At 39.1% G+C, this 132,090-nt stretch overlaps 1 protein-coding gene and 1 pseudogene across 3 annotated transcripts; one reads left to right on the plus strand and one right to left on the minus strand.

The window, feature by feature from the left end:
* Positions 1–15,756: 15,756 nt before the first annotated feature.
* On the plus strand, positions 15,757–105,196 carry PPP2R2A (protein phosphatase 2 regulatory subunit Balpha). 3 transcript variants are annotated; one of them, XM_047759410.1, is made up of 10 exons: positions 15,757–16,071; positions 17,892–17,966; positions 68,439–68,536; positions 86,093–86,258; positions 93,650–93,762; positions 94,593–94,770; positions 97,055–97,219; positions 98,104–98,273; positions 100,960–101,051; positions 104,198–105,196. In XM_047759410.1, the coding sequence occupies exons 1-10, from the start codon at positions 16,065–16,067 to the stop codon at positions 104,475–104,477; spliced, it is 1,344 nt and encodes a 447-aa protein (XP_047615366.1). In that variant the 5' UTR covers positions 15,757–16,064; the 3' UTR covers positions 104,478–105,196. The 3 variants fall into 3 exon arrangements, with proteins under 3 accessions (XP_047615366.1, XP_047615364.1, XP_047615367.1); XM_047759408.1 differs by lacking the exon at positions 15,757–16,071 and adding an exon at positions 17,433–17,501; XM_047759411.1 differs by lacking the exon at positions 15,757–16,071 and adding an exon at positions 55,838–55,976.
* LOC125115452 (40S ribosomal protein S27-like) lies at positions 40,178–40,387 on the minus strand (annotated as a pseudogene).
* Positions 105,197–132,090: the final 26,894 nt, after the last annotated feature.

Genomic DNA, 132,090 nt, shown 5'->3' on the forward strand with positions numbered 1-132,090 from the left:
ACTGGGCTGATATAATATGAATATAAAGAATTTGATTTAAATGAATGGTGCCTCAGGCATACTAGCAATTATACACCTTTAAATTAATTTTTTTTTTTTTTTTTTTACTCTTTAGAGCTGCACCTGTGGCATATGGAAGTTCCCAGACTAAGGTTCAAATGTGAGCTGTAGCTGTCAGCCTATGTCATATCCACTGCAATGCCAGATCAAAGCCACATCTGCAAACTACACCATAGTTCACAGTGACACCAGATCCTTAACTCACTGAGCAAGGCCAGGGATCAAACTCCACATCCTCATGGATACTGGTTGGGTTATTAATACATGGAGTCACACAGGAACTCATTTTTTAAAAGAAATAAGGACATAGTGCACATGTCTTTATGTTCAAAATCACAGATTTACGACATTTTTTTTCCTGAATTTCTGAACCACACAGCTTCTTAGAAGGCAGAGAGCATAGTTTCCAAGTTAAATAAAAATAAGTTATTCTAGGTAAACAACACAATGTCATCAATTATTCAGACAACTGTCAGCTGGCTGCCTTCAAGGCAGGGTGAGGACCTGAATAGTCATACCTGCCCTTAATGCGTGTGCCACAAAACTCTAAAGGTACCAGGGGGAGGGTTTTGTTTTTCTTCCAGGGCAAGCTCTCCTTTGGTGGTCGCAGGACTGATTTATATTTCATCAAGTAGGTAAGAAATCTGCTCTAACTGTGGAATTATTCAACTCTACTCCAAGGATGGTTGAATACGCCTTTTTTTTTTTTTTTTCCTTTTCTTTTCAGGGTCGCACAAAAAGCAATATGTCTCTTGCCTAATCAATTATATTCCTTCCTGAATTAACTCCTGATGTTCCTTGCCAGCTTTTAATTTAGGGGGGTTTCTCCTTCTTGATTTATAAGGTATCTAGCTCTCACCTTTTCTTTTTTTCTTTTTTAGGTCTGCACTTGTGGCATGTGGAAGATCCCAGGCTAGAGGCTGAATCAGAGCTGCAGCTGCTGGCCTACACCCCAGCCACAGCAATGCCAGATCCGAGCTGTATCTGAGACCTGTGCCACAGCTTGTAGCAACACCAGATCCTTAACCCATTGAGGGAGGGCAGGGATCAAACATGTATCCTCATGGATACTAGTCGGGTTCTTAACCTGCTGAGCTATAACCGGAACTCCTGAATACTCCTTTTAGATTGATGTCCTAGATAGCCAACTGGATGGCTGGTCCATTCATCCTCATCACAGGTGAAATAGGCTAATCAGATAACAAAGACCACTTCTACTTCCCCACAAATTTTTTTTCCTCTCTCTCTCTCACAGGTCAATACTTTGCTTTTTATTTTTTTCTTGTTTTGGGGGTGGGGGGCACACATGTGGCATAGGGAAGTTCCCAGGCTAGGGATCAAATTGAAGCAGTAGCTGCCGGCCTATGCCACAGCCACAGCAACTCAGAATCTGAGTAGTGTCTGTGACCTACACCACAGCTCTCAGCAATGCCAGATCTTTAACCCACTGAGTGAGGCCAGGGATCGAACCTGCGTCCTCATGGATACTAGTCGCATTCATTACCACTGAGCCACAATGGGAACTCCCTCCCAGGTCAATATTTTAGACTTCATCTGTTATATAACTACAGGTGGAGGATAAGGAGGTTGGGGCTAGAGGAGAGAATTAGGCCTATTTTTATTTGTTTTTTTTGTTTGTTTGTTTGCTTGGGGGCAGGCCCATAGCATGTGGAAGTTCCCAGGGGCCAGGGATTGAACACATACCATAGCAGTGACCCTAGTCACAGCAGTGACAATGACAGATCCTTAACCCACTGAGGCGCTAGGAAAATCTGAAGCAGGTCTTTTTTTTTTTTTTTTGTCTTTTCTAGGGCTGAACCTGAGGCATATGGAGGTTCCTAAGCTAGGGGTCTAATTGGAGCTGTAGCCACCGGCCTACGACACAGCCTCAGCAACTCGGGATCCAAGCCACATCTGCAACCTACACCACAGCTCATGGCAACGCCAGATCCTTAACCCATTGAGCGAGGCCAGGGATCGAACCTGAAACCTCATGGTTTCTAGGAACCATGCCACAACAGGAACTCCAGCAGGCCTATTTTGAACTGAATCAAATTCCTTCTCACTCAGCAGTCATGTCATCTTCTGAGACGCCAAGTAACTGAGGCGAAGAATCCAAGGAGAACTTCTAGAGATTTGGCATCTCTTAACAAGGTGGTCCAGAGTCAGAAACATGTGCACGTAGAAATGCAAAGCCTGTGAGCAGATATATATACAAACCTTATAGTGACAGCCATGTGGAGATGGGGCAATGAAATTTTTGTGATCATCCGTTGACTTATACCAGTGTTTATATATATATTCTTCATTTTTCTTTTCCATTTGGATGAAAAATTTTTGCAATTTTTACATTGTCACTGAATGACAAAAAAACCTGTGACATGTCACAACACGTAAGCTTTTCAGTCAAATTTGGGCAATTCTATCAAGTTTGTGACACTTGCAGAATCATGTTCAAATCCTCTGTGATGGTGACGATGTCACATGTCTGCCTTTCCACTTCCCAGTGCTTTGTTGGTGTCATATGTGACTTCTAGTGCCAATGCAGGCAGACAGGATCAGTAGCATGGCTGTACGGTCCCCCAGCATGTTCTATTTGGTGACAGAGAGCACATCCTTCGGACTACTGGGGAGAGGTCTCCTGGTGTGTCACTGGTAAAGTAAATGCGTGCCATTGAGTTGCAGAAGAAAGTTTAGGATTTCACAGTGCAGTTTCATACTGCAAACTTTGGCTGACCAAAGGAGAAAAAAAAAAAAGAAAAGAAAAAGAAATTGACATGGATAAATGGCGTGGTATTTTCCATCAATTTTTAGGAGTTGAAGTGACATCCTGGAGGTCACAGATATTTCAGATTTGGCCACAGAGTCAGTTTCTCTGGAAGGACTTGAAGCTTATCTCCAGGACATCCAAGATCTTCCTCCTTTGAGGTCCGAAGCTGTGAAGCACTTCTCCAAGCATGACCTGGAGGAGGCAACTCCCTTAGGTAACCAGTAGGACCTGTATTTAGCTTGGTGTCATTTATGGAGTGCCAGCCAATGGGAGTGGCATAAAATGGCATGTTTGTCATGACTGTGCTTTCAGACTTTCTGCAGAAAGAAAGAAAAGTGGCAAAGAAAAGTGGAGATGACTCTGTCACGTCAAACCAGAGCTTGTTGTCTTCAAGGTTTGGAGTAATCCATCCACCTTTCTTCAAAAAATGTCTCCCATGAGCACTTAGGGGGAAGGTCATGTCCTCAGCAGCAACTGTCGAGTAGAAACTCTTGGTCAATAATTAGAAAGAGAGCACATTTTATTGCCGCATACGGTATTCCCTCCACTATGATAGTGTCATCCTAGTTTTATTATTGTCACCCTAAATCCCCAGCCCAGAAACAATAGGGATGAAGGGCATTACTTCCTCTGCAGCAGTGAAAGCTTTTCAAAATAGTTATTACTAGTTGTCCAATCAGTCATCTTCTTTCCGTGACAGCTAAACACAGACCCTGGAATCAGACGGTTTGAACTTCAGGTCCACTTATTAGCAGAGAGACTGTGTCCAGTTACATCTACTGTCTGTACTGTGTTTTCTTACCTGCAAAATGAGGGTGATGGTCCCTACCTCCTAGGGCTGTTGTGAAGCACCAATGTGTTACTCTATGTTAAGGGCTTAGATCAGTGTCTGGCACTGCTGGTAAGTGCAAGGTAAATATTTGCAGCTTCTGTTGCTGTTGTTATTCCATTCACTTAGCACCAAGAGCAAAAGCCGTCCATGGTGATGCTTCACGTGACACGCCTGTAGGACAGAACAGGTGGCATTAGCCCCATTTCATCAGGGTAGAGGACCTAATAAAAATATTTTATTGTGAGTGATACATTTTTTTAACCCAAAGAACTCACTCCTTGGGACTAAACTTAAAGGGCCAGTATCATACTAACATAAGATAATAAAATTAATCACCTCATATAATCTTTTTTCTTTCCAATCTTTTTTCTTTCTTTTTTCTTTCACCTCATATCATCTTTTTTCTTTCCAAACCAGTGTTTTTTTCTCAGAAAACTAAATATAGAGCTACCATATGACCCAGAAATTCCACTCTTGGGCACATATCCAGACAAAACTTTCCTTGAAAAAGGTACATGCACCTGTATGTTCGTTGCAGCACTATTCACAATAGCCAAGACATGGAAACAACCTAAATGTCCATCGACAGATGAATGGATTAAGAAGGTGTGGTGTATATATATACACAATGGAATACTACTCAGGGTGAAAAAGAACAAAATAATGCCACTTAGAGCAACATGGATGGAACAAGAGACTCTCATACCAAGTGAACTAAGTCAGAAAGAGAAAGACAAATACCATATGTTATCACTTATATCTGGAATCTAATATAGAGCACATATGAACCTTTTCACAGAAAAGAAACTCATGGACTTGGAGAACAGACTTGGGTTGCCAAGAGCGGGGGAGTGGGATGGACTGGGAATCTGGGGTTAATAGATGCAAACTATTGCATTTGGGGTGGATAAGCAATGAGATCCTGCTGTATAGAACAGGGAACTATATCTGATCATTTGCAATGGAGGATAATATGAGAAAAAGAATGTGTATATATATGTGAAGGGGGACTGGGTCAATTTGCTGTACAGTAGAAAATTGACAGAACACTAGGATGTAAAGCAACTGTAAAGGAAAAAATAAAAATCATTAAAAAAAACAATGGTTTTTAACAATTGGGGTCATGGTCTCTTTTAAAAATCCGATGAAAACTATAGACCCCCTGCTCAAAACAATGCACAGGCACATTTGGGTAGAATATTTTGCGTACAATATCATGGGGTCCTCTAACCTCACAGGCTCCTTCCATGGACATAGGAAGATTGGATAAAGAAAGTTCTGGGATGGATCTTCTTTACAAAATTCTTTTTTTTTTTTTAGGGTCACACCCACAGCATATGGAGGTTCCCAGGCTAGGGGTCAAATCGGAGCTATAGCTGCTGGCCTACATCACAGCCACAGCAACTGGGGATCCAAGCCGAATCTGCGACCTACACCACATTTCACAGCCATGCTGGATCCCTAACCCACTGCGTCCTCATGGATGCTAGTCAGATCCATTAACCACTGAGCCACAGTGGAAACTCCTCCAAAATTCTTTGAGGCCCATCTCTGTGATGACTGTTTCAAATGCCAGGTTCCAAGGCCATACTTCCATATCTCAGGATCCAATTTTTTTTACCTTTTTTTTCAACACCTCTTCTTGCAGTTGTTCTCAATCTTGACTGCATGGTAGGATCGCACAGGGTGCTTTTAAAAATCCCTGTGTGTATCCAAATCTACACCCAAGATTAATTAAATCAGAATTTCTGGAGAATGGGAGCAAGACATTAACAGGACTTAAAGCTCTCAGATGATTTGGATGTTAAACCAAGGTTGAGAAATGCTGCTGTACTGACCCCCATAATTAAGAACATAATTCAGTTAATCTGTGCTTTCCAGCCCCTTATAAAGCCCTCTGTCTTCTGCGTCTTCCTGTGACACTTTGTGCCTTTCTGTGTGGGCATAACAATTTCCTCTTTAAGCTGATAATGAGTTTCACCTCATGTTATTTAATACGTCACTAAGAAGTGTATTGTTCAACTACCACTGAAGAAAGACTACATTTGATTCAGGGGTTATAATGGGGAGAAAAAGAAGCAGAAGCAAACCAATGCTACCCTGGACGATTAAATTCCATCTGATCTCATGTGTGCTTTACCGAAAGAGCAAAAGACAAAGAGGAGGTGGTGGCCAAAAAAAAAAAAAAAAAAAATTTTTTTTTAAAGCTGATGTCGGAGAGGTAGATGACTCAGTTAAATCTTCGTGAGTGAAGACGTCCAGAGACAAGGCAGAAACATCTCAGGAGTGACATTCCTTTCATCGTAGGAGGTGAAGAGTAAGGTGAGGGCTGAGTAGGTGGATTGAGTAGGCAAAAAACAAAAGGTTTTTTCCTCTAGTCATAATTTTAGAACTCAGAAGAGACCACAGAGAGGCTCAAGTGCCATTTCTTTCATTTTATAGGAGAGAAAGCAACCCAAGTTGGTGATGTCCCTGCCTGAGGTCTCAGCAGGTGGTGGCAGGTCAGGTCCTCTGAATTGTGAGTGTACACTCATCTTCTGTGATGCCAGGCTGACTGGGTCTCCTATGGCCAAAAGAGACTAGGTGAGCAGAAAAAGCTAATGTCAACCCATTAATAAGATGATCATGCAATTTATCACCCAAACCTAGACACTTTTGAGAGTTAAAAAAGATCACAAGCAAACCTGGACTTATTTCCCTCTAATGCCCATTTGCCATCTTTAAAAAAACTTTTTTTATTGGCATAGAGTTGACTTACAATGTTGTGTCAGTTTCAGGTGTGCAGCAAAGTGAACCAGTTCTACACAGCCATTCTTTTTCAGATTCTTTCCCCATATAGGCTATCACAGAGCATGGAGTAACTTTTCCTGTGCTATGCAATAGGTCCTTCTATTTTATATATAGCAGTATGTATATGCCAATCCCAACCTCCCAACTTATTCCTCCCCCCAGTGTTTCCCCTCTGGTAACCATAAGTTTGGCTTCAAAATCTTGGAGTCTGTTTCTGTTTTGTGAATAAGTTCTTTTGCATCATTTTTATCAGAGTCTACATATTAGTAATATCACATGATGTTTGTCTTTCTCTGACTTACTTCACTTAGTACGATAATCTCTAGGTCCACTTTTCAGTGCCAGCTCTTCCAGTTGAGAATGCTGAACTGTCCATCAAAAGAGCAGGTGACTGGTTCCAACTCCTGTTACCATCTTTGTCCTTCGTTCATCTGGATCCTGGCATTTCTGTAGGGTAACACGGGGACTCTTGAGAGAACAGATTTACAGACATGCCTTTAGGGATGGTAAGGTCTCAGATGTGTGTCCTGTACCTCTCCTTCCACTTCCTTCCTTGTGGAGTTTCTGGGTGTGAAAACATCTCTCTTTCCTGGAGATCTGGAGCTGCTTCCCAGTAGAGTGCACTGGTTCTCCTTCCCTCTAGAGGTTTCCTTTTTTGAGAAGATGAGGCTTTGATTTCTGTGACTTTTTTGCATATTAAAAGACAGCGCTGCCCTCTTTGCAAACTAAGCTCTGTTTGCTTAGGGCTGGATTTAAATATCTGCCAAACCTTGGTCAGAAACATCCATGGTCAGTTTTCTGTAGGGGTGGCTCTTCTGAGTTACCCTGTTAAAATTTTACTTGTTGGGAACCTTCCAAGAACAGACTGCCTATCCCCTTATCTGAGAGGGATGCTGTTTCCAAATGGGCTATAGATCTCTCCTGCACCACCTGTGTTTTTTTCCCATGGGGTCCAAGGTAGTTACCAGACTCTGAGATATGATCTCTCTGCACTGATGTGGACAGAATTCCTCATATAAAACTCTTGAGACTGGCTTTGGGGGCTCCATTTCTAATCAAAACGGGGACCAATCAGGAGCAGGACTCCATCGAGGCAATATAATCCCTATAAAATATATAGATCTCAGTTATCAATACTCCAGGGTTCACCCAACTGTTGCTGTCTCATCCTCAGATGTCCTAACATAGCATCCGATTAATTCATTGATCTTAAATGAGTGGCTTACCTAGCAGTGGTGCTCTTAGTTGATTTGCTGTTACGTAGATTTTTGCTAAATGGAAATAGCTTAAGCTCATTTATTCTTGAATGTGTCCAGACATTAGCTGTGGGATTGTCTTCCAACTTTGTGGGAGCTATCATTACCTTATTATGTTGCCTTGACTTTGATTAGCCTTTCTCTCCAGACACAAAGTGGTATTTCCCCCTGGATGAGTGGCTTGGGGCCATGAAACCTATAGTGATAAATGAGGCTAATCTGTGGAGGTGGGTACCTGTGCTGGAGGGAAATCTTAGATTGGAAAGGACTCTGGTAGGAAACGTAGGAGGGGCACTCAATAACATCCTGGTATGACCTTCAAAAAAAAAAAACGCATATTTTTCCTTCTGCAACTTGGTGGAGATAGCGAACTTCGCTGGGGTGGAGGAGGTTAGATTGTGGAGGTGGGTGCTTCAAATAGCATTTGCGGAGTGGTGCCTCATCTAATTTCCCTTGCTGAAAGCAATTTTGAAGTTTAACTTTTGTCGTCGCTTTATTGCCTTCCAAATTAAGAAGTTATTAAATTTAAATTTTTATTGCAAAGCTACCATCATACCATGTCAGAGAGGATTTTGCAGGTCTATTAAGTGTAAGCCAGATTTGATTCATTAAGCTTTCAATTTTCTCTCAAGCCACCTCCAAGTGTTTGTGGAACCATTCGAACCTTTTGGGGGTGGGGGTGGGGGAGGCAGTCTGTTCTAAAAATGAAGGGTACATGCATACCAGGCCATATGTTAGAGCCTCAGAGGTGAGTTTACATGTTGAATCCCCAAATAATTTTTACTCAGCCAGTTGTGGTTTGATTGTTTTTTAAATGTGTATACTTGAGTATGTACCTTCTGTAAGGTCTCTGGCCAAAGTATGGTACCACAGTAAACAGCAGAGAAACAAGCAGCTGGGTGGGGTAATGGAAGGAACGTTAGATTGAGTGAATTGAGCCCCAACTGGCTCCTAGCTCCCAGCCTCTCCCCCCAACAGCTGGGTGACCTCGAGCAAGCTACCAGCATTTGGTAACAGATGCTTTAACCGCTTGGAGCCCCAAGGTGTCCTCATTTATCTTATGAACATCTTTGAAATAATATACATGACGGGACTAATATACGTTCCAAATGCAGATATTATTGTTGACTTTGTTGCCATGAATAATAATGAGATTTGAAACCTGAAAGTGTGGTGAAAATTGAAATGAGCAGGGCTTTGGCTCACTCAAGAATTGGGAAGGTGAGGAGTTCCTGTTGTGGCTCAGCAGGTTAAGAACCCAACTAGTATCCTTGAGGATGTGGTTTGATACCTGGCCTCACCTAGCAGGTTAAGCCTTGCTCGTCATAGATGTGGCTTGGATCTGGCGATGCCATGGCTGTGGCTCCAATTTGACTCCTAGCCCGGGAACTTCCATATGCTGCAAATGTGGCCCTAAAAATATATATATATATATTTAGAAGGCGAGCACAGGAAGACCTGCACTGACATACATTTCCCCAGACCTTTCAAGGGCTTTCAGCACTCATGGCAGTTTTGGACCAGAGTTTGAATTCAGGAGTGCTATTTCTGAGGCATGGTATTGTGAACCATGCGTCCATACCAAAAGCGTTTTTTCCCAGATGGTTAGGTAACAATTAAACTGTTGCTGAGGGGCCCAGAAGCAACATAAACTGAACTTGGATATGATAAACCTGGATCCCGTAATCAATACTGGAGGACTCGCAGGTTCTTGCATGTATCAGATCCACTACCTGATCCAATGGTGTAAAACTGATGAAGAGAAGGTCTGGTGGAGATTTGGGGCGGAATGTTCCATGGGTAAGAATGTATGTAAGTAAGGAAATGTGTGTTAGTAAGAACTCAGGGAAATGCTGTTTATCAGTGTTGTCAATGAGTTCAGTGGAATAATGAAGGACCATGCCAAATCTCCAGCCGGGGGCTTGGGAGAACTATTAGCTCTGAAGAATATCTCATGACTTAACTACAAAATGCTCTGAGCTGTGGAGTTGCTGCTGTGGTGCAACGCGATCTGTGGCATCTCCGTAGCACCAGGATGCAGGTTGGATCCCCACCTGGCACAGTGGGTTGCTGCAGCTCTGGTTTAGGTCAAAACTGCAGCTCAGATCTGATCCCCTGACCCTGGAACTTCATACGCCAGTGGGGTGGCCAAAAAAGGAAAAAAATGCTCTGAGCTAGATATGAGGAGGGAGTGGATAGTGGCAAGATGCAAGATGCAATAATTTTAATATAATGGATGTTCAAAATGAGGTTAAACCCAGAAAAAATAACTTAAGTCTCAAAGGGCATTACCAAACATTGGGGCAGTTGTGGACTGACTTCTGGGGGAAATTATGGAGGCAGTTCTAACTGGAAGGATGGTTTGAAATGGATAAATAACAGCTTCTTGCATGTCTAAATCTATCTTTACTGCAACTCTAAAACAACTTTTATTTTTAAGCATAGATTTCATTTGATGTTGGTTTAGTTTTCATGAGTGACGACACATGCTCCAACACCGCTCTTTTGCATCTCATTAGAATGCACGTCTAAAATTACGTTTATTCTTCTCTCTGGTATATGTTGGGAATAGCATATTTGGAGAAATGCAAATGTCAAAGGAGAAAAAATTACCCATTGTGCCACTGCCCAGACACATTTCTGTGAACACCTTGTGCATTTCCTTCCTGTATTTTTGACTCTACATATTTTGTGTGTTTGTTGTACTACTTGTGATCATATTGTATCTGCATTTTGTACCCTCTTCCTATAAAGCACAAGCAATTTCCTCTGTTTTCGCAAATATTTGACTACATAATAATCTTCCTGGTGGATTCCCTATCGTTTTTCTTAAACACCTGCTAGAGCAGGATATTTTGGTGATTTGACCTTGAACATTGTGGGATGAGTTGTCATCATATCTAGATTCTGTGGAGTTTGGGGAAACTACCATTCAGGCTGAACTTTGTAGATATTAAGAAAGAATGTAAAAAGCTGTAATTTTTTCCTATAAAGCCGTTGATCCTCTTCCCTGTCAGAAGCGTGGCATTGATGGGTTTGCTGGAGTTTTAAACCAAATCATTTTCTAGTCAGGGATCTCTCTTTTTACTCTTCAGTTCATGGTCTTTTCTAGACACCTCGAGTTCTAACTGCCTAGAGGAGAGAAGCATCTGAATCGCGCCACTTCTATTTACTGTGGAGAAGGTTTGTGTTCATCTTCACTTCGAGGAAAAGAACAACTTTCAAGTGGTTCTCTTCTTATCCTATAATATTCTTTCAAAAGCCATCTCAGAAAAAATCCACGGGAGAGTTGCCTTGTGGCACAGAGGGTTAAAGATCCAGCGTTGTCACTGCAGTGGCTCTGGTTGCTGCTTTGGCTCAGGTTCAATCCCTGGCCCAGGAACTTCTGCGTGCTGCAAGCACAGCCAAAACAAGCAAGCAAACAAACAAAACTCCACGGCTGAGTCCTGTTAGTTCCATACACCTGGTGAGATTGTGGGTGTCCTTAGTGTCGCTCAGCCCAAGTTGGAAGCAAAACTCCTCCAGGACCTGCAGATTCTCCAGAATCTCATCAGGAAAACCCAGAGGGAGTTTTCCTCTTGGTGCGCTTAAGCTGAACTCAGTTCTGCTGGGAACTATTTGTGCATCTTACATGTGTTCAGGTGTTGAAGTTCTGGCGAGGACTCATATGAAAGAAATGCTTTCATAACAGCACGTGGCTCATGTGATTGAGAGAATGATGCCATATGGGCTCCTCTTGAATAATATGTATTCAGGGGCAAAGGACCAGTTGAAAGTTGTGAGGATGATTCTATCTATAAGCAACTTACATATTTAACCCACTACTGCCTATCAAATGTGAATCAGAATTACCAAGATAATTTGTAAAATGTCTCTTTCTTCCAGGCTTAAGAAGGGTGGGTGAAAACTTTTTTTTTTTTTTCCTTAGGGCCACACCCATGGCATATGGAGGTTCCCAGGCTAGGGGTCGAATTGGAGATGTAGCTGCCTGCCTACGCTACGGCCACAGCAACACCAGATCTGAGCTGCATTTGCAACCTGTAGGCAATGCCAGATCCTTAACCCATTGAGCCAGGCCAGGGATCAAACCTGCATCCTCATGATTACTAGTCAGATTCGTTTCCACTGAGCCATGACGGGAACTCCGAAAACATTTATGATTATGGCGAGCTTTAAGGAGCCAACACATCAGTGGTTTTCTTCCCAAGCCAGAGAGATTTATTCATTCATCCATTAATCCAACAAATTATGCAGTTGATGATATGGAGGTGAATAAGACACACTTCCTACCCTCACAGGGCTCAGTCTACTGACAGACACATATTTAAATAATTCTAACATGATCTAGTAAGAGCATGAAGTGCATTAGATTTCATGAGACTATTTCGGAAGGGTACCTGACCCAGATTCAGATGTGTACGAAATGGGGAAGGTATCAGAGAAAACTTCCTGGAGATAGTTACATCTGAGGTGCCTTTTTGAAGAACCAGAAAGGGTTTTGTTGGCAGAGGTGGGAAAGAGGGATGAGCATATGGGAATGTTGGGGTGGGGGTGGAGTGAGTGGATGGTGAGGTTCAAGGGAAAGAGGCTGCATCTATGTAGGCATGGAGGGGGCATGAAATCAAGACTTATGTTCTCGCCATACTTGTTTGAAATGCTTATTGGACATCTGCAGAAATGTCACACAGGCAAGTAGAGGTGTGTGCCTGCAGTTCCAGGTCCAAGACAGAGCTGGAGGTCTGGTAAGTACATGATATTTACATCTGTAAATATCTGTAAATTATAAATGAGTTTGCCTGGGGGAGTATGCAGTTAGAAAAGAGGACCCAGAGAGATAGGTTGCTCTAACATTTAAGGGTGGTTTTGGAAGAAGAACCGTCAAAGCAAACTCAAAAGAGGTGGCTAGAAAGTTTGAGGGAACCAATAATGTATCAAGAAAAAAAGGGGGGGGAGGGAGTTCCTGTTGTGGCTCAGCAGAAACGAATCTGACTAGTATCCTTGGGGACACAGGTTCGATCCCTGGCCTCACTCAATGGGTTAAGGATCCAGCATTGTGGTGAGCTGTGGTGTAGGTTGCAGATGCGGCTTGGATCCGGTGTTGCTGTGGCTGTGCTGTAGGCCAGTGGTTACAGCTCAGACTTGATCTCTAGCCTGGGAACATCCATACGCCGAGGGGGTGGCCCTAAAAAGACAAAAAGTAAAAAGAAAAAACAAAGGGTCTCCATTAGCATGGGTGGATCAACCGTTTCAAGTGCTTTTGGGAAGATGAGGAAGAGAAAACCAAAGACCACTGGATTTGGTAACCTGGAGATCATCACATGACCTTGACAGAAACTCTTTCTGTGAAGAGGAGAAGATGGAAAATAAAATGTAAGATAAGGAAAGGGAGAGGAACAAGAGCAACGCTTGTCTTTGGGCTAATGGGTCTTCTGGCCTCTCTTCCTAAGTGCGATTTAGAGGAAAGGGAGGCAGCTCATGGTCCACTGAAATGAGTGCCCAGGGACAAAAAGTGTCAGGTCATTCCAGGGATCCTTGACTACTAGGCCCATCTCAGCTTCTATTGACTTGTAGTGTTTTCAGGATTCTATGTAATGTTCTTGAGACAGCAACTAGCACATCATCCCAGCATACAGTCCAGCTATATGAATTTTTGTTAAAATTATCCCAGTTTCTAGGCAAGCTCTATTGGCATTGAAGAAGAACAAATCGTTTATGTAGACCAAATCATTTTCAGGAAGTGCGAAGATACAAATCTTACACATAGCAAAAATTGAAGCATAAAAAAGAAAAATAACTCGTATATAGGGGGTGCCAGACCTTTAGTTTAATAATCTACGCTCTCCTGAGTTCTGATTAAGGTTTTCTAAAGAGTCTAGGATTGACCTATCAAAAAAGGACAGAGAAAATAAAAAGGACAACGAAGAGTAAAGGTGTATCCAAAGAAATACATTTATGGGAGTTCCCATCGTGGCACAGCAGAAACGAATCCTGCTAGGAACCATGAAGTTGCGGGTTTGATCCCTGGCCTTGCTCAGTGAGTTAAGGATCCAGCATTGTGGTGAGTTCTTATGTAGGTCAGAGACACAGCTCGGATCCTCCATTACTGTGGCTGTGGTGTAGGCCTGCAGCTGTAGCTCTGATTTGACCCCTAGCCTGAGAACCTCCATATGCTTCGAGTGTGGCCCTAAAAAGCGGAAAAAAAGCAAAAGCAAAAAAAAAAATTTATGAAATCAACCAAAAAAGAAGTCAGTACAGCACACAGTGTGTTAAAAGTTTTGTATCTGTTTGCACAGGTAGCTAAAAGATGACAGAAGATACAGGGTGGATTTTTAGTTTTTGTTTGTTTATTAGTTAAGTAAAAAGTATTAAATGTAGAAATGGAGGAATGTTAATACAATGGTGCAGCTGTTCCATGTGGAGGAATTTTGAAATTTGTTTTACAATGGAACAGCTCTGCAGATCAAGAATAAGGTAGAAAGTGCAGAAAAGTGGAGATAATAGAGAAGGGATGTGCATGATGGTAAAAGTTCTCCTTGGTTTCTGAATGCCTTATCACTCCTTTCTGCCTTAGGTTCAAATCCTGGATGTTTTTATAGGTGTTTTTCGCTTAGGGGAGATGTGGTTATCTCACGGAAATATTGTGGAGATATTGATATTTAAAGTGTAATATTTAGTGACTACATTGTTAGTGCACCTTTATTTTGTTTTGTTTTGTTTTTTTGTCTTTTTTAGGGCCACACCTGCGGCATACGGAGGTTTCCAGGCTAGGGGTCTAATCGAAGCTACAGCTGCCCACCTACACTACCGCCACAGCAATGCCAGACCCGAGCTGCGCAAGCAGCATACACCACAGCTCACTGCAGGATCCTTAACCCACTGAGTGAGGCCAAGGGTGGAACCAGTGTATCCTCATGGGTTCTAGTCAGATTGGTTTCCTCTGAGCCACGACAGGGAATTCCAGTTAGTGCATCTTTGAAGGAAGGTACACATCACCTCTTGGATGATGATATTTTTTTTCCCCCTTATACATCCCCCCCACTTCCCCACCCCCCTGCTTTTTTGACCTGTCTAAGGCATGTGGAAATTCCTGGGTGGAGGATTGAAACTTCAGCCACAGCAGCGAGTCCAGCCACTGCATTGACAATGTGGTATCCTTAAACCACTGAGCCCCAGGAGAACTCCAATTTTTTCCTTTTAATTCCTTTTAATTCCACTGAAGATGCTTTCAAAACAAATAATAATAACTGCAGCTAACATCGAAGTAAGTCATTTAATCCTTGAAACAATCCTAAAAGGTAGTAGGATTGTTCCCTTCATCTCCTGCGTGGAATCAGCATTTGCCATCCTGGCTTCAGAGCCCAGCTCTTAACTACTATTTCTATACTTTTGGCTGGACAGATCTGGGCCAGGCTGGACAGACCTGGGCCACTTTTCCCGGCATATTCTGCTACTAGCAAACTCAGTTTCCTTTTTTGAAACCACTCTTAACTGCCTTCAGTTGCCAAGGGCTCTGGACTCAGTTCCCGGGGCCTAAGAGAAGATAATTTAATTCACTCAGATGGCCCCAGCCCACTTACGTCCTTCTCAGATCCTCGAACTTTCACCTTGGCTGAGCAGCAAGTCTGCACCACCGTCCTTTATTTTATTGGCCTCGGGGCTGACCGACAGTGTTATTATTTTAAGTAGCAATACTGGTATTCTCTAAGCAGACACAGGACCCCATCGATCCCTACGGGCGAGCACATTAATCGCACCACTGCGCGGGCCCCAGAGTTTAGGCTCTGGAGCGTGGGTGTGGGCATCGATGTGCGGCAGGACCTCGGACTGGAACCGGCAGGGCGGGCACCGGGGATACCGCCAGCAGGCCTAGCTTCGCGCGGGCCAGGGCCGCCGGGACGCAGCGGGCGGGGCGGAGCGGGAAGGGGCGTGGCCAGGAGCCCGCCGGGCCGCTCCCTGCCCCTCCCCCTCTGCTCTCGGCCCCAGCCCTCACCCCGCCCCGCCCCTCCGGCCCAGCCCGGCGGCTCCGCCCTCCTGGTGACGTCACTGGCCAGGCCAGCCGGCGCCATTTTGAAAGTGGAGTCGCCTGCCCTGCCGCTGCCGCCGCCGTCGCTGTCGTAGCTGCCGCCGCCGCTGCTGGAGAAAGAGCAAGAGTGGGGAAGCCCCAGAGTGAAATCCACCATCCCGCCGGCTGGTCTGCCCGCCCCTCCTTCCTTCTCCCCCGACCCCCGCCCCCTCCCCCCACAGGTGCCATCCGCCGCCATCCGCCCTCTCTACCCCCCCATCCCCAGGTGAGGGGGGTGAGTTCAGGAAGCGGAGACCCCAAGGAACCCAGCAGGGTCACCATTTGCAGCGCAACATGGCAGGTAAAGGAGAAATCACCCTCTCCACTGACAAGGCACCGCTTCCTTCCTCCTCCCTCCATCACCCCCTAGCGACCGCCTGTGCTTCTCGCAGAGCCACGGGGCGCCCCTCGGATTTCAGGGTATTGGTCAAGTGGGGTGGGGTGGGGGTGGGGAGGGCTGTGGGAAGGCGAGTGGTCGCTGTGGTATCGAAATGGCTTTTAAAATGAGGGTTGGAGCCTGGGCATGGGTGGGGGTGGGGTGTGTGCCGGCGATCCGAGGGGTAAGGCGTGGGTGGGGCGGGGTGGGGGCGAGTGCCGATTTGTCCCTGCTGCTTGGGAGCCCGGTGTAACCTCCGCCCCCCCCAGGCGGGGGGGCTTTTTGCCGCTCTTCCTTCCTTTAATTCTTATTTTTCCCCTGGCTGCAAGCCTTCTTGGGTGTTTCTACAAATAAATATATTTTGCACTGAAAAGGAAGAGTGCTTTACAAGTTAAAATACAATGGGGACATATGTGTATTTCTTTCCACTGTGAGTACGTAGATTTTTGAGACTGTAAGCCTGAATTTTTTGTCTGGAACCATCTCCCTTTCGTTTCTTTTACCTTTACATCCAAAGACTGCAAGGCTTTTAATACAGCAAGTTCCATGAAAAATGTAATTTAAACTTTGTTTTGCACGTTAGCTTTTGTGCAGATGTCCTTTTCCCAAAAGGGTTTCTTGGAGTTATTTAAAATAGTTGTGGAGTTCAGAGATATAAATAGCCAAGGGGAAGAGAGAATTAGGTAAAAGCTTGGGGGGGAAAGGATGCAGAGAGAAAACCAGATTGGAATATTTAGCAAGGAATGGAGGTGAAGGAAGAGAAAGAAAGGTAATTGCTTTGAGGATTATTTTTGCACATTTTGGTGTAGCTGTCTTCTTTCATCTAGTAGAATCAATTCTAGATTTATTCAGTTTCTTTCTTCATAGATCCAGGAATTTCCCCCTCTGTGCTTGGAAGGGAAATAGAAACATTCAAGGACTGAACCAGTTTTCTGTGCTTTTGTCAGTGTTTAGATAGATAAATAAACCTCTTTTAAAAAGTTTAATGTTGGATTGACTTTATGGTTTGCTATAAACAAGTTGCTTTTTGGCCTTGTTGAATGATTAAGTGAAATTAAAATTGTTTTGCATAAGAGGATGACAAATGAGCAAAATTAATTTTTGCAAGGGCTTCTGAGGGATTAGGTGAAGGGACACAAAGCAAGCTTCCTTTGGCAATCCCTTCACCAGCATTCAATTTAGTTTCTTTTCCTCTCTGTCTGGAGCCAGTGATTTGCTGGTAATGAAATGCAAAGAAATGGGTGGTGAGGTTGTGTTTGCTGTATGTGCGCTGTGGTGATAGGGTTCATATGAATCATTGCTCCTCACCCAGGCAGTAATGTTCCTGAAGTTTTCTCTTCGTTCCGTGTTTTATGGTAGTTTAACCTTATTAACTCATCTGCAGGCTTTTGTACCCTTAAAGGAAACCTCTCTAACTTTTGGTATTTACTTTTTTCTGGTAGGTCTTGCTTGAAGTAAGGCTTTTACAAATGTGTTTGAGGGGAAGGGCAAAATGGAAGGGAAGTTTTGAACTCAAGTGCAGTGTTAACATGGCTGTTAAATATTTCAGACCTGGAATCTCTCTTTTAATGCAATACAAACTATTGGGGACTAACCTTTTTCCAGATTAGTGCTCTGGTGTTATGGTTGTATGTGTGGGCACTACCAGGCTATTAGTATCATGCCAACCATGGATACCATCACTGTGTTTATGAGAGTAAACATGAACAGAACTCAGTTTTAATTGGTATGTTTTCTTTTTCCAGGAGCTGGAGGAGGGAATGATATTCAGTGGTGTTTTTCTCAGGTGAAAGGAGCCGTAGATGATGATGTAGCAGAAGGTAAGAAAGCATTTAATAATGCAAAATTTGGATCTAGAATCTTTTCAAAATCTTTATTACTGAAGGACTTTCTTGCAGCTGAGTCTGTTATAGTTTAAGAACATTTTTTGTTTGTTGTCCAAGCGGTGGAAGAACAGTTGTAGAAGTCACATTTCTGTAAAATAGTCTTAACTCCTTTTATGCCTTGTTTTATTATTTTTCTCTGAATAAAATAAGAAGCACTAGGTGATGATATAAATAAAACAGACACAAGGAAAATCTAAGGTCCATATGGTAATGGTGATGCATTATCATGGTTGTATGTAGTTTTTAGATAATTAAGTTGAAATAGGTGCCATCAGCATTTAGCTCAGAAGTTTTTGACAGCATCTTTCATTTTTGTGGGAAGACTTTAGGCTTTTTCTGAACTCACCTATTTGAGAGTGTGGTGTTGATTGGCAGAGTCTGAAGAAGTGCTGGCTTAAATGATGCATTTAATTGTCTTGTAAAGATGAATTTAGCATGTCTTCTGGAGAGCTTATTCTTTTGCAGTTAGAAGCTGGATTTAATCAGCTGAAGTACTTAAGTATTTTTCGGCCTAATTTTTTAATTAGTATATTTCAAAATTTCAAAGTTTTGAAACTTGTAAGATTTTGCACACATTTGAAATGGTATTCGATGGAGGAGGTCTTGAGATGGAGGAGGCATTATTTCCCATGAAGTAGTTGTATGGTTTCATCATTCATAAATATTAAAGTTTGAATCTTAGTAATAGTCTGTGCCTTGAATTACAGTAGGAGTTTTCCAACAAAGCTCAGATAAACTAAAACGTGTACTTTTAATGGTTTATAAACCATCTTTCTCTGGATTGTATTGTCGTCATAATAAGACCATTTTTCTGGCTTGCTGTCAGTATACTGTTTGTTCTGAGGGTTTTTACAGATGATGGTAGGATGATGGCCTTGCCTTGAGCCAATCGAATGCTTGGATTTGCCTGTGTGTCATTCTTGATTAAATACCTGATCAGAGTTTGTTGAGTCCTTTGGGGAGCCAACTGGCATATATTGTACTTCTGATACAGCGCACTCTCACATTTCTTTTTATTGAATGACGAGAAGCTGGAAGCCTAAAGAAGTTGAGAGGTTCCCTGATGGTCATACAAATAGTGCAGATCAAGGTTTTCTGGTGAAGCCTTTGCTGTTTGGCCTGTTCAGAGAAATAAACCCTCAGTTCAAGGGAGGAGTCATGTGTTACTCATTTTGTAACTCCATTACCTGTTGAACAGTAGGCACTCAAATATTGGATCATTAGTTCTCTGCTGTTGTGTAATACTCAACCAAGTTATGAAAGTGTCATATACTTGAAAAACATTCCTTGGTTGATTTCCATTTATTCCCTTTATCAAACCTCTGCCAGGGGCCTCCTAAACACTGAGCACCGTGTCTCTGAGGTGTCTAGCTTATAAACCCTGCCCTGAAGGAGTTCTTAGTTCACTTGTTAAACAGGCAGAAAGATCACATGCATTTTATTTAATCAAAAGAAATTGGTGATTCCATACTTACCTAACCAAACCAGATGATAGTTTTTGATATGTATAATGGATCAGTTGTGGTTTTCTTCTGCTAATACTTAGTAGCTGCTTTTTCTACTGATTCATTAAATAACTTTCATCTCAGGTTAAAGATTACTTTAACTTACAGTGCATTCCTAGCATCTTCACATGCTGAAGCTTGGTATGTCTGTTTTAATAAATATATGACTTGTTCTAATACCTGTGTCTGTACAAATATAAGAAGTATAAAAAATTCCCCAATTTTCAAATTACGCAACTTTGATTTTGGTATTTTTGCATGCTGTAGTTTGCATATCATAGTCTATTATGTTTATTTTACTATGAGAGGGCTTACTTTTCTGAAATGAGATTAATACATTTTTTTCCTTGGGTTAAAATATAATCTCTTAACGGGTTATATCTGGCTCAACCTTCAGTTAGTTTAGCTTGCCTCTTGTCTGTTTACGATACATCCCAAGTTCTTTTCCATCAAAGGCTCCAAATTGTCTTCGCCCTCCTACACGCAGTCAGCTGTCATGGCATACCCTTTTTACTTCTGTAATGCTTTAATCTTCTTTCCATGCTCACTTTTCACCTTGATTAAGGTTCTGTCTCAGTATCTCTCATCTGGATTGCTGCTGTAGCTTCCTAAATGATTCCCTGCTTCTTGTCCTCTTGCTTTTAAGTTAACCTTTACATGCCATCCCGGTTTTATTTTTCTCAGAAATCTTTAGTGGTCACTTATAGCCACAGGATTATAAATTACGTTCCGGTATTTTAGCCTAGAAAGTGATATTCTCACTGGTGTGGCTCCTACTTGTGTAAGTTTATTTGCTAGTGTGATTTATGATCTAGCTAAATGGATACCGTTCTTCATACAAGTCTCGTACACTCTTACTTTTGGGGGTCTTTGTTTTTTTGCTCCTCCCATCTTGGAGTGCCTGGCATTCCTCCCACAGTTCTCTTATCAGAATCATATTCATCCTTCACATCATTCCTGTAGTGCCTTTATTTAACTCCTGTTTTTGGAAATATTTTAAAACTCTTCCTTCATAGCACTTTGTATGCATAATATTAGTACCCTAAACCTCTGCTGTTGTACTATAAGCTTAGTGCAGGACTGTTGTATCTTTGTGTTTTATATATAAACTGCTGTGCTAAGAACAGAGCCTGGATGGAGCACAGTAGGCATTCAGTATTTATTGAAAAAGGGAGTAATATTTTACTGTTGTTATGAAGGGGGTCAAGAATGGCTGAAGCGTAGGATGATTGAGACATACTTTTGGCAATTGTGAATTTCTTTACTTGGCAGCTTTATAAGTAGATTGATGATATACAGCTGTATAATAGAAATGAGGAGACCTTGGGTATTTATCCTGATGACAAACCAGTATATGTCATTTTGAATAAGTACTCTTCTGGGTTCCAGTATGCTTAGCCTTAAGAAAACAGAACTGGATTAGGTGATTTCTTTTGTTCCTTATACTCTAATCTTGTTAATTTTCAAAGATGTCTTGGAAAAGAGATAGCGCCACATTATTTGGACTCTCTAAGGGCCTTAATTAAAAAATAAAACCTTACTGAACTTTGTTACTCAAGGCTCAGAATTTTTCCTTAAGTACATGGCAGAACTAAGGATTTTGACATTTGATCAGATACTGTCATTGTCCTTTGGCCCATGTAGGCCCTTCAGGACATTTATGTTGTATGTTGGGGTGCTTATTATTTCTATGCATAGGGCTCTTTAGGCATTTTAAGTGATTTACTTTTGATGTAGCTATATGTCTGGAAGAAGGATAAATAAGGCACTAAAATTCCAATCATTCACATATGCAGTTTTTTTTTTGTTTTTTTTTGTCTTTTGTCTTTTGTTGTTGTTGTTGCTATTTCTTGGGCCGCTCCCTCGGCATATGGAGGTTCCCAGGCTAGGGGTTGAATCGGAGCTGTAGCCACCGGCCTACACCACAGCCACAGCAACGCGGGATCGAGCCGCGTCTGCAACCTCCACCACAGCTCACGGCAACGCCGGATCGTTAACCCACTGAGCAAGGCCAGGGACGGAACCCGCAACCTCATGGTTCCTAGTTGGATTCGTTAACCACTGCGCCACGACAGGAACTCCCAATAATAACATTTCATCTTATTCTATGTTTTTAAATTTTTTTTTTTGGATAACTATTCCCTCATGAGACAGTAGGTCAGAGCACAGACTCCAGTGCTAGACTGCATGGTTTGAATCTTACCAATAACCTACTAGCCGTGTGATCTTGGGCAAGTTAACCTCTTTGTGCCCATTTCCTCCCTCTAAAAAATGAGGAATACGGTAAAACCTTATGAAGTTGTTCTGATGATTAAATGAGTTAATATTCCTAAAACAGAAATCCAGTACATAATAAGGGTTTAGCTTTTGTTGTTTCTTGAACATTTATGGTGATTAAGGAAGAGTGAGAGGATGAGGAAACAGCATTGTCTTTAAAAGGCTACTAAAAACTTTTCATCAGCTAAAGTAAAGAAGAGGGTATTGATTCCACTAATGTAAAGTTCAGAAACATTCAGAACTAAACAATAGGTTTGGAGACACATAGGAAGCTGGTAAAACTCTAAAGAATAGCTACGAAATAATTACCATATAAAAGCGAGGAGAATGGTTAACTTTAAGACGTGGGAAGGAGTTGTGATTTCAAGGGGGTCTGGGAAGGCTCAAGGGAGGGTGAATTGACCTGGATTGTGGTTTTACAGATGTTAGTAATAACTGACTAACCTAAACATTTTTGTTTTGATTTTGATTTTATATATTTGTTAGATTTCCCAGTAAAAGTTTTTTAAAAATCCAATACTGTACTAAAGGGTTTAGAATAAAAAAATGGCAGTCCTTCCATACTCACTCCCTGATCCTCCCAGCCCTTCCCCTAAAGGCAATTACGTTGAACTGTTCTAGCTGTATTCCCTTGTGCTTAATTACATTTTTTGTGTGAATAAAATGTTTTCTATTTCTCATCAATTTTAGACATTTCCAATTGATTTCCTTCCCTAGTAGATGAAGATGAGGCTGTTCTTATTATTGCCCTTATACCCCCCAGTATTACATCACATGTTGCGGTTAAATTAGAAGTCAGTGCTTACTTTGTTATGACGATGCACATGTTTACTGCTGATCCAATGCTCTACAGGGTTGCTCATTTCTTCTGCATCCCTTCATTTTTCCTGAAGCTAATAATTGCCTGTTTTGTAATTTGCCTAGTTCTTTTTGCATTAAAAAAAACCCCAAAAACTTCGTTATGGAGATTTTGAGCATTACAGGCAGTACATGAGAAGTGTAATGAGCTTCCATCACCCAACATCATCAACCTGTGGCGATGCTGCCCCACTCATGTTTGCATCACTTGACCCCTTCCTAGTTCTCTGTTATTTAGTGATAGAAATATTATTATTATTATTATTCTTTTAAGGGCCGCACCTGTGGCATATGGAAGTTCCCAGGCTGGGGGGTCAAATCAGAGCTACAGCTGCCAGCCTGTGCCACAGCCACAGCAGCATGGGGTCCAAGCCGTGTCTGTGACCTACACCATAGCTCATGGAAACGCCAGATCCCCAACCCACTGAGTGAGGCCAGGGATTGAACCTGCATCCTCATGGATACTAATAAGATTTGTTTCTACTGTGTCACAGTGGGAACTCCTGATTGTTTTTAAAAATCTCGATTTCAACTAAAACTAAAAAACAAGTTCATCATTTTTAGCTGAAACAAGTATAGAATTTTTCCTAATGATTTTTTTGCCCTAGCAGTCTGATAATCTCTTAATTTGTTGCATTTTAACTTGTGAAAATAAACTATTAAAAATTCAGATACAGGTGGATAATCTGAAGTGTCGTTTTTGGGTAAAAAGTAAGGAAAAAACTAACCATTGAACATGATTATTTTGATTATTTTAATATAAGTTTTCACTATTTAATATTAGTATTAAGTGCAATTTTAATTGTTTTAATGTTAGTATAATTTTTTCATCTCCGTATTTGACAGTGTAAAACTTTCATAGGATATTATTTTAGGATATGATTTTATTACATGAAGCTAGTAATACTTGGATCCAGATGTATTGCTTCTTTTCAACACTTTATTTCCTGTTTATTTTTGGTAGGATTTAGACTCGTGACCTGGTTCTTGGGAAAAAAAATTGCTGTGGAAGAGTCTAAATACTCCCCAAATAAGGACATAAATAAATTTTAAGAGACAAATAACCTTTGTGGTATCACATAAAATTTGATAGTTTAACATCCATTCATTATGTCTAATGCTACAATATAAACAATATAAGGACATTTGTGTTTTGTGTTTCTTAGAGCATTATGCATGTTATGTTGGATTTAGACAGAAGGGTCAATTAATAGAAAAAAATGGTAGGACCTCCATTTTTTGCACATTTCAGAATATCGGCACATCAGCTGTACTCCAAAACCCAATGACTCATAGCAAAAGTTTTACTTAACATTCATACCTTGTATCACATGTGACACTCCTTTCTCTTAACACTAGCACTACTGCTAACAGAAATCTGTTTCAGTATAATCACTTAAAGTAGTGTAACTTTGCCCATTAAATAACATGGATGAGCGTACTTATCTAGTATTAGGCAGTATCCTTGTTTTCTTTTAAGATACTAAAATGTTTTCTTACTCCTTTATTGGTTAAAAAAAATTACAAGAGATGATGGCTTTGAAAGAGCATTTAGCTGACATTTTGTCTCAGGTTATTAAAATAAACCAAAAATTAAACCTGGATGTTTCTTAATACTCTCCTTCAGTGAACTGAATTTTTAAATTCTTAGAAATTGTGGAATGAGCAGAATGATGAGACTGAAGCAATAGTTTATTATTAGATCAGTGAAAAGATTCCCATGTATTAATGTATTTATACATCTGTATTTGCCTAGTTTAGTTGAGTGAAAGAAGAAAGGTAAACTTTGAGCTTCTTATCCTGTTAAAGAGGAAAATTGAAGGGTTGGAGATAGATGTTTTAGTTAGCATCCTCAACTGTAATCTCTTTTTCCCTTCTCTTAGGTGACAATGGAAATTAAAATTAAATAATCAAAAAGTCTTCAAGTTGCTTCCTTGGTAGAAGGAAAGAGAAGTATAAGTCTAGTTAGTAATACGTAAATTAGTTTTCTTAACTGTGTGCCAGGTACTGTTTTAGGTGATTTATATATATCAATTTATAAAGCTATGAAATAAGCAGATGCAGTTGTTTTTACATGTAGATAGGAAACTGGGCTAGAAAGGTTAATTTACTATGTATCCATGAGCGGATAGGGCAGCCGGGATTCTTAACCTCAAACTTTTGTTTCTTTAGTGTAATTTTATTTATTTAAAAATTTGAGCTACTTTTTTTATCCTTTACTTTTTAATTAAATTTTTTCATTAAATTTTTTTGTTTGAGCTACCATGGCATGTGGATGTTCCCAGGCCAGCTGTCGAACCCTTGCTACAGAAATGACCGGAGCCACTGCATTGACAGTGCCAGATCCTTAACCCACTGTGCCACAGGGGAACTCCTGAGCTTCTCTTGGTTTATGTGAAAGTGTTTGAGGTTGTTGGAATGTGACTTGTTTAGAGTTTGTAAAGCCTAGTAGACTGATGTTTCGAAGTAATTAAATCCAACATGGATATTTACTGAATTTTCTGCTAATGGAATTTTCTTAAGCTAGGGTGTGCAATACAGGATTTTTGAACCTTCTGAAGTTGTATGTACAGTTGTACATGTGTGCATTTTTCTGGTCAGAGGGAGTCTGTAACAGTTGTCAGAACAGTGGTCATTTATTCCATTTTGAAGTGTGGTCTGGCAACCCCTCAAATCTTTCAAAAGGTTTCTGAAGTTGAAACTATTTCCATAATAATGCGAAGACAATATTTGCTTTTTTCGCTATGTTGACATTTACACCAATGGTACAAAAGCAATGGTGGGTAGTAGACCTACTGGCATCTTAGTGTGTATCAAGGCCTTGGCACGAAATGGTACAGTAGTCATGATAATCTTAATTGCCATGCACCAGCAGTTTTGAAAATGCCAGTTTTACTTAAGAATGTCTTTTATGAAGTAGTAAAAATTAATTTTATCAAGTCTCTACTCTTGAAACTCTTGACTCTTGAGCACATGCGTGTTGAACATTCTGTGTGACAGGATGGAAAGTATCCCTCAGGCACTTCTGTTACAGACCAGACAGAGAGCACAGTGGTTTTTCTGGGGGAAAAGTATTGGTGTAGCTATGTGAGTTTCAAGCTGAACTAGCTGGTCTTTTCATGGAACATTATTTTTATTAGAAAGAGCTCCTGACAGACTACTCAGACTTGGGTATTTGGCAGACATTTTCTCAAAAGAACAGTGAATCTGTTGCTTCAATAGACAGTCATTTGTTGTCCATGATAAAATTTGAGCTTTCAAGCAAAAATTAAAATTCTGGAAAACATATATCTACCATCCTGAGTTTGATAGGATACTTCTGAATACTTAAAGATTTTTCAGATGAGATCGGTAGTAATACTAATGACCGATTTTTGATATTGTTTAATGAAATGTGTCAGTGTTTGGAAGATCTGCCTAATTGAATCCGTATTTTACAAGTGGCCAATGCTTGTGATGTTAAAAAATTATGCACAAGTGCAAGACAAAGCATTAGATTTTAATATAACAGACAAGTGGTATAGTTTCAGATTCCACACACTTTTAAGAAACTATGGTGTGTTGAGTTTTGGTACAGTATCAAAGGATTATCTGTAACTACCTGAGAAGCCTGTTAAACTTTTCTTCCCTGTGCAACTATATATCTGAGTAAGTCTAGATTTCCTCATATATTTAACCTATAGGACATAGTGTAGTATGTTGAAATAGAAGCAAGTAAGACAATCTAGCCTTCTTCTGTTAAGCCAGACATCAAAAGAGATTTGTAACAATGTAAAACAATGCCATTTTTCTCAGTTTTTTTGGGGGGGTGATATTTTTCTTCTTTTTGCAACTTATTTGTAATGTTGTAGGGCTGGTTATTACATTTTTAAATGGATAAATATTTTAAAATTTAAAAGTCTTTCTTTGGGGGTCTTCAGACTTTAGTAGTCTAAGGAGATCTTGTCATCCAGAAATATCTGACTGCTGTGAGTTTAGTCTGTTAATTTCATTGTACTGTTGCTTTAAAAGAGTCTCATGAGGTGATCAGAAAGAATCATACAGTGCTGCTTTTGTGCATGGATATTTAAAGTTTTCCTATAAAAGCTTTTCTATGACTTCATATTGTTTCAGCCTACTCCCTTGCTGTTCTTTAGATACTAAATTAAATCTGCCTTAAGGTTTTTTGGTTTTTTTTTTTTTTATCTTTTTAGGGCTGCACCCGTGTATGGCACATGGAGGTTCCCAGGCTAGGGATCAAATCGGAGCTGTGCTGCCAGCCTATACAACAGCCACAGAAATGTGGGATCTGAGCCAGTCTGTGACCTACACCACACAACTCATGGCAATGCTGGATCCTTAGCCCACTAAATGAGGCCAGTGATGGAACCTGCTGAGCCACAACGGGAATTTCTGCCTTAAGTTTTTTAGGGCTTTTCCCCACAATCTCTGCCGAGATCCAGCTATCATTAATACTTAATATAAGGTTACTAAATTTCTTAAAACCTAGTCTAGTGCCGTTTCTGGGTTGGCTGTCTGGTTATTAGAAAGGAGTTGATGCCCTTGACATTGTGTTTTATTTTGAAACCCAGCATGTATCAGTTTGATGTGTTTTTTTTCTTGTAAGTAAGGCATCCAGTTGGCATGGTAATTAGTTCTCAACTCTTTTAACTACTAAAGGGAGGCTGGGGAGAAAGAACAGTGTTTTCTTTAAAGTCTACTTTAAAATGCAACATAATTCTATTTTAAAATAGTTGCTGAGTTTCCTCTTCTAAGAATGCAATATCAACTATTGCTTAATATTTTTGTGGCATTTTTCTGTCCTTTTTAAAAAATTGTCAAAGTATGTAGGGCTTTTAAAACTAGCTTTACCAATTTTCCATCCACGTTTAAATACTGAATTTATTAACAAAGCAAGAGCTAGCTTTTTTATTAATACAGGTACTTTTAGTTAATGTTAGCTGTGGTTGATTAAAATGTCATCTAGATCTTTGCCTGTGCAATATGTGGAATCCTTGGCAATTCATCATTGAATAGTTTTGTGTGCTACTGCACCAAGGGTCAGACTTATAATTTTACTTTCTGTAGGTTGTTGACTTTCTCTCCGAATGTTCAAATATCGACTGAAATTTTTTCTTCTGAAGTCCTTGAATGGTTTCTTTTATAAAGTTTAAGGGGGTTCATGGACAAATGAAATGACCCTTCTTAAGAATCTCTGTGTTAATTTGGAGTTCTTTGTGGCACAGTGGGTTAAGGCTCTGGTGGTGTCACTGCAGTGGCTGGTGTTACTGCTGTGGCACAGTTTGATCCCTGGCCTGGAAGCTTCTGCATGTGGGTGTGGCCAAGAAAAAAAAGAATTTAATTTAAAATTTTGCCTGTAGTTATATATGCCTAGATGTTTAATTTGGAAGAATCAAGGATATTTTGTATGGTAATGATACTTTTTAGACTACTAAAAGGGTATTCTTTATTTTTTTATTATTATTTTTTTCATAGGGCTGCACCCTTGGCATTTGGAGGTTCCCAGGCTAGGGGTCTAATCAGAGCTATTGCTGCCAGCCTATACCACAGCCACAGCAACACCAGATCCAAGGCAGATCTGTGACCTACACCACAGCTCACGGCAGCGCCAGATCCTTAACCCACTGTGAGTGAGGCCAGGGATGGAACCCGCAACCTCATGGTTCCTAGTTGGATTCGTTAACCACTGAGCCATGACCGGAACTCCAAAAGGGTATTCTTTCTTAGCGATCCCTTTAGTACTTACTGTTCTTGAGGTAAGAGTAGATGAATCTCCTGAGATATTGGACCTGACAGCTTTAGTGTAGTCCCATCTTAATTTTTTTTAAATAAAGACCCTGCTGTCTCTTTAACTGTGGGTAAAAATATTAGAGAAATTTATGGGATTTTGAACCAATTGCTTGTTTATATTTCATTCAGAAATCTGAATTCTTCAGTAGCTTCTATTAAGAGAGAAACTAAAGTAGGTAAAAGGGATTGATGAGAAGTTTTTTTAAAAATTATTTGAAGATCTGGGACAGTATTACCTTTGAGAACTTGCCATTGTAGTTTCAGGTCTGTTCTGTGTGAAAGTGGAAACAGAACCTTTTTGGTATTAACCCCATGTCTTTTTGTTATTTTTTTCTAACTTACCACAAGGTAAGAGTCTTGTGTGCCTGGAGTAGATGTGTTTTTAAGATAGCGTAAGAAGAATCTTTAATATTTTCTGTAGCAGATTAGGAAGGTTCTGTTTCAAGAAAACAAGCTATTATAGGCCATCAGTAATTCTTGTCAAATTCCTTATCTAAGGATGCAGCATTAAAAATGGTTAAGAATTACTGGTAGAGAAGGGATTGCTCCAAGCCTTTTTTTTTTTTTTTCCCCTTGAGAGAGAGAATTGTTTTCTTCTAGCACTTCAAGTTCACTTAAAGTTCATGTATTTTTTTTTTTTAACCCGCTGAGCCACGAGGGAACTCCTTCCCAATCATCTTTTGGTGGACACCTAGGTTGTTTCCACCTCTCAACTATTGTGCTTTCCCAGCGTTTTTATGTGTAGTTCTGTTGGAAAGGCCATCGAAGTACTTTTTGTTTTTTATTGTTTGTTTTTTTTTTCTTTTTAGGGCTGCACCCTTGGCATATGGAAGTTCCTAGGTTGGGGTGAATCGGAGCTGTAGCTGTGGGCCTGCACCACCAGATCCTTAACCCGTTGAGCGAGGCCAGGGATTGATCATAGATACTAGTCGGGTTCGTCACTGCTGAGCTACAACAGGACTCCCCTATGTACTTTCTAATAGTGATTGGAGGTGGACAGAAGAGCTGTAGGTAGAACATGAAAGTATAAGATTAGAGGATATTAAAAACTATAGATTGATACTGCTGTGATACAGATCTGTTATCCCAGATTAACAGTTTGAAGACAAGAACTGGGTTACTTCATTTTTGTAGGCTCTTTAAAGATAAGATTAGGCAAAATCTAATTTTTGACAAAAGTTTCACGCATTTGTTTTGCAGTTTCTGGTTAAAAATAGAAAATCCCGCATTTCCTTACTGTAAAACTAACAATAAAGACAATCAGTGGATTGTTTCATGTGCTTTTTAATTAGACAAAGTCCTCAGCTTAATAGGAAAATTTGATAACTGCATTGCATTTCTTCGTAATGAAATTGTAGATAAGTAATAACCGAGTTTGCGTTTCTTAACAATAGCCTTCAAGGTAGACATTGTTTTCATTTTGTACACAAGAGCACTAGAGCTCAAAGAAGTTGAGCAAAGTTAATCTAAGATTATGAGTTAGTAAAACTGCTTTGTCTGCTTTTTAGGCTCCCATGTTGCTTTTGTGTGGTTCAATTTTTAAAAATACTATTAGATTCATGTATTTTATGAATCTCTGAGTCTCATAGGGAGTACCGATAAAGTGAGACCCTAGTTATTCATCTACAAATCGACAAGTATATGTTTAGTACCCAGTATTTTGGAGAATGTGAGGGAAATAGAAGACATGGTTATTTCACTTAGGTATCTTAAGAAGGTCAGTTTTATTAAAATAAGCATGTTTTATAACACATTGTGGCCTTTGGTATTAACCTGTTCATGTTCCCAGGAGATTCTTTTTAGGGCCACACCCATGGCATATAGAAGTTCCCAGGCTAGGGGTCAAATCAGAGTTGCAGCTGCCGGCTTGCACCACCTGCAGGCAATGCCAGATCCAAGCTGTGTCTGTGACCTACACCACAGCTCATGGCAACTCCCTGAGCGGGGCCAGGGATTGAACCCACGTTCACATGGATCCTAATTGGGTTCGTTACTGATGAGTTGCAATGGGAACTCCTACCAGGAGGTTCTTGACTAATGCTATGTAAAAATTTTATAAGTAATGCTGAAATGGGAATAGTAAGTTATTTCCACTTTTTCAAGTTGACATTATTCTGCTTAATATTGAAATAATGTTAAAGTACAAATAATTAGTTGTTTCAGCGATGTTAAATGAATTACATCTGTCTCAAGTCTTTTTAAGACATAAATGTGTCTTTCTGTGATTTCAAATGTCTTTGAGTTGAATTTACTAATATTACTGGAGATTTCTTCAGGCCAATGTTTGTGGTAGCTTATAAGCCCTTTTCTCTTTTCTCTGTATCCTGCAATTCACAAACTTCCTTTGAAATTTGGCAGTCTCTTAAAAAGTTAAACACATTTACTTTATAATCCAGTGGTTCTACTTCTAGGCACATACCAAAGAGAAATGAAAACCCATGTCCACAAAAACTTACACACAGATGTTTATAGCAACATTATTCCTTATAGCCAAACAGTGGAAACAGCCCAAATGTCTGTCAACTAATGATGCCTAAAGAAAAGGTGATAAAGCCATACAGCAGAATATTACATAGCCATAGAAAGGGAAGTCCTGATACAGCTGCAATATGGATGAACTTTGAAAACGTGCTGAGTGAAGAAGCCAGTCACAGAATCCACATGCCGTATGATTCCAAATACATGAGATGTCCAGAATAGGCAAATACATTGAGACAGAAAGTAAATGAGTGGTTGCTAGGGCTAGTAATAGTTGGAAATAAGCGGAGTAACTGCATATAGATACAACGCTTCTGTAAGGGGTGATGAAAATGTTCTGGGATTAGATAGTGATGATGAATATAGTAAAAAAAACTGGAAAGTTCTTTTTTTTTTTTTTGTCTTTTTGCCTTTTCTAGAGCCGCTCCCACGGCATATGGAGGTTCCTAGGCTAGTGGTCGAATCGGAGCTGTAGCTGCTCTGGCCTATGCCAGAGCCACAGCAATGCAGGATCCGAGCCGCATCTGCAACCTACACCACAGATCACGGCAACACTGGATCGTTAACCCACTGAGCAAGGGCAGGGATCGAACCCCCAACCTTATGGTTCCTAGTCGTTAACCACTGCACCACGATGGGAACTCCAGTTCCCTTCTTTCTTAAAAGAATTTTTAGCGCCAACAAAGAACTCCCATTTACAAAAGGCCTTCATTTTGTAGTACTTCTCTCACAGACCACATCTATATCTGATTTTCTCCACTATATTAACAAAGTCTAGTTTGTGTTATCTTTTTTACAAACCAAAAATAAAGCAATTATTTGAATATTTTACTAACCAGGGTTAAATATATACCCACCCCTCCTCTGGCATATGCAATGGTAAATTCAAACAATACAGGAGGCATACAGTGAAAGCATGTCCCCCTCTCCCTCTTACCCCATTCTCCCAGATTCTGTGTCCCCAGAAATTCCTTCTATCTCATTCCAGAAGTATTTCATATTTGAGTATGTTTTTAAACTTAACGGAGTGTATTCATCATTTTAGATTTGAAAGTTGGAAAATATATTCCAGAAATCCATGATAGGCAAGGTCTATAGGCCCCTTAGAGAGGATCTGATAAAGTAGTTACCATTTTCAACTGATCTGTGATTTCTCTAGCTTCAGTCTGAAGAGTAGCTGGGAAGGCTGTACATGTTTGGGATGTGCATTTAGATATGCAGTTGGCATGCAATTAAGATAAATTTTGTGATAATTTATGTCTAAGCAAAAATAACAGTTTGGGTTTGTTGATGCCTGAAGTCTGTCTTACTGCTTATTAAATTAGACCTTGAGCTTTCTCAGGTTGAATCTTACTATTCCTGATAGAGTCTGAAGTGACCTGGTCTTTTTGGTGTTATAGAGAGGGCTAGATCCCAGGGACTTAATTTTTTCTTCTAATGTAGCTTTCTGACTGTTCAGTAAATACATGGGTTCTTTTGTTCACATATCCAACACCTCTAATCCCTAACTGAAATTTTTTGGTGTTTGATTAACATTGTTTAACATGCCAGGAGTTCCCGTCGTGGCACAGTGGTTAAAGAATCCAACTAGGAACCATGAGGTTGTGGGTTCGATCCCTGCCCTTGCTCAGTGGGTTAATGATCCAGCATTGCCGTGAGCTGTGGTGTAGGTTGCAGACGTGGCTCGGATCCCGTGTGGCTGTGGCTCTGGCGTAGGCTGGCAGCTACAGCTCCAATTCGACCCCTAGCCCGTGAACTCCATGTGCCACGGGAGCAGCCCTAGAAAAGGCAAAAAGACAAAAAAAAAAAAGCCAAAATGTCCTTATTTGTATACTGGAAGTGCAAAGAAGAAATGATTTGGGTTGAGAGTAGATGGGGAAAGCTTTCTAAATGAAGTGATTTTTGTTTGTTCTGCAAAGGAAGGCCAGAGGGTAAGGAAACATATTTCAGAACTACTCATTTTCTTATCTGTAAATGGGAATAATAAATAGCACTAGCCTTTTATTTAGAGCATTAAATGTATATGCATGCTTAGTTTTGACACATACTAAGTGCTCAGAAAATTTAGTAAGGTGCAGTTACTTAGTAACGTAGTACGTGATTAACAAATAACAGATCAACAATTAACAGGAATAAAAGCCTATTTGAATCTACAAATTTAAAAAACCCCTATTTTTTGAGATATGGGGAAGGCTATAGGTATTTTCAGTAAGAATATGTTGTATTAATGAATACAACTTTGGTTTGATTAGGAATTTGGGAAATCTGAAGAGGGAAGTGGGAAAATTAGTTTCATCAGAATTGGGGTTAGGCTGGGGTCTGGCACTTTGACTCTTAATTTAACTCATTTGAAATTAATGTGTGGCAAGAGGAGTTCAAGCTTGTTTTTAATTTTTTTAGCCTCCTTTTCCCATTTTTCTTAAGTTTTTTTGTTCTTCCAGTGTTTTGTTCTTCCCTATGATTGTATACTCTGCATCTTCTCTCAAGAATAATGTGATCTGGGAGTGAGGGGGCACTTGGAACAGACAGTAGAACCAAAAGCATCCTCCTCTCCTAAGCTGTTTCTGTGATGATCTGAACCTTTTACTAAACCTTGAGGAGGCTGACAGGTATATGTAGAGCTTATTTAAAAAATTCTGCAGGAGTCTGAAGAGAAAGCAAATTTGATTGTACAGGTGGGCACCCTTAGTTCTCTTTTCCATTCTTTATTCAGAAGTGTGCTGTTTTATTGTCAAGGGATAGTATTAGCTCAATACGTAATTCTCAAGCTTTATGTGCTTATGAATTTCCTGGCAATCTTGTTAAAATGCAGATTATGATTCTGCATGAAGGTATTGGGTGGAGCCTTTAATTTTGCATTTCTAACCAAGGATGATGTTGCTACTGCTGCTCTGGTGGTCTGCAGTTTGCACTTTGAGCATCAAGACACCTTACAGCTTTTTTTAGGGGAGGGGAAACAGGTAGGGTAGCATCTTAATCCTTTTACTCAGCATTTCTGACAGACTGAATAGATTCATTGTGCTGTTCTCACATCGCTTAACATTTGTTCAATAAATGAATAAACACCTCCTGGGGAGCTTTGTACTAGATGTTAAAAGAACAGCTTGCATCATAGTACTACACTTTAGCCATCCCTAATTGTTAAATTCGTGTTTGTATTTCAGTTTGGCTCAGGCTAAGATCTTACTATACTTAACAGGTTTGCTTTTGCTAATAATTTGCTTTTATAAGGTGATTGTCTCCCGGTGCTGTGAAAAGGATGAGTTTAAGAAGTGAAACTTAACTCCTGGAGTTCTCACTGCGTGGCAACGGGATTGATAGCCTCTTGGGAGCACTGAGAGAGGCAGGCTCGATCCCCTGGCCCAGCACAGTGGGTTAAGGATCCTGTGTTGCTCCATCTGTGACTTAGGTCTCAACAGTGGTTTGGATCTGATCCCTGGCCCAGGAACTCCGTATGCTGAGGAGCAGCCAAAAATGGAAAAACAAACAAACCAAAAAAACTTAACTCCTTAATTCGTCTTTTCATAACCTCTAGCACAGGTTTTTAATAAGTATAACTCAGTGACTTTAATATTTATGTTTGTGATTCTTCTGTTTGCTTCATTGGCCTTGAGGTCTTTTCCGTCTCCAAATATCTCAACCTCCTCAGCCACCTAATCTGTTTTATTTTGGGTTGATTTTTATTTTATCCATATAGCTCATGTACGTAATTTAAGTTGGTAGTTTCAAAATGCTTTTGAGGAACATGAACAGTTTTCTGTTCCTTCTCTCCTATCCTTATCATGATTCCCTTTCCTCAAACTTTTAGTGGTTTCTTCTGTTTATTTTTCTGTTTCTAAACAGTATGGTCATACAGCTGTTTATCAATTTTAGACATCCTCAGATGTAAATGGTAGCTAAGAATTGAATTCCTCTCATCCCCTCTTACTGCCCCTTGCCTGTTTCTTCAGGATTATTTTACCATTGTTATTGTTTAAGCCAGCTTTCAGAGTTGTAGCAGGCTGAATAATGCCCTTCTTCCACCCCCCCCACCACGCTTCCCCCCCAAAGATTCCCACTTTTGAGTCCCAGGAATGAGTGAATGTTATATGGTAAGGGGATTTGAGATGTGATTAAATTAAGGATTTTGAGATAGGAAGGCTATTTTGGCTTATCCCTCTAGGCTCTAAATATAATCACAAAGGTGCTTCTCAGGAAGTGGAGATAAGAAGATCTAAGGCGGAAGTAGCAGATGTGACCCCAGAAGGAGGTTAGGTGATGCAAGGAAAGAGTTGCAAGCCAAGGAATGCAGGGGACCTCCAGGAGCTTAGAAAAGGCAAGGAACCATATTATTTTTTAGAGCCTCTGGAAGAAACTAGCCTAGCCAGTACCCTTAGTCCATTGAAGCTGATGTTAGACTTCTGGGTCCCAAAATTGTAAGAAAAAAATTTGTGTGGCCACAAATTTATGGTCATTTGTTGCAGTAGTCATAGGAAACTAATACAAGAGTGGATGGACATTATTATGTCTATATACTGCTGCCCGGTAATGAATTATGATAATATCCTTTGTGCTATAACATTGTTTTCTCTAGAGTTAATAGTACTGTGTTTTTCCATTTGTTTTTTTTGTTGTTTTTGTTTTAATTTACCATCACTGTTGTGTTCCTCTACCTTTCAGTCTTTTAGTATAATTTTCTACATGGTCAAAAGAATCAGATAATACATCATTTTATCTCACTCTCCTGGAGTGCTCCATCATGTGGTGTCAGTCTGGAGTTATTTGCTTCATTTTCTGTGAATCTGTTGCTAAACCACTCTCAGATCTTCTGATGGGAGACTAGATCTCCTGACAGTGTTTCGAACAAGTCTATCAGATGTTGTGCCAGTTTCACTTCTGTCTTGACCTCTATCCCGCTGATACTCCCAGGTATCTTCTAAGTTTATTGCATAGCCTTGGGATTTTCCTTTGTTCTTATCATTTTCACATCACCATCCTGGGAATGCTCACGATCTGAGAGCCAGCAAGGAAGATCAGCTCATTGTTTAGTATGCATCCTTTCACTTGATCTTGTTTTGAATTTGGTACTTTGTCTTCAGCCTCAGTTCCAACTAATACCTTCTCTGGCCCACTTCCTTCAGAACTTCATACCTAAAGTACTTCTCTCCTTTAGAGTGGGGCTTCCCTTCGTCTTATGTAGATGTTTCAACCATTAGCCCTGTTTTGAGCCTCTTATTTCACTGTTGTCCTTTCCTGACCCCTTGCAAGATTTGCAAGTTCAATCTGCCTGCCTCTCTTTGGCAACCCCTCCGTATGCTCTTAGGTTTCAATTCCTTTATTTTGCTAATATACCTGCTTTCCATTTTCCAGCACATTTATTGTTGTCTTCTGTTGTTTCCCTGCATGTAGTTTTGTTCTTACTGTCTTAAACTGATTTTTATTCATTTATTGTCATTTTAGTGGGATCTAAAGGGGAGAAATAAATGACGTGTTTTGAATCTCTGTATTTAACAAGTAGATCAGTAAATACAGTTCTCTTTCCTTCATGTGCCAGGAGCCTTGGTAATCACTTTCTCTACCATTGAACAGGAGAATTCACAGAATTCATATTTCTAATTTTTTTTATTGTAAGGGTAGATTTAATTGTTTTCTCAGATTTAAATTCTAATGTGTACTGTTATTTGCAATATACTAAGCCTTGGAAAATTGTGAAATTCTTTCCCTTGGTTACAACAGAAAATGAGAGAAATTATTATTTTTAAACTTTGGAATGTATTCTGGTAACATTAAACTCTACAAGGACTGGGTCTTTATTTGCTGCTGTACCTTCAGTACCTGCAGCAGTGTCTGGCATACGTAGTACGAGCTCATGAAATATTTGTTACTGAATGCATATGTGAAATTTGTTCACATATTAAAAATGTCAGAGGAGTTCCCTTGTGGCACAGGGCTTTAAATATCCAGTGTTGTCACTGTAGTGGCCCAAGTTGCTGTGGCCTGGGTTTGGTCCCTGGCCCAGGAATTTCTGCATACTGTGGGTAAGGCAAATAAATAAATAAATAAATAAATAAAATGTCAGAGAAAGCTTTAGTTTTCTTAGATATGAATGACTTTTAAGTTTTTTTCCTACTCCTAAAATCACTTTTAATTAATTGAAATGTTTGTCCCGAAGTAAATAGAATCAGATTAAATAAAATAAGATAACTGCTTGTAGGGTAGCCAAGTTCATAATTTTCTGCTGGGAACATCACTTGTTCCTGAAATCAAGAAATGGAATTAAGGGAGTAATAGTTTTTTTAAATCAGGAGCTCTCATCCCCTGACATGAGCACCGTAGCATTTATATGTTATATAAATGTACCAAGATGCTTCTGCTTAACCTCTGAGATGTTTTCTGTCATCTTCCCTTTGCCCACGAGTAGCTCCAGCCAGAAGAAGGCTCCAGGGGCTTTCTTGGTGGTCCATGAACATATGTGGTCATGTTCTTGCTCAAGACTTTGAACTTGCCCTTTTTAACCTGAAATGTACCTTACCCAACTTTTTCCATGGTCTTATTACTACCTTTATAAATTAACTGATTCCCCTTGCAACCCCACAGTATACTCTGTGTCCTCTTTTTCACCCAAATTACTATTTGAAATAATCTTTTTTTTTTTTTTTTTTTGCTTTTTAGGGCCAAACCCGTGGCATATGGAAGTTCCCAGGCTAAGGGTCGAATTGGAGCTGCACCTCCTGGCCTACACCACAGCCACAGCAACTCCAGATCCGAGCTGCATCTGCAGCCTACACCATAGGTCACAGCAGTGCCGGTTTTTTAACCCACCGAGCCAGGCCAGGGATTGAACCTGCACCCTCATGGATCCTAGTTGGGTTCGAGCCACGATGGGAATTCCTATTTGAAATCATTTATTGTTTGCTTACTTATTGTAGACTTCTTCTCAAGTTTAAAGTTTTCATGCATGAGGAAATGAACTCAGTTTCTTTAGTTCTGCCACTTTTATTTTTAGCGTCTTGAATAGTTTTAGACATGTAATAGTATCTGACAGTGACATTCTGTAATTAATTTGTTGAATGTGTAGATAAAATTTTGTAGGGTGTTTCACATGTCCTCCCATTTAAAAATGTTTAAAACTTTGGTTTTTTTTATTTTAATAAATGTATATACTTGGGTCTTTCAATTTATTAATTTATTTTGGCTGCACCTGTGGCATGTAGAAGTTCCTGGGCCAGGGCTTGAGAACCCATGCCACAGTGGTGAACTGAGCCACAGCTGTGACCTGAGCCACAGCGATGACAACCCTGGATCCTTAACCCACTGAACCTCCAGGGAACTCCTATGCTTGTTTTTTAAAACAAAAGAAAATAAAGTAAGCTAAAGAAGTTAATAGCATTCATATCATTCTTTTCAGTTTTGTGAACCAGTAAAATTAGGCCCAGAAAAGTACTCTGAGTCACACAAGCTATTATAGACCAAGTTGCTGTAAAAGACCCAAATTCACAATGCTTCCCAAAATTGGAAGCTTATTTCTCTCATGTATTCCACCAGTGGTAGAGAGGATACGGAAATGGCTGAGCTGCTTTGGCCAGATTATCCAGCACTCCAGCTTTTTTTCTGTCTTTGTCTTTACCCTTCTGTACTGTATTGCTCTTATCTGCATGGCCAGATCTGGCTCACATCTGTGTTCAGCCCTTGGGATGGAGGCAAAGAAAGGAGGACAAGGAGCTTCTTTTTAAGGAAGTGATGTGGAAATTTTACACTCATATCCCATTGTTCAGAACTTGGTCACATGGCCTTAGGAGAGCCAGAAACATGCAACCTCTACTTTCCTGTTAGAACTGTGTGTGTGTGTGTGTGTGTGTGTGTTGTGTGTGTTTGTTAGAGGTTAGAGCAGTGGGGAGTTACCAGGGTGTTCCATTCCTAAAAGGAGAAAGGGGGTTGGCCACTTTCAGGGACAGTGAATCTCTGCCATAGCTAGTAATTCTTAGAACTTCTGCTCAGGCCTGTTGACTCAGTTCAGTGTTTTCCGTCGTACCTCATTTACACGTAACTAACCATTAGCTATTTTCTTCAAGATAAAAATATTACTGTAGCTTTCATTGTCAGATGAAATGTTAGTTAATGCAGAATGGAATAGGTTTCAGAGTAGTAATGGAGTTGTATCAATGGGTGTCTTTAATTTTGGTTATATCTTGTGTGAAGGGGTGTGGAGTAGGTCTACATCACCTTTTTAAGAGGTATGAATCCCCCGCCCCCAGTTGTGAGTGCCCCATATAGACCCGTTAGAATGTCAGGGGATTATCTGGCTTAGTGATGGTTTGGGAGAAACATGCCAGCTTTGATCTTGCTTTTCATACTGGCTTGGTAGGAAAAGGCCAGTCTGGCTTTTTTTTTTTTCATTATAGGTGGCTTCATAGTTTTAGAACTAAGCTAAATGTGAAATGAGGTCAGAGAGATAATATTAGACCTATACAATGAAATATGAAGAGTTAACCTTTTGGGGGCAGGAATCAGAGAGGTGGTTCTGTGAAAGGCTTGGCATCCCCTTAAAAAGAAACCCAAAGAGGGAGTTCCCATCGTGGCGCAGTGGTTAACGAATCCAACTAGGAACCATGAGGTTGCAGGTTCGGTCCCTGGCCTTGCTCAGTGGGTTAAGGATCCAGTGTTGCTGTGAGCTGTGGCGTAGGCCAGGGGCTACAGCTCCGATTCGACCCCTATCCTGGGAACCTCCATATGCCTCGGGAGCGGCCCAAAGAAATAGCAAAAAGACAAAAAAAAAAAAAAAGAAAGAAAGAAAAAGAAAAAAAAGAAACCCAAAGAAAAGAGCTTCCCCCTTTTTGCAACAGTGTATGAGAATCTATTTGGAGCTGCTATATTCCCTTCCTCTTTCCCTTTCTTCTTCAACTTTTTATTTTGAAAAATTTTAAGCCTGCCAAGAAGTTGAAAAAATACAGTGATAACTATCGTTTGTTTTACATGTATTCACCAGTTGTAAACATTTTGCCACATTTGCTTTATCTACATTTGCACTCTGGCCCCTAAATTTTTTGAAAGTAAGTTGAAAACAGCATGATGTTTTACCCATAAATAAACCAGCATTTATTCTCTTAAGAACATTCTCTTATACAACCAGAATACCATTATGATTCCCAAGAAATTTAGCATCAATTAACAAATGTTCTCTGTTACACATTCTTTTTTTTAAATCCAAAATATGTTTATTGGGATGATTTCCTTTTCATCTTGATTTGGGGTGCTTTTTTAGTGCTGCTTTTGTCTGAAGGAGCATCCTTCTGTAAGCCTTGCTTTTCCTCCTGTAGACTGGCAGAAAGTATTGTTTGTGCATGGCTAAAGACAGTGATGATTTTATAGCATTCTGGGCATTTCACATCCATGAAGTGGGAATTGGGGCTCTGTAACAGGCGCTGATGTTTGTGGAGAGTGGTGAAGGAGATCCTTTTTGAGAGGCATATTCTTCTGGAGAGATTGTCACCACTGAAGGACCACAGCCCATTTTTGTCTTTTTTGTTTTTTTTAAGGGCTGCACCTGAGGCATATGGAGGTTCCCAGGCTAGGGGTCGAATCGGAGTTAAAGCTGCTAGCCTACTCTGCAGCCACAGCCATGCTGATCTGAGCTGTGTCCGCAGCCTACATCACAGCTCACCACAATGCCAGATCCTTAAACCACTGAGCAAGGCAAGGGATGGAACCCGCATCCTCATGGATATTATTCCGGGTCATTAACCACTGAGCCATGATGGGAACTCCAACCACAGCCCATTTTTAAACTTCCCCAACTAACTCAAAAACTGTCCTTGGAGTTCCTGTCACAGCTCAGTGCAAACAAATCCGACTATCGTCCATGAGAATGCAGGTTCAGTCCCTGTCCTCGATCAGTGGGTTAAGGATCTGGCGTTGCCATGAGCTGTGGTTGTAGGTTGCAGATGTGGGCTCAGATCCCGCATTGCTGTGACTGTTATGTAGGCCAGTGGCTGCAGCTCTGATTCAACCCCTAGCCTGGGAACCTCCATATGCTGTGGGTGTGGCCCTAAAAAAAAAGTCTTTTTTTTTTTTCAATCTAGGATCTAGTCAAAGCATTCTGTTAATTTTGGAGAGTCAAGACTTGTTAATATATCTCACTCTCTGGATTTTACCAATTGTTTCCTCATAATTGAAATCTAGCTACATTTTTGGCAAGACATATTACATGTAAGTGTACCTAAAGTGTAATTCCTGGTGCATCAAATCATAAATTTGTCCCATTATTGATGGTTCTTAGTTTGAACACTTGCTCATGTAGTCTGCCAGATCTTTTCAGAAAAGAATCCCTCCCCCTTGTGATTCATAAGTGGATCATTGGTGGTTGCCTGAGGCAGTTACTACATTGGTGGATGCAAAGTGGTGATTTTCTTATTTCCCCAACCTTTCCTCTCTTTTTAGTGTCAATGTGGACTCCTACGTTCTTTTTTCTTCTGTGTATTAATAATAGTCATTACTATACCCAATCTGTTAGTGCCACAAATGTTAATCTTGTTTCTTTTGATGTGATGTCCTAAGTTTGGCCAATGAGAGACCCATCAAGTCTCTTCCTTTTTACATGTCCCAGTCAGACTTTGAATATTCCCTTTTTTTTGATGCAAGATGTTTTTCAATTTTACTTCTCTCTCCCAAACTAGAATTATTTTTCTGAGGACCTTTGTGTTCTTTTAGTAGGGAATGGTATTTAGAAACCATCATACGGGAATTTCTGTTGTGGCTCAGAGGAAATGAACCCAACTCATATTCATGAGGATGTGGGTTTGACCCCGGCCTTGCTCAGTGGGTTAAGCATCTAGCATTGCTGTGGTGTAGGTCGCCAACATGGCTTGGATCTGGCATTGCTGTGGCTGTGTGTAGGCTGGCAGCTGTAGCTCCAATTCGACCCTAGCCTGGGAACTTCCATATGCCTCAGATGCGGCCCTGAAAAAAGACACCCCCCCCCAATAGAAAACATATGTACTAAGTATATACTTTACTATTGGAGTGTCATTTTTTTTCTAGACAGAGCTAGGAAATTAAAAGGATTTGCGGAATTCCTGTAGTGGCTCGGTGGTAATGAACCTGAATAGTATCCATGAGGATGTGGGTTCAATTCCTGGCCTCGCTCAGTGGGTTAAAGGATCTGACATTGCCATGAGCTGTGGTGTAGGTTGTAGACACGGCTCGGATCCCAAGTTGCTGTGGCTGTGGCGTAGGCCAGCAGCTACAGCTCCAATTAGGCCCCAGCCTGGGAACCTCCATATGCCGAGGAAGCGCCCAAGAAATGGCAAAAAGACAAAAGAAAAAAGAAAAAGAAACTTAAAGAATATATTAGTCCGTTGTAGTTTAAAAACCTTACTGGATCAGGAGTTCCTGTCATGGCACAGTGGAAATGAATCCAACGAGGAACCATAAGGTTGTGGGTTTGATCCCTGTCCTCGCTCAGAGGGTTAAAGATTTGACATTGCTGTGAGCTGTGGTGTAGGTCACAGATGTGGCTTGGATCCTGAGTGGCTGGCTGTGGCTGGCAACTGTACCTCTGATTGGACCCCTAGCCTGGGAACCTCCATATTGATGCTAGTGCCACCTTTAAAAAAAAAAAAAAACAACCCTCCCCCCTTATTGGATCATAGTTCAAATAGTTAAAAAAACATTTTTTGACGTAAGACAATGGGAAATTTCAGCATATACTGAATATTTAATATTTGTGCTATTGATTTTTTTTTTCCAGGATGATGTTTGGTTATATTAAAAAGTGGTGGTTTCATCTTTTAGAGATACCTTCTGAAGTATTTAAGGGTGAAATAATTTGTTATCTGGGAAATGCATAAAATAATGGGATGAATTTGTAGATGAAATAAGATTGGCCATGAGTTTGTAATTGCTAAAGCTGGGTACATGGAAATTCACTATGTTCTTCTACTTACTTAGATATATGATTGAAATACTCTGTAATAAAAATTTTCAGGTATCACTTTATACTGATTAGCCAACTTAGATTGAGTACCACAAAGTTCTTCCTTATCTTGCTATTTTGTATTTATATTCCTTTTTCCCCCTCATTAAGAATCCAGATTCCAACCCTGTAGCTGTTTTTAGTCAGAAGGTAAAGATGAAAAGAACCTGAATCTTTGGTTAAATAAGCCAGGGAATTAACTAACACTGGATTTAATTGCCCTACCTTGAGATTTCTTATGGGAGATAACAAGTAATTTTTTTATTGTGAAAAATATACACAAGATTTGCTATGTTAACCATTTTCCTCTGTATAGTTCAGTGGCATTAATTACATAACACATTCTTGTGCAACCTTCACCCCCATCCAGAACTTTTTTCATTTTCCCAGACTGACTGTCCATATTCATGAAACCGCAACTCCTTAGTTCTCCCCTTTTTCAGCCCCTAGCAACTCCCATTCTACTTTCTGTTTCTATGAATCTTAACTACTCTAGGTACCTAATAAATGTGAAATTATACAGTATTTGTCTTTTTGTGACTGGCATATTTCATTTAGCATGATATCCTTGGTTTTTGGCTATTCAGGTCGCCATAAGAGACCACTGGAGACCAGGTGGCTTAAATAACATTTTATTTCTCACAGTTCTGGGAAGTTCCAAGATGAAGGCACAGATGTTTGGTTCACAGACTGCTTTCTTCTCACTGTACCCTCACATGGCAGAAGAGGGGTGTGAGAGCTCTTTATAAGGGCACTGATCTGATTCATGAAGGCTCTCCCTTCAAGGCCTAATCACTTCCCAGAGGTCCAACATCCTAATAATTATCACACTGAGGGTTAGGATTTCTGCATATGAATTTTGGGGAGACTCAAACATTCAATCCTTAACGGTCATCAGAGCTCATACATATTGTGTTTATTAGCATGTTTCAGAATTTCTTTCCTTTTTAAGGCTGAATAGTCAGTTGTATGTCTGTACCATTTTGTTTAACCATTTACCTGTCATGCATATTTGGGATGCTTCTACCTCTTGGCTGTTGTGAACAATGCTGCTCTGAACATTGGTGTTCAAATATGTTCAAGTCTGTGCTTTGAATTAGAGTATATACCCAGAAGTGCACTTGCTGGATCGTCAGATTGCTCTGTTTAACTTTCAAGGAATTACCGTACTGTTTTCCATAGTAGCTGTGCCCTTTTACATTCCTACCAGCATGTATGTATGACATAAGGGCTTCAATTTCTCCATATCCTCACCTATGCTAGTTATTTTCTGTTTTTGGTTTTTTTGTTTTTGTGTGTGTGTGTGTGTGTGTGTGTGTGTGTGTGTGTGTCTGTCTTTTTGCTTTTTCTAGGGCCACTCCTTCGGTATATGGAGTTCCCAGGCTAGGGGTTGAATCGGAGCTGTAGCCACCCGCCTATACCAGAGCCACAGCAACGCGGGATCTGAGCTGCGTCTGCGACCTACACCACGGCCCATGGCAATGCCAGATCCTGAACCCACTGAGCAAGGCCAGGGATCGAACCCACAACCTCATGGTTCCTAGTCGGATTCGTTAACCACTGCGCCACGACGGGAACTCCTGTTTTTGGTTTTTGATGATAGCCATCCTAATGGACTTCAAGTGGTATCTTCTTGTGGTTTTGATTTACATTTCCCTGATGTTTAGTTATACTGAGCATCTTTTCGTGTGTTTATTGGCCATTCGTATAGCTTTAGAAAATGTCTTAAAGTCCTTTGCCTATTTTAAAATTGAGGAATTTCTTATGTGGTTCATATCTAGGAGTTCTTTATTATTTTGGATGTTAATCCCTTATATGATTATGATTTGCACATTTTTCTCATTCCATATGTTGCCTTTTCACTGTCGATTATGTCCTTCGCTGCAGCACAGTTTTTGGTTTTTTAAGGCCGCACCTGTGGCATATGGACACTGTGTTGTGTTCTTAACCTGCTGAGCCACAACAGGAACTCCTTTTTTTTTTTTTAACAGCAAAGTTTTAAATTTTAATGAAGTTCATTTATCTTTATTCATCTTTATTATTTTTATTTATTTATTAATTTTAGGGCCACTCCTATAATATATGGAAATTGCCAGGCTAGGGGTCTAATTGGAGCTACAGCTACCAGCCTACACCACAGCCACAGCAATACCAGATCCGAGCTTTGTGTTGACCTACACCACAGACAGCACACTACAGCTCACAGTAACACTGGATCCTTAACCCACTGAGTGAGGCCAGGGATTGAACCCACATCCTCACAGATAATAGTTGGGTTTGTTTCTGCTGACCCGCAATGAGATCTCATTTATGCCTTTTTAAAAAAATGTCATGTTCAACAAGTCATTACCAAATCCAGTGTCATGATGCTTTTCCCCTGTGTTTCTTCTAGGAGTTTTATTGTTTTAGGTCTTATGTTTAGGTCTTTGATTCATTTTAAGTTGATTTTTGTAAATGGTATAAGGTAACAGTCCAACTTCATTCTTTTACATGTGGATATCCAGTTTTTCCAATACCAGCATTTGACTGTATGTGGAAGGGTCATTTATGACCATATGTGGAGTAGTGTTTATTTCTGGACTCTATTCCATTGGGCTATATGTCTGCCTTTATGCCAGTCCCATAATGTTTGGATTTCTTAGCTTCATAGTAAGTTTTGAAATCGGAATGTAAGGGAGTTTTCCTGAAGCTTAGTGGGTTAAGGACCTGGTGTTATCACTGCAGTGGTTTCGGTCACCACCGTGATGTGGGTTTGATCCTTGGCTTGGGAACTTGCACATTCTGTGGGTTTGTCAAGAAAGAAAGGAAGGGAGGAAAGAAGGAAAGACAAGAAAAAGGAAAAAATAAGGAAGTGTAAGACTTCCAACTTTGTTCTTTTTCAGGATTGTTCTGGCTATTCAGGTTCCTTGAAAATCAATGTGAATTTTAGAATGGATTTTTGTCTTTCTGCAAAAACACTGTCAGTGGAGTTCTCGTCGTGGCTCAGTAGTTAACGAATCCTACTAGGAACCATGAGGTTGCAGGTTTGATCCCTGGCCTCACTCAGTGGGTTAAGGATCTGGCGTTGCCCTGAGCTGGTGGTGTAGGTCTCAGACGAGGCTTGGATCCCGCATTTCTGTGGCTCTGGCATAGGCCGGTGGCTATAATTCCAATCAGACCCCTAGCCTGGGAACCTCCATATGCCGTGGGTGTGGCCCTAGAAAAGATGAAACAAACAAACAAACAAAAAAAACACCACCACCATTGAGATATTGATAGGGATTACATCGAATCTGTAGGACACTTTGGGTAATATTGAACAATATAACAATATTAAGTCTTCTAATCCATGAACACGGGATGTGTCTCCACTTATATTTTTAATTTCTTTCAATAACATTTTGTAGTTTTCATTGAATAAGTCTTTTACCTTATTAAGTTTATTCTTAAATATTTTATTTTTGGTTTTATTATGACAAGAATTGCTTATGTAATTTCCTTTTTAGGTTGTTCATTTATTTTATATATGTATATACACACACACACATATATAAACACCACTGTGTTTATGTGTTGGTTTTGTATCCTACAACTTTTCTAAGATAACAAGTAATTTTATTTCTTAAATGAAGGGTTAAGGTGCTTGAAAATCCCCTTTCTTTGATCTTATCAGATTTCTGTGCCTATCACATAGAAATCTGATAAGATCAGATACAGGATTTAACCCTCAAGCACAGTGCCTTTTGTGTCTGTACTACATGGCTGCTTGTGTAGGTTAGATCCTGTGCAGCAGTATGTGCTGGCCTTGTGTCTGTGTATTTGTGTTCAGTCCTTTCTTATTAAATTCTGTTTCTCACATATTCATCAGCAGAGGACAAAGAACCTGAGTTCTAGTTACCCAGTACCAGAGTATCAGATCAGAAAATTTGTTGACACCTGATTGAGTTTTTGTTGATTTTCCTCCTACCCTCTTTATTAGTATTCTAAGCATATAGGGTGAATACATCATCTTCAAGGGAATGAGAGTAGGGTAGATGAATAATAGAGTAAAATGTTTTTTATTGTTAAACCAAAAGTGGATATTTGGTTTGTGAGTTAGAATACTATTGGTATTTTTTGACTTAAGATTTGCCTTTTGAGTGTTATAGCCATCTCATAGTGCTGACTTCCCCCTGCTAGACATATAGTTGTAGGGGCTTCTTTACAACCCTCCGGAATTAATATTAGTTCAGTCTGGCAAGGAGCTGTGTGTCTGATTCCTTTAAAGATACCGTCGGGAGTTCCTGTTGTGGCTCAGTGGTAACGAACCTGACATGAGGATGCAGGTTCAATCCCTGGCTATCTCAGTGGGTTAAGGATCTGGCATTGCTGTGAGCTGTGGTATAGCTTGCATATGCGGCTCAGATCCCGAGTTGTTGAGGCTGTGGCCTAGGCCAGCAGCTGTAGCTCTGACTTGATCCCTAGCCTGGGAACTTCTTTATGCCATAGGTGCAGCCCTACAAAGCAAAAAAATAAAGATATTTTTAGTGTTTCTATGTTTACTAAGTTTTCTAATTAGCCACTTAAACTAAACTAAGTTTGGTGACACTGCAGTTTTAGAAATTAGCAAAATTTAGTTACTTAAATTACCACAGTAGACTATATCTTGGGAGTTGGTGTAGATTGAAATGTCTTTGTTTTATCCACAATTGGATTGAATTATATGACTTGGAAAACTAACAAGTGTTTCCTGTCATATTTATCAAAACAGAGCCTTAGAAAGAATGTGTAAAAGTGCTTTGCTTAAACAAATAGATGTGTTGACTTCCAGAGGAGGATGATGATCTAAGCCAATGTGTTAAAACAGACAAAAACACTGAGATGACCAACAAGCATAATGGGGAAGAGTTCAGTCTCCTTGGAAACCCTGGAAGAGTGCCATAACTAAATGAAAAAGAATTTTGGCAGGAAACAGTACAAATGAGAAATGTAGTGAGGGAAGTCCTTATTGGCTGACTTGGGTTCATTTATGTGGTTAAGAGAGCCTCCTGGGGTGTGAGTAAAGGAACCTACTTTGAGCAAGCCGCCAGAGCTAGAATTGAAGGTGGTTCGTGGGGCAGTTGGTGAGATAATTTGTACTTTGAAGTGGGGATTTAAAAACTGGATGACTCAGAGTGGGTCTTACCAAGAGGAATATGACCGGGGGAAAGGGGCTAGCCACCATGGTTACAGGAGAGAGACTCATCATGAAGCACAGTGTTGAAACTCCCTGCTCTGAAGCTGTCTTCTTTGGCCATTCACCCCTCCTTGGTGACCACATATCAATAAGCTGACTAAGAATAAAGTGTGGCAGGCAGCCTCTGACCCCTCACTTTGTACTTTTTATTCTACAGTGAATCTGTTATTTGTGTTGCTTACATTTTTGTCTGTAATTTTCATCTTATTTTTTCCTCTGAATTGCGGGAATATTTCTAGAGCCCTGCTGCTATCTGCCTTATTGATCCTTGCCTCCTGGTACTCATATCTTTGGGTGTTATTCCCTCTGCTTGAGTATGGCTAGACCTATTGACTTGCTTCTTACAAGTATGGTGGAAGTGATGGATTGTCACTTTCAAGGTTAGGTTACAAAAAGGCTTTGGCTTCCATGTTGGGCTGCCTTCTCATTTGCTCTGAGGGAAACTGTCTCCCATTTTGTGAGCTTTCCTGTGGAGCTCACGTGGCAAGGAGCTGGTTTTTCTGGCCAACAGCCAGTGAGGACTTGATTCCTGCCAATAGCCCTGTGCCTGTGCTTGGTTTGCAAGCAGATCTTCCCTGCTGGCCCCTGTCAAGCTTTGAGATGACAGAGGCCCTGGCTGACACGTTGAATGCTGTCTTTTGAGAGATCCTAAGTGATCCTAGTTAAGCCACACTCAGATTCCTGATCCACAGAAATGGTAAGACAGTACTTGTTCATTGTTTTAAAATACTAAATTTGGAGTAATTTGTTAGGCAGTGATTGAAAATACAGGAAGTAACAATGTAACAACTTCCTACCCCCAGAGATTTGAACTTGGTTCTAAATTTTTTTTTTTTTTTTTTTAGGGCCCCACTTATGGCATTTGGAGGTTCCCAGGCTAGGGGTCTAATCAGAACTGGAGCCACTGGCCTACACCTGAGCCACAGCAACTCCAGATCTGAGCTGTGTCTGCAACCTATACCACAGCTCATGGCAGCACTGGCTCCTCAAGCCACTGAGCGAGGCCAGGGATCAAACCCGCACCCTCATGGTTCCTGGTTGGATTTGTTTCCGCTGAGCCATGATGGGAACTCCCTAAATTTTTTTTGAATGAACCTAACACAGTTCCCAATATTGCATAAATATAGACCTTTCTCTTTAAATTTGAATATACAAAAAGACACAAACTCAGTCTAAAAGAAGGTGACAGACCTATTGCAAGAAACAAGAGAAAGTGTTGAAATTTAAAGGAAAACCTATTAGTATTCTTGAGACTCATGAGTGTTTGAAGGGAAAGTATCAGAGAGCAGGAAAAACGAGTTCTTAAGTGAAATAGGTGATTCTTAACTATTGACTCTATGGAGACAGGTAGCACCTAGGCTCTAGAAACATTTCAGCAGTTCAGAGGGAAAAATAAGATGAAAATTATAGACAAAAAAAATAAGCAAGACAAATAATAGAGTCAGTATAGAATAAAAAGTTCAGAGTGTGAGGTCAGAGGGAACAAATAAAAAAGGCTCAAGGAATATATTTAACATTTATTAAGCACTTACTATGTGCTAAGTGTTTGGCAAGTTGAAACTCACTTAAAATTCGCTATACAACTTCCTTGTTTGTAGGGCCTGTTAATATTATTTTCTTAGAGATAACTAAAGTGCATACCAAGCAAGATAAATGGGTCCACACCTAGAATTAGCCTAGTAGATTTTAAATTAGTGAAAGTGTTGAGGAAAAATACAGGTTATCTACAAAGGAAGGTATCTCAGGTAGACAATGCATTTTTTTTAATTTCAATAATTTAAGTAATTATATATAAAATAGTTTTAACATATAATCAGTATAAAAATTATAAATGAAGTATTCTACAGTTTTAGTAGTAATACTGAAATCTGGTATGCATATTACATTTACAGCACATCTCAATTCCTAATTCAAAGCCATAATTCAAGTATGCAATAGTCACATGTGGCTAGTAGTTATCTTTTGGACAGCACAGTTCTGAATAGTCTTGAATGCCAGTAAGTGACCTTGAAGACAGGCAAGAAGTTACTGTTGTATGACTTTATACTCTTCCTGTGGAAAATATGGACTGAAATCTGGCTTGGTACTAGGTCTGAGAGTGCATCATATGCTGTGTATGGCCTCCTCTGTGGCAGAGAAGTCCTGCTTGCTGGTCCCAGTTGTGAAAGATGCTTTCTTTCCTGCAGCCTTCCTGCTGGAGAGAAAGAGCCGTTTTGACTTTTTCCTCTTAGAGAAAGAGGGGCAGCCCCTCTGGTCTCATTTCTTTTGGCACAGCAGGAGGGCAACATGGGCATGGCATTCAGCGGGAAGTGGTGGCAGGAGAAGAGTCTGGTTTGATGTGGGTGACCCATAATCATGCAACCTTCATGTTTTTTTGTTGGTAAAATTAGACAAAATTCACACCATAGTTGTAGAATATTATATCATTAAAGTCTAGGCAACAAAGTAATGACTTCAATGCACGTTGAAAACAAATGCAGTATTTACCACGTTCCTCACTGCCAAGTCCACAAAGCAAGATATAGTTTAGTGGTTTCCAATCTTGTTGCATATTAGAATCAGTTGGAGATTTTTTTAAAAAAAACTCTGTTGTCTGGCTAACACCTGCAGATATTCTAATCTCATTGATCTTGGGTGCTGCTTGGGCATGTGTCTTTTGTATGCTAGAACTGTGCTGTCTAGTTAGTGGTAGCCACTAGCTATGTGTACCTGTTAAATTTAATTAAACTTTTTTTTTTTTAATTTGACTACTCACAGATCAAGTGCTCAATAAATGGCTACATGTGGAATAGTGCAGAATAGAGCATTTCTTTTTTCTTTGTTTGTTTGTTTGTTTTTAAGGCTGCATTCATGGCATGTTCCCAGGCTAAGGTTGAATCAGAGCTACAGCTACCCGTCTAGGCCACATCCACAGCAATTCAGGATCAGAGCTGCGTCTGCGACCCACTGAGCAAGGCCAATGATTGAACCCACATCCTCATGGATACTAGTGGGATTCGTTTGCACTGTGCCACAATGGGAACTCCAAGAATAGAGCATTTGTGTGATCACAGAAAGTTCTGCTGGGCCAAGGCTGTGCTAAAAGACAGTGGAGTGGCATGTAGAAAACTTTGAGGAAAAACCTGTATAAACTAAGAATCTTAAATTGGTGAAACTATCCTTCACAGGGAAACAATAGCATTTTTCATGCTTATAATAACTTAAAATCTATATCACTCAAGTGCTTTTCTTTTGGCCACAGCCATGGCATGCAGAAGTTCCTAGGCGGGGATCAGATATGCGCCACAGCAGTGACAACACCAGATCCTCAGCCACTAGGCTACCAGGGAACTCCCTCTAGGTGCTTTTCTTGAAAGAATACTATTCTCGGTATACCCAGCCAGCTGAGAAGTTGGCAACTCAGGAGTCAGCTTCAGTGTTTGTTTAACCCTCTGTTTCCCAAAATAACCCAAGACATATAAAAGTAAGGGAAAGAGGTTGCCCTTCATAGTCCAGATTTCATACTGTCAGAGTAATGCTTTCAACTTAGTGCCGAGCTGCTTCTGCCTCCACCACACAAAACAAGTTTTATTTTAAGGACGCCAGTCTACTGAAACCACTTTTCTTGAAATCAACCCCTAGATCTACAGGTCACCAAATCCAAGTTTAATTCTTAGCCTTTTTTTTTTTTTAAAAAAACAATTTTGTTTATTTTGGCCCTGCCCATGGTGTGTGGAAGTTCTCAGGCCATAGATCAAACCCACACCACAGTGTGTCAGTGCCAGATCCTTAGCCCACTGAGCCCCCAAAGAACTTGCTTAATTCTCAGCCTTCACTTAATTTCTCCTTCTCCCCCTTCCTCATGCAGCAGCTTGATGTCAGATTTCAATTCCCAGACCAGGAATTGAATCCAGGCAGTAGCAGTGAAAATACTGCATCCCAACCACTAGACCACCAGGGAACTTCCAAGCCTTGGCTTGATTTCTATGCACTTTTTGACACAATTTATCACTGCCTCCTTTTATTTTTTTTTTATTTTTTTGCTTTTTAGGGCCAAACCCACAGCATATGGAGGTTCCTAAGCTAGGAGTCGAATCAGAGCTACAGCTGCCAGCCAATGCCAGAGCCACAGCAATACCAGATCTGAGCTGCATTTGCGACCTACACCACAGCTCACGGCAACGCCAGAGTCTTAACCCACTGAGCGAGGCCAGGAATTGAACCTGCAACCTCATGGTTCCTAGTCGGATTCGTTTCCGCTGAGTCACAGCGGGAACTCCAGTGTCTCCTTTTAGAAAGACCGTGTTTGGTTCCAGAAATGCTCTTCCTCCCTCACCAGTAGTTCCTGTGCAGTCTCCTTTCCTAGCTGATCCCTCCTCTTCAGTTAATTGTGGGAGAGCCTAATGGCTCAGACCTTAGACCAGACCTACTATAATTGCTCAGTAGAAAATCACGTTTAGTTTTTAAATGCCTCCATTAGCTGATGATATCCTTAATTTATATCCCCTCTTCCTTCCCTACTTTGTCACATCTGTTTAGCTGCTGGGATAACATTTCTACTTGCATGTCTAGTTGAAATCAATACCAAAGGTGTGAAAATGGATTTTAGGGCTCCTTTTTTAACCCAAACCTGCTTTTTCCTGGTGTGTCTCTCCCCAATAAATGACACTGACTTTTCCATTGGACATAGTTGTAAAACCTTGGAATCGCTTTTTTGTTGTTGTTGTTGTTGTTGTTGCTATTTCTTGGGCCGCTCCCGCGGCATATGGATGTTCCCAGGCCAGGGGTTGAATCGGAGCTGTAGCCACCGGCCTATGCCAGAGCCACAGCAACGCGGGATCCGAGCTGCGTCTGCAACCTACACCACAGCTCACGGCAACGCCGGATCGTTAACCCACTGAGCAAGGGCAGGGACCGAACCCGCCACCTCATGGTTCCTAGTTGGATTCGTTAACCACTGCGCCACGACGGGAACTCCTTTTTTTTTTAAGAGTTCCCATTTTCCTCCTTTTTTTTTTGTCTTTTTGTCTTTTTGTCTTTTTGCCATTTCTTGGGCTGCTCCTGTGGCATATGGAGGTTCCCAGGCTAGGGCTCGAATCGGAGCTACAGCCACTGGCCTATGCCAGAGCCACAGCAACTTGGGATCTGAGCCGTGTCTTCAACCTACACCACAGCTCACAGCAACCGCAGATCCTTAACCCACTCAGCAAGGCCAGGGATTGTACCCGAAACCTCATGGTTCCTAGTCGGATTCGTTAACCACTGAGCCACGACGGGAACTCCCAGAATCACCTTTTGATACCTCAGCCAAGTTTGCAGTGCTGTCTTCAGAATGTGTTCTGAATCCATCCATTTCTCTATGGCTACCACTTGAGTTCAGGCCATAATCTCTTCAATAACTTATGAACCATTCTTCTCCCTTTTTTTTTTTTTTTTTCTATATTCACTCAACAGATGAGTGCTCTAAAACATAAAAACTTTACAGTGGCTTATCACTCCACAGTCCTACCATACGTGGCTTACAAGACAGTATGGTTTGGCCTCTGTTAAATGCTCCATCTTTTCTACCACCTTATTCTGCATTTGTCTTATCAAGTTTAGCAAACTCGTTTTTACCCATAGGTCCTCTGGTTGAAATGCTTTCCAAGTTTGGATGACTAATTCCCTGCTCATTTAAGTTTCTACCTAAGTTAGTTCCTCAGAGGCTTTCTCTGACTACTGTATTTTGGTGGTACTTAGCACTACTTGATACACTTTATATTTGTGAATCATTTGTTTATAATATGCCCCAGTCACTAGAATGTATGATTCGTGTGGGCAGGGTTATTTTTTGCCTGTCCTATGAACTCCTATATCCCTAGCACCTGGAAATGCTGGCATGACCTTGAATGTCTGACATATATTAGATACTCAGTAAAATATTTGTTGAAGGAAAGACTCTTAAGAATTTGTCAAAGGAATGAGCAAAACAGCAAAAATGTGCAAGATTTGTTAAAAGATCAGTTGTCAGAGGGATAAACTTTTAGTTCAAGTAGGTGGACTAAAACGTTAATGTTTAATTCTCTTGTAGTGAGATTCATGAAAGAAATTGCATCTTTGAAAACGGAACCATGAAAATAACTTCAAATTATTTGTAAAACATGATTACAGTTTTAAAAGTATAGTGGAAACAATGAATTGCAGTGTAAATACAATTGAAAACAAGGTCAGGAGATTATCAGCTCGAGCAAACTAACCAACCAGAAATGAAAAGAAAAGGATAAAAAAGGGAAAGATGAGCAAAAATAATTTTCTGAACTAATTTTTTTTTTTTTTTGGTAATGATATATTGTGTGTCCTTTTGGTTAAGAGTTTTAGTGGAATATTCAGGGCATAATCTTTTTAACTTAGCCAATGGAGCCGTAGCTTTTTTCCTAAAGTTGGCCTGCCATTAAGATGCTGTTTAATAATAATAAAGGTAAATATCTGTCCCTTGATGGTAGTAAGTACATTCAGCCAGCATGAGAACCTCAACTCTTTTTTTCTTGCTTTCATCTTCAGCTCTTCACACTTTGTTAGTTATCAGGCCTTGCTTTACATATGTCATAAAGTCTGTACAATTCTGTTCCCTCTCTTGCCTCTGTGCTTTAGTTTCTTCATCTGTTAAATGGATAAATTAAGACAACCAGCTTCATAGGTTTGTTGCCAAGATTAAATGCTTAACTGTACTGTAAGAGAATTTTGAATGTTTTCTACATAATGATAATATTGTTACTGTATTAATACTGACTAACTCAGATATCATCATTGCTTAACCAGGGTTTCTGGAGTAACTCTAGATTTGTCTCCAGACTGCCCTCTATTTACTTTTCTCCCAATTCCCAGACCACTTCAGCCTGAGTAATCTAAGGTACATGTCCAATTGGATTGTTCATATTTAAAATTCCCAAGTGGGCTTCCTTCTGCCATTAGCATAAGATCTATAACTTTTTTGTATCGTCTCTTAAAGTTCACTAACCTCTCTAAATATTCTACCCTTTTGCACCCAGTTTGCAGGTGAGCTGAAGGAATTCTATCAGAAAACACTTTTGAATGAGGTGTGAGTCTACTACTAAGACATGGTCAGTGAATGAGAAGGTTCTTTAAATCATGGCCATGGAGTTCCCGTTGTGGCGCAGTGGTTAACAAATCCGACTAGGAACCATGAGGTTGCGGGTTCGGTCCCTGGCCTTGCTCAGTGGGTTAACGATCCGGCGTTGCCGTGAGCTGTGGTGTAGGTTGCAGATGCGGCTCGGATCCTGCGTTGCTGTGGCTCTGGCTACAGCTCCGATTCGAGCCCTAGCCTGGGAACCTCCATATGCCGTGGGAGCGGCCCAAGAAATGCCAAAAAAAAAAAAAAAAAATCATGGCCATAATAACCCTAATTTGTAAAGATGTTAGGCAGGTATTAATAACCAGATACCCATTCTGGTTATAAAAATATTTTAATAAGGCTTGCATAGATGGAAAATCTTTATGTCGTTCTGCTTGTTTGTATAATCTCCACAAGAAATTATTTGTATTATGTTTTGATAAGGCAACTTAATGAGATGGTTTGCATTGTGGACTTAATTATGACTCAGTTAAAAGCTGGTGAACATCTAACAAAGATGGTAACTAGGTTTAGAGTGATCAATTTAGAGCTCTTCTTTCTAATGTATGTAACATACACCAAGGCTTGTTTTTTAAGATCACACTTGTATTAGCAACGCTTGTATGTATTAGCAACTGTTTATCTTTCTGTTCTTTGTTGCAGGAGGGTATGGTTCCATTCCATTTTATCCAAACATGATATCAGATTATCCAGGAACAAGTTAAAAAGAAGGGAGACTGGTTCCAGAACACATCTCTGGAAATTACCTTATGGACCCTGACTCTCATGGCAACATTGCAATGTAGGTTCTGTGTGAGCATCAGTAGCCAGTGGTCTTTGTTGAGCTTATCTCAAGACATATTCCCCTTCACTGAGTCAGGGGTTGAGAAAAGGTTATAAAGGCCCTTAGCACTTACTTTGTTCTTGGAAATCATAGTATAATCCAGGTGATATTTTGATCAGTGAGACGGGATTACAGGATCCTATCCTCAACCAGTCATGCTTCAGTGTGAGGCCTCTTAAGTGTAACTGTAAAGAAGCAGCAAGCAAGGCAGCTGCAATACTTTGTTCCTAGTTTGGGCTTCAGCTTCAGGCTCCTGGGAGCTAAGCTGGATCATTTGGATAAGTTTTTGACCTAGGCTAGATTGATTTTTACCTGAAGAGTCTAGACACAAATAAGAGTTAAATGCTTATTTCTGCTTTGTACAACAAAGCCCAAAACTCCAGCCCACATCTTCTGTTTACCAGTGTGCCTCCTGGGTGCCTCATTCAAAACTCATTTCTTTGCATTTATTGCTTGTTTATCCCTCAGAGCTGAGTTACTTTCTCAGGGTCATGCAGACAGAAGTGGCAATTTGACAGTAGGGAAATGACCAGTCTGACTTCTGGTTATTTCCTGCACAAGTTCCCTTCACGTGTGTCCCCAAGAATGTGGTATAAGTATGCTTAAGATAAAGATCCCTCAGTGTTTGGAGGGGCTGCCTGAGTGGGGCTCCACTGAGCAGACATGAGCAGTCTCCTTCCCATTTGTACTTACACATGCCCTGACCTGAGGGGATTGGAGGTGGCACTGGCCTGCACTGAGAGTACTGCATCAGCAGGAGTGAGCACAGCCGCCCTCCCTGCAGCCAGCCTTTCCAACTACAGTAATGTGCCCTAGTCAAGCCAAGTAGGAAGTGGGAGGAGTCTGGAAGGGAAAGAGGAAGAAACGATTGGAGCCTGCTCACACCAGGAGCAGGTGAGCAGGTCAAGTCTTATTCACTTCTGAGGAAAAAAGAAATTCCTAAAAGATTGGCACACATGTAACTTGCTCTTTAGGGTGCTGTAATAAAAAGGTTCTAAGTCTCGAACACACCAAATCTGTGGGAGGAGTGTCCTGACCTTTGGGGAAAAGTAACAAGAACTTTGAGCTCCCCCTAGAGGTGGGCAGTGATAAGCATCATAGTGATCTGTAGGGAAATAACTATACCTTACTTAGGCTTGCCTACCCTTTATTTAGAAACTAGCATTTTGTAACTGCATTATCCAGTATTTTCTTATACCTTTGTGAAGAAATTTGGGTGAATTATATTCTAATTAGCTATGTGGAGCCAATCATGAAGTTCACTGTTGGGCCATATAGGTTATATCCAATGAATAGAAGAGAAGACTGGAAATTGGTCATGTGTCCAAACAAGATAAACATGTTTCTTGATGAGAGCTCTAAGCTTAGTTGAAACAAACCATATCAAAATGAGAATTAATCTCTGTGCTATTACATGCCAGAGGTTTTTTTCTTCTTTTATTCTTTTTTACGGCTGCACTGGAGGCATACGGAAGTTCCCGAGCTAGGGGTTGAATCAGAGCTGCAGCAGCACTGGATCTGAGCCACATCTGCAACCTGGGCCAGAACCTTAACCCACTGAGCCCAGCCAGGGATTGAACAATCCCTCATCCTCATGGATACTAATCAGGTTTGTTACTGCTGAGCCATAACAGGAATTCCTGTTATCAGTTTTTTTAAATAAAAGTTTAGGTATTTGATTGGTTGTGTGGTGCTACCTCATTATTTTTTTTAAACCTTTGTTGTCAGTTTCTGCTACCGTAATGCTAATGCTGTCATGTATCTGTTATCAGGTCTCCCTGTCTAAGCTGGTCACAAATTCCATAATGCTCTGATTGTTTTAATTCTTATACAAATAGGACTAAACATGATTTGTAACTTTTTTTAAAAAAAATCAGCAGCATAATGTAGATAACATTTTTTTTCTCAATACAAATAGATGTTTTTTGTACTAAGCATGGGAAGTACATGTGGGCAAACTTTGGAAGGATATTATATATCCTATATCTGGTATATTCTATACTAGAATTCTCTCAGAAGTACGATTAAGAGTGATGATGATCTTTTTTTTTTTTTTTACAAAGTAATTTGTGAGATTAAAAAATAAAATTAATTTTAGTTATAATCCCATTACTGAAATTGTTCTTGTAGGTATTATGGTGTATATAAAGACATCCAATACATGTTTTGCATGAGTTTGCTAAAAGGCTGTTCAGTTATTACCTGTGGTTATCCCTTGTGGGATTTCTTTTTTTTTTTTTTTATTCAATCAGTTTTTACAGGTTTATTAGTTTTATAGTATAGAAAGGTCATTGTGTCTTTTTAAAAAATAATAATTTTTGTTATCGTAAATATTTATATACTTAGGTTCATGTAAATCTTTTAATTGCAGTAGTGGTTTTTATCTTTGCCCTTAGAGTTTTAAGATTACAAAGTGGTTGATTAGAACTGGTGATTGTTAATCTTTAGCTAATTTTGTGATTAAAGAATGTGGTCTTCATAATTAGAATTCTTCAAGGGCTCTCTGTGGCTAAACGTACGAATATTTTTTTAATTGTGTAGCTGTTTGGAAGAAATATATATTTTTATATTGGTATAAACTTCTGTGCATGTATATGTATCAATTACAGTTTAAAGGTTCTGTCTCCCTTCCTTCCTGCTGCCCACCTCGCCTTTTTTTTTTTTTCAAATCTATCAGGCATGGAAAGGGATATTTCCAGCTTCTGTGATTACTGTACTTCTTTCATTCCTAATAACCTTGAAATATATAAAGTGTTAATTAAAAATCTTTTGAGCATCAGGATTTATGGCTGTTACATCTTTACCACACCTTTAATCAAATATATACCTATTATATCTTTACCATACCTTTAATCAAATATATACCTATTATAAACTCTTGTCGTATTGAATTCTCTTTTACCTGATTTTACCAATGACTAGAGGCATTATTGGCATTTTCTAGGCAAGGGCCAAGCATGCTAGCTACTTGGTTGTTTGTAGGACAGTGTAAAACAAGAAAAAAATGGTCCCATAGTCGCATAATTCAGAATGTTCTGCCAAATGTTCATGGTGTTGGAAAAAAAACCCTTTATTTTCTTATAGACTTAATAACCCAACTCTGTTAAGTATTTTTTGCATGTGTTTAATGTATATACCGAAGTTTACTTTGTAAGTCAGGGGAAGATTATGCTTAGAAATGTTGGGATTTTATTAAAAAATTCCTCATGATTTTGCAGTCATCAGTAATACAAGATGGTTATTGAGTTGCCACTACTATATACCTTTGTAAGTTTGCATTATCCTTTGTTTTGGTTATTCTGCATGTATCATCATCGTGCTTGGCATTTACACATACTGGTCATTTTTTCACGTTTCCCACCTTTTTTTCCCCTGGTACTGCAGTGATACACGTTAGAACGCTTGCTCTTATCCTTAAAGTCAGGTGTATTCCCTCTTTGCTTCATTTTGTTTTGGTTCTGTTAGTAGGTTTTCAGGTTCTTGACCTTTCTACAGCAGTGTCTAAGCTGTTAATCCCATCCTGTATATCTTACATTTCACTTGGTATGCTTTTCTCTCTTTTTTGGCTTTTTTTGGGGGGGGGTGGGGGTGCTGCACCCACAGCATATGCAGGCTTCCAGGGTAGGGGTCGAATCGGAGCTGTAACCACTGGCCCACGCCACAGCCACAGCAATGCCAGATCTGAGCCTTGGCTGTGACCTACACCACAGCTCATGGCAACACCAAATCCTTAATCCACTGAGAGAAGCCAGGGATTGAACATGTGTCCTCATGGTTATTAGATTCATTTCCACTGAGCCCCACGATGGGAACTCCTAGTATGCTTTTCATTTTTAGATGTTCCTTTGTCTTTAGTCTTCCATTTCTCATCATGTTTATGATTTATTCTGTGTTCTTGAGCACATTTACAACAGCAGTTTTAAGGTCCAGAAAGAAATTATTCTCATCATTTTTTCATTTCTGGTTCTGTTTTTATTAAACCAATTTTCTTCTGGTTATGGGTCATATTTTCCTGCTTCCATGCATTCCTAGTGATTTTAGAAGCCAGACATTGTGAGTTTACGTTGTTGAATGTCGGATTTTGTTCTCAGATTAGTTAAGTTGCTTGAGATCAGTTTTTCAATGTTTGCTTTTAAACTTTGTCAGGAGAAATTCAATCTGGTGCTGCTTTAGTCTCATCAGTAAGGTGTTACTCTTCTGAGGACTTTACCTGATGCCTTATTAATTATGAGGTTTCACTACTCTGGTTGAGTGGGAGCCCTATTTATTCTGAGCCCTTGTAAGTTTTCTTTTTCTTTTTTCTTTTTTTTTTTGTCTTTTTAGGACCTCACCTGCTGCATATGGAGGTTCCCCGGCTAGGGGTCTAATCAGACCTGTAGCTGCTGGCCTACGCCACAGCCATGCCAGATCAGAGCCACATCTGCGACCTACACCACAGCTCACGGCAGTGCCGGATCCTTAACCCACTGAGTGAGGCCAGGGATTGAACTTGCAACCTCATGGTTCCTAGGTGGATTCGTTTCTGCTGCACCACGACGGCAACTCCTATTCTGAGCCCTTGTAAGTTTTTTGATGTTTCTTTTCTAGGCCTTATGGAGTGTCACATCACATATTATCAGATCAATATTAAACCAAAGATTCTAAGTGATCTCTGTAGATCCCTTGAACTTTCTCCCTGTAGTCCATCCACAAAATCTACCTGCTTTGGCTTTCCCTAACCCCCAGTTTTTGACTCCACAACTCAGTGAGATTGCTGGTTGTATGTTTGTTCTTCCTAACTCCACACACCGTACAGGCAGTAAGTTGGAGCAAGTACAGGGCTCACTTTCTCTTCTCTAAGGGTTCACAGTCCTGAACTCCATGTTGTGTGTTGTCTGAAAACACTTATTTCATATATTTTGTTAGTTTTCTAGTCATTCACAGCTGTGGATGAATCCAGATTGTCTTACTCCCCCATGAGCATAAGCGGAATTCCAGTTATAGATTTTTAAAATTTTGGATTTTGGCTTTTGTCTTTCATTTCAACCTTTTGAAAGAAGAGGTGCTAAGTTATGTTTTTATTGTGTACTTCTTTGGAATACCTTTATTTACATAGTTGTGGTATTCTTTGTTAATCTTTGTTTTTACTGAAATGCAACAAAAAGGAAAGGAGGGTGATTACCTGGTAGAGTTTTGTGAGAAATTAAATATTGTTTGTAAAAAGACAAGATTCAGCTTATCTAACTTTGTTTTCATTTTCTTCCATGCATGAAAGTTTCATTTTATACCTAGAAGGCCATGCTGGCAGCTCCTCCTGCAGCATGTTTTTGCATCCCCCACCCCTAGCAATCCCTTTTGAGATAATGTTCAAAATAGAGATGATTTTTTTTCTTTTTTTTTTTTGGCTGCACTCGTGGCATCTGAAATCCAAGCCACAGCTGTGGTAATGCCAGGTCCTTAACCCACTGTTCAGGGCTGGGGATCAAACACATGCCTCAGCAGTGGACTCAAGACAACATCAGGTCCTTAACCTGCTGTGCCACAGTGGGAACTCCTCAGAACATAGAATTTTAAAACAGTGGTTATTTGTAGAATTTTTGTGAGCCTCCTGTCTTCAGATTTGTGTTATCTTTTGTGCATAAGACAGATAGGCTTGAATTTTTACGGTTTGTTTGCATAGCAATGTTTATAGTATTTTATGAGTTTTAACCTTTTAAACTTTCTTCTATGTTATTTAGCTTTAATACCAAATCATATTGAGAAAAATAACAGAATCAGGTTTATCAAGATTCAGTGGATGATGCTATGTTAATTTCAAGTTTTAGAAATCTATATGGTTAAAAATACGTAAGCAGTTTCTTCCAGTGGATTTCTTCCTCCTCTTTATTTTTATTTTTAAAACGGAAGGAGCATTTTTATATATTTACTCAGTCTTTGTTTTAGAATCATTTTATTTTTTAATATATATATATTTTTTTGTCTTTTGTCATTTTTTAGGGCAGCATCTGCAGCATATGGAGGTTCCCAGGCTAGGGGTCTAATCGGAGCTGTAGATGGAGACCTACGCTAGAGCCATAGCAATGCCAGATCCAAGCCCCATCTACGACCTACACCACAGCTCATGGCAAAGCCAGATCCTTAACCCACTGAGCGAGGCCAGGGATCGAACCTGCAACCTCATGGTTCCTAGTCGGATTTGTGTACTGCACCACAATGGGAACTCCAGAATTCATTTTATAGTTGTTTATTTTGCCTTAAGATATTCCTTCTTTGGTTCTTTCAAACATTTGCCAAATCTTTTCTTGGTTAACTTTTTTTATGTTGTGATTGCATTCTGCCTATAAGCCTCTTTAGAGGGTAGAATTTAGACTATGGATCACCTAAATACTCCCTTGTGCTACATAGTCCCTTGACTATAGCAGGTGCTGAAAAAAATGCTTAGTTTTACTGTAGGGACAGACAGATAATTGTAATGTGGTTGTTAGTAACTAGTATAACGTTGATATAGTTTAAATGTTTTATTGAATACAGGCATTTTGGCAGTGAGAAAGAAGCAGTAAACTGGACACTTAACACATAATTTCTTTATCACCCAGTGATTTATAGGACTCTGCTGCCACCTTATCCATATGATTGTTCACACCTGCTAAATTTGAATCCTGTCTCTGGCTCTTGACAGAGTTGTGATAGGCAACTTACTTAATCTCTCAGGGCTTTCCTATACTGTCATATTATTTGAAAATGATATTTATATCATAGTGGTGTTGTAAGGGTTAAGTGAGAAATACATTAATGCTCACTTAGTAACGTGCTTGGCATATTATAGTTGTATATATATGTAGACAGCGTGTGCTTTGACATTAGTTATGTCTTTGTATTCACATATGTTATATTCTTTAAATATTAATATGCAATTATGTTAATATACTGGAGCAGGGGTTGACAAGCATTTCCTGTAAAGGGCCAAATAATAAATATTTTCAGTCTCTCCTAACTGTTCAACCCTGTGGTTGTCAAGTGAAAGCAGTCAGACAATATATGAACAAATAGGCATGGCTGGTTCCAATAAAACATTATTTAGAAAAACAGCTGGTGGGCTGTAATTTTCCAGTCTGTGTACTAGAAGTTACTTTTATATTTCCTCATTATCGGATGTTTGGAATACATTCAGCTTATTTCATTATAGGCACATCTCAAATATTCAGGATTTGTCTCCAGATGACTGCAATAAATGGAGTCAGTAATTTTTTGGTTTTACAGCACATATAAAAGGTGTTTACACTGTACTGTAGTCTGTTAAATGTTACAGTTGCATTATGTCTAAAAAACAATGTACATACTTTAATTCAAGAAATACTTTATTGCTTAAAAAATGGTAACCACCATCTGAGTCTTTTTGCAATAGTAATATCAAATATCACAGATCGCCATTAAAAATATAATAATAATGGAAATATTTGGTGTGTTGAGAGAATTACCAGAATGTGACACAGACATGAAGTGAGCAAGTGCTGTTGGAAAAATAGCACTGATAGCCTTCTTCCACACAGACCTGCCACAAACCTCCAATTTGTTTTTAAAAAAAAAAACAAAAAGCTTCTGCAGAGCAGTTAAGCAAAGTGCAGTAAAATGAGGTATGCCTGTGTATAAATAATTCACTTACAACTTTGTTGTTGCTAATTTTAAAGTGGTTTCTTTTCAGATTAATTATTTGGACTACAGTTCTCAAATGGAATTATAAAATCAATGAGTAACCCCATAAAGTGTCTTACAGTGGTGTAAGAATTGAAGTATTTAGAGAGCGTCAGAGTTAATGATTTCATCACTTTACAGTAATTATTGTTACATTACTACCATTTATATATACTGTCTATTAATTTTCTCTTACCTGATTTTTATGCCAAGAGTGTTATATCTTTGAATCTTTGGCTATCTGATTGCGTCCTATTCTGTTTATCATAATACATAAGAAGTAGAGAAGGTCGGTAATGAGGCCTGGTGTGCCTGATGAAGTAAAAGCAGACCAGTAATAACACTGTTGTCATTCCCACCTTCACCACCAATTACCATTCTACCTGCAAAAGAAAGCAGTTATTACATCTTCTTAGGATGAAACCTGGGTGCTGATGTTTTAAAAAGGAGAGGTTGGAAGAAATTAGAGTTCCATTCTATGTAACACATTATAAAATCCTTGGTTTTTACAAATAGTATGTAGAATTTTATAACAAAGGTCAAAAACATTAAGATTTCTTACCAAAAAATTGGATCGTGCTTTTTAAATCTTGCCTTTATATTGTACAATTTGGAAGTCAGTTTGTGCCTAAAATAGCTGTGTGTTGACTTAATGCCCAATAGGACCATTGACTAATGCTCTGAAAGGGAGCATTACTATTAACTTCCTTTTTATTGACTGTGTTAGAATGTTCTTTTATGTGATTAATAACAAGCATTTTTTGGAGTTCCCATCGTGGCGCAGTGGTTAACGAATCCGACTAGGAACCATGAGGTTGTGGGTTCGCTCCCTGCCCTTGCTCAGCGGGTTAACGATCCGGCGTTGCCGTGAGCTGTGGTGTAGGTTGCAGACGCGGCTCGGATCCCGCGTTGCTGTGGCTCTGGCGTAGGCCGGTGGCTACAGCTCCGATTTGACCCCTAGCCTGGGAACCTCCATATGCCGCGGGAGCGGCCCAAAGAAATAGCAAAAAGACAAAAAAACAAAAAAAAAACAAGCATTTTTTGATCATATAACAAAAACATTGGTGAAATAACATTTTTATTGGTCATAGGAAAGTTTATTTTTCTCTTTAGAAGAGGAAGTTTTTTGTTCTTTGTTGTTTATGAGAACAGACCTAGTTTATGTGTTATATTGGACCATGCCTTGAGTTCAGTATTGATGAGTGTGACGATGAGGTTAATGTCTTAAAGTATATGATAGTTACCTTAATCTCAAGAGTAAAGTGTTCTCAGGGTCCCCTGGTGGTTCAGCAGATTAGGGATCCGGCATTGTCACTGCTGTGGTGCAGGTTCAGTCCTTAGCCCAGGAACTTCTGCATGCTGTGGGTGTGGCAAAAAAAAAAAAAAAAAAGGTGCAGTGTTATCAGATTTTTGAGGCTCTCATTAATAGTTTATTTTAAAACTGGTGTCCATGGAGTTCCCATCATGGCTCAGTGGTAATGAACCCAACTAGTATCCATGAGGATGCAAGTTTGATCCCTGGCTTTGTTCAGTGGGTTAAGGATCTGGAGTTGCTGTGGTGTAGGTCGCAGATCTGTAGCTACAGCTCCAATTTGACCCCTAGCCTGGGGCACTTCCATATGCCACAGGTGCGGCCCTAAAAAAAAAAAAACTCGTATCCAGGAATCTAAGTTTTCATGAAATACTTTTTTATATTTTTAGCCTGCTCTTTGGGGTAACAACTCACATGTGTATGTGTGTGTGTACATGTGCATGATAGTTTTATTTTACCCATAATGCGTTATTTAAAGGTTCAGAATGCTCTTGATTCTAGCATTCTTGGCTTTGCAGTAGAAGTCAGTGTCTACTCTGTCATGTTTTGTTTTTTAATTTTTATTTTCATTTTTTTGTCTCTTTAGTGCCGCACCCTCAGCCTTTGGAGTTTCCCAGCTAGGGGTTTAATCAGAGCTGTAGCCACCAACCTACACCACAGCTTATGGCAACGCCAGATCCTTAACCACTGAGCAAGGCCAGGGATCGAACCTGCAATCTCATGGTTCCTAGTCAGATTCATTTCTGCTGCGCCATGATGGGAACTCCCCACTCTGTAATGTTTTAGCTCTAGGTTGTCCATTATAGTAGCCACTAGGTACATAGGGCTAAAAGTTAAAAATTCAGGAGACGCATGTGGCTTGTGATTACTGTATTGGACAGCACAGATATAGAACACTTCCATCGTAAGAAAGCACTGTTCAGCAACAGCACTGTTGTAAACTTCTTACAGTCATGTACCTCTGATATATTTTAATGGTAACAGCAGTCAGAACACAGACACATGTGCATACTTCTCCTTTCTCCCTCTCCCTTTCATATGTTCGGTGACCTCATAACCAGCTATGTGAGTCAGTAATGTCTTCAGTACTTTGGGGGTATTGTGCCTGCTGTTTTATTCCTTGATTTTTATAATATAGGTGTGAATCTCCGTGCCACCCTCTCCATCCCAGATCTCAGTCCTCTTATTATAATGATCTCCTTAACAACATAATCACCTCTAGATGTCCCCCTGTCCATGATTTCTCCCCCATTAGAAATGGAGCCTATCCTGCAGCACACTTTTCTTCCCTGCTCTTCCCTTCTCCCTTGCAGGAGGCGAGCCAGGCTGGTCAGATTGTGCTCATGGACATATCCCCTGTTAAGTGTTAGCTGTACCAGCTTCTCTACCTAACAAGGACTTGTGATGTCTTTAAGTGAATGCAACAATTTGAACTTGGGGAAGGATGAGATAAATTTAAATACTGAGCCAGTTCACTTCCAGTTAGTGAACAGAATGAATCTGAAGTTGTTGTCAGGGGTGTACATGTCACGTAGCCAAGAGCAAATTCTAGAGTTCAGAGATTAGATATTTTTGGTGTAGTATGACTTTATTAACATTATCATTATTATTATTAGCCGAGTCTATGGGATGCACAAGTTCCTGGGCCAGGGATCGAACCCATGCCACAGCAGTAACAACACCAGATCCTTAACCTGCTGAGCCACCAGGGAACTCCCAGCATGGCTTTGTATTCAAATTAACCAGTTCATTTCATGAGTTAGCCAAAGAAATAATAAACTACCAGTACTGTAGGGGAAATTGGCCTAGTTGGACTTAAAAGAACAAGAGAAGACGTTTGCATCTCCAAAGTGATGCCTATGTGAGGGATTTGAATTTTAAAATAAGTGAGTTTGTGTAACTTTCAGTAGGCTCTCAGAGAGTTCCAAAAAGATAAAGTGCCTTGGACCTAGGCAGTGGAGACAAGCAAAGGAAGGTTTCCAGAGTCAAGCTGGACTTGGAAAAATCACTAAAAAGAAAATGATAAAATACAGTACTGGGTAGGTTATTGACACAGAACAATACATTCGGTCAGTAAGTTTTAAAATTTAAAATATATAGTGTTCTGGAGTACCCGTTGTGGCACAGCAAAAACAAATCTGACTAGGAACCATGAGGTTGCAGGTTTGACCCCTGGCCTCGCTCATCGGGTTAAGGATCTGGTGTTGCCATGAGCTGTGGTGTGTCGCAGACATGGCTCAGATCCTGCGTTGCTGTGGCATAGGCCAGCAGCTGCAGCTCCAATTAGACCCCTAGCCTGGGAACCTCCATATGTCGTGGGTGCAGCCCTAAAAAAAAAAAAGTGAAAATAAAATACGTAGTGTTCTTTAAAGTCACATTCTTAAATTCTTATAGTATTTAATGTAGAAAGACTCTTGTAGTAAAAGTTTACTTATGTAAAATGCATATGATGGGGTCTTTCTTAATTTGGCATAATGCTTTATAGTGAAGAACTTATAACAATGGTGAATTGTATAGTATAATTGCTTTATCTTAATGCCCAATTCTGTAACTTAGATTTTTTTCCTTAGGAAAATGGCTCTGGTGTCAGAAAGCAAGGAAAAAACCCTGATAATTTTATTTGAACTTGACTGGAAAGTAGCACCGACTTTGGGTGTAACATGACTGATTCTGGTAGTCTCTGCTGTGTTTGGGAGCCACAGGAAGAACTGTGCATATTGAAGGTGCATAGCACAAAGCATTGCTGGTATAAGTGTGTACTATTTGCAAACATTTATTAAGAGGCCATAATTTGAATTTATTTATGACTGTTAAAATTTCATCAGGAATTATTTTCACATTTAAAATTTTTTTCCTTTTAGTTATTTCTGTCTTAATTTTATAGACTATCTTTAGTTTTATGTACAGAAACTTATAAAAGTATATTAGAAAGTTGGCACAATAATTATCAATATTTAATGGTGCTTTCATAGAGTATTTCACAAATTTTTGGTATCTTTACATTCATGAATATAGTGTAATATTAAACACTAGCATTTATTATTTGTGGTATTCCTATTTGTTAAAATACTGTCATATTGGGAGTTCCCTTGTGGTGCAACAGGTTAAGGATCCGACATTGTCACTGCAGTGGCTCAGGTCGCTGGTGAAGCACAGGTTTGATCCCTGGCCTAGAAACTTCCACATGTTGTGCGTACAGCCAAAAATAAATAAATAAATAAAATAAAATAGTGTCATGCTGGTTTACTCTGGGGAGAATTTTTTTTTAACTGAAATAATTCATGAACTTTTTAGATTTACTTTATTTCTGATGGCAGGTTGATACACAGACTTGGAATATATTAGGAAAAACATGCTAAATTTTCACCAAGAAACTAGTGAGTTGGGAAAGAAGAACTGATGTCTTTTTTTTTTTTCATTTTCTTTTGGTTATACAGCAGATATAATTTCTACAGTAGAATTTAATCATTCTGGAGAATTACTAGCAACTGGAGATAAAGGTGGTAGAGTCGTCATCTTTCAACAGGAGCAGGAGGTAAGTGTTAAAAGTTTAATATCTAAATTTCAGTTTGCTCTTGGGACTGACTGGAGCTTATGCTGAAAAATATCATCAGAGGTTGTTGGCAATTTTTTAAAGAAGTGTTTTTATCGAGCAGAATATCCAATGTATAGATAGCTGGTTCTCTTAGCTTTGTGTATGTGTGTGTACATGTGCGTGTTGTTTTGATTTAATTGTAAAAAATATTTGATTAGAGAAAGGGGTGGAGAGTGTGGAATAAAATGTTTTAACTGGTTTTAAGCCTTGGCCCTCAGTTTTTTTCTCTTAAAATTCCACAAAGCAAAATTGCTTTGACCTCTTCTCATTGCATAGTTTGCTTTGTGTAATTGAGGGTGGGAGGCTAGTTTAAAGAAAAAGAGTTGCTCAGTTATTTTGAAATCAGTTCATACTAATACTGTGATTAAAGTATAAAGGTTTTAAATGACAGATGCATGTATACATATGTAATGTAATTAATAAGCTTAGTACTCCTCTTAAAGTGGAATTGATTTGAAAATGTTTCCCTTTCTCTTTGAAGAAAGGAATTTCTCATTGCAGAATCTGTGATTATAAAGTAGGTTTGTTTTGGGTTTGGGTATAATTTAGGCACACAATCTGATTGACAAGATTTCTCACTAAAATTTTATGCTAAACAAAATTTGTCACACTAGATTTTCCCTTACTCTCTCCCTCCATTTGTAGATCAAAGTTAAACCTTTAGAATCATTTGTTTTCAAACATCCTGCCCCTATCTATAATATATTCAAGACAACTTAAAAGTAATGTGGATAAAATCGCAGGGTTTTACAATAGCTGTCTAAATCATAACACAGAGTTAGCTTTTAAAGGATTGTGAAATTCCTTAAATAAGCAAGAATCTAGTAATAATACTACTACTTTGCACTTCTATAGCGCCTTTGACCTGAGGATCTCAAAGTGCTTTACAAACACTAATGAATTAATCCTCACAACACCCAGTGAGGTAGGTAATTTAATTTTAAAAGAAATGATTAATAGTGTCTGATTAGAAGATGCACAAACACTAAATGTGTCTACTTTTATCTATTACTTTTTTGGTTGGAAGAAAATATGAAAGTAAGCCTCAAGCTTTTCTTGACAAAGAATGTTCTTGCGGGAAAGGGGTCCAGATCAGTTTTCTGTTCTATTTTTCAAGCAGCTGAAAACTTGACCATAAGAATCTTGAAGTGGAACCATACAGATCATTACAGGTTCCCTTTTTTGCAAATGAGAAAGTTAGGATATCAAGAGGTCACTTGATTTATTTAGTGGCAAAACTAACAACCAGAACCCAGAACTTCCACCATGTCATCTTTCAGTGTGCTTTGATGCCTTTCACATTAGTTAACCAAAATGTGAGTGTTAATTTTGTTATTCAGAATGTAGAGCTAGCTTAGCCGTAGGCATTCTTTGCCCTTCTGTGGATTTGTTTTTTGTTTTTTTACTGAAAATTAATGGCATGCTATATGCTTTTTGTTTTAAAGAAAGGTGTTTGGAGAAAAACATTTAAAATTAATTTTCCTTCCTGAGCAGTTCCATCTTGAAGGGCTTACACTGGGGGTTTCTAAGACCCTACATTTTAAATTGGGGCTTTATGTTGTTTAAAAGTGTAAGTTGGGAGTTCCCGTCATGGCGCAGTGGTTAACGAATCTGACTAGGAACCATGAGGTTGCGGGTTCGATCCCTGCCCTTGCTCAGTGGGTTAACGATCCGGCATTGCCGTGAGCTGTGGTGTAGGTTGCAGACACGGCTCGGTTCCAGTGTTGCTGTGGCCCTGGTGTAGGCCAGCAGCTTCAGCTCCAATTAGACCCCTAGCCTGGAAACTTCCATGTGCCATGGGAGTGGCCCAAGAAATGGCAAAAAGACAAAAAAATAAATAAATAAAATAAAAGTGTAAGTTACCTGTCATTCTTAAAACTGCATTCAAGAATTCAAGACAGGAGTTCCCATCGTGGCTCAGTGGTTAACGAATCCGAGGACTAGGAACCATGAGGTTTCGGGTTCGATCCCTGGCCTTGCTCAATGGGTTAAGGATTGAGTGTTGCTGTGAGCTGTGGTGTAGGTCACAGACGTGGCTCGGATCCCTCGTTGCTCTGGCTCTGATGTAGGCCAGTGGCTACAGCTCCAATTCGGCCCCAAGCCTGGGAACCTCCATATGGCGTGGGAGCGGCCCAAGTAATGGCAAAAAGACAAAAAAGAAAAAGAAGTCAAGACAAATTCATTATCTAGAACATCAGTTTAGTAGCATGTTTTGAGAATTACTTTGTGTAAATGTCAGAGTATTTTTTTAAGTGATAGATTATGTAACGATGGCAGTTATTGACTTTTCCCCAAAAAACTTGATCTTAATATTAATTTGATTTGCTTTACCTATTTTCCACATTTTTAAGCCCTGTCTTATCCTGGAGCTTTTAATATTAGTGCTGTCTTCAAGACATTCAGTGTCTATGTCATTGATGGGTTGGGTGTGGGTATTCTACATATACATATAAATGTATATATACCCTACAAATGGAGGCACCTTTATTTTAGTACATGACATATTTAGATTAGATTTTCTGAATTTGTGGCTTTTAATAGCGTTAAAATAGTGTTACATTTGAAAAGTGAAAGAGAACTTGGAGATAATCTTTTCCTAATGTTCAGATAAATCCGAGCAAAAGTTTATTCGACAGGGTTGTATTGCTTAGTTTAACAGTAAAGGTCTGGGATTAGAACCTGAATCTCTAAATTTCAGGCCAATTTTTGCTAACAGCCGCAGCTGTTACACATGCATTCCAGGGTACACTAGCCCTTAACAAAGTGAGCACTTCTTAGATGCTGGTGTTAATGCTAGCTCTCTTTGCAAAACACAGTGGCATTTGAACTACTGTGGCTTTATCCTCCCACCCAGTGGCAGGGTTTCTTGCTAAATCTAAACTTCACTTGACTGGGGACCAAAATATTTCCACTCACTCCTTTTATTGTCCTTAGTTAAGGAGAAAAAGTCATACTGTAGCAGCAGTGAACCTGGCACATCAAACTGACATATTTAACCCACCTTTCCCTCACTTCTTTTACCCTTCAGATGTGGTGGGTCCCCTTCCTATTATCTTGTTTGGTATCCCTTGCTGTCTGTCCATCTGTTCTCTAGTCAGAGAGAGTGGTCATTTTCAGGGTCTTTCATTCAGTTGTAGTTTATTTCAACCTGGTGATCCTGTAATTAACATATGTGAATAGTTTTTTGTATGTAGAATCTCTGTGATAGATGGCTGCCCCCTTGTGGCTTAAGTTGTTACCGGGCTTGCTCTAGGCTTCCTGATGGGAGGGACTGGTCCCTGCCCCCTGGTGGGTGGGACTGGGTCTTAGCTCCTTGTGGGTGGGGCTTTGGGTAAGATTATAGGTGGCTGTGTGCCTGGGGGGTCTTTAGGCCACCTGTTTGCCCATGGGTGGGGCTAAAATCCCACTTGGATTATTGTTTGCCCTGGGGCTTCTCAACCTTGATGGGAGGGGCAGATTTTTAAAAAATGGCCACCTCTAAATGAGCATACACTGATGATTATTCGTGAGACCTTTGCCTCCAATGTCCTTCCCCTACAATGAGCCACACTCACCCCCTCTTCTCCTAGGAGACCGTCCAAGAACTGCAGTCAGGTCTGACCCAGATTCCTATGGAGCCTTTGCTTTGCCCTAGGACCCAGTGCACATGAAAGCCTGTGTGTGCCTTTCAAGAATAGGGTCTTGGTTTACCCCAGTCCTGTGGAGCTCCTGCATACAAGCCCCACTGGCCTTCAGTGCCAAATGCTCCAGGGGCTTCTCCCAATGCCATATTCCCAGGCATGGGGAGCAGATGTGGGGCTCAGAACTCTCAATCCCATAGGTGAGTCTGTGATACAGTTATTTACAGTCTGTGGGCCACCCACCCAGTGGGTATGGGGTTGCTTATATAGCATAATCGCCCCTCCTACTGTCTTGATGTGGCCTCCTCTGTCTTCTGGAGTAGGATATCTTTTTTGATCATTTTGCTGTCTGGTTGAAGGTTGTTCAGGAGTTGGTTGTGATTTTGTTGCTTTTATGAGAGAAGGTGAGCTCTACCATCTTAATCTCATCTCAGAATCTCTGTGATAGAAACAAGGCATGTAGGGAAATTGAGTCAGGAGCATACATCAATTTCCATTGAGGTATTACACCCATCATGTAGTCAGTAAGAGCCCCAAATTTTGATGTCTAATCCAGTATTATAGCGTTTCCTGAAATAGGTGACCCCTCTTACTAATTTTCACAGCTTATATGTAATGGCTTTTAACAACAAATAATGTAATATATTGTTTTCGATAATGAAGATTTCAGGAGAGATTGCAGTCAACTGCTAGAATAGATTGTGGTGGTCTTTAGTTTTTAAGGGATCTTTCTTTCTTAATTTAATTTTTTTTTAACAGAATAAAATACATGTATTTAAACACAGTTACATTCACACAGATTATTATATCATGGATCTTAAGAAACAGATTAACTGACTCTCTCTGGAGAAGTGGAATGGAAAATATGCTGAGACAAATAGGAAGTTTATTCTATACTTTATCCCATTTTGTATGGCTTTCATCTTTACTATTTAGTATTATCTATTACATTTCAATTTTTCTTTAAATAGCATTATATTAAAATTGTGTATATTGTGCAACTAAAATTTATAAAGAAGAAAGCCTTATATACCATTCAATATTTTATATAGCATAAGAAAAAGAATAACTTAACTGGTAAGAATAACAAAAATAACACACTCTGAAAATAAGTAAAATATAAAATGCATAAATTGGTTAAAAAACAGTGTAGCTGTATAAATATGTCCTCACAATTTGTTACGTCTTATTGATTCTTCAATATAGGCATTACCCCATTCTAGGTGATGTGATACACAAGACATTATAGACCTTACATTGTACCATGGAGAGAAATGGTTATTAATAACACAATTGTAGAACTGTATTATTTAATTGTACATTTGCATTATTTAATTATAATTATCATAAGTTCTTTGATGGAGAGGAAATCAGAATCAGATGTAAGAAGACTTCATCATTCCAAGAATGATGTCAAATGACCCCCTTCATGGTGGATTATGCACTTATTTACTATGAGATATATTTCTTCTCCAGAGATTCCTTGTTTGTGTATCGATTGTAGATGTTTGGTTTGCAGGTATTCTGAAGTTTTGATATAAGACTCTATATGTATATGAGATTGTTTTAAGTTGTTGTTCTCTTCATTGCAAGTTCATCTCCAGGGTCCTGCATTTGTATCCACCTCTTCTCATGATTTCTGATTTTGGTGGCATAATTGTGCATGGATGATTTTGTATCTTTACTGTATGTATACCTTTACTGGTGAGCCTTGTCATTTGTGGCATGTTTGTTTCCTGTTGCTGTGTTTTCTTTTCTGCCTAGAGAAGTTCCTTTAGTATTTGTTGTAAGGCTGGTTTAGTGTTGCTGAATTCTCTTCACTTTTGCTTATCTGTGAAGGTTTTGCTTTCTCCTTCAAATCTGAAGGAGAGCCTTGCCGGGTAAAGTCATCTTGGTTGGAGGTTTTTTCCTTTCATCACGCGAAGTGTATCATGCCACTCCCTTCTGGCCTGCAGAGTTTCTGCTGAAACATCTGCCAATAACCTTATCGGGGGTTCCCTTGTATGCTACTTGTTTCTTTTCCCTAGCTGCTTTCAAGATTTTCTCTTTGTCTTTAATTTTGGTCAGTTTGATTAATATGTGTCTCGGTGTATTCCTCCTTGGCTTTGTTGTACATGGTGCTCGTTGTGCTTGCTGGATTTGAGTGAGTGGTTCCTTTCCCATGTGAGGGAAGTGTTTGGCTGTTATCTCTTGGAATATTTTTTCTGTCCCCTTCTCTCTCTCTTCTCCTTCTGGCACCCCTGTAACAGGGATGTTGGTGTGTTTACCGTTGTCCCAGAGTTCTCTGAGACTCTCTTCATTTGTTTTCAATCTTTTTTCTCTTTTCTGTTCTGCATCCGTAATTTCCACTAATCTGTCCTCCACCTCGCTTATTTGTTCTTCTGCCTCCTGTATTCTGCTGTTAGCTGCTTCTAGTGAGTTGTTTATGTCAGTGATTGCATTTTGCATCTCTTCTTGCTTAAGTTTGATATCTTGTATCTCTTTGCTCAGTGTTTCCTGTAAGTTATCCATCTTTGCCTCCAGTTTATTTCCAATGTCTTGCATCATCTTCAGCATCAACAGTCTAAAGTCTTTTTCCTGGAGGCTGAGAATCTCCTCCTCACTTAGCTGATTTTCTGGGGTTTTTCCTTTTTCCCTCGTCTGAGTTACAGTTCTCTGTCTTTTCATTTTTGTAGGTTTTTGGTGTGGTGACCTTTTTTACAGATAATAATAGAGTTGTAGCCTCTCTTACTTCTGGTGTCTGCCCCCCTTGTGGCTGAAGTCGGTATGGGGGCTTGCTGCAGGCTTGCTGATGGGAGGGGCTGATGCCTGCCCACTGGTAGCTGGAGCTGATTCTAATCCCTCTGGTGGGTGGGGCTTAGTCTCTGGATGGGACTAGAGGCAGCTGTGTGCCTGAGGGGTCTTTAGGTAGCCTGTTTACTGAGGGGCAGGGCTGTGATGCCACCTGGATTGTTGTTTCCCCTGGGGCTTCTGAGCAGCTGGCTGATGGGTGGGGTCAGATTTTCCCCAAATGGCCACTTCCAGAGAAAGGCACCTGCTGAATATTCCCGAGAGGTTTGCTTTCAATGTCCTTCTCTCACGACAAGCCACATTCTACCCCTGTTTTCCCAGGATGTCCTCTAAGAACTTCAGTCAGGTTCAACCCAGATTCCTATGGAGACCTCGCTCTGCCCTGGGACCCAGTGCACGTGAAAGTCCGTGTGCGCCTTTTAAGAATGGGGTCTCCGTTTCTCCCAGTCCTGTGGAGCTCCTGTGCACGAGCCCCACTGGCCTTCAATGCCAGATGCTCCAGGGGCTCTTTCTCCCAGTGCCAGATCCCCACACATGGGAGTTTGATGTGGGGCTCAGAACTCTCACTCCTGTAGGTGAGTCTCTGTGAACCAGTTAGTTTTCAGAAAGTGGAGCTTCCCACCCGGGAGGTATGATGTTGTTTATATCACGAAATCACGCCTCCTACCTCTTGATGTGGCCTCGTCTTTTTCTTCTGGAGTAGGGTATCTTTTTTAAGGGTTCCAGCCCATTTGGTTGAAGATTGCTCAGCCTTTAGTTGTGAATTTTGTTGTTTGTAGGAGAGAAGTTGAGCTCCAGTCCTTCTATTCTGCCATCTTGATCCGCTCTTCTTTAAGGGATCTGTGTTTCCTTGGATGGTCGTATTAGGTGATAAGGTGTTGAAGTAGCTGGTTTCCTGTTGGCTTTGGATTTCTCAGACCTTCAAATTTCTCTGAGGCTTTTTGATGTACATGATAAGCTAAGGTGTATGTGTGTGGGAGAAGTGCTTATATTGTTAAAGGACAATTAAGGAGGAAGGTGAGAAGAGAGATATTCCTTTTTAATTTCTTTCTGGGTTCTTTCTAGGTTGTTATGCAAACTTTGTTTTCTATTTCCTATGACTGCTGGTAAATGGGATTTTTTGTTGTTGTTGTTCTTAATGTAGTATTCCCAAAAGACCTTAATAGATGTAGAAGAACCTTAGCATGCTTATCGCAAAAGATGGATAGTACTTCGGAGTTCCCTGGTCACGCAGTGAGTTAAGGATCTGGTGTTGTCACTTCTGTGGCACTGGTTCCATCCCTGGCCAAGGCATGGCCCCCCCCCCCCAAAAAAAAGCTCAAGTGGATGGTGTTGTTAATATGGTTGTGTTCTCTTTCTAAATTATTTGGAAAGACTAGAATGGGACTCAAAATCAGCAAGATGTGATTTAACAATATTCAGGACCATTTATGCAAACGTGGCTTATTTTGATGTTTATTTAATTGGAGGAACAGGGCTTCTGTTTAGGATGATGTGCAGCATTCACATAACGGGGTACTTTGTGCCAAGCAGAATAGCAGATTTAGAAATGTTGGTGAGAGGAGTTCCCTTCATGGCTCAGTGGTTAACAACCCCAACTAGGATCCATGAGGATGCTGCTTTGATTCCTGGCCTTGCTCAGTGGGTTAAGGATCCAGCGTTGCCATGAGCTGTGGTGTAGGTCGAAGATGTGCGGCTTGGATATCGCATTGCTGTGGCTGTGGTGTAGGCCAGCAGCTGCAGCTCTGATTTGACCCCTAGCCAGGAAACTTCCATATGCTGCAGGTCTGGCCCTAAAAGGACATGCATGCATGCGCACCGCGCGCACACATGCACAGGCACACGCGCGTGCGCTGGTGAGAAATAGTTGAAGGGTATAGCCAGGAGAAGAGACTATGAAGAATCTTGTACTTGGGGTTCATGTGGAGAGGAAGAGATTAATTTATTTTGTGTATGAAAATAAGTACACAAGAGTCAGATGCCCTATTTGTCAGGGGCAGTGTGGAAAGAGTACAAGAAGTTCAAGAAAATACCACTATGGTTTCTTCCAGATCATAGTATATGTAAAATAAGGTTCCTTTTCTAAGCCACCAGGGCTCAACTGTTTTTATTTTTCATTTAGTTTTTGATCTAAAGTTGTGCTTTCAGACTTCTAACTGTTAGGGTTACCTAAACATGTGCCTAATTGCATACAAATTTTAACCAAAATGTTAAAATTCAGATTCCTAGATTGCACCTCAAAACAACTAAAACAACACTGGAGGCCTAAGACTCCATCACTTTACTTTTTTTTTTTTTCTTTCAAAGTCTTTTCAGGACTTCACCAGATAAAAAGTGTCAAATTAAGACTGAGTGCATTCCAATGCCAGGAGAGCAATACAAATTCCAAAATATAGCTTCAAGTTGCTATTATCTAAAGATATGTTTTCCCAAGATACATAGAATCATAAGTGTATAGTTAAAGTTCCACGAATTTTCACAACAAATATACTTTGTGTAACCACCCCCTGGGTTAAGAAATGGGATATTCTGGCACTCCAGAATCCCTCTCTATCCTCTTGTCATTAATGCCCTCTTATCCCAACCTAACAGACTTTTGGGGGGGGGGGGCTGCACCTGTGGCATGCATAAGTTTTCAGGCCTGGGTTTAAACTGATGCCACAGCTGTAACCCAACACTGACAATGTCGGATTCTTAACCCACTGAGCCATACAGGAACTCCAATCCTTAGACTTTTTAATAGTAGTCATCAAGAAATGATTTCTTCTCTGTAGCAGGCTTAGAGAGGGAAAAGTGAGTTTGAAAGACTGAGCATTTAAAGATCCGAGTTCTAGTCCTCATTTGTGTTTATTCATGAATTTGTGTTGCCACCTGTCTTGTTCAGCCATCTGTTATCTAGATTTCCATCCAACCAGCCATCAACACTTATCAGTTACCTACTAATCTTTTGAGGTTCCAACTCATTAGAGTGTTTTCCAGAAGTGGATTAGCACTTAAAGTACCCTTGATGGTTACTGAGTATATCAGTATGAGTGTTGATAAACAACTGTTAGACAGGATAAGATTCCTTTAAATATTATTTTTCCTAAGGCCAGAAATTAGATCTTTATAGGATGTGTTTGACATATTAAAGTAAAATTTTCTCATTTTACCTGTTGCCTGGAAATTTGGATTAACCATATTTCTTACATTGTCCAAAAACATTCCACCCCAGCAACAAAAAGCAGATCCAAATCTATGACAGGTAATACCCAGTAATTTTAGAATTTGCTTACTTTCTCTTCTCTGTGCCATCTTCTTTCCAAACTCACACATAAAACACTTCTTTATTGTATTCTTATTGTAAGTAATTTCCCCTTCTTAATTAAAAAGTTATGTTAGTTGTAGACAGTTTAGGAAATAGGACATAGGACAAGAGGTTAAGAATGCCGCCTGTAAATTCACCAAACAAAAACAAATATTTGATGTATATCACAGATCCATCTTTCTAAAATGAGAGTTTAATGTGTTTATGGTTATACGGTTTTTCCCCTCAGGTGTACTGTATGTGAAGACCTTTAATGTTATTAAACATTCTAAATAATCATCATGAATGATTACGGGGCATTTATCACAGAGATATACTGAAGTTCACTTCATGTAGTCTCAACTGTTAGATGCTTAGATTGTTTATTTCTTGCTATATGTCCTCCCCACGGTATCATCAGTAACACAGTGAAAACATTCTTGTAGTTGAATCTTTGAAGCATCTATTTCCTTACTTCCTAGAAATAAAGTAGCTGAGTCAGAGACAGTGTGAACATTTTAAAGTCTTACACTGGCCAAATCCCTTCTAGAAAAATTTAACATTTATACTTCAACCAAATTGAAATATGAAAAATTTTGAGACTGCCCTATTCTTCACTTCTGAATATAGGGGAAAAAAATAAAAGCAGCACATTGGTAGTTAAAAGGGTATTATTTTACTGAGTTCTAGTTTACCTCTCAATACCCACAGTAATTAAAATTCTTGCTCTGTGCCTTGTTTTTCTATTGGTATATTTATTAATTGACTTGTAGAGACTGGATATTGTGAAGGGCATCAGTTTTTTTTCTCATGAGACAGTATGTTTTTCATCTTTATAAACTGGCTGCTTTTAAGTTTTGTTTACTTTGTTGTTGTTGATTTCCTGCCTCCAAATTATGTAAACATGTACCCATATTTCACTTGTTCCCATTTAAATTCACTATCTAGTTGGAATTTGTTACCCTAATTGTAATGCGGTATATGATTTAAAGACCTTCTCCATCCACTCCCAAATTGCCAGGCAGATTATTAACGACATTATGTATGAAAATCTTTCCACATTGATTTTATTTTCTTATAATGATTTTAATTTTTTTCCATTATAGTTGGTTTAGTGTTCTATCAATTTCTACTGTAATCAAAGTGACCCAGTTGAACGTATATATACATTCTTTTTCTCACATTATCCTCTATCATATTTCATCATAAGTGACTTCATGCTGATTTTAAAAATGCACTTTTATCAGACTGAACATACTTTTATAGAGTTGTGTGTAATCTTCATTGTATTTTATTTTTTCAGTTCTTTAAGGATGTTGAGTTAATCTTTCATGTTTCTTCCATGTTGCGATTGAGTTGTATGGATTGGCTTTGAAATTTATTGAAATAGAGTTCTTTCTTAGATACCTCTTTATGCTCTTTCAGAGTAAATACTTGATGAGAATAGAGGTTGTTGTAGGTTTCCTAACTTGAGAAGCTAAAATTTAGCTCTTTGAATTCCAGGTCATCATGTATTTAGATTCCTTACGTTGGCCCTAAATGGCATAATGTGGATTGATTGGGCTTGGTCTCTGTTTGGAAGGAAAACTAATATTTGAACATTACTCACTGTCTCATTTAATTCTCAGAACTGTCTTGTCACTCCAGATGTAGAGAGGATAAATTCTTATTTAACAGATGAGGAAATCAAGGTCCAGAGGATTGTTATATTTTATGAACCTGTAAGGTAAAAACAGGCAAAATTAGTAAGAACCACCATTCCTTCCTTCCTTCCTTTTTTTTTTTTTTTAAATCTAACACCAAGTAGAGAGTTTGGCTTCTTTTTTGGATTTTACTGTTGTTTTATATATTGTTTTGATTTGTTTGAGCCTCAGGGCATGATTGAATTCATGACACATACTACCATTATAGGTCATGGTGTGGCCCTCTCCTTAAGTAAATAAACACATTCACGTGGGTGTGTAGTCCCATATGCATTAACTTTATTTGTATAATGTGTTCCCATTCACCTCTCCCTTCATAGATCACCATTTGAATGTGGTGTAATTTGTATTTTGGTTTTATGTACTGCTGTTATTTTATTTTATTTTTTGGTCTTTGCCTTTTTTGGGGCTGCACCCACAGCATGTGGAGGTTCCCAGGCTAGGGGTCTAATCGGAGCTGTAGCCACCGGCCTACGCCAGAGCCACAGCAACACAGGGATCCAAGCCGTGTCTGCGACCTACACCACAGCTCATGGCAATGCCAGATCCTTAACCCACTGAGCAAGGCCAGGGATCAAACCCGCAGCCTCATGGTTCCTAGTCGGATTCGTTAACCACTGTGCCATGACGGGAACTCCATGCTGTTATTTAATTGTGGCAAAATATCACATAACATTCATTCAACCTCCCAACAATTTCCATGTGTACAGTACAGTTCTGCCAGCCACATACACATTGTTGTACAACAGAACCTCCCAATCCTGCATAGCTCAAACTCTATACCCACTGAATGGCAACTTCCTGCCTTCTTCCTCCCTCCAGTTCCTGCCAATCACAATTCTATTTTCTGTTTCTGTGAGGTTGACCACTTTATAGATGTCCCATGTAAGCAGAATTATGCAGTATTTATCATTCTGTGATTGCCTTATATCACTCAACATAATACTCTCAAAGTTCATTCATGTAGCATGACAGGAGTTCCTTTTTTAAGGCTGGAAAGTACTGCTTTTTGTGTGCATGCACATGTGCGTGCCATAGACATACCACATTTTCTTTATTCATTTATCAGTCAGTGGATATTTAGATTTCTTCTACCTCTTAGCTGTTGTGAACCATCTCTTTGAGATCCTGTTTTCCGTTCTTTTGGATATATGCCCAGATGCTGGATCATATGGCAATTTTATTTTTTTAAGGAACCCCTATACTGTTTTCAAAGCAGTTTGTATGCTGTATTTTTTTTTTTTTAACTTTACTGAAATAGACACAGAAAAGTGCACAAAAACACTAGTGCCATATCACACAGCAGACACATCGGTCAAAAAATAGAACTTCCCACTCTTAGATCAACCCTTCTCATTCCTCCTCCCAGTCACTTCTTTCTCCTTTCTCCCCTTATAAGCCTGTCTTCTAACACATAGTTTGGCCTGTAGTTTTAGAACTTTTTATAAATGGAATCATACAGTTAGTAGTCTGTGTCTGGCCTTTTTGCCCAGTTTATGTTTGTATAAATATTTGCTCACTTTCACTGCTATATAATGTTGTTTTGAAATACTGTACCACAATTTATCCATTCTGGAGGTATTTGGTTGTTTCAGGGCTATTAATAATGCTGCTTGTCATGTTTTTTGGTGCATGTTGTTCTCGTGAAATTATCATGCCATGGGGGTAGGCATTTAGTTTTAGTAGACAACACAGTAAAAAAAAAAAAAATCCTACCAATTTTGTTCTCATGGACATACGAAAATTCAGGCTGTTTGACACCTTTGCCAGTGCTTTGTGTTGTCAGTCCTTTTAAAATTTAAACATCTTGGAGGTTATAAGTGTATCTTATTGTGGTTTTAATTTGTACTTTCTTGATTAACACTGAGGTTCAGCATGTTTTTATGTGTTTGGCCATTTAGATATCATCTTTGGTGAAGTGCCTACTAAAAATCTCTTGCATGTATTTTCTGCTCGGTTATTTGTGATATTCCTTCCTGATTTGTAAGCTTTACACTTTTTGAATGTGAACCCTTGTCAGTTATGTTATTGGAAGTATCTTCCATTTTATGACTTGCCTTTTCATTTTTCTGAATAGTGTATTTTGGCAAATAGGAAGTTAATATAATTCAGTTATATCACGGTTTTCTCTTGGCTTATGCTTTATCTGTCCTGTATAAAAAATACTTCTCTACCCCAAAAGTCCAGGAAGATATATATTCCTATTATCTTGTAGATCTGTGCTGTCTAGTTAACAGTTCTCTGTGGCTATTTAAATTTTATATAATTAATTAAAATTAAATAAAATTTAAAGTTCACTTACTTAGTCGCAGTAATTACAGTTCAGGTGTTCAGTGACCACATATGATAGTGATTGCCATATTGGACAGCACAGATACAGACTATTTCCAGAAGGTCCTCTTGGACAGTGTTGTAGTATAAACATTCACACTTCTATTTCTGATTCACCTGGAATCAGTTTATATGAGTGGCTTGAGGTGTAGTAAAGGTCAAGGTTTATTTTATTGCATATGAATAGCCAATTGAGCAAAAGCTTTGAATGAAAAGACTGTCCTGCCTCAGCAGTGCCACCTTTTGTCTTAATTCAGGCCTGTTTCTGAGCCATCTATTCTATTCCACAGGTATATGTGTCACCTCTTAATGCAGATACCACACTGTCTTCATTACTTTGCTTTAAAATTTGGTCATGATATATAGTATCCTTTATATATTTATGGATTCTGTGCGTCTCTGTTGAAATATGTAATTTTGTTTTTGTGGACTATGTTTTGGCTTTTTGGCTTTTTTTTTGTTTGTTTTTTTGAGGGAGGTCCTTTTAGATCCACACCCAAGGCCTATGGAAATTCCCAGGCTGCCAGCCTACACCACAGCCACAGCAACGCCAGATCTGAGCCAAATCTGTGACCTACACTACAGCTCATAGCAACGCCAGTTCCTTAACCCACTGAGCAAGGCCAGGGATAGAACCTGTGTGAGAATGGGATGCTAGTCGGGTTTGTTACCACTGAGCCACAGTGGGAACTCCTGGACTGTGTTTTTTAATGTATGTGAAAAATACTGTGCATCTCATTCCATGCCCTACTTTTTTCACTAAGAGATATGCTTTCAAGAACCTTCTGTCTTGCTGTGTGAGCATCTGTCTAACCCATTCTTCCTAACTTTTGCACCAAACTCCTCTCACCAGGTTAATTCCAGCCTCCCTTAACCATACTAACACCAGTTTTTATTTATTCTTTTTGCTATTATTTTTGTTCATTTAGAAAATTTTTATTGAATGCCTGTTAATATGCCAGGCACCATTATAGGTGTTGGGATGAAGTGCTTCTAAATATACTATAGAAAATTTCTTATAACTATATTGTGTGATTAAGAAAATAGATTCTCTCTTAGTGATGATAACAGCAAACTAAGAAAAAAAGGCAGGTGCAAAAAGCTGTGCAAGGAAAACCCAAATAGAAGCATTCTGGAAGGTGTCATGATTCTCTATGATTATAAGAGAGTTTTTAAAACAAATAAAATAGGCTTCTTTGACACTGATGCTTTCTTGTTTGAGTGGCACAATGTGAGGACATGGGATTGTGTTCCTTTTTCTTCACATTTGCTCAGTGTGCTTAGTTCATGTGGAAACAGTGCTGTCATGATCACTAAACATCCCTCCCCACTAAGGGAAAATCCTGTACTTGGTAAGGAAGGGTCCAGTCTCTGCAGTTCACTAAGTCCACCACTCATGTACTGTTTTATGGCATCTTTCATTTATTACTGCTACTGTCATCTGTGCTGTTATTTTTGTTGTCATTGTTGATTGTCTTTAAAAATTCTTTCTTGTAATTTTAGTGGAGTTTGAGGTGAGAGTGCATGCTAGTACATTATCCCATCTTTAACTTCCCAGCTATAAGCTTTTCCTTGTGTGGTATGTATTTATTTAACTGTTGGAAAGACGCAGTAATTAGGTCCACTGACACTGCCAAACACTTCTCTGATTTGGTTTTAGATCATGTAATAGATCATGTTTAGACCCATATAGTTATTCTCGAGTCTTTAGGATAATGTTATTCTCCTGTTTTAGAATATACTTTCATATGCTTTTCTTTTCCTTATCATTAAATATAGTACGACCCAGATAGACCCAGTTTTTGCATAGAACAAGGTGTGTGTGAGTTCCCATTGTGGCCCAGCAGTAATGAACCCAACTAGTATCCATGAGGATGTTTCCTGGCCTTGATCAGTGGGTTAAGGGTCTGGCATTGCTATGGCTATGGTGTAGGCCGGCAGCTGCAGCTCCCATTCAACCCCTAGCCTGGGAGCTTCCATATGCCCTGGGTGCAGCCCTAAAAAGACGAAGAGAAAAGAAAATGTGTGTGTTTACACTTGGCTCTTTATATTGCTTATCTGAATTATATAGACCTTAATTTCTACCTTTTTTTTTTTAATAGGGCCACACCCATGGCATATGGAGGTTCCCACGCTCGGAGTCGAATCAGAGCTGTAGCCACTGGCCTACACCACAGCCACAGCAACACAGGATCCAAGCTGTGTCTGTGACCTACACCACAACTCACAGCAAAGTCAGATCCTTAACCCACTGAGTGAGGCCAGGGATCAAACACGCATCCTCATGGATCCTAGTCGGATTCGTTAACCACTGAGCCTCGAAGGGAACTCCTTTAATTTCTACTTTTGACTAGAGTTTTACATATGCAGGTTACCTAAAGGTGGAGACTCTATGTTATTAAATTTGTCTATACCTCTAGGACCTAGTATACATAGCATTATGGTCTCATGCTTAAATTAAAAACAACATTCATATTAAAAATTGAATTGCTATTTATTGTAGTTTTCTTGGAGGGTAACGTGACAAACCTTTTGAGACTGAGTAAGTAATTTTTCGTAGAAGATGTATGGAATTGCTTCTAAAGTGTTATTAGCATATACATAGTGAATAGATTGGATTAACAAATTTAGTGTAAGAGTGTGGTTGTTATGAGACCAAGGTTCTGAGCTTGATTTTTCTCCTTCTGTATTCCCAGTGTGGACTGTGTTCTGTGGTATGCTCTTATATTGTCAACATTGGCAAATCCTCTCAATAGTAATTGATAGCTGCTATCAGAGCATCCAAATATAACTGTAACCATGAATGATCAATCCAGATAATCAAGCTACTGGAAAAAATGACCCAAAATATATGCTAACAACTTGATAATTCAATAAGGTTTTCTTTTTATAAGGAGAATAATAATAACTAGTGGGCTACTGTTATTATCAAGTAATCATAAACATTTCATTTGATAATTTACTTTTACTTAAAATAATTATCAATAACATCTTTTAAACTATTTTTCCATTGGTTTTTCTTTCAACTAGATATTTAATGTTTTTGTTGGAAAGATTTTTTGATTATGTGATGATGAATTAAAAGCGGGAATTCTGAACATGGTTATAATTCTCATTTTTGCTAAGGAGTTAGTGTTAACTGAAGAAGTTCACAGGTAGTGTCTTTATCCAATAGCTTAAACTGTATTCACTCACACCAATACTAAAGGAAATAAATCATTGGTGTGTGCTAGGCTCATAAGATAATTTAAGCAGGGTGTAAGCAGTTGTTGGTAGGACTGTGGGCTGAGCTTTGCTGAGTAATGCTGAATGTGAACATAATGAGTAATAGAGCTCTGTGACAGTGGGCTGTGCTTGAGGTGGAGGGAGGTCAGAGGATTAACCCTTACAACAGCGGGCAGAGAGAGGTGTGCCTCAGCCATCTGTTTCTGACAAGCTTTTCTTATTTAATCTTTACTTTTTAGATGAAGTCCCTTTATGCTTAATGGTCCTCTGTTCTATTTAATATATTATCGTAAATTAGTCATCAAATGATCAATATTTTAATGTCACTTTTCCTAATGAACTGGGCCTAATTATTAGGTTTTATTTATTAGCGCTTCCTTTTTATTTTCTTTTAAGCATTTATATTTAATTTTTAAAAGCCTTTAAATATAAAAACAAATATAATTGTATCTAAGATGCAAGGTCTTCTGGCATTTGATTACACGTTTGATTAATTTGATAAATTGCTCAACTGGTCCAAATATTTTTGTTTCCCTTTTAGAACAAAATCCAGTCTCATAGCAGAGGAGAATATAATGTTTACAGCACCTTTCAGAGCCATGAACCAGAGTTTGACTACTTGAAAAGTTTAGAAATAGAAGAAAAGATCAACAAAATTAGGTGGTTACCCCAGAAAAATGCTGCTCAGTTTTTATTGTCAACAAATGGTAAGTGTAAAGTTTTTATATTGCCCACTATGGACATGTGTCCTGAAGGATATTTTCCCCCTTGCAAAGAGGAATCGTTAAGAGCTCTCTGTAAACGTTTTTTCCCATATAGAATGCAAACTCTTCTATCTTTCCTTGTTTATTCTCATGTAGTTTTTAAATTCTATGAAAGGGATCCTTGGGTGTCCATTTTCTTTTACCTTTGGATTTGAGTCAGATCCTGTTTCTGCCACTTCTTGGCTTATAGTCTTGAGCAGGTTACTAACATGGAAGCAGATTTTCCTAATCTGCAAACTGGAGATGGTGATATCTACATTATAGTATGGTTGTGAATAGTGTGATGACTGCTAGTGTACATAGTGAGTGCTCAGTAAATGTTAATTTCCTTTCCTCCTCCTTTGTAAGCATCCCTGACCCTCCAAAGAGTATTTCAAACTATGAGTACAAAACACTCTGTCAAAGGACAGTCCTTGTTTCAGGGTACTTTCTAGGAGAGCACTCTTACTTGATCCTTGTCCAAGAAGGATACAAACTGGAGTTAACTTATTGCTTTCTTCCCAGCAAGCTTTATGGCTAGAAAAAGCTTCTTAGACGGTTTTGCTTGTTTAGGAAAAGTTATTGGAGTTAGAATTGTGTGACCCTGCCAGAATTTAAAGTCCTTTATGACAAGTTGAGAATTGGGTCTTTTCTTTTTGTTCTTCTAAATTTTTTTTTCACCTAAGTTGTGACTTGGTTTATCCCTATGGATTGGGGTCTAAAAAGAGTCATTAAGGTGATTGAGGGATACTTTCAGGTGTTAAGGGTAGCCATAGTCTGCAAAAATTTAGATTAAAAGTGTTTTGAGGCTGGCATAAGGATTGAGGAAGACCTCTTTTTTTCTCTTCTTGGTATTAATAAAAGCAGATTTTAGCACCTAGACCTCACCATTCTCTATCACTGGCATAATATAAACTTAAGTGACTTTGGGGGTGACATAGTAGAAAATATTGAGTGCCTACTTCATCCACCTTAGGCCTTATCACCCATTGTATCAAATTTTTAGAAATGCATTCCACAGAATGATGCCACTAGCTGACAACATAAATTTTTGCTTCCTCTTTGGTACTTATTTTTCTGAGTATCAAGCTCTCCTCAACCAGCCCTCTGAAATTTGTACCCTTTTCTTTTCACATAAACTGCATTCCTCTCTCTTCTTCTTAAAAGGAAAACAAATAGAAATAATGATTTAAAGCTTTTAACTTTTATGGCATATGTGTTTACTCATGTTGTATGTTGGCTTCTAATCTTGGTTCAGTTTCTCTCTCTCTCTCTCTCTTTTTTAGGGCCACATGTGCAGCCTATGGAAGTTCCCAGGCTAGGGGTCGAATCAGAACTGCAGCTGCCGGCCTTCACCACAGTCACAGCAACACCAGATCCAAGCCTCGTTTGTGACCTGCACTACAACTCAACAGCAACACTGGATCCTTAACCCACTGAACTAGGCCAGGGATCAAACCCACATCCTCATGGATACTAGTCTGCTTTGTTACTGCTGAGCCACAGCAGGAACTCCTGGTTCAGTTTTGATTTATAGAAATAGCTATTTTAAATAGCATTTCAGATACTGCTCTTTTACATCAAATAATAGTTAGGCCATATATATAGTTTCTACTTTGAAAGTAAATGTCCCAGGAAGTGTGTTTGTTCCTAATTTTGGCAATTTACTTCTTACAGGCTAAATCATTTTACTTTTTATAAAGGGGGATTTTAAAATTACAATCTAAGCTAGAATAAATGAAGGCCCCCCCCCCAATTTACCCACCACCCAGCTTCCACACTTCTCAGGTCATCACTAATTGTGTTTCTCAGGTACTTCTTCCCCTTCTCCTCAGTATTATTTGGGAGCATCCTATTGTACTTCATTTATGTATTAAATCTTAAAATATCTTCCAGTTTTCATTTATGTCCACATATGTCTTTCATGCATGTTTCTATGTGCTCCTCTGTGATTTGAAATAATCAAGACATTGTATAACCTGACGAGCCTTTCTAGACACTAAACTATCAAATCTCACTGGAAGTAGAAACCACTGGCACCTCCAGTGGTTGAGTCAGAGCTCTTTGTGGTGTTTTTCCGTAGACAGAATTACCAATGTTTCCCAAATAGGATTACTGTGTGAATTTGAAAAGTCATTTTTAAGAACACTACACAATGCATTTGTAGGTTTTTGTCTTTTTGTTGTGATTGCTGTTAATGAATACTAAGTAAAATATAACTTTTGGGGTGGGAGGCTGTATTATTTTTTGTGTTGAAAACAGAGTCCAGGGTTCTAGAGAATAGAACAAATATGGAAATTTTATAAACTGTTATGCCTGGGAATGGTGGAGTAGAAAAAGGGTGGGAGGAGCAGGACTTGAGCTGTATCTGAAAAGCTTTATTCTTTCAAAAGAGAGCAATTTTGCAGAAATATCAACAAATATTAAATCTGAGCAATGCCTTTATTATTTGGTATGGTTTTGTCTGTGAGATACATCACAACAATACCTTCTTTCCACCCCTCCCCCAAATGTAATGAGTCTTTAGACTCACAAAAGGATTAGAAACTACTAGGGCAGAATGGTGGAAAGCAAAACCAAACATTCCAACTTTGAATGACCAAAATTAATCTTAGTTTCATCTTTGCATTGGCTTTCCATGATCATTATAAACCACTCAGTGTTTCCCAAATTGTTTTTAGTTACATAACTTCATAGTCTCTTCTTATAACTTTATTCATTTAATGTTTCTTCAAGTAGTTTTGCTCTTTCTCTTTAATCTTCTTTTGCCTTTCTCTGAATTCTCCTCAGTTTCTCTACATTGTAAAAATGTCCAGCTCTAATCTGTTGACCATAGGTATTTGAATATATGAAAATACAAAGTTTACTTGAAAGAAGGTTGTGTTTTAACAGCTTATTAATAAGAAGCCTTTTGTATTTTACATCAAAGCTGCATGCTCACAAAGGAAGCTTTGTTTTATGCATCCCAGACTTGTTTGTGGTGAGGGGAACACTGGGGACTTTGGACACTTCTTTAGTCATTAGTGTTCAAATGTAGGGAAACACTGTAGAGCAGTGGTCTTCACTTTTTGGAAATAACAGATTTCTTTAAGGAATCTAATATTCTCCTTCACAGAAAGTGAATATATTCACACAGTCTTGCATACAGTTTATGGAGTTTGATTATTCTCATGTACCTCTAAATTGGGCCTGAAACTCCAGATTAAAAAGGCACTACTGCAGAGCATAAGAATTTTGATTTTCTTTTTTTAATTCCCAACCTGCCTTGTTCCCAAACACTGCACTGAAATTATGTAATACTTCCCGATCCTTTGTTCATGCCATTGATTTTTTTAATCTTTTTTAAAAATGATTTTTATTTTTTCCATTATAGTTGGTTTACAGTTTTGTCAGTTTTCTACTGTACAGCAAAGTGACCCAGTCACACACACACACACACACAGGTCATTCTTTTTCTCACATTATCCTCCATCACAAGTGACTAGATATAGTTCCCTGTGCTATACAGCAGGATCTCATTCCTTATCCACTCCAAATGCAATAGTTTGCATCTATTAACCCCAGACTCCCACTCCATCCCACTTGCTCCCTTTTGGCAAGTACAAGTCTATTCTCCAAGACCATGAGATTTTCTATGGAAAGGTTCATTTGTGCCATATATTAGATTCCAGTTACAAGCTATAAGTGATATCATATGGTATTTGTCTTTCTCTTTCTGACTTAGTTCACTTAGTATGAGAGTCTCTTGTTCCATCCATGTTGCTGCAAATGGCAGTATTTTCTTTTTTATGGCTGAGTAGTATTCCATTGTGTATATATATACACACACATCTTCTTAATCCATTCATCTGTCGATGGACATTTAGGTTGTTTTCCATGTCTTAGCTATTGTGAATAGTGCTGCAGTGAACATACGGGTGCATGTGTCTTTTTCAAGGAAAGTTTTGTCTGGATATATGCCCAAGAGTGGGATTTCTGGGTGATATGGTAGTTCTATATTTAGTTTTCTGAGGTCCCTCCATACTGTTCTCCATAGTGGTTGTACCAATTTACATTCCCACCAACAGTGTGGGAGGGTACCCTTTTGTCCACACTCTCTTCAGCATTGGTTATTTGTTGACTTGTTCGTGATGGCCATTCTGATTGGTGTGAGGTGGTACCTCATAGTAGTTTTTTGATTTGCATTTCTCTAATAATCAGGGATGTTGAGCGTTTTTTTCATGTGCCTGTGGCCATCTGTATATCTTCTTTGGAGAAATGTCTATTCAGGTCTTTTGCCCATTTTTCAATTGGGTCATTGGTGTTTTTGCTGTTGAGTTGTATAAGTTGTATATTTTAGAGATTAAGCCCTTGTCAGTTGCATCATTTGAAACTATTTTCTCCCATTCCATAGGTTGTCTTTTTGGGTTTTTTTTTTATGGTTTCCTTTGCTGTACAAAATCTTGTCAGTTTGATTAGGTCCCATTGGTTTATTTTTGCTTTTATTTCTGTTACCTTGGGAAACTGACCTAAGAAAACATTTGTAAGGTTGATATCAAGAGAATGTTTTGCTTATGTTTTCTTCTAGGCGTTTGAGGGTATCTTGTGTTATGTTTAAGTCTTTAAGCCATTTGAGTTTATTTTCATGCATGGTGTGAGGGTGTGTTCCAGTTTCATTGATTTACATGTGGCTGTCCAGTTTTCCCAGCACCACTTGCCGAAAAGACTGTCTTCTTCCTATTTTATATTCTTGCCTCCTTTGTCGAAGATTAATTGACTGTAGGTGTCTGGGTTTGTTTCTGGGTTCTCTAGTCTGTTGCATTGGTCTTTATGTCTGTTTTGGAACCAGTACCACACTGTCTTGATTACTGTAGCTTTGTAATATTGCCTGAAGTGTGGGAGAATTACGCTTGGTTTTTGTTCCTCAGGATTGCTTTGGCAATCCTGCATCTTTCATGGTTTCATGTAAATTTTTGGATTATTTGTTCTAGTTCTATGAAAGATGTCATGGGTAATTTAATAGGGATTATATTGAATCTGTTGATTGCTTTGGGTAGTATATGTGCCATTGATTTTTTTTTTTTTAAGTCTCTTAAGTCACAAATTTTATCACTTTAAAATTGTTTTTAAGTTTATTATAAAAAACTACTTATTCAATTTATTTATTTATTTTTTTTAAAGAATTTTCTTCCTATGACACTATTAGGAACTAAAGGGTGATTACTTCAGATTTGAAATATTTGACAAGTATAGAATGATTTCTTTTTTCTTTTTCTTTTTTTTTTTTTTTGTCTTTTTTGCTGTTTCTTGGGCCGCTTCCGTAGCATATGGAGATTCCCAGGCTAGGGGTCTAATCGGAGCCATAGCCACCAGCCTACGCCAGAGCCACAGCAACGTGGGATCCGAGCCGCATCTGCAACCTACACCACAGCTCACGGCAACGCCGGATCATTAACCCACTGAGCAAGGGCAGGGACCGAACCCGCAACCTCATGGATCCTAGTCAGATTCGTTAACTACTGCACCACGATGGGAACTCCTAGAATGATTTCTTAATCTGGATCTTTTTTTTTTTTTTTTTTTTGTCTTTTGTCCTTTTAGGGTCATACCCGTGGCATATGAAGGTTCCCAGGTTGGGGGTTGAATTAGAGCTGTTGCTGCCAGTCTATGCCAGAGCCATAGCATTGCAGGATCCGAGCCACATCTGTGGCCTACACCACAGCTCACGGCAACACCGGATCCTTAATCCACTGAGCGAGGCCAGGGATCGAACCCCCAACCTCATGGTTCCTAGTCAAATTTCGTTAACCACTGCACCATGACAGGAACTCCTTGGATCTTTAATGAGGAGACTTTGAACAGGCCATAAGATAATTGGGGGGGGGGTCCCATCCTATTGTCTTGAGATAATTTCTCCCAAAATGTAGAATTTAGGCTTGACTCATTTATAGTATAGATTTTGGGGACAAGTTAAATATTTTTAAATGTATCATTCTTTACCTAAATTATACATATATATATATATATATATAAACTAAATAGCATATAGAAAACACAAAACTACAGCATAACTCTAAGAAAGATCACATAGGGTTCAGATGAAATACTAGATTACAAGTTAATAAAATGAGCAGTTTTTCTCTATACACTTCATCTCTGCAAAGGACATCAACAGTGCAGCTTGGTATGCTTGTCTCCACCAGGCAGAGCGAGGTGGCCAGGCTGGAGGACTCCCTGTTCCCTCTCTGTGTGAGTCCCTCAGGGTGCCTTTATGTACTGTTTTCAAACTGTGTTATACCCATTTGCTTAGAAGGGCCATTAAGATGTGATACTTTGATAAATGAGTGCAATTAGAGGATTTAAACACAAAGTATTAAACAAATGTGAGTCTGTAAGTGATATATATGGTTGATTAAATAAATAAGAAGGAAGTATGCTTCTTACAAAGGAAAAATCCAAATAATATATGGGTGGATACTCCTCCCTTCAGGGACTGTAACTTAATTGTCCTTTTAAGGGTGGACTAGACTTACTGACTCACTTCCAAAGACTAGAGTACAGCAAGGGGAGAAAATAGTAACTGTGTAGTGGAGAAACCTGGCAGTTACTTCCTTAGTCAGTGAGCAAATCTAATATCATCAGTGTAAAAGTCATCTTGATACTATGTATACCTCCACTCTACCTCTGGTAGTCTTCCTGAAACCTGGTGATCCCAGTCTGATCATGAGGAAACAGCAGATGTGGTCGGTTGAGGGACGTTTTGCCCAATACCTGTCACCACTGCTTCTTAGAACTGTCAGGATAATGAAAAATACAGAAAGTTTAAGAAATTGTTAACATCAGAGAGACTAAGGAAACTTGATAGCTAAATACAGTGTTGTTTGGATCTTGGAACAGAAAAGCGGTGTTAGTGGAAAACCTGGTGAAATCTGGTAAGGTCTGGAGTTTAACGGTAATGTAGACTATTAATTTCTTAGTTTTAACAAATGTAGTGTAGTTGGCATAAGATGCTGACATTAGAAAAAACTGGGCGAAGAAATATATGGAAACTCTCAATGCTCCTTGCCACTTTTCTGTAATTCTAAACTTATTTCAGAATTACAGCTATTTTTATTTTTAATATCAAATGGAATTTTATGAGTGCCATTAACATAAATTTGCAATTTCTGCACTATATTTCTGTAGGTATTTTTTATTCACCTTTAATAGGAAATTTGTTTTTTATTAAGTCAGATCAGGGATTTTATCCTTGGGATCCTTTGGGATCAAATAGGAAACAGTATGTTTAAATATATTGTAAAATGTTTTTCTTCTATCAGTTTTAGTCTCATTTTTATTTTTTCTTTTTTTGAGAATCTTCTTTGTTTTCTCCCCAGATAAAACAATAAAATTATGGAAAATCAGTGAAAGGGACAAAAGACCAGAAGGATATAATTTGAAAGAGGAAGATGGAAGGTATAGAGATCCTACTACAGTCACTACACTACGTGTAAGTACATAATTATGATGCTCCATGTTCTATACTCATATGTATTTGAGATCCTCAGCAGAACATGAATAGGAATAATTGTAAAATTTGCCCCTTCCCAGGATTCTGTAACCAGATAGAACATTTAAAAACTTATTTTTTTATTTTTTTTAATGGCCACACCTGGGCTATATGGAAGTACCCGGGCCAGGGATTGAATCTGAGATGCACTTGTGACTTACACTGCAGTCAGATTCTTTACCCAGTGCACCATGGCAGGAACTCCAAAAACTCTATTTTAAATAGACCCTGACCTACGTCTCAGGGGCTGAACCAGGACTCAGTCCAAGACTGTGTCTCATACTATGCCACACTCTTTTTGGCTGTCATGGTTTGAATGTCAGCTATTAAAAGGTTAGGTTTCAAGATTAACTTTCTTTGGAGATCAAAAAAGTAGAAATGGAGTAAATCTTCTAGTTGCAGTTTAAAAATACCAAGAATTAGACGCTTTGGGCTAATTTCCTTTTAGCCACTTAAATTTAAATCATAAACATTTATTAGCTTTGCAGGTCTTTCAAGCAAAAGATTGAAACTAGGAAAAACTGCAAATTCTGATAGTATTGCTTGCTATCTGTAAAAGAAGGTAAACTCTCCAAATTTTTTGTTTTTTTCTTCCCGTTTCAACACTTTGAATAAAGGATCAACATTATTTACTTGATAAAACAAAATTTGTGTGATGTACCTTTTTATGTTCCCTCAAAAACTAGAGTAATGAAATGTTCTGAACCTTCAGTTCTCTTGTAAACAATGAACATTTTGTAATCATTGTTTTTCATGTGTCTTATTGACAGGTGCCGGTCTTTAGGCCCATGGATCTAATGGTTGAGGCCAGTCCTCGAAGAATATTTGCCAATGCTCATACATATCACATCAACTCAATTTCTATTAATAGTGATTATGAAACATATTTATCTGCAGATGATTTGCGGATTAATCTTTGGCATCTGGAAATTACAGACAGGAGTTTTAGTATCCATTTGGTTTCTCTTTTTGGTGTTTGGTAAAGAAGGCATATTGTGCCCATGATGGATTTATTTTCATCTCTCCTTAGTGTATTTTGATTCCTTCTTTTTATAGTGGCTCCTTTTTTTGTACCACTTTTCTTTATGTATAAGTGATTAAACACTGGGGGAAGTTATTCAATGAAAGGCATAATTTAGTAATTTATAAATTGGAATTTTTAGAAATTCATCTAATGTACCTATGAAAATAGACTTTTTCCCCCCCTTTTTTTTTCTTTTTAGGGCCAAACTTGCAGAATATGGAAGTTCCTAGGCTAGGGGTTGAATCATAGCTGCAGCTGCCGGCCATAGCAACACCAAATCCCAGCCATAGCTCATGGCAATGCTGGATCATTAACCATTGAGCGAGGCCAGGGATCAAGCCCACGTGCTCATGGATACTAGTCAGATTCATTACCTCTGAGCTACAATGGGAACTCCAAGACATTTTTTTCAAATAGTTGAGTTTTTTGTAACAAAAACAATCACGTGGAGATTTATTTTTTAAAATATTATTTATAAAAATACTCATTAAGATTGGGAAAAGAAATTCACGAGAGTCGTGATGAACAAATGTATAAGTACTTCTTCAAACCCCATTTTCATTGTTTATGTTAACTTCCTGAAATTTTTCTGTGCCTCTACAAGTGTGTGATATGAGATGTGTGTATATATGCGTGTGTGTGTTTGTACATCTGCATATGCTACATACATTATATAAATATAGAAGTGTGTATATACATGTTTGCTTTTAAGTAAGTTGTTGATGAGTGTTAGTTATTATGTATGTCTTTCCAAATATGACCATTTAAAAAAATTAACACTTTATTATAATTCATACTCTACCCATACACGCATACCTTGGAAATATTACAGGTTCAGTTCCAGACCACCACAATAAAGTAAATACTGTAATAAAGCAAGTCACATGAATTGTTTGGTTTCTCAGTATATATAAAAGTTAGTACTCTACTGTAGAATATTAAAGTGTGCAGTAACATTGTCTAAAAAGAAAAACTAATGTATATATACTACCTTTTAAAATATTTTTAAAATGCTAAAAAATGTTAACCATTATCTGAACATTCAGTGCGTTGTAATCTTTGGAGAGGCTTGCCTTGATGTTGAGGGCTACTGAATGATCACGATGGTGGTGGTTGAAAGTTAGGGTAGCTGTGGCAATTTCTTCGAAATAAGATAACAGTGAAGTTTGCCACATCAGTTGACGACTCCTTTCATGAATGATTTCTCTGTAGTCTGCAGTGCTGTTTGACAGCATTGTATCCTTAGTAGAACTTCCTTAAAAACTGGAGTCAGTACTCTTGGACCCTGACGCTGCGTTTATCAATTAAGTTTATATACTGTTCTAAGCCCCTGTTTGTCCTTTCAACAATTTATTAAATTTGCCATCTTATGGGTGCAATTTCATGGCACCCCGAAACAATTACAGTAGTAACATCAGAGATCACTAATCACAGATCACCATAACAAATATAATAATGAAAAGTTGAAATATTGTGACAATTACCAGTAGTGATACAAAGACATAAAATGAGCAAATTCTGTTGGGAAAATGGCACCAGTAGACTTGCTTAATGCAAGGTTGCTGCAAACCTTCCATTTGTAAAAAAAAGTGGATCTGTGAAGCTCAGTAAAAGCAAAGCACAATGAAACAGAGTTGGCCTGTGGTGTATCAAAAGAGTGTTTTCCTGTATCTTTAGCAGTCTAGTTAGTGAAAAGTTCTCTTGCTGCCTGAGTAAACTTAAGCATTTTTTTCATAATTATCAAACATTTGTGTTTCTTGTTTTCCAAATTTTTCTTTGGATTTGCATATATTCTTACTGGAGTTTTTTGGTTTTTTAAGCACCTTTTTTATATTAAGTAAATCAGCTCCACTGTGTGCAGTTTCCACCTTTTGTCCCCATCTTTTTTGGAGAGTTCACTAAGTTCTTAATATTCAGGAAGATAGCTTATCAATCTCTTCTTTATGGCTTCTGGAATTTGTATCATATGCAGAAAAAAAGACCTCTACATTCTAAGATGATTTAAAGTTTGCCCATGTTTTTCTCCAAGGTTATTTTTCAAGCATTAAAAGTTTTGATCCCTCTAGGATTTCTGTTCATATAAGGAGTAGTATGCAACTTAGAATTAATATTTCTGCTTATGTCTATGAATGAATCTTAGATTTGAGTAATATAAAGGTATACTTGACCTTTTTTCAAGTGGAAATTCCTTAATAAAATGCTATCAAGATATTGTGGATATCAAGCCTGCCAATATGGAAGAGCTGACAGAGGTGATTACAGCAGCAGAATTCCATCCAAACAGCTGTAACACATTTGTATACAGCAGCAGTAAAGGAACTATTCGGTTATGTGACATGAGAGCATCTGCCCTCTGTGATAGGCATTCTAAGTGTAAGTTTATTGCACCTTACTTTCAAATGATAACATTTTCTGCTTGTATTTGAAAGTGGTAACTACATTTACATAGGTTTACAAGTCTTAAACCTTCTATACCCTTTGATAAGCTGCCTGACTCCACATGAGGGGCATCATAGTTGTTCTGCTGGCAAAATGTAGAAAGCTATCTCAGGGGCATATCTTTTGAGTCTCAATGGATATTATTTTTAATGGAATGCTACGCTTTGGAGACTTGGGTTGGGTTCTCCAATACTGTATTCAAGTAGAGCAATTCTTTTCTTCCCTGTCTCCTTTTTGTCCTTCCCCTCCTTTCTTCCTTTCTGTTTTGAGCTTCCTAGGAAGATTTCTTCTGAGGTTTCTTTGGCTTTAAAAGACAAGTTTGAAAAGTACCAAGTTAAAAAATTAAGGGGTTGTGTTATCCTTATCTTCATGTTGTTGACTATTTTTAAAACTCATGAAGATTGGTATATGCCTGTTACCAAAGTAATTTTACCTGGGCACTGAAAATTAAAATGCAGGTATGAGTTGGAATGGTGAATGGTGTGTCTCATGGTGATGGTACAGGCAGTGTGTGTGAGGTGTATGCAGAACTTCAGACCTAGTGCACTGAAGTCAGACATCCTGAGTGAGTCTGGCTCTGTCTAATTAGCTGCATGTCTCTGTGAGGTGCCACACACACATTTTGGCATCTTCAACTTCAGTATTAAGTCATTCTCATTAAACTTTCAGGAAGGTTATGTTCTTAGAGCCAGAGAGGTGTTTTTCAATTCTTTATTAACCTGTCATGGTTTTTTTTTTTTTTTGAGCAAATCTTTTGTTCAAGCCAGAATATTTACAAGTTGTGTGCCCCCCCCCCCCTCCTTTTTGCTTGTTTTTAGTGTTTGAAGAACCTGAAGATCCCAGTAACAGGTCTTTTTTTTCTGAAATCATCTCTTCAATTTCTGATGTAAAATTCAGCCATAGTGGTCGGTATATGATGACTAGAGACTATTTGTCAGTCAAAATTTGGGACTTAAATATGGAAAACAGGCCTGTGGAAACATATCAGGTATTTGCAATTTTTTCCTTTCAAAGAGTATGTAACCCATTTATTTACTTTCAAATATTTATAGAGAAGGATTTTGCACTCTATGTTAATCCTGGTACAGTGTGTATTCGTCTTGAGGCTTTTTCCTTCAGGGATCTAGGAGTATGCTGCTTCTCCTTATGTTAACCTTATTTATACTTTCAGAGGTTGGGTTGTCTATTCATTTTTGCAGTTAAAGTATAAAGCCACCAGTTTGCTTCAATAGTGACAGCTTTTTTCCCCCTGCTTTCTCTACATTTAAAGTGGGGATGGTGGAGTTCCTGTTGTGGCTCAGTGTAATGAACCCAACTAGTATCCATGAGGATGCAGGTTTGATCTCTGACCTCGCTCTGGGTTAAGGATCTGATGTTGCTGGAAGCTGCAGTGTAGTTCACAGATACAGCTCAGATCCCAAGTTGCTGTGGTATAGGCCAGCATCTGCAGCTCTGATTCAACCCCTAGCCTGGGAATTTCCATATGCCACATGTGTGGCCCTAAAAATAAGCAAAAAAAGGGGGAGGTGGATGGAAGAGCACCTCCATTCTGGGGTGGGGAAGATGATCGGAGAGAATGACCAGGACTAGCAGAGGTGTCCCGGTTGGCGTATCAGCGGTAGTAGTTGAATCAGAACTTAACTTTGATGTGCGGAGTCAAGCGGACTGGCATTCTCCTTCTGTTGTCTTAAGCTAAAGGAGAAAGGCTTGTGCAAAACCAGCAGACAGCTGTAAGAGCTGTAGGATGTCACTTCTGAATTCTCTTCTTGTCAGCCAAGCCACTACCACTGATCCCTACCCCTTCCTTCTGAAGAAGAGAATGAAGATGTGCACAGGCAGGAACAGAGTGAGGAACCAGCAGAAACCTGGGTAGCCCCTGAGCTACAGCGCAGAGAACACTTAACACTCCTTTAGGAGCACAGAATTTAGGAAGGGTACCTTCTTTATGTTTGTATGTTCTCAGTAAAATCAGAATCTTCCTCAAACATTTTTTTACTCCTTTGAAAAACATAAACCACTTAAGATTCTCCTAAACGGCATTTGAAATTTCAAAATAAATGGTACCTTGAAATAACAACAAGGGGATATAATGCTTTTATATTGTAACTGCCAAGATTCTGATCCTCACTGTCATCACCCCCCACTCCCAATGAGAGTAATTGATCTGAACCTTAACTTCCTACTCTTAAACTATTTGGTGAGAAATCCTGTATGAGCAGTCTAAAACTCGGCTGAATTATTATGATTTACCTAATTTCACCTGATTTGCAGTCATCCTACTATGCTGAATTAGAGTAGCGATTGGGAGTAGAGTCACGTCGTACTCAAATGTGTCATGGAAATTCACCTGTTCTTGTTGAATTTGTATAAGCATCTAGCTGAGTTGTGTGTGATTTAAGTACGATTTTGATGTTGTTACTTTTTTACCTTACATGCTCACTGTGGATCCTAATCCCGCATGAGTTGCAGTTTCTCTATGATAACACATTCTCACTTATCGTCACATAGATGTGATCGGGATCATTCCACTAAATGTTGAAGTGAACACTTAAAATGACTTTAGGTTGTTTTATAAAGAATAGAGAGTTCTAAGCATTTAGAAGAGGTTCTCTTTAAGTAAAAAAGAAGAGTGAGAGACTCCTTTTTTCCCTTATCATCACAACAAATACTTTGGACTTACCTTTGTGATTAAAATAGGAATGTATTGTTTCTCAAAATACTTATTAAATAACAAATTTATTTTCTAGTTTATCCCTTTCTGAAATACTAGTGAGCGAATATAGAATTATACCTCAAAAAACAGAGCTACATTTTCATTAGCTTTGGATACTGTATAAATAATATCAAGTATATCACCTATTTCCATGATGCATGCCTAGGGTATAACCCTGTAGTTATCACCAAATAGGGCATGGTCATGTGTTGTCACTTCAGTTATTTATGTCTCCAAAGTGGTAGTTAAAAAGGAAGTAAAGTCACAGTATTGCATGTTTTTCAGTCAACAAGTGTTAGCAAATTTAAATATTCCTATAATCTTTAATTAGTCTCTTATCTGTGCCATTGTAAAATGTTTTCTATCTTAAATATTTTAGTCAAGCTTGTAAAGAGTACATGTGCCATGGCTAGAAAGTCATTTTTGGAGTTCCCATCATGGCGCAGTGGTTAACGAATCCAACTAGGAACCATGAGGTTGCGGGTTCGGTCCCTGCCCTTGCTCAGTGGGTTAACGATCTGGCATTGCTGTGAGCGGTGGTGTAGGTCGCAGACGAGGCCTGGATCCTGCATTGCTGTGGCTCTGGCATAGACTGGTGGCTACAGCTCCGATTAGACCCCTAGCCTGGGAATCTCCATATGCCACGGGAGCAGCCCAAGAAATGGCAAACAGACAAAAAAAAAAAAAAAAAGAAAAAGAATTTAGTCATTTTTCTCTCTTGTACAGTATGAAAGTGTTCATGGAATAAGCCTCAGATGTTTGTAAAAGGATAAAATGCCTTTATTGTTTCTCAGAGAATTGAGTTTTAATGAGAGTTTAAAGTATGTATATGTATCTATGTATATATATACCTTTAAAGAAAATAGACTTACTAGATCATTTTCCAAATTCAGGAGCAGCACAACTTAAGGTGAAAACTAAATATATATGTAATATACTTATATTTTTGTTTGTTCCCCAGGTGCATGAATACCTCAGAAGTAAACTTTGTTCACTGTATGAAAACGACTGCATATTTGACAAATTTGAATGTTGTTGGAATGGATCTGACAGGTAAACTGATTCTAATTTGAACCAAGCCTCTTGTTAAAATGTGAATTTTATTAGAGGAAAGAAATTTACTATTTCAGTTCTTCTAGTATGGCTGCCACATTAAAAATTTGGCAAGGACTTCCGTTGTGGCTCAGTGGTTAACGAATCCGACTGGGAACCATGAGGTTGTAGGTTTGATCCCTGACCTTGCTCAGTGGGTTAAGGATCCAGCATTGCTGTGAGGTGTGGTGTAGGTTGCAGACGATGCTCAGATCCCGCGTTGCTGTGGCTCTGGCGTAGGCCGGTGGCTACAGCTCCGATTTGACCCATAGCCTGGGAACCTCCGTATGCCTCAGAAGTGGCCCAAGAAATGGCAAAAAGACAAAACAAAAAATTTGGCCAGCATATATTTTGACCTAAATTACATATCCCAACTTCATTTTCCTTAGGGTTCCTTGAAATTGGTAATCATACAGCACTATTGGCTGATAAAAATTAAAACATTTGTTTCACTATCAAATGTAAAGTACATCAAAAAAAATTCTAGATTATCATAAATGATGATAAAAAATATTTAATAAGACTTTCTGCCATAGCGCAGTGAGTTAAGGATCCAGCATTACCACAGCTGTGGTGTAGGTCACAGCTGAGGTTTGGATTTGATATCTGGCCCAGGGACAACTGTATGCTGTGGGCATGGCCAAAAAAGAAGGGGAAAAAAAACCTTTTCCTTTTTATGAACCAGATCAGTCACACTTTTTGCCATGGCAATGGTAAAAATGATGAATTTTTTACTTTGGTTATTACTTTGCTATTGTTTTTAGAAATATCTAGGCAATAGATATTTCCTTTGGAGTGTTATACACACACCAGTTTTTCCAGCTACTATAGTAATACTTCATAGGAGAAAAGAGATAATTATTATACTTTTCTTTTCTTTTTTTTTGGCTTTCCAGGGCTGTAGTTGTGGCCTGTGGAAGTTCCCAGGCTAGGGGTTGTTGGAGCTGCAGCTGCCGGCCTACACCATAGCAAGGCCAGATCCGAACTATGTCTGCAACCTACACCACAGCTCACAGCAATGCTGGATCCTTAACCCACTGAGCAGGGCCAGGGGATCAAACCTGCATCCTCATGGATACATGTCAGGTTCATTTCTGCTGAGCCACAGCAGGAAGTCTTAGGCTCTTTATAATCCAGTTTTGCCATAGTGTGATCCCTTTTCACTGTGTCATCAAAATGTGTACCATTATTTTGAAAGATGAAGTTAAGTCTTAATCTGGCCATTTTTAGTTGTCAGTATTTACTTACCATTTACTATGTTCCAGTACAACAGAAAATAGTAAAAAATAAAATTTGTGGAATTATTAAACTTGCCTTCAAGGTACTCACTAGAGTACTTTATTCAGCTCTGAAGTTTCATCACTGAAGCTTGATATGATTGAAGTTTCATGGTGTTACAGAGACAACAAAGCCTGGATCGTTTATCTGCTATCTGAATTTTAAAATTATTTTAGTCTGATTATAACATGAGGCCCTGTAATAGGCTGGCCACAGTAAATCTTGAGTGGGAATAAGCAAGCTTCATCTTTGAACGCCACTGCTCAACCTGAGACATGGAGAAGGGAACAGGAGAGGGAAGACGGCACTAAAGGAGGAGTGAGGTGTGGCGCACTGCTAGAGCTGCTCTCTCGTGCTATCCAGCCATCGTGTTATATTCCCTTAGCAAGAAGAATTGTTTACTTCCATTACATGAAAAAAACGTTTTCAAAAGGTGCTCTCCTTCATAATGACAGTGCAGGCATCTAAAGCAGAAAAACTCAACGTTGATTCACCAGTCTCTCAATCATGTCATTTTTAGCAGAGGAAGAAAAATCTGATCCAGTATCTAGTCAAAAAGCATGTTTCATTTGTCACATTTCATTAGTCTCCTTTGATCAGGAACCGTTCATTATTTTCCTTGTCTTTTGTGACCTTGATATTTTGGAAGAAACATGCACCATTTATTTTATACAATTCTTAATTTGAGTGTTGTCTAATATTCCCTCATGTTTAGATTCAGGGTATGCATTTTTGGCAAGAACACAACAGAATTACTGGCTAACAATGCCTTTTAAAATTGCCATGGACAAGGTATCCTAACCCATTAGACCTCACAAATTCAAATATTGAGATGCCAGTCAAAATTATGTAAATTAATTTAAAAGAAATAGTTTTATTACCTTCAGGTATATGCTCCAACTTGAGTTTGATTAAAATGTTGTGGAGTGTCCTTTGGGAGAATTGATATTAATGAATAGATGATAATTGTATTTAACATATGACCTGTATGATATATAATATTTGTAAATATTCAGAGACGTGTTCAAGCATCATTTTAAATAGTTCCTAGTATCCTATCATCTTATTCACAGTAATAATTTAAGCCATGTGGGAAGAATATGTGAAGTAATAGTAGTACCAGACACCTCCCAAATTATTAAATGGTTCCAAACTTGTGAGGTTTTTGCTTATTGAGATACTTAGCAAATGTTGAGCAGTGATGGATGACAAGTAGAATTGACCCAAGTGTCTTAGGCAGGGTAAGAATTTGGTACCTTTTTAAACTGATACTAATAAAATACATTTGTCACAAAAAAGCCTGCTTTAAATCATTTAGTTAAATGATTAAATGATTAGGTTAAATGATTTTCAGTTAATAAAAACTATATGTTACTTCATATTCTCAGAAGTACATTTTTTATAAGCATACGTAATATACATAAGATGTTATCTGAACCATAATGTCCTGGGAACATAAATAGCTTATAATGTAAATCATAAAATAGAGCATTGGTTTCTTATGAATAGCTGTACACCATTTTTTTTTTTAAAGCACTTCAAGAAGCCAACTAGTCTGGTTGAGGCACATAGACTGTAGCTGCAAAAAATATTCAACTCAGATAATTCAGTACTACTAAGTACGAAGCTTTACTTGAGGATGCTTTCAACTTTGATGGTAATTTTGGTAGTCACTGAAAATCAGGTTAACTAATACCATATTCCTAGTTTATTCCAATAATTGGTCCCAGTAGCTGTTTCTGTGGATACTGGGCAAAGTTTCAGCACTAAATAATGTTAGTGAAAATTAATGTTCATTATTTGACTGATTGCTCTGTCTACTTTTACAGTGTTGTCATGACTGGATCTTACAATAATTTCTTCAGAATGTTTGACAGGAACACAAAGCGAGACATAACCCTAGAAGCATCACGGGAAAACAATAAACCTCGTACGGTTCTGAAGCCACGCAAAGTGTGTGCAAGTGGCAAGCGAAAGAAAGATGAAATAAGTGTTGACAGCCTAGACTTCAACAAGAAAATACTTCATACAGCCTGGCACCCCAAGGAAAATATCATTGCTGTAGCTACTACAAACAATCTGTATATATTTCAAGACAAAGTGAATTAGGGTTGGCATTCCTAGCAGAAGAGCCCACTTCCTGCTTAGTTGAGATAGTTGAATCTAGCATTCGTACTTAAAAAAGAGAGAGGTCCATTGTGGCGCCCCTTTTCCAGTGTTTGACAATGTGCCATTCGACAACACATTTTTAATAGCTACATGGAGAAGCCTCTGTGGATTCCTCCCTGTGGTATTCTCCATGTCTGCTAGCCATTTAGGTAAGGGTAGGGCACTTTTAATTTAATGACTTCTTGCACCATCTTGCCTAATGGACTAGATTGGACTGTATCAACATTGATTTACTCCACTTTTTATGCCTTCCATTGTGATGACGTCAAACACAGTGAAAGCCTTCAGACATGCTTATGGGATTTAATTGTGTATCCTCATTACTGTATCATTTGTGGGGTACACCCCTCCCCCTTTTTTAAATTAAATACAGCTCATTCTTACTGTGGCTTGTAGCATTCCTCCTCTTCTGGCCTCCTGGACTCTTCCCCTTCATCTCTCTTACCCTTGCCCCTCCACCCAGTCTTGGTGGTGGTATATTAAAAAGGAAAGAACGAAAGCACACAAAATGAGTCAGTTTGGGGTCAGTGGTAAAGGGGGTATATGATGCGAACAAATGTTTTAATAACAGTTGGCTGTAATCACTCCTTGCCGTGTCTGGCACTGAAAATAAGGAAAAAAAAAAAAACTACTACTGAATAAAAGTGACAAAGAATGGAGAATCTGGTTTTCTTTTTCTTTTTAATCTACCTCTTTAAGCCAATATTTTGTGTCATACTTTTGGGCGCACTGAAACAAAATGAGGTTCCATTGTTTTATTGGTGTTTTTGTTAATTATTTTTAACAAGTGTTCTTTTACATGAAGGAGAGGTGTTGGTTCTGTACGAACATGTTTTGAATATATATTGGTATTACTAAGGATATCATGATCTATAAATGCTACTAGGGTTTTTTTTTTTTTTTTTTTACTGTAGTTATAAGGGTATTGGATACATTGTATCTACACTTAATTCATTATCTGTTAATGAAATTGTTGTAAATGGGAACCAAATTTGTAGAACTTCATTTTTAAAGACTTTTTACAGTGTTTAATTTCATTTTGCCTTACTAAATACAAAGTCAGACTTAAACTTTTAACAAGTTAAAGCTTTTTTTGTTGTTCAGTCATAAACTATAACATAAAACTATCCTCAAATGATTTTACATAGATAAAATTGACACTGCACTAATTTTTTTTTGTATTTTACTGCTATCAAATCTGAATGAAATGTACTTTGACATACATGTTTTTCTTCTATTTTTGGTTTTCCAAAGCTATCAATATTAAAGACAAACTTTAAAGGTACAGTGTTCCAAAAGTGCTTAATAGACTCCAACAGCTGCCTCAAATAAAAATTTAGTAATATGTATAAGACTACATTTTCCCTAAATGGTGATACCTTATCCAAAGATGAAGAGTACCCCTATTTTTAATAGGAAGAATGGACCTTTGTGTCAGTCTTGCAGAAGCTTTAATGGAGAAAAAAAAATGGACTTTATTTTTAAAAGATAAAGGAGCAAGCATTTATATTATTAGAGAATGGTAGGTAGTATGTTTTGGTCGAGCAGTAATACATAACCTTGAATTTTCGAGGACTCCGAGTGCTTCTTATTTGTCCCACAACCTTACTGTTCCATTCTCACCAATGAAACATGATTAGACAATTCCACAGCAATTCCCTCTACACTTACACTATGTCTTGTAAGTTAACATTTTTTAGCACACAGAAGAAATTTTATGTAATAAAATTACTGTATCTTTTGGACTTAACAAATTTGAATTTGTATTTAAACACATTGATTATATGTGATAATTCTGAAAATCATGGCACTTTTACTAATTTATTTGGGGATCTTGGGTGCATTCATAGTTTGTGTTATTTATTCTTCATGCTTGACCTGGAAGTGGGCTATTCCCCTGCCACAAGCAGACACTGAAACTGTCTCTGATCAGGCAGTTTTCCAGAAGATCTTTTGGGGAGATTGTTTCCCTAAAGTTTGGGTATAGGTCTTGAGATAACACCATAAAACAGCTCTTGGAAATTCATTTAGCAGTAGATATGATTCTCATCGTGACACTAAGGATTAGTTTTATATATATTTAAGAGAAACATTGCTTAAATTAAAATGCCTCTATAAAGGAATGCTATTATAAATTATTGTAACAATAATCTCAAGTATCAATTTTTAATTTCTTTGGTGTAGCAGACTATAAGCCCAGCCACTCATATGGTCATGGTTAATTTTTTATTAATAAAAATTATACTTAGAATAAACTTAGTCTTGTCAAGTTGCTTGTATTCTCCTATTCTCTCTCTCTCTCTCTCACTTTTTTTTTTTTTGTCTTTTTAGGGCCACACCCACGGCATATGGAGGTTCCCAGGCTAGGGGCTGAATCAGAACTGTAGCTGCTGGCCTACACCACAGCCATAGCAATTCGGGATCTGAGCCGTGTCTGTGACATACACCACAGCTCGCAGTAACAATGGCTCCCCCACTCACTGTGAGGCCAGGGATCGAACCTGCATCCTCATGGATACTAGTCAGATTCATTTCCTCTGAGCCATGACAGGAACTCCTGTATTCTGTTCTTTTGACACCATCAATACACATATTCTATCCCCCTATCTTAACCTTTAAAAAAAATATGGTAGGAAAAATTTCTATTAATTTCTTTTGATTTTTATTTAGTGGCTGGGCAATAGTTACATATAAATATTTCTATAAATGTTTACATACCTACTGGATAGTAAGCTTTCTTCAAAGCCCTTGGACTTTTGAAATGCAAAAAAATGCATTCACACAATCTTTTTTTCTTTAAATGTGAGAATTATTCTGGTCACAAATACTTCTAAAGAAAACTAGAAATAAGAAAACTGAGGTTTTTATTAAATTTGTAACAATATTTAGGCAAGTGTTGTGTTTCTCTGGGAAAGTCATTTGTGAAAGCCAAACAATTATTGCTAACTGTTTTTAGTGAAATTTAGGAGTTCCCCTTGTGGCTTAGCAGGTTAAGGATCCGGCATTGCTGCAAGCTGCTGTGTAGGTCACAGGTGCAGCTTGCATCTGACGTTGTTTTGGCTGTGGCCGTGGTATATATAGGCCAGCAGCTGCAGCTCTGATTCAACTAACCCCTGACCCAGGAACTTCCGTATTCCGCTGGTGCGGCCCTAAAAAAGAAAAAGTTTGGTGAAATTTAAGTTACAGCCTTGGCAGAGAACACAGCTTCGTCTTTTCTCTACTATGTAGAAATTCAAGTGGAAACAGTAATGAGCAGTTTTGGAAGAACAAAGCCAAGCCCTGCTCCTCTACCTCGGAAAAGAAATGAGCTAGGTTTATGCTAGGTAATCAAAAGTCAAGTCAATTTACTGTAATATTTGAGAGCAGCACTATTTTAGATATCTTGCGGGATGGTTAATAACTAAAGGTGTGTGTGTGCGTGTGTGTGTGTGTGAAAGAGGCTTTTTTACACATCCCTCCAAAATGCCTTGAAAACTGACTCTGCTCATCTCGTAATTATGCATATAAGGTCAAGACATTGTAACTCCTTAGGATTAATCAAAAGCTTAGAGAATTTACAAAGTCTTGGGGTTCTCGAATGCTGAAGATATCTTTTAAGTGTAATGACAGTTTAAACTGAGTTTTGTCTCGACATTTTATATTATATAATGGCGTTAAGACTTTGTGATCTACTCTATGTAAGAATTGAACACCCACCTTGCAGCTTTCAAGTTAATAATACATACGGAAAGGAAGGCACTACAAAATTTAGTTTCCTCCAAAGGGAGATGTAGAGACTATAAAGGGAGAAAGCTAGTATTTGCCTTTTTAAAATGATTTATGTGAACAGAAGCCAGTTATTTGAGGACTTTCCCACTAGGGGGCATCAGTTAGGTCCTGGCCAGCACTTAGGGGGCATTTTTGAGATTGCATAAATGGGATTCTGTTTCTGTACTGGAAGAGCTTCATTATTAAAAATAGAACTGAGTTCCCGTCGTGGCCCAGTGGAAATGAATCTGACTAGTATCCATGAGGATACAGGTTCGATCCCTGGCCTCGGTGACTTAAGGATCTGGCGTTGCCGTGAGCTGTGTGTGGTGTGGTTCGCACATGAGGCTTGGATCCGGTGTTGCTGTGACTGGTGTGTAGGCCAGCAATTGTAGCTCTGATTTGACCCCTAGCCTGGGGAGTTCCATATGCCGCAACTGCGGCCCTAAAAAGAAAACCCAAAAAAAAAAAAAACCGAATAAAAACAAAATTGATAACCAAGTAAAGGGAAAGTACAAAGTGTGTTTGTGCCAAATAAAACCACTATTCAACATGACTGAATTGAGTGAGTGATGGAGGGGTAACCCAAATAGCAACTCTGCTGTCTGGTCAGACCTTACTGGAGAAGCAGCAAAAGAAATTTGAAGAGAATGATGAGCTGCCCTTTCTTTCATTCATAGATTACTCAGTCTGCACCTTTCCCCTCACAAGATCAGCTCCTTAGGTACCATGTTAGCTTTACAAAGAGACCAGGAATTTCTTTATGCTGATTTAACTCTGGAGTATCTAATTCCTTTTAAAAATTAATTTTTGTCCTTGATATATGTTCTTCAGAAAGAACAAAAATGTCTCACCAATAATCATGCAGAAAAACCTCCCACTCACACGTATATGTATTTCTTTTATTCTCTCTCTTCTGGGCATACATTTTTCCATGGCTCAGAGGGAACAAACCCAACTAGGATCCATGAGGATTTGGGTTCAATCCCTGGCCTGTCAGTGGGTTAAGGATCCCTCATTGCCATAAGCTGTGTAGATGGCAGACATGGCTCAAATCCCGCATTGCTGTGGCTGAGATGTGGGCCGGCAGCTGCAGCTCGGATTCAACCCCTAGCCTGGGAATTTCCACATTCTGTGGGTGTGGCCCTAAAAAGAAAAAAAAAACAGAAAATGGAATCATATGTGCAGTTTTGTGTCCTATTTCTCCAGTTTCCAGTATCAAACGTTCTCTTTAAGCCAGGTTTTCCCTATGCAAAGCATCGAGTTTGTAGCTGATCCATTATTTAACTAGTCTCTATTGTCAAGATTGATTTTTATTTTCATTTTTGCAAATAGAATTATTGGAATAGCAAATAGACATACCAGTCTTGGTGTGAAAGATTTTTAGGATACTTTCCTAGAAATGTAATTACTGTATTAAAGGATATGATTTGATTAATACTGTCATATTTCTGTTCCAAAAATGGGAGTATATTCTGATCTTCACAAACTCAACAAAAATCTCATGTTTTATCTTTGTCAGAAGAAGTAAAAAATGGTAACCCAATTTGTGTTAACATATTTCTAGTCATATATTATTTTCTATAATCTGGGTACAAGACCACTATCACACATGTGCTTTATAAATATTTTCTCTGGAGTTCCCGTCACGGCACAGTGGAAACAAATCTGACTAGCATCTGTGAGGACGCAGGTTCCATCCCTGGCCTCGCTCAGTGGGTTAAGGACGGGGCGTTGCCATGAGCTGTGGTGTAGGTCCATATGCCATGGGTGCAGCCCTAAAAAGACAAAAATAAATAAATAAATATTTTCTTCCAGTATGAGGCCTGCCTTTTCGCAGAGATTTTTGAAGAGCAGAAGTTCTTAGTTTTCACCAAGTCCACTTTTTCAAACTTTTCTTTAATAGCGTATGCTTTTGATGTCATATCTAAGAAATCTGCTTAGCTTAAGGTGATGAAAATTTTTAATATTTTTAGAAGTTTAATAGTTTTCAATTTTTACATTTATGTCTGATCCACTTGACTTAGCTTTTATATTTGTTACATAAAAAAATTACATATGTACCATATATAGAGGTTCATTTTTTTGCACATTTCTTGAAAATCAGTTGACACTAACAGCGTTAATCTATTTCTAAACTATTCCATTAGTTGACATATCTGAGCTTCCACACAATACTATACCACCTGATCACTGTACCTTTGCATAAGTAATGTATCTGTGATTTTTTTTTTCAGGGCCACACCCGTGGCATATGGAGATTCCCAGGCTAGGGGTCGAACTGGAGCTGTGGCTGCCAGCCTACGCCACAGCCACAGCAATGCCAGATCCAAGCCTCATCTGCCACCTACACCACAGCTCACAGCAACACTGGATCATTTAATCCACTGAGCAGGGCCAGGGATCAAACCCACATCCTCATGGATTTGTCTGGTTTTGTTACTGCTGAGCCACAGTGGAAACTCCCTCTATGGTCTTTTTAAAAATTGTTTTGCTATTTTAGTTCCTTTGCCTTGCCATATACATTTTAGGATCAGCCTATTGACCAGAACAAAAACATCTGCTTGGATTTTTTTTTTCTTTTGTCTTTTTTGTTGTTGTTGTTGTTGTTGCTATTTCTTGGGCCGCTCCCACGGCATATGGAGGTTCCCAGGCGAGGGGTTGAATCGGAGCTGTAGCCACCGGCCTACTCCAGAGCCACAGCAACGCGGGATCTGAGCCGCGTCTGCAACCTACACCACAGCTCACGGCAACGCCGGATCGTTAACCCACTGAGCAAGGGCAGGGACCGAACCTGCAACCTCATGGTTCCTAGTCGGATTCGTTAACCACTGCGCCACGACTGGAACTCCTGCTTGGATTTTGATGAAGATTGCACTGAATCCATAGACCAATTCAGGGAGAGTGGATATCTTAATATTTATCCTCCAATCCATGAATGCAGCCATTTATAAACTGCTCCATTTATGTCTTTGATTTACCAGTATTTCTAGTTTTTAGCATACAGATCTTGCACTTATTTTGTTAGCATTTTATGGGGTTTCTTGATTACTTTTGAAAATGGTACTTAAAAATTTTTCAGTTTCCAAAATGTTCATTGCTGATATCTAGAAATACAATTAATTTTTGTACACTGACCCTGTATCCTGACACCTTGCCCAATTCACTTATGGATGTTCTTTTTTGTTTTCTACATAGTCCTATCTGTAGAGTACTATGTGTAATAAATGCTTTATATTTTCCCCCAGTCTTTCCAGTTTTCCTTTCCAATGCCTTTTATTTCTTTTTCTTGTCTTGCTGCACTGGTTAGACCTTCCAGTATGACGGTGAAAGGATATCAGACACATCCCTGCCTTGTCACCAATATTGGGGGTAGGCATTCAGTCTTTTACCCTTAAGTATGTTAGTTCTAGATTCTTGGAGGTGGCTTTTCCCAGGCCGAGAAAATTCCCTTTTATTCCTCGTTTTCTGAGAGTTCTTAATCATGAATGGATGTTGGATTTTGTCAGATTCTTTTCTGCATCTATTAAAATGATATGTACATATTTTTTCTTCATAATATTGACATGGTGAATTACATAGGTGTGGGGGAGGGTTTTTTTTTTGTTTTTCGGCTTTTTTTTTTTTCCGCTTTTTAGGGCTGGACCTGTGGCATATGGAAGTTCCCAGGCTAGAAGTAAAATCGGAACTACAGCTGCCGGTCTACTCCACAGACACAGCAATGCCAGATCCAAGCCGCATCTGCAACCTACACCACAGCTCACAGCAATGCCAGATCCTTAACCCACTGAGTGAGGCCAGGGATCAACCCTCATCTTCATGGACACTAGTCGGGTTTGTTTCCGCTGAACCACAAGTGGAACTCCATATTGATTTTTAATTATGTAAGCAGCCTTGCATTCTTTTGCCAGTGTTCCGGTGAGTATTTATGCTTAAATGTTCATGAGAGATATTGATCTCTGGTTTCCTCAGCTTTTAATGTCGTTGTCTGCTCAGAATAATACTGACCTTATAAAATGAGTTTCCCTCTTCACCTATGGTATCTAAGTTTTGTTGGTAGAGTTAATATAATTTATTCCTTAAATGTTGGGTAGAATTCACCAGTGATGTCATTTGGGACTCTATATTGGAAGGTTTTTTTATCGGAATTCAATTGTTTCTGAAGACATAAAATTATCTTTTCTTAAGTGTGGTCTGGCAGTTTACCCTTAAAGGAAATTGTCCATTTCATCTAAGCTGTCAGATGTATGAGCACAGTTACTCATTCTCTTTTGTCTTAGTCTGCTCAGACTGCTTTTTTAAATTATTATTATTATTATTATTTTGGTCTTTTTGACTTTTCTAGGGCCACTCCTGCAGCATATGGAGGTTCCCAGGCTAGGGGTCTAATTGGAGCTGTAGCCACTGGCCTACGCCAGAGCCACAGCAATGCAGGATCCGAACCGCGTTTGCGACCTACACCACAGCTCACGGTAACGCCAGATCCTTAACCCACTGAGCAAGGCCAGGGATCGAACCCGCAACTTCATGGTTCCTAGTCGGATTCATTAACCACTGCGCCACAATGGGAACTCTGCTCAGACTACTTTTAACAAAACAGACCGGATTTTCATTTTTTATTTTATAGTCAAATCAAAGAGTTATTTCATTTATGGTTAGAAAGTCCTTCTTAACCTTAAGATAAGTTAAAAAAAATCATTAAAAAAGAGAAAAGTTATTTCATATTCATTTTTATGTTTGATGTTATTATTAATCATTGTATTGCTTTATTGCATTTTCATTTCTATTAATGATGTCACAGAGCTATTAAGTATATTTTAAATTTAGCCATTAACGAGAGCATTCAGTAACTCTAGTTAGTATGTCAGATGATTCTTTTGATGTATTGTATAATTATATTATATCTCCAAATAATTTCCTTTTTTTCCAATATCCTATCTCTTATTTAACTTTTCTGCTTTATCTGCAGAAACTTCCAAAATATACCTAAATAAAAGGCAAAGACAAAGTATGTGTGTGTTTTTTTGTTTGTTTATTTTTGGCTGCTCCTGTGGCACACAGAAGTTCCTGGGCCAGGGATCAAACTGCCACAGCAGTCACCCAAGCCACTGCAGTGACAACACTATGTCCTTAACTACTAGGCTACCAAGGAACTCCAAAGTATGTTTATTTATGACACTCTGGGAATACCTTTGGTGTTTCACATTAAGTATAATGTGAGATCTTGATTTGAGATACTCTTTACTGTGTTAAGGGAAAAAAATCTAGGCCTATTTTTATTGGCTTATTTTTTCCTTTTTAATCAAGTGTAATGAATGAACCTAAGTGCTGTAACTGTCTATTGATTTTTCTCCTTTTGAACTACTGAAGTGATAAATAATATTTTTGGAAGTTTACTTCTATATACTAAATGAGACGAAGTTTTAGTTTTTTTGGTGTGTAGCTGTTTTTGTCAAGATGTGGCCAGCTTGGAGTTCCCGTCATGGCTCAGTGGTTAACAAACCTGACTAGTAACCATGAGGTAGCAGGTTCGATCCTTGGCCTCGCTCAGTGGGTTAAGGATCTGGTGTTGCTGTGAGCTGTGGTGGAGGTCGCAGATGCAGCATGGATCCCACCTTGCTGTGGCTGTGGCATAGGCTCGCGGCTATAGCTCCGATTTGACCCCTAGCCTGGGAACCTCCATGTGCCATGGGTGTGGCCCTAAAAAAAAGACAAAAGGAAAAAAAAAAAATAAATAAGATGTGGCCAGCTTCATGAAATTAAAGGAGATGGTCTCACTTTTCTCAATGCTTTATCATGACTTTGCTTCTTTCACCCAAGTGTACACTCGGTCATTCCAGGGGATTGGGGGTGAGATGGCTGGTGGTGAGGTGATATTTGTGTGGTGGTCACTATTTTCCCCAAAAGTACTTCTTGTTCTAATTCTGAACTCCATTAAGGTTATAAGAGGTAAAAGTTATTACAGGTGAAGTATTCACTCCAAAATACCAAATAATATGCCCCATTAGCATTTATTAATCTTGGCCTATACATCAATAATTAGTTTGTTGCTTAAAGGGACCTCAGACCTCATTAAACCAAACCCCTCATTTGGAAGGTGACACAATATAAAAGTGTTCCATCAAGGGTCACATTAGCTGTGAGTCATTCTACAAGGAGAACTGTAATACATGTCCCTTTTGAGAATGGAAATTATTATTATTTTATTATTCCCTGAATCTCTCAGCAGTCAGCAGAATGAAGTGCCATAATTTGAAGTGTTCCAAGTGACCTTTTGCTTCCTTACAATGGCCTTGAAAGTGTTAACTGACTAGCCCAAATCTAGATCAAACTCTTGTTGCCCAACAGCTAACTTAGTGATGCCTGGGAGGATCCTACTGACCAGGTTATGTGGTTGGTACCTTAAGCAGCAAAGGACACGGTGGCGAGGATGTGATGGAAGGCCACACTAGGAACCCTGCCAGCCTAAGGAAACGTTACCATGGAGTTCTTTCTCTCCTTCTCCTCTTGTCACCCTCTCAACTGACAGCCAAGTGCTGACCTACCTTGCAGAGAAGTTCACTTGATCCCTGGATGAGAAAGCCTCTCAACAGCTCACGCTTCAATTTCTTCTACCACGTTTACTTCCCTTCCTTCTGAAACCACTGAGTTTGCACCTCTCTTGCTTTAGAATTAGGGCCAAAACAAGGCAAAATTACTTGCAAGTGAAGATATGGAAGCAATACTCAATATAATTAATAATAATATAATAGTTTGCAGAATACATCACAGTTTATGTAGCACCTTATAAAATCTCAGTTGATCTCTACTCCATCCCTGAGATGGTGAAAGGGGACAAGGTCCCCTGTTCAACTCTTGAATGGGCTCAGGATATAACTTGCCCAAGATGTTACCCCTGGTAAGCCTGGACTCGGGCCCAGTTTTTCTTTTTTTCTCTTCTTTTTCAAAATAACTTCCTATGGCGCATGGAAGTTCTCTGGCCAGGGGTCGAATCAGAGCTGCAGCTGAGGCCAATGCCACAACTTGTGGCAACACTGGACCCTTAACCCACTGAGCGAGGCCAGGGATGGAACCCACATCCTCAGGGACACTATGTCGGGTTCTTAACCCGCTGAGCCACAATGGGAACTCCAGGACCCAGCTTTTCTTACTCCCGGTCGCATGTTTTTTGCATTATGTTACACACAATGCCTCTCTGAGGTTAAAGGCATGTATTTTTACCTAATTTCCATTTTATAATATGATGATGGTGATAATAATGCTGACAGTTGCACTGTACTAAGGATTTTACTAAGTTAATTTAATTGTCTTAAAGTAACATGGTTACAGGTCTAGCAAACATTACCCAGTTGGGTCATCTCCAGGGCTCAGAGTCTAAACCAGTACTTCAGACTGCCAGGAAAGGAAAAAAGTTCCTCCACCAACTCTACCTCTCAGAGATCATTTGTTTTGCTTTCACATACACAAAAACCAGAATGCTGTTCATACTGTTTTGTAAACTATTTTCACATTATGGCCCAGATTTTCCCATCACTGATAAACATTCTCATTTTTAATGACTGCATTACAAGGATATATACAATTGTGTATTATACTGATGACCTGCTGGCCACACCTAGATTTTTTTTCTCTAAGTTTTTTGCTGCACATAATGCTGCAATGACTATCCATGTACAGACTCTTTGATTATTTGGTTAGACCAGTTTCCTGAAAGTGTAAGTTCTCAATTAATAAACGACATTTATTTTTTAAATTTCTTTAGGCTACATTTAAAATCTGGATACACAGTCTCCACCAGAGAGGCTGTAGACAAAGCACTATTAGAGAGTGAAAAAACCTTAAGGTCTGAGTTTAGATGTCACTGTCACAGGTGCCAAAGCAGTTCCTCAAATTTTGGATCAAAATGTCCATTTCCTGATGGATTTATACTAAGTTTGGCCCTTACTTTTCCAAAAGCGGAAACGCTGCAGAATTCCAGAACTTGACGAAACTTCAGAGATCAAAGCAAAATATTTTCTGCATGATATAATTATGACTCTTTCTCTTGACAGGAAAGTTAAAACTATAATTTGAGAGAAATCATTCTCTGGATTAACAAATAGGCAGCCAGCATTTTTTTTTTTTTTGGGAATCTGAAAGGAAACAAATCCTTTCCTACAAGTCAGATGCTAAATAATTACATCTCATAGACTGAACTTTGCCTAAGCCCATAATTAAAAAGCAGGAACTCTGTCATTAGCAAAAAGTTCTAGAGGAAGGGCGCCTGGCAATGCAACTGCTGCAGGATAACACAACATCTGTCCAGGTAGGATCTCTATAAATCTGGGTAAAGAAGAATCTGGCCCAACCGGAGCCACTTCTCTAGACAGAGCCTTCAAGGCCAAGAAACTGGACCACCGTCAGAATACACTGGCTACTTCAATAATGTGTGTGCTAAAATGAAAAGGGAGCATAGCAGCTGTGAGTCTGTATTTTGCAGTCAAATGGCTCTGGGATCAAGGCCTAGCTCTATCAGTGTTCTCTTATGTGTGGTACTTTTTAAGTGTCTCAGGGAGTTCCCGTCGTGGTTCAGTGGTTAACGAATCCGACCAGGAACCATGAGGTTGCAGGTTCGATCCCTGGCCTTGCTCAGTGGGTTAAGGATCCAGCGTTGCCGTGAGCTGTGGTGTAGGTTGCAGACGTGGCTCGGATCCCACGTTGCTGTGGCTCTGGTGTAGGCCAGCAGCTACAGCTCTGATTTGACCCCTAGCCTGGGAACCTCCATATGTCACGGGAGTGGCCCTAGAAGAGACCAAAAAAAAAAAAAAAAAGTGTCTCAGTATTCTTATCTGTAAAACAGTAGCAATACCTAACCCATAAGATGGTTGACAGAACTAAATAGGAAATTAACTCTAGGAGGTACTTATAAAGCCTGGCACATATTAAGTATGTAATAACCTTAGCTGCTATTGTTAATGTCTGACACCATCTTCTACCAGATCATCTAACTGGGTTTAGATACAGGCAATGTGTAAACATCCACTCCATACGGTGTAGTACCTAGTACCTATAGCATTTGGACCCAACTGAGCTCATAAGTGATACACAAACATTCCCTCTTGATAAATAACATGGTTTACTGTAAGACTCATCTTCAGGCCTTCCCCCAAAGGAGGGCCCACTAGAGCACATGTCCTGTCCTTAATTAGGGTCTTACCCACATGTGGCCTTTCTCAGCATAATAAACATGGGAAAGGGACATCTGCCTGGGCACTAGGAGTGATTCAGGCTCTGCTCAGTGATGCAGTCTGCCTTAAGTGAAATCTGCTTCTCTACCTCGAGGAAACCCAATTGTAGTTTACAAAATCCTAAATAATCTTCTGCTCTTCTTTTGTGCCCTCTGATCCCACTCCCAGGTCTCCTTCATGTTCTCTGAGCATATGCCAAGCACCTGACTATCACAAGGCTCTTTTATGTCTTAGATCAAATATCCACTCCTTAGAGAGTTCCTCCAGACTAATATCAGTCCACTTCCTTCAGTTAGTCAAAGTCACCAACCCCAGGCCTTCTCTTTACTTCTTGGCACTTGTTACTATCTGAAGTTATGTCAGTCACACATGTCATAATCATCTGTCTCACTGATGAGACAGGAAACTACAAAAAAGAGGTCTTGTCTGACTTCTTTTTTTTTTTTTTTTTGTCTTTTTAGGTCCGCACCCACGGCATATGGAAGTTCCCAGGCTAGGGGTTGAATCGGAGCTACAGCTGCCAGCCTACAGCACAGCCACAGCCACAGGAATGCAGGATCTGAGCCACATCTGTGACCCACACCACAGCTCACAGCAATGCCAGATCCTTAACCCACTGAGCAAGGCCAGGGATCAAACCTGCATCTTCATGGATCCTAGTCGGATTCATTAACCACTGAGTGGTAAAGGGAACTCCCTTGTCTGATTTCTTAACCACAGTGATTTGGACCCTAAAACATGCCTGGCACTTGATAAGTACTCAAAGGATAGCTGACAGAATGACTAAATGAATGCATCTGGATTTTTCTTAACTTTATTTTTTACTCTCAAATAAGGATGGTTATTTTACTTTATTATTATTATTATTATTATTATTATTTTGCTTTTTAGGGCTGCACACACAGCATTTGGAAGTCCCCAGGCTAGGTGTTGAAGTGGAGCTGTAGCCACAGGCCTGTGTCACAACCACAGCAACACTGGATCCAAGTCGCATCTTTGATCTACACCACAGCTCACAGCTACAGTGGATCCTTAACCCACTGAGCAAGGCCAGGGATCGAACCCACATCCTCCTGGATCCTAGTCGGGTTCATTAACTGCTGAGACACAAAGAGAATTCCTACATCTGGATTTTTTAAAGAGTTTTTTTTTTTTTTTTGGTTAGAGTATAGTTGATTTACACTGTTGTGTCGATTTCTGCTGCACAGCATAGTGACCCAGTCTTACATTTACATACATTCTTTTTCTCATATTATCTTCCATCATGGTCTATCCCAAAAGACTGGATATAGTTCCCTGTGCTAAACAGTAGGACCTCATTGCTTATCCATTCTAAATGTGTAGTCATCTGGATTTTTGATTAGTTCTCTATAACCTTGCCCAAGCTACTCAATGCATCTAAGCTTTAGATTCCTCATTGGTAAAATGATACTGATGATGATACCTAAGCGATAAGGTCGTGATGAGGATCAATTGAGGTAATATACATAAAGTACCTAGCAGAGTCCTTGCACTAAACAGTAGCTATTATAATGCCGGCATATTTAATGATGATGTGATTCTTGTAATTATATTTATTGAAATTGTCATTGGATATAGATTCTATGTTGACTTTTGTACTTTCGGCACTTAAAAAAATTCCAGGATTTTCTGCTTTCCATAGTTTCCAATGAGGAATTTGCTATTTTCTTATCTTTGTCTTTCTGTAAGTCATGAGTCTTTTTTTAGCTCTTACTTTTAAGATTTTCTATCACTTTTTTTGCCATGTGATTATAATGTGCCTTGATATGTTCTTCTTCATTGTTTTCCTGTCTGGAGGTTGTTAAGTATTTTGAAAGATGTGCAAATTTTTTCTTCAAGGAAATTATTTCTTTAATAGTTTTCTCTGTCCTCCCCCTCTGCTCTTACCTAGGACTCCAATTATATGTATGTTAGGCTTGTTTCATAATATTTCATAGGTCGCTGAGGGTGTGTCCATTTTTTTCCATCATTTTTCTCTATGTATATATTTAAAAAAATTTTTTTTTCTTTTTAGGGCCATACCTTTGGCATATGGAAGTTCCCAAGCCAGGGACTGAATGAGAGCTACAGCTGCTGGCCTATAACACAGCCACAGCAACAACTGGATCCAAGCCACATTTGCAACGTACCACAGCTTACAGCAATGCCAGATCCTTAACCCACTGAGTGAGGCCATGTATTGAACCTGCGTCCTCATGGACACTATATCAGGTTCATAACCTGCTGAGTCACAATAGAAACTCCTATTTTTTTAATTTTTAATCTTTAAAATTTTTTTAAATGATTAATTTTTTAATCTTATTCACATTTTCAATGAACTTTTGATTTTGTTGATTCTATTGGAATGTTTATTTTCTTTTAAATTAAATTTTGCTTTACATTTATTATTTCTTTGGGCTTTCCTTTGCTGTTCTCAGTTTCCTTTATTTTTCTCCTTTTTTTTCCGGTTGTGGCATGCAGTGGCTTGATGTGGAATCTTAGTTCCCAGACTAGGGGTTGAACCTGGCTACAGCAGTGAAAGCACCAAGTACTAACTACGAAACCACCAGGGAACTCCCTCTATGTACTTCTTTTTAAAAGGATTCTATTACTTTGTCTTCAAGTTCACAGGTCTTTTCTTCGGCAATAATGCCATCAACTTTGTCATTTCTGAGTCTATTTCTATTGACTGATTTTCCTTCTAATTATGGCTCACAATTTTCTGCTTCTTGGCATATCTAGTAATTTTTTATTTGTTTATGGACATTTTGAATCACAGTGAATATTATATTGTTGAACTTCTAGGGTTTTTATTTCCTTCTCTTAAAGAGTATTGGGATTTGTTCTGGCAAGTAGTTACTTGTAGTTCAATTTTGACTCTTCAAGACTTGTCTTTTTAAGCTACTCGAGTTAGCCACAGAACTTCACTGTCCAGTATGGTAGCCTCCAGCCACATTTAACTATTGAAGTTTCCATATAAATTATTTAAATGAGTTAAAGTTAAGTAAAGCTAAAAATTCAATTCCTCAGTCACACTAGACACAAGTCAAGTACTCAATGGCCGTACGTGCCTAGCAGCAACTGTACTGGAAATCACTAGTTTAGAATATCGTTTGCTCTAGAGATAGTTTACACCTATTCCTAAGGCATGACCTTTCTGGGGTCTCTACCAGGTGTTCAATGAGACAATGCCAGTCTGTCTTATCAGAACTTAAATATATCTTATTCCTGAGTGATTTCTATCCCTGGAAATTGTTCATCTTACACTTTCCCAGGCATTGTTTGTTTGTAGAATTTCACTCTACACTTGCATGTCTTGGTATTAAGCAAAGGATAAAAGGGATCAATATGCAGGGTTTTTTTTTTTCACATTTAGTCCCTTCTCTCCAGAACTCTGTCCAACAACTTCCAATCATCTTACCTGGACTCAGGTCTCTGTCTCTTCATCTATCAAATCTACCACGCTCCTCTTTGATTTTCTCTCCTGCTATGGCCTTCCCCTCAAGTACAAAGCCAAGGTGATCCTAGGATTTGTTTCCATTCTCTTCTGTACCAAAACCTTATGCTCCCTATTGTATTTTTTTATATCTAGACACCTAAATACAAAGTCATATTTATAAAGAAAACCAAAAATTCCATAGACAAGAAGATGACCACATATTTTGGTGGAAAATACGAACAACAGCAATAAAATATCCAGTATGTCAACACTGGACTGTGAAGGAAAAGATATAGTTAACTAAAGTTACAAATTAATCCCTTCACTATTTTAATCAATGTATGAATTTGATCTGTTCATTTTTAAATAAATTGCATTAAAGCATGATGTATAGTAAATTCATTTTCTGTTGCTTCCAAGCAAGTTGCCACAAACTTAGAGGTTTAAAACAACATAAACTTATTATCTCACGGTTTTGTAGATCTGAATTCCAGGTGGTCTTGGCTGGTTTGCTGCTCCAAATCTCACAAGAATGAAATCAATATGTTGGCTGGCTGGGGTCTTATCAGGAGACTCTGGGAAGAATTCACATGGAATCATATTCAGATTGCTAGAAGAATCCAAGTCTTTGCAGGTTAGGGCTGGGGGTCCCTATTTCCTGTGTCATCTTGGGACTTCCCTTAGCTTCTAGAGAACCCTCCCTATATGGGGCCTTGTATCTCAGAGCTTAAAAAAAAAAGTTGAATCCTTCTTAGATTTGGAATCTCTCTGATTCATGTCTCTTTTTAAAGAGAGAGTTCTCTGTGTTTAAGTCCTCATGTGATTAGATTGAGCCCACCCAGCTAATCCAGGATAATCTCCAGGTCTGCAAACCTCTAACCTTAATTACAGCCACAGAGTCACTTTTGCCATGTTATGTAACATATGCACAGGATCCAGGGATCAGGGCCAGGACAGCCCTGAGAGGTTATTCTGCCAATAACAGGAAATATTTAGAGGAAAAAAAGTATAGTAATTGGAAAGAAAAAGAACAAGTCAAAAAGTGTAATAGATACTGAAGAACAGATGAGATAGATACTTCAGAACTGTAGAACAAATGAGTTCTACCTAATTTGTGCATCTGGAAAAGAAACAATGTATCAGAGTAAATATTTAAAGGAATGATTCAAGGAAATTTTCCAGAAATGAGACCCAAGTCTATAAACAAGGATGCAGATATCTGGGAAAACCTGATGCAGAACATTCCATATCTAGACATATGGATAAAGCTAATGGATGTCAAAGATGAAGGAAAAAATCCTCTTGAGTATCTAGCAAAAATGTTGAACCAGATTATAAATCAGAGAGCATAATAAAACTGACTTCAGAGTTTCCCACGATAATATTCAATGCTAGAAATCAGGGGAGTAATGCTGATACAGCCCTTAAAAAATAAAGGATAATCTCGTTATTTTATACCATTCTATAACAAGGGGGGGTAAGTTAGGAAAAACAGAAAGTGCTGCAGATGATTTGAAGCAATATCACAGACTGCAGAGAAAAAAATTTTAACCCAAGTATAGTTGATTTACAATTTTGTGTTAATTTCTGCTATACAGCAAAGTGATTCAGTAATACACATATACAGTTTTTGTAAATATTCCCTTCCATGATAGTTTGTCACATGATGTTGAATATAGTTCCCTGTGCTATACAGTTGGTCCTTACTCTTTATCTATTCTATATATACTAGTTTGCACCTGCTAACCCCAAACGCCCACTCCATCCCTCCTCTACCTACCTTGAGAAAATTTAATTTAAGGAATTGATTATATAAAATAAGTTATCTAAAAACTAGTTACTTCAGGAAGACACTACCAGGCCTGAGGCTGAAGAAGCAAGGTGGGAAATGGTGTTACCCAGAGCCCACAATTATTTCTGTAATGGTGAGGCAGCTCTTGGAACTGCCAACACAATCTTATATCAGGAAGCCAGGAGTACACACTCCTTCTGATGCTGCAGAAGCCCAGGAGTCCAAAGTGCTTGCTGCTCTCAGGCTGAGAGCCCATGGATACAATTCTGTCAAGACAGAGGGAGTACCTGGCGCTGCTACTGTGGGAACCATCATACCTGGGCAGGATGCCAGCCACCCAGATTTACTGCCTCTGCTACTGCCACCACTACCAGAGGGACTTACTAAAAACACAATAACATTGTGAATTTTGCTGTGTTAAGGCACATCTGAAAGAATTAGAGGGACAGGATGACAGAGGGCTGGAAACATGCCTGCTCCTGCTAGAAGGGGCTTGGAGTAGATACTCAGAAAAGTCTCACCTAGTGGAAAATAGGTAACCCTAGACTGAGCACTGTTCTGGCCCCACTGGAAAAAAAAATCATAAAAGTAAGACCCCTCCCCCCCGAATCAAACTGTTCCCAAGTAACTTAATGGACTCACAGAACAAAGTTCAAGAAGATTTATCGGAATGGAAGGCAAGCAGCCCCAACACAGCAAAATTCACAATGTTTGAAATTCAACCAAAGAAGTCCAGGGATAGAAAAAGTCTATAAAACACAACCCATAATAAGGAAAATAAAAAATAAATTATACTAACCTAGGACAGTAACAGAAGGAAGCCTGCACAAGCCTAGAAGCCATCCTTACTCACCAGGAGCAGACACCAGAAGCAAGAGGACCTACAATTCTGCCGCCTGTGCAATGGAAACCCAGAAACACAGAAAGCTAGACAAAATGAGACAGCAGAGTAATATATTCCAGACAAAGGAACAAGATAAAACCCCAGAAGAACAACTAAGTGAAGTGGAGATAGGCAGTCTACCTGAAATGATAGTAAATATGATTCAAGATTTCAGAAAAAGAATGGAGACAGAGAAGAAGATAACAAGAAATGTTTAAAAAAGACTAGAAGATTTAAAGAGCAAAGAGAGGAGTTCCCATTGTGGCTCAGCAGAAACAAATCTGATTAGCATTCATGACGATGCAGGTTTAATCCCTGGCCTTGTTCAGTGGGTTAGGGATCTGGTGTTGACGTGAGCTATGTGGTGGTTTGCAGACTCGGCTTGGATCCTGAATTGCTGTGGCTGTGGTGTAGGCTGGCAGCTGTAGCTCTGATTTGACCCCTAGCCAGGGAACCTCCATATGCTGTAGATGTGGCCCTAAAAAGACAAAAAAAAAAAAAAAAAAAAAAAAAGCAGAGATGAACAATACGATAACTGAAATTTAAAATACACTAGGAGGGGGAGTTCCCATTGTGGCTCAGCGGCTTAAGAATCCAATTAGCATCCATGAGAATGTGGACTGGCTCCCTGGCCTTGCTCAGTGGGTTAAGGATCAGGCATTGCTGCAAACTGTGGTGTACGCCACAGATGCAGCTTGGATCTGGCACTGCTGTGGCTGTACATAGGCCAGCAGCTGCAGCTCAGATTTTATCTGCAGCCTGGGAACCTCCATATGCTACAGGTTAAGCCTTAAAAAGAAAAAAAAAAAAAAAAAGCAAGAAGGGAAAAACAAAAAATAACATAAGAGGAAGCACCATAAGGTGATCAGCTGATTTTTCAAAGGAAATTCTGCAGGTCAGTAGGGAATGGCACAATATATTTAAGGTGATGAATGAGAAAAACCTACAACCATGAATACTTTACCCGGTAAGGCTCTTGTACAGATTTGATAGAAAAATCAAAAGTTTTAGAGACAAACAAGAGCTAAGAATATTCAGCATCACCAAACCAGCTTTGTAATAAATGTTAAAGGAAATATTTTAGGCAGAAAAAAAAAAAAAGAGAGGGAGAAAAGAAGAGAAACAAAACAACTACAAATGGGAAAGCTCATGAGTAAAGGCAAACATACAGAAAAGGTAGGAAATCATCCACATACAAATGTAATATCAAAACCAACAATTGTGAAAAGAGGAGAATACAAATGCAGGATATTCAAAATACATTTGAAATTAAGAAACCAGCAACTTAATTTTGTAAATATACAAATCACTATAGCAAAACCTCATGATGGGAGATTCCTGGTGGCTAAGTTGGTTGAGGATCTGGCATTATCACTGCTGTATCTCTGGTTACTGCTGTGGCACTGGTTCAATCCCTGGCCCAGGAACTTCAGCAAGCCACAGGTGCAGCCAAAAAAGTAAAACTTCATGGCAACTGCAAACCAAAAACCTACAATAGATACACACACAAAAAAGAAAAAGGGATGGGATTAAGATGGTAGAATAGAAGGACTGGAGTCCAACTTCTCTCCTAAAAACAACAAAATTCACAACTAAAGGCTGAGCAATCTTCAACCAAATGGGCTGGAACCCTTAAAAAAGATACCCTACTCCAGAAGAAAAAGACGAGGCCACATCAAGAGGTAGGAGGCGTGATTTCGTGATATAAACAACATCATACCTCCCGGGTGGGAAGCTCCACTTTCTGAAAACTAACTGGTTCACAGAGACTCACCTACAGGAGTGAGAGTTCTGAGCCCCACATCAAACTCCCATGTGTGGGGATCTGGCACTGGGAGAAAGAGCCCCTGGAGCATCTGGCATTGAAGGCCAGTGGGGCGTGTGCACAGGAGCTCCACAGGACTGGGGGAAACGGAGACCCCATTCTTAAAAGGCGCACACGGACTTTCACGTGCACTGGGTCCCAGGGCAGAGCGAGGTCTCCATAGGAATCTGGGTTGAACCTGACTGAAGTTCTTGGAGGACATCCTGGGAAAACAGGGGTAGAATGTGGCTTGTCGTGAGAGAAGGACATTGAAAGCAAAGCTCTCGGGAATATTCAGCAGGTGCCTTTCTCTGGAAGTGGCCATTTGGGGAAAATCTGACCCCACCCATCAGCCAGCTGCTCAGAAGCCCCAGGGGAAACAACAATCCAGGTGGCATCACAGCCCTGCCCCTCAGTAAACAGGCTACCTAAAGACCCCTCAGGCACACAGCTGCCTCTAGTCCCATCCAGAGACTAAGCCCCACCCACCAGAGGGATTAGAATCAGCTCCAGCTACCAGTGGGCAGGCATCAGCCCCTCCCATCAGCAAGCCTGCAGCAAGCCCCCATACCGACTTCAGCCACAAGGGGGGCAGACACCAGAAGTAAGAGAGGCTACAACTCTATTATTATCTGTAAAAAAGGTCACCACACCAAAAACCTACAAAAATGAAAAGACAGAGAACTGTAACTCAGACGAGGGAGAAAGGAAAAACCCCAGAAAATCAGCTAAGTGAGGAGGAGATTCTCAGCCTCCAGGAAAAAGACTTTAGACTGTTGATGCTGAAGATGATGCAAGACATTGGAAATAAACTGGAGGCAAAGATGGATAACTTACAGGAAACACTGAGCAAAGAGATACAAGATATCAAACTTAAGCAAGAAGAGATGCAAAATGCAATCACTGACATAAACAACTCACTAGAAGCAGCTAACAGCAGAATACAGGAGGCAGAAGAACAAATAAGCGAGGTGGAGGACAGATTAGTGGAAATTACGGATGCAGAACAGAAAAGAGAAAAAAGATTGAAAACAAATGAAGAGAGTCTCAGAGAACTCTGGGACAACGGTAAACACACCAACATCCCTGTTACAGGGGTGCCAGAAGGAGAAGAGAGAGAGAGAAGGGGACAGAAAAAATATTCCAAGAGATAATAGCCGAACACTTCCCTCACATGGGAAAGGAACCACTCACTCAAATCCAGCAAGCACAACGAGCACCATGTACAACAAAGCCAAGGAGGAATACACCGAGACACATATTAATCAAACTGACCAAAATTAAAGACAAAGAGAAAATCTTGAAAGCAGCTAGGGAAAAGAAACAAGTAGCATACAAGGGAACCCCCGATAAGGTTATTGGCAGATGTTTCAGCAGAAACTCTGCAGGCCAGAAGGGAGTGGCATGATACACTTCGCGTGATGAAAGGAAAAAACCTCCAACCAAGATGACTTTACCCGGCAAGGCTCTCCTTCAGATTTGAAGGAGAAAGCAAAACCTTCACAGATAAGCAAAAGTGAAGAGAATTCAGCAACACTAAACCAGCCTTACAACAAATACTAAAGGAACTTCTCTAGGCAGAAAAGAAAACACAGCAACAGGAAACAAACATGCCACAAATGACAAGGCTCACCAGTAAAGGTATACATACAGTAAAGATACAAAATCATCCATGCACAATTATGCCACCAAAATCAGAAATCATGAGAAGAGGTGGATACAAATGCAGGACCCTGGAGATGAACTTGCAATGAAGAGAACAACAACTTAAAACAATCTCATATACATATAGACTCTTATATCAAAACTTCAGAATACCTGCAAACCAAACATCTACAATCGATACACAAAGAAAAACCTAAATACAACAGTAAAGATAGTCATCAAACCAGAAGAGAAGAGAACAAGAGAAGAAGGGAAGAAAAAAGACCAATAAAAACAAATCCAAAGCAATTAATAAAATGGCAATAAGAACATACCTATCAATAATTACCTTAAATGTTAATGGACTAAACACCCCAACCAAAAGACACAGACTGGCTGAATGGATACAAAAACAAGATCCATATATATGCTGTCTTCAAGAGACCCACTTCACTTCTAGGGACACATACAAATTGAAAGTGAGAGGATGGAAGAAAATATTTCATGCAAACAGGGATCAAAAGAAAGCTGGAGTAGCAATACTCATATCAGACAAAATAGACTTTAAAAGGAAGAATATTTTAAGGGACAAAGAAGGTCATTACACAAAGATCAAAGGATCAATCCAAGAAGAAGATATAACAATTTTAAATATCTATGCACCCAACATAGGTTCACCACAATATATAAGGCAACTGCTAACAACCTTAAGAGTACAAATCGACAATAACACAATCATAGTGGGGGACTTTAACACCCCACTTACAGCAGTGGACATATCATCCAGACAGAAAATCAATAAGGAAACACAGGCCCTGAATGAAGCATTAGACCAGATGGACTTAATAGATATTTATAGGACATTTCATCCAAAAGCAACAGAATACACATTCTTCTCAAGTGCACATGGAACATTCTCTAAGATTGATCACATCCTGGGCTACAAATCCAACCTCAGTAACTTTAAGAAAATTGAAATCATATCAAGCATCTTTTCAGATCACAATGTTATACAACTAGAAATCAACAACAAGAAAAAATCTGCAAAAAACACAAACACTTGGAGACTATAAACATGCTACTAAACAACCCATGGATCACTGAAGAAATCAAAGAGGAAATTAAAAAATACCTAGAAGCAAATGACAACAAAGATACAACACTCCAAAACCTATGGGATGCAGCAAAAGCCATTCTAAGAGGAAACTTTATAGCAATACAAGCCCACCTCAGGAAACAAGAAAAAGCTCAAATAAACAAGCTAACTTTACATCTAAAGCAGCTCAAGAGAGAAGAACAGACAAGACCTAAAGTTAGTAGAAGGAAAGAAATCAGAATAAAGATCAGAGCAGAAATCAATGAAATAGAAACAAAGAAAACCATTGAAAAGATCAATGAAACGAAAAGCTGATTCTTTGAAAGACTGACAAAATTGATAAACCCTTAGCCAGACTTATCAAGAAAAAAAGAGAGAGGACTCAAATCAATAAAATTAGAAATGAAAAAGGAGAAGTAACAATGGACATCACAGAAATACAAAGGATCATAAGAGACTACTATAGGCAACTATATGCCAATAAAATGAAAACCTAGAAGAAATGGACAAATTCTTAGAAAAGTACAATCTTCCAAGACTAAACCAAGAGGAAATAGAACAGATGAATGGACCAATCACAAGAACAGAAATTGAAACTGTGATTAAAAAACTTCCAACAAACAAAAGTCCAGGACCAGATGGCTTCACAGGCGAATTCTATCAAACATTTAGAGAAGAGCTCACGCCTCTCCTTCTGAAAATATTTCAAAAATTGCAGAGGAAGGGATACTCCCAAACTCATCTTATGAGGCCACCATCACCCTGATACCAAAACAAGACAAAGATACCACAAAAAAAGAAAACTACAGGCCAGTTTCACTGATGAACATCGATGCAAAAATCCTCAACAAAATACTAGCAAACCACATCCAACAATACATTACAAGGATTGTACATCATGATCAAGTGGGATTTATCCCAGGGAAGCAAGGGTTCTTTAGTATCAGCAAATCAATTGGTGTGATATACCACATTAACAAACTGAAGAATAAAAATCATATGATCCTCTCAATAGATGCAGAAAAAGCCTTTGACAAAATCCAACACTCATTTCTGATAAAAACCCTTCAGAAAGTGGGCATAGCGGGAACCTACCTCAACATAATAAAGGCCATATATGACAAACCCACAGCTAACATCATTCTCAATGGTGAAAAGCTGAAATAATTCCTGCTGAGATCAGGAACAAGACAGGGATGTCAGCTCTTGCCACTACTCTTCAACATAGTTTTGGAATTCCTAGTCATAACAATCAGAGATGTAAAAGAAATAAAAGGAATCTAAATTGGAAAGGAAGAAGTAAAACTATCACTATTTGCAGATGACATGATGCTATACCTAGAGAACCCTAAAGACTCTGCCAGAAAACTGTTAGAGCTCATCCATGAATTTGGCAAAGTTGCCGAATACAAAATTAATACACAGAAATCAACAGCATTTCTATACACTAACAATGAAAGATCAGAAAGAGAAATCAGGGAAGCAATCCCATTTACCATCGCATCCAAAAGAATAAAATACCTAGGAGTAAACTTACCTAAAAAAACAAAAGACCTGTACTCTGAAAACTCTAAGACACTGATGAAAGAAATCAAAGATGACACAAATAGATGGAAAGACATACCATGCTCTTGGATTGGAAGAGTTAATAGTATCAAAACGACTATACTACCTAAGGCAATCTACAGATTCAATGCAATCCCTATCAAATTACCAAGGACATTCTTCACAGAACTTGAACAAAATTTTTCTTTTTTCTTTTTTTTTTTTTTTTTTTTGTCTTTTTGCCTTCTCTGGGGCCGCTCCCGCGGCACATGGAAGTTCCCAGGCCAGGGGTCCAATCAGAGCTGTAGCTGCTGGCTATGCCAGAGCCGCAGCAATGCGGGATCCCAGCCGCATCTGTAACCTACACCACAAGCTCACAGCAACGCTGGATCCCTAGCTCACTGAGCGAGGCCAGGGATCAAACCCTCAACCTCATGGTTCCTAGTCGGATTTGTTAACCACTGAGCCACGAGGGGAACTCCAAAATATTTTAAAGTTTGTTTGGAAGCGCCAAAGACCCACAATAGCCAAAGCCATTCTGAAAAAGAAAAATGGAGCTGGAGGAATCAGGCTCCCTGACTTCAGACTATACTACAAAACAACAACCATCAAAACCGCATGGTGCTGGCACAAAGACAGAGATATAGATCAGTGGAACAGGATAGAAAGCCCAGAATTAAACCCACACACCTACAGCCAACTAATCTATGACAAAGGAGGCCAGAATATACAATGGAGAAAAGACAGCCTGTTCAATAAGGGGTGCTGGGAAAACTGGACAGCCACATGGAAAAGTATGAAATTAGAACACTCCCTAACACCATACACAAAAATAAACTCCAAATGGATTAAAGACCTAGATATAAGACCAGACACTATAAAATTCTTAGAGGAAAACATAGGCCAAACACTCTCTGACATAAACGACAGCAACATCTTCTCAGATCCACCCCTTAGAGTCATGACAGTAAAAACAAAAATAAACAAATGGGACCTAATCAAACTTAAAAGTTTCTGCACAGCAAAGGAAACCCTAAACAAAGCAAAAAGACAACACACAGAATGGGAGAAAATCTTTTAAAATGAATCAACTGACAAGGGATTAATCTCCAAAATTTATAAACACCTTCTGTAGCTCAATACCAAAAAAACAAACAACCCCATCAAAAAAGCAGAAGATCTAAACAGACAATTTTCCAAAGAAGACATAGAGATGGCCAAAAAACACATGAAAAGATGTTCAGGGAGTTCCCATCGTGGCGCAGTGGTTAACGAATCCGACTAGGAGCCATGAGGTTGCAGGTTTGGTCCCTGCCCTTGCTCAGTGGGTTAATGATCCGGTGTTGCTGTGAGCTGTGGTGTAGGTCGCAGTCGCAGCTCGGATCCTGCGTTGCTGTGGCTCTGGCGTAGGCCGGCGGCTACAGCTCCGATTAGACCCCTGGCCTGGGAACCTCCATATGCCGCGGGAGCGGCCCAAGAGATAGCGACAACAACAACAAGAAAAAGACAAAAAGACAAAAAGACAAAAAAAAAAAAAAAGATGTTCAACATCACTCATTATTAGAGGAATGCAAATCAAAACCACTCTGAGGTACCACCTTATGCCAGCCAGAATGGCCAGCATCAACATGTCTACAAACAATAAGTGCTGGAGAGGGTGTGGAGAAAAAGGAACACTAGTACACTGTTGGTGGGATTGTAAATTGGTGCAACCACTGTGAAAAACAGGATGGAGATTCCTCAGAAAACTAAAAATAGAACTCCCATTTGATCCAGCAATCCCACTCCTGGGCACCTATCAAGAGAAAAACATGACTAGAAAAGACACATGTACTCTGATGTTCATTGCAGCACTATTTTCAATAGCCAAGACATGGAAACAACCTAAATGTCCATCGACAGAGGAGTGGATCAAAGAGATGTGGTACATATACACAATGGAATATTACTCAGCCATTAAAAAGAACGAAATACCAGCATTTTTTGCAACATGGATGGACCTAGAAAATATCATGCTAATAAGTGAAGGCAGCCATACAATGAGACACCAACATCAAGGGCTTTCACTGACATGCGGAATCTGAAAAAAGAACAAACTGAACTTCTTTGTAGAACAGACACTTACCCACAGACTTTGAAAAACTTATGGTCACTGGAGGAGACAGTTTGGGGGGTGGGGGGATGTGCCTGGGTTGTGGGATGGAAATCCTGTGAAATTGGATTGTGATGATCATTGTACAACTACAGATGTGATAAATTGAGTAATTAAAAAAAAGAGAAAAAGAAAAAGGAATTGAAACACAACACTAAAGTTAATCATCAAATAATGTGAGAAAAGAAAAAAAAAAAAGGAAGGGAAGAAAAAAGACCTATAAA

Source organism: Phacochoerus africanus, chromosome 15 (genome assembly GCF_016906955.1).
Source record: "Phacochoerus africanus isolate WHEZ1 chromosome 15, ROS_Pafr_v1, whole genome shotgun sequence".
Classification (NCBI taxonomy): domain Eukaryota; kingdom Metazoa; phylum Chordata; class Mammalia; order Artiodactyla; family Suidae; genus Phacochoerus; species Phacochoerus africanus.

What these genes read in the sequence shown, in the direction of transcription:
- PPP2R2A (XM_047759408.1), top strand. Translation starts at nt 17,465, where the DNA reads ATGTTCCTGAAGTTTTCTCTTCGTTCCGTGTTTTATG. An exon ending in AGATGATGATGTAGCAGAAG is followed by an intron (nt 17,967 to 68,438) that starts GTAAGAAAGCAT and finishes TTGGTTATACAG; the next exon opens with CAGATATAATTTCTACAGTA. An exon ending in TGTTGGAATGGATCTGACAG is followed by an intron (nt 101,052 to 104,197) that starts GTAAACTGATTC and finishes CTACTTTTACAG; the next exon opens with TGTTGTCATGACTGGATCTT.